The 109076-nt window shown below is 49.5% G+C and overlaps 3 protein-coding genes and 1 non-coding gene across 5 annotated transcripts in view; all 4 read right to left on the bottom strand.

The window, feature by feature from the left end:
* Positions 1-1496: 1496 nt before the first annotated feature.
* KLHL12 (kelch like family member 12) lies at positions 1497-48410 on the bottom strand. The gene is made up of 12 exons (XM_038749282.1): positions 48365-48410; positions 42088-42328; positions 32733-32886; positions 31648-31865; positions 28728-28877; positions 23236-23350; positions 10304-10410; positions 9371-9566; positions 7537-7695; positions 7140-7238; positions 3191-3377; positions 1497-2958 (listed from the first exon to the last, which is right to left on the bottom strand). Exons 2-12 carry the CDS (start codon positions 42268-42270, stop codon positions 2832-2834), a joined length of 1695 nt encoding a protein of 564 aa, XP_038605210.1. The 5' UTR covers positions 42271-42328; positions 48365-48410; the 3' UTR covers positions 1497-2831.
* LOC119931253 lies at positions 39041-39102 on the bottom strand. Its single transcript, XR_005452103.1, has one exon. It is a non-coding gene; the product is annotated as a U7 small nuclear RNA (small nuclear RNA).
* Positions 48411-64633: 16223 nt separating the features above from the next.
* ADIPOR1 (adiponectin receptor 1) lies at positions 64634-90398 on the bottom strand. Of its 2 annotated transcripts, none has more exons than XM_038749444.1 (8): positions 90276-90398; positions 76264-76498; positions 74370-74486; positions 73313-73484; positions 72564-72750; positions 71525-71712; positions 66141-66334; positions 64634-65500 (listed from the first exon to the last, which is right to left on the bottom strand). In XM_038749444.1, the coding sequence occupies exons 2-8, from the start codon at positions 76402-76404 to the stop codon at positions 65372-65374; spliced, it is 1128 nt and encodes a 375-aa protein (XP_038605372.1). In that variant the 5' UTR covers positions 76405-76498; positions 90276-90398; the 3' UTR covers positions 64634-65371. The 2 variants fall into 2 exon arrangements, with proteins under 2 accessions (XP_038605372.1, XP_038605373.1); XM_038749445.1 differs by lacking the exon at positions 90276-90398 and adding an exon at positions 81396-81535.
* Positions 90399-101923: 11525 nt separating this feature from the next.
* Positions 101924-109076, bottom strand: part of LOC119930597 (NADH-cytochrome b5 reductase 1) — a 9033-nt gene continuing 1880 nt past the window's right edge. The window contains 9 exon segments of the mRNA XM_038749112.1: positions 101924-102099; positions 102101-102189; positions 104728-104827; positions 105123-105208; positions 106309-106392; positions 106898-107027; positions 107429-107535; positions 108389-108461; positions 108675-108824. Of these exon segments, the coding sequence (XP_038605040.1) occupies positions 102016-102099; positions 102101-102189; positions 104728-104827; positions 105123-105208; positions 106309-106392; positions 106898-107027; positions 107429-107535; positions 108389-108461; positions 108675-108824 (903 nt within the window). The 3' untranslated portion in view covers positions 101924-102015.

The raw sequence follows: 109076 nt of genomic DNA, 5'->3' as shown, positions 1-109076 counted from the left end.
GTGCTGGATTTTGAAAGGAGTAGGGGGGGAAGTGATGGGTGAGGCTCAGGGAGAAGCTAATTCCTTTGGAATTTGCAGCGAGCCCTTTGTCTCAACTCCCAAGGTGGGTTATGTCAGCCAACCAAATATTTGACAATAACCTGCTACAAAAACACAACACTTCTTAGGGGCAGCTCTGTGCTCCCAAGGAGGGGGTCACCAGAAGAATCAATCAATCGTATTTATTGAGCGCTTACTGTGTGCAGAGCACTGTACTAAGCACTTTCCGCTTCTGAAATACGGAATCCACGATCCACCAGCATCACAGTCACTCGTAAAACAGCAGACCTCAGTGGGCAAAGGCCTGGGAATTAGAATGATGATGAAGATGGGATTTGTTAAGTGCTTACTATGTGCAAAGCACTGTTCTAAGCGCTGGGGAGATTGAAAGGTGATCAGGTTGTCCCACGGGGGGCTTACAGTTTTAATCCCCATTTTACAGATGAGGTAACTGAGGCCCAGAGAAGTGAAGTGACTTGCCCAAAGTCACCCAGCTGACAGTTGGCGGAGCTGGGATTTGAACCCATGACCTCTGACTCCAAAGCCTGTGCTCTTTCCACTGAGCCACACTGCTAGTTCCAGCTCTGTCACTTGTCTGCTGTCACTTTGGGCAAGTTCTTCATTCATTCAATTCATTCAATCGTATGTATTGAGCGCTTACTGTGTGAAGAGCACTGTACTGAGGGCTTGGGAAGTCCAAGTTGGCGACATAGAGAGACGGTCCCTACCTGACAACGGGCTCACAGTCTAGAAGGGGGAGACAGACAGCAAAACAAAACATGTGGACAGGTGTCAAGTCGTCAGAACAAATAGAAATGAAATGCCTTAGGGGCACAGCCACTTCATTGTGCCTCAGTGGTCTTACCTGTAACATGAGGATTAAGACTGTGTTTTCATGTAGGACTTGGACTGTGTCCAACCTGATTATTTTGTATCTTCCCCAGCGTTTGATAGTCACTTCACTTCTCCGGGCTCCAGTTCCCTCATCTGTAAAACGGGGATGAAGACTGTGAGCCCCACGTGGGACAACCTGATGACCTTATATCTACCCCAATACTTAGTGCGTGGCACATAGTAAGTGCTTAGCAAATACCAACATTATTATTATTCTATTTGAAAAATAATTTTTTAAAATTAAAAAATTGCTCCTGGGCAAGGCAAGTTACAATAACAGTGAATGAGCGGGGTGAGGGCCATCTGGGACAGCGAGAGTAGACGACGCAGGAAATGTGTTTGTTATACTGTACTCTCCCAAGCGCTTAGTACAGTGCTCTGCACACAGTAAGCACTCAGATGAACTGGACTAGTCTCCTAGGACCCTATTTGGCCTCAAGGGATCATAAGCCAAGCAGCAGCAGCAGCATTTAGATGGCTAGAAGTGGGATGGGGGCAGTCCTAACTCACCCTACAGTTGATCGTTTCCCTCCCGAGGACCTGTAAGGAAAGAGGACCGGACATCGATGCTCCCACTGCACTCAGGAGACAAGGTGGTTTTTATTATTTCATTAAAAAAAAGACAAAGCAAAACGATTTTGGAGAGGGGGGCTGGACACGAGACTCTGGAAAAGGGACTGAAGTGGGATTTCCGCACAAAGGCCAAGTGCGTCCTCATTCGGATTATGGTGTTCTCTCCCCGCCTGCCTTTCACTTCGCAGGGTACTGAGGCCTTAGCAGAGTCTCAGTCGTCATTTCACACCGCACTGGGATCCATGCATTTTGACTACAAGAGTTAGGAGGTGATTGAGTTGGAGGGTGGGGGAAGGGGGAAGCTCGGGAGAGAGGAAGCCGTGCAGAACAAGAAGCGAGACACTCCTCGGTGCTGCACAAGGGAGACGACGGGACGACAGCTACCAGGGTTGAAGGTTATCGACCTTCTACCCCCAAAATAAATAGGGTGGGAAACGTTCGCGCCACACTAAGTCCTGCTTAGAGAGGTTCCCGGCCTGAGCTGAACGTGGAAGCGCCAGGCCTGCTCTTTTCCCCAGCATTCATCCCTTCAGCTTACGCAGTCGTCCACAGTGCTCCGTTTCACTCACGTCACGGGCTCTGGGGCGGGCGGGGAGGGGGGTCGGGAGGACAGGCGCAACCCTGAATCCGAGTCCGGGAAAAAGGGTCGTCCAACCTGGAGACGGCTCTCGTTCTTGAAGGAGGGGCACTCCTTCCTTCCGCCACCACCCCCAGTTGACCCACACGCCATCGATCGAATTAAAGCCTCGCTTCGAGCCTCTGATTCCAGGAGTATCCCACTCGCCCGTGACTTTCAAAGAGGCACCTCCCCGCTCTGCCTTCCTGACGACAAGCTACCGGCCCATCGGGCGGAGGGGTTTTTCCTCACCCCCTTCAGAGATTCGCGTTTTGCCCAGATCCACCAAGCGGACTGCCCGTCAGGTGCCCAACGGGCCCGGGGGGCCGTGCCCACCTGAGCCCACCAGAGCTTCTTGGGAGTCAGCAGACACCCCACCGAGGTACGCATGCTCCTCCGCACGTGGAGAATGCCAGGAAAAAGTGCTCCTGAAACCACAGAGCGGAGTAGACGCTGCAGGCTCCCCTGCTCCGCTCAAAGTGCCTTCTTTTACGTGTCCCAACTGCCCGCCCGCCACGAGGAGCTGGGGGGAGGGAAGCGGGGAAGTACAGCCACCATCTCCCTGGGGCTCGCAATCACCCGGTTCACCCGGCGTGCGAGAGAAGTTGCTGCTCCGGGCCTTCAGTTCCCCGTCAACCCGTCCTCCTAGGAACCGACCGCCGGCTCGGGCTGACGCTCTCTCTCCCCCGGCTTGCCCGCCCGCCCCCGGTCACTTCTCCCGGAGCACGCACACGCCCGCATCGCAGCGCTGCGTCCCCATCGACGTCACCACTTCCCAGCTGTCGATGATGGGGTCGTAGCACTCGATGCTGCTCAGCAAGGAGTTCCCGTCGTAGCTGCGGAGGAAGCAAGAGAAAACGGTCAGGGGCCGGCCGCTCCCGCTACGGGCCCTCGGACAACCGTTTTTCCCACCCAAAACGCTTCTCCGGTCGAGGCCCCAAAGCCTCTCTCGCCTGGGGACCCCGACCGCGTCGGAAGCCTGGAACGTCCCAGAGTCCCAGGGCGCGAAGGGACCCGGGCGGCCCCAGGCAGTCGGTGGTTCGGGTGGCTGCCGGCCTCGATCCTCACCCTGCGATAGCGTAGAGCCTGCCCCGCAGCACCGTGGCCCCCACGTAGCACCGGGGGGTCGTCATACTGGTCACGGTCGTCCACGAGTCCGTGCGGATGTTGTAGGCCTCCACGGAGGAGAGATGCGCGGTGCCGTCGAAGCCGCCCACCACGTAGATGTGGTCGTTCAGCAGGGCCACCCCGGCTCCTGGGGAGAGGGGAGTCGACAGGTTGCCCCGTGCTGCCGCGGGTGGACGAGCCCGGCTTTGAAAATGGAAGTAGGTACTCCGGAGCCGATCGGGAAGTGGTGTTGATGGTGAGGATGGCGATGACGGAGTCGCCCGTCGAGAACGATGGACCGATCTCAGGGCTGAGCCTGAGGACCCACCTGTGGAAATCCTACTCTCCTGCCCCTCATGTTTCCAGTAGGGCACAAGAGGGCCATCAGCAGCCCGCCACTAACTCACCCCACCATACTTATCTGCTCTCTTCACCTACTACTCCCCGACTCGCTCTTTGTTCCTCCCCAACTAACCTTCTACCTATCTCGCACTTGACTCTCCCGCCTTCGTCCCCTCGCTCACAGTTACTCCGGTTTGGATTCCCTAGCCCCCAGATCTAACAGACTCCAGTCCTACCCCAATTCAAAGCCCTCCCTCTCCAAAATGCCTTTGCTGATTAATTCCAAGCAACCCAAATGGCACAGAAACCCAGCAGCCACCTTTAACAACGTGTAAGGGAAGCAGCATGATCTAGTGGAGAGAGCATGGTCCTGGGATCAGAGGACCTGGGTTCATTCAATCGTATTTATTCATCATCATCAATCGTATTTATTGAGCGCTTACTGTGTGCAGAGCACTCTACTAAGTGCTTGGGAAGTACAAGTTGGCAACATATAGAGACGGTCCCTACCCAACAGTGGGCTCACAGTCTAGAAGTCCGTTTTGTTGCCCTTTCCCCTTTCCCTATTAACCCCCAACACGTCCGTAAGATTCATGAAGACTGGGGTATTATGAGGCTTGGAAACAGAGGCAGGACTTAGGTGAAAACAATGCAGAAGGGAAGACTGAGGTGTTAGTCTTTTCAGCCATATTTGCAGGCCTGACTAAACCCTCACCATCAGTAATGTCACCTCCAAAAATCAAGGACTATTTGTAGATAGGAGATAGTAGAAAAAGAGGCTTTAGGTGGTAAGACCAGCAAGGAGTCTGTTACTTACGTGAGGTCATCTGATGGGGGATGACAGCTTGAACCAAGACACTGGTATTAATGGGGCATAGAACATGACACCACAATACCAAAGGTCTTTACAAACATTACTTAAGGTTCACTTCATCAATATTCTTAGAATTTACGACACCATCGATTTATTATGAGCCTAAAGTGATCTCTTAAAACAGATACCATATTGCATTTATGACATGATTTTAATTCTCTTTCCAGGAAATGATATCCATAGACTTTATAAGTTATCACCAATTATATATAATTGGTCACTGAGAATGACTACGATAAATGACCTAATTCCCAGCTCCACCACTGATCTGTTGGGTGGCCTTGGGCAAGTCACTTGGTTTCTCCGTGCCTCAGTTCCCTCCTCTGCAAAAATGGGGATCCAATACCCGTTCTCCCTCCTACTTGGTGAGCCCCATGTGGGATCTGATTATCTTGTCCCTACCCCAGCGCTTGGATCAGTGCTTGGCACACAGTGAGCGCTTAACAAATACAACATTTATTTCGGTTACTCTGTACGCACGTCTGTTGGTGTCCCCCATCATCATCATCAATCGCATTTATTGAGCGCTTACCATGTGCAGAGCACTGTACTAAGCGCTTGGGAAGTACAAATTGTCAGAATGTAAGCTCCTTGTGGGCAGCCAACGTGTCATTTTACTTTGTATTTCCCAAGCATTTAGTACACTGCATTAGACACAGTGGACCCTCGATAAATTGCTGGTATTTCTACTACTTTTACAGACGAGTTCCATTTTAGGACCAGAGCGACTGCAGCACGGTGCCACAACCCAGCGGACAGTTGTCTCGATGCCTGCTGTGGTCTCTGCCGGTTATGTTAGCCGGCCAAAACTTTGACCGATGAGGCAAACAGAGTCTCAAGAGGCCAGATGAGAATCCAGGCCTCCCGACCTCCAGAGCCAGCAGGCTCTTTTCCACCGCACCACGGCGGGGCTAAGGACTGGAGAAAGCAACACTGTATTTTTCCTCGAGTCTCCGGCTCCTTCACCGTGTGTATCCTCTCTCTCTCCCCTTGTCTCTGCACATCCCGGCTCCCTGGCTGTTTTACCGGTTCTCTGACTGTATTCCTCCCTGTGTCTCTAGCTCCTTCACCACGTGTGTCTGTCCCTCTTTCTCTCGTCTCTGACCATTTCCCTGGGTCCCTGACTTGTTTTCATGCCCGTCTCCCCCGCTTTGAGACTGTGAGCCCGTTGTGGGCAGGGACTGCCTCTATTTGTTGCTGAATTGTACTTTCCAAGCACTTAGTACAGTGCTCTGCACACAGTAAGCGCTCAATAAATACGATTAAATGGAGTCAGAGGTCACGGGTTCAAATCCCGGCTCCGCCAACTGTCAGCTGTGCGACTCTGGGCAAGTCACTCGTATTTAAGCACTTGGGAGAGTACAATACCAGAATAAACAGCAACATTCCCTGCCCACAACAAGCTTACAGTTCTGTGGGAGGGGGGCGGGAGGCAGACATCAATACAAATAAATACAATTACAGATATTAATATAAAGAAACTACAGAAGGCTGAGCTTAGGGTAAGACTAGAAGGAAAATCTTGGTTGGGTGATTTTTCCTGTATATATGTATATATGTCTGTACATATTTATTACTCTATTTTATTTGCACATATTTATTCCATTTCTTTTATTTTGTTAATATGTTTTGTTTTGTTCTCTGTCTCCCCCTTCTAGACTGTGAGCCCGCTGCTGGGTAGGGACTGTCTCTCTATGTTGCCAACTTGTACTTCCCAAGCGCTTAGTACAGTGCTCTGCACACAGTAAGCGCTCAATAAATACGATTGAATGAATGATTGAGTGAATGAACTCCCAGGCTGGGTAGGGACCATCTCTATATGTTGCCAACTTGTACTTCCCAAGCGCTTAGTACAGTGCTCTGCACACAGTAAGCACTCAATAAATACGATTGAATGATTAAGTGAGTGAATGAACTCCCAGGCAGCCTTCAGAAGTTAGGTAAAGACTGCCTATTTCAGGGTACCGCACAAAATGAATGCCTGAGAAACCTTGAATTTTCTCCCCTATTCAACATCCTCTAACGTGTCTGAAGCATTAAGCCCCTCACAGTCTTAGCTGCACTTAACAGACCCTGAAAATAGCAGCAAAGAAAGGAAAGGAACTTATCCTAAGCCTCAAAATAAGGCAGAACTGGAATCAAGTTTTCCAGTTGTTCTCTAGTTGTGTCTCCCACATCTAAATGCACAAGCGCCTTGAGGACGGGGATGATGTTTCCTTATTCTACCTTCCCAAGCACATAATACTGATCTGCATTCATTCATTCAGTCAATCGTATTTATTGAGCGCTTACTGTGTGCAGAGCACTGTACTAATCAATCAATCAATCGTATTTATTGAGCACTTACTGTGTGCAGAGCACTGGACTAAGCTCTTGGGAAGTCCAAGTTGGCAACATAGAGAGACGGTCCCTACCCAACGGTGGGCTCACAGTCTAGAAGGGGGAGACAGACAACAAAACATATTAATGAAATAAAATAAATAGAATAGATATGTACAAATAAAATAGAGTAAGAAATACGTACAAACATATATACAGGTGCTGTGGGGAGGGGAAGGAGGTAAGGCGGGGGGGATGGGGAGGGCACACAGCAGGTGCTCAATAAACACCACTGATCGACAGAATTGGATCCATCTGCTCCGATCCATCCTTATCATTTCCAGGCCCTGAGGTATCACCCCAGCCCCTTCTTACCTGAGCGCTTAGTGGCCATCGGTGTAACGTTAGTCCAGTGTCCCGTGTGCGGGTCGTATTTCTCAACCGAGTTCAAGATATTCAGTCCGTCGTACCCCCCTGGAAGAGAGAGCGGCGATGGCCGGACCCTTCTGTCCAACTGCAGGAAGTTTAACAAGCTGCCCAAACCCATTCCCACTTCCTCCCTCCTCCCCCGGCCTCCCGGGCCAATTCCACCGGGACAAGTGGAAGCTCAAGTCCCAGATTTCCAGGATCAGAAGCCAGGTTCCAGCAGGGAGTCGTTCCCCATTGCTGAGCGGTAAGTTGGGCGTGAATGGTGCAGAGGGGGATTAAACAGTCCCGCAAAGCCTTCCTCCCGAGGGACGCGCCCACCCCAGCCCGGTCCCAACCCAGTTACCAAGGCAGTAGATGACTCCGTTGGCCACCACCAAGCCGGCTCCTTCTCGGGCCGTCTGCATGTCCCCCAGCATGCTCCACTGGTCGATGTTGGGATCGTATCTTTCCATGCTGGTGTGGCGCCTGCTCCCATCAAAACCGCCAGACACGTAGATCATATCTGCCCACGACACGGCCATCACAGGTTAACGAACCACACGTCCCTAACGCACGCTTCGGCTCCCTCACGGACCTCTCTCTTTAGGCCCTCCAGCTGTCTGGGTGTTAAGGAGAGGAGGATATGAAGTTGGGAGGGTCAGCTGTTTAAAACAGCCTTGCAGATAAGAAATCGAAATTTACCAGGCTGGTTGCCTGATAAGATCTTCTGGACTGTGAGCCCGCCGTTGGGTCGGGTCCGTCTCTATGTGTTGCCGACTTGTACTTCCCAAGCGCTTAGTACAGTGCTCTGCACACAGTAAGCGCTCAATAAATACAATTGATTGATTGATTGATCAAAGGGGTTGCCCAAGTGGGTGGCAATAGAGTTACTAGGCTCTGAAAATAATTGGGGATTGTGTCAGGTTTAGGCAATTTTGGGCCCCACCTTTCATTCATTCATTCATTCATTCATTCAATCGTATTTATTGAGCGCTTACTGTGTGCAGAGCACTGTACTAAGCGCTTGGGAAGTCCAAGTTGGCAACATATAGAGACGGTCCCTACCCAACAGTGGGCTCACAGTCTAGAAGGTGGGCTCACAGTCACTGTACAACTGCCCTACTGAGAGCCCACCTCCTCCAGGAGGCCTTCCCAGACTGAGCCCCCCTTTTCCTCTCCCCCTCCCCATCCCCTCCGCCCTACCTCCTTCCCCTCCCCACAGCACTTGTACATATTTGCACAGATTTATTACTCTATTTTACTTGTCCATATTTACTATTCTATTTATTTTGTTAACGATGTGCATAGAGCTAGAATTCTATTTCTTCTGACGATTTTGACACCTTTCTACATGTTCTGTTTTATGGTGTGTCTCCCCCTTCTAGACGGTGAGCCCGTTGTTGGGTAGGGACCGTCTCTATAGGTTGTCGACTTGCACTTCCCAAGCGCTTAGTACAGTGCTCTGCACACAGTAAGCGCTCAATAAATGCAATTGAATGAAGGAATAAACAGGTGGCAGGGAGACGGTTTGGTCTACTGATACAATTACCATCCTGCACACCCCTCTCCTCTCCCTTCGCTCACTTCCCTGGCCTCACCCAGCCAGTCCTGAGACAGCTTGTACTTCCCAAGCGCTTAGTACAGTGCTCTGCACATAGTAAGCGCTCAATAACTACGATTGAATGAATGAATGAATGAATGAATGAATGAATGAATGAACGAACTACTAGCCTGCTGAGCTAATCCCAGTGCAGGGACATGGGACGAGGCATGAAATGGGGTCGGTGGAGTTTTTCGGTATCAACCGTATTTACTGGGCGTTTACTGTGTGCAGAGCACCGCACTAAGCGCTTGGGGGGATACAACACACAACAGAACAGACACATTTCCTGCCCTGTCGAGCTTACAGAGTCTGCAGTCCTAAGGCTGGACCAAATATGTCCCTGGCCTCGTTATAAAGGGCGGAGGGGGAGTGCTACACACAGTGAGGTTTCACTGATTCCAATAAAAACTTGGGGAGGGAACTGCTGCCTTTACTCTTCCAAGTGTTTAGTACAGTGCCCTGCACACAGTAAGTACTCAATACGCTGACAGACGACTGATTTGCTTGGAATGGAGAGCCTCCCTCCCGTTCTCCAGCTTCCATCCCCCCCGATCCGACCAGGGGAGCGGTCCTGCGGGTCCCGCCCCGCGCCTACCTCCCAGGGTGGTGGCTCCCGCCAGGCCCCGCCGGACGTTCATGGGGGCCACCGAGTACCAGACCCCATCTTCGTCGGCCGTGTAGTCGAGGCACTCCACGGAGCTGAGGCGGGACCGCCCGTCGTAGCCACCGATCACGTAGATCCGGTCGTGCAGGGACACGGTGGCCACGTAGCGCCTTTTCCGGGTGATGCTCTGAGGGCATTAGCGAGAGGAGACACGGGACACCAGGGTCAACGGACCCTGAGGGGACGGTCAGAGGAGGAAAGAGGTACCCTAGAATCCTTACTAGGTCATCCTCTCCCTTCTCCTTCAAGATCTAGTTTTTTTGTCACGGAGCCTCCTCCCCTCACACACTTCTCTTTGATCCCTTAAATCTCTCTGGGAAAAGGCACTGTCTGCCTGCCATCTAATGCTCTCACCAGATTCGCGGCCTGATTTACAATCTGATGTCTTACTCTGGCTTCTCTTTGAATGAGGGACGAGAGACCTGATTTGTACTTCCCAAGCGCTTAGTCCAGTGCTCTGCACACAGTAAGCGCTCAATAAATACAATTGATGATGATGCCCCAAGGAGTACGGTGCCTCGGGACAGACAGCCAGGTAGCACTGTTCTGGCGAGGGGGAAGGGGCTGGCGGGGCGAGAAAATTGGTCTGGATCAGGCAAAGCCAGGATCTCCATTACACCCTGGTTGGGAACTGGGGCTAGTTTTCCCATCCAAGTTTTAAGAAGAAGGAAGCAAGCCACCGAGTCACCTGCTCCGCTGTCGGGGCTTTCCAACGGGAAAACCTCAAGCCCAACTGGGACTGCCTTTGTTGGGCCACTGTGCTGCTTCTAGGTTTGCCTACATCCTGGTATAGCCGTGGGCTCAATCAGTGCCTCAGCTACATCCTGGAACCGAAGAGCAGGTGGGACCCTCTGCTGCGCTTACTGGCAGGAAGCTCCATTCTTGCGTCTTGGGGTCGTACTTCTCCACCACGTCGATGGGCGACTGCTGGCTGCCAAACCCCCCGATGACCAGCAACACCTCATTGGCCCCTGACGACGCACAAAATGAGAAGGGGTCCGGTTATCGTCCCTCTGGCCTCCACTGGTGAAGGTCAATCAATAATAATAATAATAATAATGTTGGTATTTGTTAAGCGCTTACTACGTGCAAAGCACTGTTCTAAGCGCTGGGGGGAATACAAGGAGATGAGGTTGTCCCATGGGGGGTTTACAGTCTTAATCCCCATTTTCCAGATGAGGGAACTGAGGCCCAGAGAAGTGAAGTGACTTGCCCAAGGTCACACAGCAGACATGTGGGGGAGGTGGGATTCGAACCCATAGCCTCTGACTCCCAAGCCCGCGCTCTTTCCGCTGAGCCACGCTGTCAATCAATCAATCGTATTTATTGAGTGCTTACTGTGTGCAGAGCACTGTACTGAGCGCTTGGGAAGTCCAAGTTGGCAACATAGAGAGACGGTCCCTACCCAACAGTGGGCTCACAGTCTAGAAGGGGGAGGCAGACAACAAAACCAAACATACTAACAAAATAAAATAAATAGGATATGTACAAGTAAAATAAATAAGTAGAGTAATAAATATGCACAAACATATATACACATATATATACAGGTGCTGTGGGGAAGGGAAGGAGGTAAGATTGGGGGGGATGGGGAGGGGGATGAGGGGGAGATCGATGGTCTGCCCAGACCAGGGCTACTCTCCAACAGAGTCAACAGCATGCTGGTAGAAGCTGTGCGAAGAGACACAAAACATGGCACCTAATGTTTTAAGAATGTACACCTAACCTTTTCCCCTTCAAGTCCAAACTTTCTCCCTCGTCACCCATTATGGACGCTTGCCCGTGAATTTATCCAAACCCCGATTTGAGTCCCGCTGCCACTTTCGGCCGGCACAACTTCCTGTGTTACCCATTTCTGTACGCTTACCGCTGGCCGTGTGAACGTGCGTTTCCTTGGGTTTAGACTGGAACCTACCAACCCTGATGCTCATCCTGGAGCCACCCCCACAGTACTTATAAAAAATAATAATAAAATAATGAAGGCATTTACTAAGCGGTTACTATGTGCAAAGCACTGTTCTAAGCGCTGGGGAGGTTACAAGGTGATCAGGTTGTCCCATGGGGGGCTCACAGTCTTCAGCCCCATTTGACAGATCATCATCATCATCATCAATCGCATTTATTGAGCGCTTACTATGTGCACAGCACTGTACTAAGCGCTTGGGAAGTACAAATTGGCAACATATAGAGACAGTCCCTACCCAACAGTGGGCTCACAGTCTAAAAGGGGGAGGCAGATGAGGCAACTGAGGCCCAGAGACTTGCCCAGAGTCACCCAGCTAACTGGCGGAGCCAGGATTTGAACCCATGACCTCTGACTCCAAAGCCCGGGCTCTTTCCACTGAGCCACGCTGCTTATGGACACAGCTTTAAATTCTACCATTCCCCCGCAACAATAATTGACTGTACGGCCCCCCTCGCCCCCCAAACTGTGAGCTGGTGAGCAGGGCTCACGTCTACCAGCTATAGCGTATCACTCCCTTCCAAGGGCTTAATGCAAGTGCTCTGCACCCAGTAAGTGCTCAATCAACGCCAATCACTATTATTTACCATTAACTAGTAGGCTGAGTTGTGGGATTGGGTGAACAACGACTCCATGTTGACTCAATGGGAAAATCCAGATGGGAGCGGGCTTGGTGTAGCCGCTCTCTTGGCCTGCCTAGAGGAGGAACTGGGGGAGAGGACGGGGTACCTGGAAAGAACTCCCTTGCATGTGAGCCCACTGTTGGGTAGGGACTGTCTCTATATGTTGCCAACTTGTACTTCCCAAGCGCTTAGTACAGTGCTCAGCACACAGTAAGTGCTCAATAAATACGATTGATTGATTGATGTGGCTCTTCCCCCTGGGTTTTCTGCCGCTCTAATACAAGAAGGCCTCTGAACCTGGCCTCAAAAAACCACATGAAGGTGAACTGTACCCTTCTTTAGACCCTGTCCACTTGGACACCACTATCAGTTGGGGAGCACCACTTCGGATTCTACCAGAGGGGAAGGGCACCCTATAATAATAATAAAAATAATGGCATTTATTAAGCACTTACTATGTGCAAAGCACTGTTCAAGAGGTTACAAGGTGATCAGGTTGTCCCACGGGGGGCTCGCAGTCTTAAACCCCATTTTACACATGAGGTAACTGAGGCACAGAGAAGTGAAGTGACTTGCCCAAAGTCACGCAGCGACAATTGGCAGAGCCAGGATTTGAACCCATGACCTCTGACTTCAAAGCCCGTGCTCTGCTTAGCCTTCAATTCCTCTCACATGCAATGCATTACTTCCTTACCTGTATGTATGTATATATGTTTGTACATATTTATTACTCTATTTATTTATTTATTTTACTTATACGTATCTATTCTATTTATTTTATTTTGTTAGTATGTCTGGTTTTGTTCTCTGTCTCCCCCTTTTAGACTGTGAGCCCACTATTGGGTAGGGACTGTCTCTATATGTTGCCAACTTGTACTTCCCAAGAGCTTAGTACAGTGCTCTGCACACAGTAAGCGCTCAATAAATACGATTGATGATGATGATGCAAGTCTGGATTTTTTTTTTGGAGTTAGGGAACGAGGAGCTTCTCTTTCTAGACAGTAATTTTGGACAGAGAACACTTCTACCAACTCCGTGGTGTCGTACTCTCCTATGCGCTTCGTACGGTGCTCTGCACACAGTAAGTGCTCAACAAATACCGCTGGTTGATTAATTCTTTCCTAAAGCCAAGAGGAGGTTCTGAAGCCAACGTACAAACGCCTTTGGTTTCCCCTTTGTGATTTCATCATGTGTTGGGTAGTTGTGCCGCCAGGTATTCACCGCACCAGAAAATCTCCACTCGTCCGTTTTACCAAGTGAAGGTAGCTTTGTTCTGCCCACTGTCCCCCGCCCTCCACCCGCTATAGGATTCTCTCCAACGTGTCCCATTAGGCCCTTTCTCACCAGAGATCAACAGCCTTAACTGAGCACCTTCTGGGGGTGAACACAAGTCTTGTCCCCAGTGGGCTTACCAGCTACTGGGAGAGGCAAACAGATTCCAAGTGGGAATAGTGAGTTGGAGGACACGGAAGGGGCAAAGAGGGGATCCGAACCTGCCAAACGGGGCACCTCAAAGAACCAGGATACTTAGGGAATTGAGGCCAGATGACTTCAGGCAGCTGCTGCCGCCGGGTCAGTGGAATAAAATGATCCCTTCTCCGGCTGGGTACTGACAGGGAAAGTGGGAGACGGTTCACGAGGCAGACCTCTCGGCTGGGAAAGTCAACCAGGAGGGAGAAATATACTGGCTGAGTCTGGACAAAGGCCCCTTTCAGATTACACTAAACCCCTGTGTCCATTCCCCAGACTCCTTCTAGCTGGGAGGCCGGAACCACAATTAGACAACTTTCTTTTCCTCCTTTCCTCCTAGCAATGTTTACCGCCCTGCTGTCCTGTTCCCTGAAAGCCACTTGGAGGAGGGACTTATGTCGAGGATTTCCATAAAAAATCAAGGTCTGGAGACACTTTTCCTTTCCACTCCCCCCTCCTCCCTAATGGTATTTTTTAAGCATTTACCCCCTCCTCGTATCAGAAAGATAACGGATCTCCCCCACTTCAAAGCCTTATTTATTTAATGTCTATCTCCCCGCCTAGACTGCAAGCTCATTGTGGGCAGCAATGAGTCTGTTATTATATTGCGCTCTCCCAAGCTTTGCGCACAGTAAGTGCTCAATAAATAAGACTGAATGAGTGAATGAACTTACTATGTACTAAGTGCTGGGGTAGATACCAGCTAATCAGGTTGGACAAAGTCCCTGTCCCACACGGGGCTCACAGTTTAATCTCCATTTTACAGATGAGATAACTGAGGCACAGAGAAGTGAAGTGACTTGCCCAAGGCTACACAGCAGATCCGGGATTAGAAACCAGGCCTATGCTCTATCCACTGGGGCCACGCTGTTTCTCTGGGCCAGAAATATTGTCATTTGGGCCTCTTGATGGCTGGGAGAAGGGAAAAGAAGGCTTTTCAAAAGTCTTTAGCAGGTCACTCTGTTATGTCCAGGGAATACAGCCTAGCTCCGGTGTCCAAATAGTCTCTCAGGAAATTCTCTGCCGCAATCAATCATTTCTTTAAATCCAACAGGGGTTTCACTACAAGAGGTTAGCTGGTAGTGGTAGCAATAGCAGCAGCATTTATTACGACGTGCAGTGCTGGTGAAGAATATACAGGTGGGAATTAGCCACAGTTCATGGCCCTCAAGAAGCTCACATTTGTTTAGAGCCCATTCCCAGAGTATAGACACCTACTAAGCACTTGCATTTCCACAGCGTAGAACTGTTCGTCGCAGATCTGGAGGCGGCCAAGAAGAGCGTAAGCGACAGTTTGCCGCTTATTCTTGCCACGTTGAGGGTCGGTGCCATTGGTTTCTGGCCAGTGAAAAAAAAAACAAACCACCTTTCACGCGGTGTTGCTTTAGGAGCCGGGCCATGCCAAAGTGCAAGTCAGGAAGAGTCAGAGGCGGGGAATGAGTTAGACCTCAGATGCCTCCACGGAGACGCTAACTTCAAAGACTGTTTAGAGAGGGCGGTGGGATCCCCACGCTACAGATTTGGAAAAACCGTCTTCCAGGGACCTGGCAAATTAGAAACACACCCTGATCCTGCAAAGCTGGATCAGCAGGCAGCGTCTCCAGGATACCTGGGTTACCCACTTTATTCCCGGCAACTTGTGAGGGAGGGGAGGGCCAGCCCTATGGCTACTTCAAGCCGTAAAATCGGGCCAGTAGGGAATGTGCATTCCGCCGGTGTCCAGGCTTGTGTGGAACGATGACGATCAATCAATCAATCAATCAATCGTATTTATTGAGCGCTTACTGTGTGCAGAGCACTAGACTAAGCGCTTGGGAAGTACAAGTTGCCCTCCCAGGTGTGAGTTCAGAGACACCTGAAGATGGAAAAGCTGTTGGGGGGCGGGAAGCAGCCTGGCCTAGTGGCTAGAGCACGGGCCTGGGAGTTGGAAGGTCATAAATTCTAATCCCGCGTCTGCTGTGTGACCATGGGCAAGTCACTTCACTTCTCTACGTCTCAGTTCCCTCATCTGTAAAATGGGGATTGACAGCGTGAGCCCCACGTGGGACAGGGACTGCATCCAACCTGAGTTGCCTGTATCCACCCCAGCACCGGCACATAATAAGCACTTAAATACCATATTAATAATAATGATAATAATAATAAAGCATGGACTAGTGGAGAGATCATGAGCCTGGGAATCAGAAGGACCTGGGTTCTAATCCCAACTTCACCATTTTCCTGCTCTAAGACCTAGGGCAAGTCACTTCACTTCTCTGTACCTCAGTTCCCTCATCAGTAAATGGGGATTATGACTGTGAGCCCTTTGTGGGACACGGACTGTGTCCAACCCAACTTTCTTGTAGAACAGTGCCTGGCACAGAGTAAGCGCTTAACAAATACCAAAATTACTATCATGACGTGAAAAGAGAGGCATCATTGCCTAAATGCAATCTAAGGGGTCAGACAACCCTAACTCTAGTCCCAAACCTTGACCGCTGTAACCCAACGTGACCAGATGTCCCTGACCAAATAATGGACTCATCCTTGGCAATGGGAGTAAACGGGGACAAGAGGGTTAGGGGCTGAAAATGACCTTCAGGAAGGCACACGGCTGGGAAGCCCCGCCTCAACTTTTCTCCTGGAAACTGGAAAAATCAAGGGCAGCTGGAAACTGTGACCGTGCGAAGCTAGCACGGAGCTGGCTCTGCATGGAACAACACTCTAGAGAAGTCAATTACATGCTCTCCATTTGACCTGCTTTCAAGCAGTCTGGAAACTACAATGAGTCCACGAGCTAATTCTCCCTGATATCCTAATCCATCAATGGTATTTACTGAGAGCTTACTATGTACAGAGCACTGTACTACATGCTCAGGAAACTGCAAGGCAGGAGTTGCTGGATGCAATCCTTGCCCATAAAGAGAAGAGAGTTTTAATCCTGGCTCCACCACTTAATGCTATGTGAACTCGGACAATCGCTTACCTTCTCTGTGCCTCAGTTCCCTCATCTGCAAAATGGAGATTCAACACCTGTCTTCTAGAGAAGTCAATTACATGCTCTCTATTTGACCTGCTTTCAAGCAGTCTGGAAACTACAGTGAGTCCACGGGCTACCTCTCCCTGATGTCCTAATCCATCAATGGTATTTATTGAGAGCTTACTATGTACAAAGCACTGTACTACATGCTCGGGAAACTGCAAGGCAGGAGTTGCTGGATGCAATCCTTGCCCATAAAGAGAAGTAGCATGGCCTAGGGGAAAGCGACCAGGCCCGGAATGTAGAGATCTGAGTTTTAATCCTGGCTCCACCACTTAATGCTATGTGAACTCGGACAATCGCTTACCTTCTCTGTGCCTCAGTTCCCTCATCTGCAAAATGGAGATTCAACACCTGTCTTCTAAAGAAGTCAATTACATGCTCTCTATTTGACCTGCTTTCAAGCAGTCTGGAAACTACAGTGAGTCCACGGGCTACCTCTCCCTGATGTCCTAATCCATCAATGGTATTTATTGAGAGCTTACTATGTACAAAGCACTGTACTACATGCTCGGGAAACTGCAAGGCAGGAGTTGCTGGATGCAATCCTTGCCCATAAGGAGAAGTAGCATGGCCTAGGGGAAAGCGCCCAGGCCCGGAATGTAGAGATCTGAGTTTTAATCCTGGCTCCACCACTTAATGCTATGTGAACTCGGACAATCGCTTACCTTCTCTGTGCCTCAGTTCCCTCATCTGCAAAATGGAGGTTCAACACCTGTCTTCTAGAGAAGTCAATTACATGCTCTCTATTTGACCTGCTTTCAAGCGGTCTGGAAACTACAGTGAGTCCACGGGCTACCTCTCCCTGATGTCCTAATCCATCAATGGTATTTATTGAGAGGTTACTATGTACAGAGCACTGTACTACATGCTCGGGAAACTGCAAGGCAGGAGTTGCTGGATGCAATCCTTGCCCATAAGGAGAAGTAGCATGGCCTAGGGGAAAGCGCCCAGGCCCGGAATGTAGAGATCTGAGTTTTAATCCTGGCTCCACCACTTAATGCTATGTGAACTTGGACATTCGCTTACCTTCTCTGTGCCTCAGTTCCCTCATCTGCAAAATGGAGATTCAACACCTGTTTTCCCTCCTACTTGGCCCATGCACCCCATCTGGGACCCGATTAGCTTATACCCACCCCAGTGCATAACTCAGTGCTTGACACAGTGTAAGTGCTTAAGCACACAATTACCCTCACCCTTTTCTGTTCTATGCAAAACCCTTCCAGTTCCTTGCATTTTTCCTCCTAGGATTTTTTTTTTTAATGGTATTTGTTAGACTGTTTAGACTGTGAGCCCACTGTGGGGTAGGGACTGTCTCTATGTGTTGCCAATTTGTACTTCCCAAGCGCTTAGTACAGTGCTCTGCACATAGTAAGCGCTCAATAAATACGATTGATGTTAAGCGTTTACTATGTGTCATGCCCTGTTCTATATTTATTTTATTTTGTTAGTATGTTTGGTTTTGTTCTCTGTCTTCCCCTTTTAGACTGTGAGCCCACTGTTGGGTAGGGACTGTCTCTATATGTTGCCAATTTGTACTTTCCAAGCGCTTAGTACAGCGCTCTGCACATAGTAAGTGCTCAATAAATACGATTGATGATGATGATGATGATTAATATTTATTTATTTTACTTGTACATATCTATTCTATTTATTTTATTTTGTTAGTATGTTTGGTTTTGTTCTCTCTCTCCCCCTTTTAGACTGTGAGCCCACTGTTGGGTAGGGACCGTCTCTATATGTTGCCATCTTGTACTTCCCAAGTGCTTAGTACAGTGCTCTGCATACAGTAAGAGCTCAATAAATACGATCGATTGATTCTAAGCACAGGGGTAGACACAAGCTAATAAAAGTGGACACAGTCCATGTCCCACATGGGACTCACAGTCTTAATCCCCATTTTACAGGTGAGGTAGCCGAGGCACAGAGAAGTTTTCCAATCCAGTCATCGCTCTTGTTGCTGCTCTATCAATCAATGGCATTTGGGTGCTTACTGTGTGCAAAGCACTTGGGAAAGTACAATATAATAGAGTTGGTAGGCATGATGCCTGACTGCAAGGAATCTACAATCTAACTAAAACAGCGCTTGCCCACCTAGCCAGCAATTCCAGGGGGTGATATAATAAATAATAATAATAATAATAATAATGGTACTTCTTAAGTGCTTACTATATGCCAAGCACTGTTGTAAGCGCCGGGCGACATCCAAGTTAATCAGATCGGACACAATCCCTATCCCACATGGGGCTCACACTCTTAATCCCCATTTTACAGATGAGGGAGCTGAGGTCCTGAAGTTAAGTGACTTGCCCAAAGCCGCTTAGAGAAGCAGCGTGGCCTAGTGGAAAGAGCCCGGGCTTGGGAGTCAGAGGTCGTGGGTTCTAATCCCGGCCCTGCCACTTGTCAGCTGTGTGACTATGGGCAAGTCACTTCACTTCTCTGGGCCTCAGTTACCTCAACTGTAAAATGGGGATTAAGATTGTGAGCCCCACGTGGGACAACCTGATTACCTTGTATCTACCCCAGCATCTAGAACAGTGCTTGGCACATAGTAAGCCCTTAACAAATACCATCATTATTATTATTATAACTATTGAGGGAAAAGCTGAACGCAACCAGAGGCACAGCACTGATGTTTAGGGTTTTATCCAACTTTAATCCTCCCCCTCAATTCATTTTTAAAGTCAGTGCTAAACACAAAAAAATGCCTTTAAATGTAATCTTTAAACATGAGGAGAAAAAAATCCCAAGCCTTGCACTGTCAAAATGGATTTAAAGTGGATATGTGAATCCATCAATCATTTGTGGGATAAATTTTCAATATCTCCTTCATTGTCAAAATAACCAACGTGCGTTTTGATGTGTGTTATATAGAAGGTTTGAACTTCTTTTCCCCCCTTCTTCCTAGTATGTAAAGAATACATAGTTTTCCTTGGTGCCAGCGTCCACCTATGTTATAGGTACGTCTACCAGCGTTCTTCTTGCTTCAGTAGACCCCTTTCCTCGGAAACCAAGATTTGGATATTGTTAAGTTTGGACTGATGCTGGCGTTCCATTCCCTAAATTAAGGAAGGTTACTTTGAATACTGTTGTGAATGTCAACAGCAGCTGTGATTTATCCATTTAGCTCTTTGTCTTCTGTGAACGTCATGCAGATGCCGTTGCAAACGAATCCTAAAATAAAGCTTTCTTTTTGCAAAGCCAATTTTTACCTGATGATCATGCCTAGATTTTATACAACTACTTATTAGAACCCATCTTTAAATGCAATTCCTCAGCACAGACAGAACAGAGTCTCAAAATGCACAATGAAGCAACGTCACAGAGCTGGGCAGAGACTGATGTAAAGGAGATGTAACTGTTTCCGTGGGCTGGGGTAACAGGGTGGCCTAGTGGATAAAGCACAGGCCTGGGAGCTAGAGGACCTGGGTTCTAATCCCGGCTGACCTCGGGCAAGTCCGGGCCTGTTTTTTCAACTGCAAAACGGGGATTCAATGCCTGTTCTCCACAAAGGGATTCAATAAAGGAGTACCCAAACCATGAGTCCCATGTGGGACAGGAATTGTCTCTGACCTGATTAACTTGAATTTGACTCAATGCTTGACACACAGTAAGCCCCTAAATACCCCACAAAAAAATAAGAACGTGGTGAGATCGGAAAAGCCGAAGAGTGAAGCCCCAGTAACAAGGGCAGCACGGCCTGGGCGTAAGAGGACCTGGGTTCTAATCCCAGCTCTGCCACTTGTCTGTTGTGTGACCTTGGCCAAGTCACTTAACTTCTCTATGCCTCGTTTACCTCACCTTAAAATGCGAATTAAGACTGTGAGTCCCATGTGGGTCATGGACTGGGTCCAACTTGACTAACCACAGCGCCTGGCACATAGAAGGCACTTAAATACCAGAAAAAATAAAAACAGAACAGAACAGAAAAACACAAGAACAAGACACAGCTCAGACCATCCTACACCAGAGGACCCGCTTTGTGATCTTCTTCCCAGGGTCAGGGGAAGGTCAGCGCCAATTTGGGGTAGAGGGGCTTAATCTCTCGAGCTGGGGAGGATAATCCTTCCCAAAGAGACTTGGACCACTTATTCTGAGAGATCCTGCAGGCAATGGGGTATCAAGACACCTGGGCTACATCCTAAGACGTTTGCTTGACTCTAACCACCTTCGGGAGTGTTAGCTTCTGCTCTTCTCAGGACTCTGGGCCTCTTTTGTGCAAGCCAACAAAACCTATCCTGGATTCTGGAGGGTTTCCTCATTTCGGGCTCCACAACCACAGTTCACGCTCCACTTTGCTCGAAGCCAGAAGGCTCAGCCTGGCCAGGAAGTCTTTGAGTAGCCGACAGCTCCCCTCTGTGACCTGCTCAAAAGACTGCTGAAGATGAGCTCCTGATGGCATCTCCAGAGTTCTTCAGTCTGTGCTAAATTGCCTCTTGGCTACAGGGTCAATCAATCAAACACTGGTATTTATTGAGGGCTTATTGTGTGCAGAGCACTGTACTAAGTGCTTGGGAGAGTACAATAACACAATATAACAGACATACTCCCTGCCCACAATGAGCTTACAGTCTAGAGGGAGAGACAGACACTAATATAAATAAATTACAGCTATGAACATAAGTGCTGTGGGGCTGAGAGGGGGATGAATAAAGGGAGCGAGTCAGGGCGACGCAGCATGGAAGGGGAGAAGAGGAAAGGAGGGCTTAGTCAGGCAAGGCCTCTTGGAGATGTGCCTTCAATAAGGCTTTGGGGAGATTAAAAAGCCCAGTCATGATACTTTGGCACACCAGGCAACAGAAAGAGATGCAGAAGACAGTGGAACCAAGAGGCAAGAAACAGAAAAAGAGGTGCCTGGGACTGAAGAGCATCATATGCAATTGCGTAGTTTGTCTACATGATAGGGTCAGGCATGCTCAGTCTGCCAAATCTGACGTGAAAAGATTCAAACAGTGTCTGCCATCAGTTTCTCAGCACTCCCTGGGCACAGCTGACGAAGATTCTGCATTTTTAAACAAGGTTTCTCTCTCTCACACACAATCTGAACTGTACATAAAATGTTCAAGAACGATGACTAAAAGTTGTGAAATACGCAAAACATTCAATACTAAATTTCAAGCATTAAAAAGAGTCGTAAAACAGATGTGTTGGACTACCCATGATAAATTCAGTTTACCTTCCCTATGGTACATAATCAGCTTACGACTGATTATGATCGCATGATCCCTTTTAGACTGTGAGCCCACTGTTGGGTAGGGACTGTCTCTATATGTTGCCAACTTGTACTTCCCAAGCGCTTAGTACAGTGCTCTGCACACAGTAAGCGCTCAATAAATACAATTGATGATGATGATGACGATGACTGATATTACAGACAGTCATAATCGCTAGGCCATAGTAATAGCATTCACCTGCACACCACGGAACAACACTAAACCGCTGGAAAACGTAAAAAGGATTGAGGAACACTGGCTCTCCCCTACCACTCTTCACGTCAGTGTATCTGTGAGGAACGGACAGGATTTTCTCCATGTCAGCTCAAGGAGGAGTTTCCAAATGACTGGGAGAAGGGAGGAGAAAGGAAGGAGGAGAGGCGGAGGGATGAGAAGAGTAGAAAGGACCTCAGATGTGTTAGGGAAATAGATGAGACGCTCAGCTGGCTGCCCAAATCATGCAACTCAGTAGCTGACAGGCAGTTAGAACAGCAGATACTTATTAATGTTGTTATTATAGTTATGGTACTTGTTAAACACTTATGTGTCAAGACCCATTCTAAGTGCTGGGGTAGATACAGGTTTAGCAGGTTGAACACAGTCCCTGTCCCACATGGGGCTCACAGTCTGAGTATGGGGAAGTAGGATTCAATCTCCGTTTTACAGTTGAGGAACTGAGGCACAGAGAAGTTATGTGACTTGCCCAAGTTCATTCAGCAAGCAGTTGGCACAGCCAGGATTAGAATCCAGGTCCTCTACTTACTGCTGGTTGAAGTGCTTCTCCTGCAGGCCAGAGGCTGAGCAAGAGAAAACCTGCTCTTTCCACAAATGTAACTCCGCCAGGAGCAGCAGAACATGGGGCCATTCACCTCGCCATTCTGACGCGTTCTTAAACATCCAAACCCCTCCACTAATGATAAACACAATATCTCTTTTCTTTTTGGGAAGCTCCAATACCAAAAAAGGGTAAATTGGACTCAAAATGCACATAGTCAGCCCTTAACAAATACCATCATTATTATTATTATAATTATTGAGGGAAAAGCTGAACGCAACCAGAGGCACAGCATGATTGTTTAGGGTTCTCCCAGAATCTCCCACGGTATAATTTACATAGGGAAGGACAAACGACCTTCCTTACCCTAACATGATCAGCAATTGTCCATTTCTGAAGTGGCACCTGGCCAATTTCTCAGAAACGCTGGTCCAGGAGATCGGGGTTGGGGAGTTGGTGGACTGGTCCCTCTGACTAGCAGTTGGGAAAGGAAGGGGGCAGAATAAGTCTTTAAAAATCCCCCTCCATCCTACTTTTCTTTCCCCATCCTAGAGTTTTGCTCTTCAATTGTCGTATCAATACTGACTGTACCTTTTCTTTGGGCTCCTCACTACCCCTTCACGGAGGCGTCGGGAGAAAAGGCATCTTTAGGGAATTATTCCGCGATCGTAATATCAAGGCCACTCATTCTCCGGCCCGACCAAGGGGCCGAGGGCTTCGAGCTCCCACTTACCCAGGCGAGCACGGGTCCTGGGTCCCTGCATCTGACTGCGCAGTTCGGGCCTCAGATGGAACTTCTTTGCTTCATCCACCAGGTCTCTGCACTGCAGGCTACAGCGGATGAAGGGCTGAAAGGCACCAGAGAGGAAGGTGAGCTAAGCCTCCGCTTTCTTAATGTTTCAGGGAACAAGAAAACCACCCGGATTGGGAAACACGTGTAGGGTGACCAGGAACCGAAACACGGAGGAGGGAGGCGGTCTAGCAATACAAGGATGGGGAAGCTTTGAAAACAATCCCCACGGGGTGTTGCCATGATAAAAGGGTTCTGGGGTCACCTGAGGACCCACGGCGGAGAAATGAACAGAAAAACTGAAGAGCTGTGTGACGCTGGGCAAGTCACTTAACTTCTCTGTGCCTTAGTTACCTCTTCTGTAAAATGGGGATTAAGACTGGGAGCCCCACGTGGGACAATCTGATCACCTTATATCCTCCCCAATGCTTAGAACAGTGCTCTGCACATAGTAAGCGCTTAAATGCCACCATTATTATTATTATTAACTGCAGTTTCTCCATGGTTGTAGCCTTGGTCAGAACTTCACAGTTTCCCTTTTGTAGAGCTCTTAGTTTGATTCCCGGCTCCTACTGCTCAGAGCTTTCACCAGGGAAAAGATAATGAACATGGGCGAATGAATAATTAATAATGACGGTATTTAGTAAGCACTTACTGTGTGCCAGGCATCGTCCTAAGCGCCGGGCTGGATACAAGCAAATTGGGATGGACACGGTCTCTGTCCCACATGGGGCTCACAGTCTCAACCCCCATTTTACAGATGAGGGAACTGAGGCCCAGAGAAGTGAAGTGACTTGCCTGAGGTCACAGAGCAGACAACTGGCAGAGCCAGGATTAGCACACATGACCGTGCTTTATCCACTATGCCTTGCTGCCCCTCAAGACAGGTAGAAAGACAGGTCATGACGACAGAGCTGTGAGAACAGAAGCAGAGTGGCTTAGTGGAAAGAGCCCGGGCTTGGGAGTCAGAGGTTGTGGGTTCTAATCCTGGCTCCACCACTTATCAGCTGTGTGACTTTGGGCAAGTCCCAACTTCTCTGTGCCTCAGATCCCTCATCTGTAAAATGGGGATTAAGGCTGTGAACCCCAGGTGGGACAACCTAATTACCCTGGCTCCACCCCAACGCTTAGAACAGTGCTTGGCACATAGTAAGCGCTTAACAAATACCATCATCAGCATCAACTCTCCTCTGCTGCTAATCTCCTCACCGTACCTCATTCTCGCCTGTCCCGCCATCGACCCCCGGCCCACATCATCCCCCGGGCCTGGAATGGCCTCCCTCTGCCCATCCGCCAAGCTAGCTCTCTTTCTCTCTTCAAGGCCCTAGTGAGAGCTCACCTCCTCCAGGAGGCCTTCCCACACTCAGCCCCTTCCTTCCTCTCCCCCTCGCCCCCCTCTCCATCCCCCCATCTTACCTCCTTCCCTTCCCCACAGCACCTGTATATATGTATATATGTTTGTACATACTTATTACTCTATTTATTTATTTATTTTACTTGTACATATCTATTCTATTTATTTTATTTATTTATTTATTTTACTTGTACATATCTATTCTATTTTATTTTGCTAGTACGTTTGGTTTTGTTCTCTGTCTCCCCCTTTTAGACTGTGAGCCCACTGTTGGGTAGGGACTGTCTCTATGTGTTGCCAATTTGTACTTCCCAAGCGCTTAGTCCAGTGCTCTGCACACAGTAAGCGCTCAATAAATATGATTGATTGATTGATGAGCCCTCTCTCCCCCTCCTCCCCCTCCCCAACCCTCCCCCTTTTAGACTGTGAGCCCACTGTTGGGTAGGGACTGTCTCCATATGTTGCCAATTTGTACTTCCCAAGCGCTTAGTACAGTGCTCTGCACATAGTAAGCGCTCAATAAATACGACTGATGATGATGATCAACAGTTGGAGACTGGTTGGAGGAAAGATCTGCGGCAGTGAACAACTATTTGGGCAGAGCATTAAACTTCTCTGTGTCTCAGTTTCCTCAGCTGCAAAACGGGGATTCAATACCTGTCCTCCCTCCTCCGGAGACTGTGAGCCCCATGTGGGACAGAGACTGTATCTACCCCAGTGTCTGACACATAGTCAGCGCTTAACTACCATTAAAAACAAAATGAAAAAACCCCGTTTTCTACCCTAATTCTTATCCATCCCAAACAGCTTTGCCCATGAGCTGATGTCCAGAGATTCACCTCCAACAATAAAGTGACGGGGCCACCAGGGGGCGATCTTGCACTGCTTTGCCTTATACTATTCATTCATTCATTCAATCGTATTTATTGAGCGCTTACTGTGAGCACAGCACTGTACTAAGCGCTTCATGATAATAATTATAACGTTGGTACTTGTTAAGCTCTTACTATGTGCCAAGCCCTGTTCTAAGCGCTGGGGTAGATACAACGTAATCAGGTTGTCCCCCCTGTGGGGCCCACAGTCTTCATCCCCATTTTACAGATGAGGGAACTGAGGCCCAGAGAATCAATCAATCGTATTTATTGAGCGCTTACTGTGTGCAGGGCACTGGACTAAGCGCTTGGGAAGTACAAGTTGGCAACATATAGAGACGGTCCCTACCCAACAGTGGGCTCACAGTCTAGAAGGGGGAGACAGACAACAAAACCAAACATATTAACAACATAAAATAAATAGGATAGATATGTACAAGTAAAATAAATGGAGTAATAAATATGTACAAACATATATACATTTATACAGGTGCTGTGGGGAAGGGAAGGAGGTAAGATGGGGGGGGATGGAGAGGGGGACGAGGGGGGAGAGGAAGGAGGGGGCTCAGTGTGGGAAGGCCTCCTGGAGGAGGTGAGCTCTCAGTAGGGCCTTGAAGGGAGTAAGAGAGCTAGTTTGGGGGATGTGGGGAGGGAGGGCATTCCGGGCCAGGGGGAGGACATGGGACAGGCGAGAACGAGGCCCAGTGAGGAGGTGAGCGGGGGCAGAGGAGCGGAGGGTGCGGGCTGGGCTGGAGAAGGACAGAAGGGAGGTGAGGGAGGAGGGGGCGAGGTGATGGACAGCCTTGAAGCTGAGGGTGAGGAAGTGAAGTGACCTACCCAAAGTCACACAGCTGACAAGTGGCCAAGCTGGGATTAGAATCCACGACCTCTGACTCCCAAGCCCGGGCCCTTTCCACCGAGCCACGCTGTTTGCGCAGCTTGGCTGACAGCCCAATAATAATATTTAGGTCCAGCACCTAAATAAGCCCTTGGGTTCAAAATGTCACCTTTGCCTCGAACAGGCTAAATGAAGTCAGAAGTGGCCACCCCAGGGAGAAAAGTCCCCTCTACACTCCCAGATGGAACGGTCAAGAGGAGGGGTGAAAAGAGGCCGGCTTGCCTGAACGCCCACTGGCTTGGATCCTTCTCTAAGCCTCGGTTCCCTCATCTGTAAAATGGGGATTAAGAGCGCGAGCCCCACGGGGGACAGGGACTGTGTCCGACCTGATCAACTTGTATCTGCCCCAGCGCTTAGGACAGTGCTTGGCACACATTAAGTGCTTAATAAGTACCCATTATCCTTATTGTTATTATCCTGGCAGGTCCTGGGTTTGCTCAGCCAGGCCTCTGGTACAAGCATGATAATAATAATAATAATAATAATAATAATAATGATGGCATTTCTTAAGGGCTTAACTATGTGCCAAGCACTGTTCACAAGGTAATCAGGTTGCCCCACGTGGGGCTCACAGTCTTCATCCCCATTTTACAGATGAGGTCACTGAGGTCCAGAGAAGTGCAGGTCACACAGCAGACACGTGGCGGATCTGGGATTAGAACCCATGACCTCTGACTCCCAAGCCCGTCCTCTTTGCACTAAGCCACGCTGCTTCTCCTATGGTACAATAAGATCTGGGAGAGGCTCTGACCTTCTTCCCAAGGGCCTACATAGTCACCGGTGCTTAGAACAGTGCTTGACACATAGCGAGCACTTAGCAGATACCATCAAGGGTGAGCAGCACCCGGAACGGAGAAGGCGGTTTTCCCAATGGGATGGCTAGAGCCACATAAGCACTTCCAGCTTTCAGGAATGAAGTGGGCAGAGAGCTAGGTATGGACCGGAGATGGCCTCAGTGAAGGAGGTGTTAAGCCTTTGCCTGAGGATTCCCTGATTTGTCTTCCTCTGCTTTCTGTGGCCACGATCTTGTCTGAGCAAATCAGGATGGGATACAAATTGTGGGGGTTAAAATGCCGGCTCAAGGGCAACGCGGGGATATCGTAAATGCAGAAGAGAAGCGGCGTGACCTGACGGAAGCAGCACAGGCCCGAGAGCCAGAGGACCTGGGTTCTAAAATCCCGGCCCCACCACTAGCTTCTTGTGGGACCTTGGGCAAGCTCTGCCTCAGTTTCCTCCATTTGTAAAATAGAGTTTCAACACCTGTCCTTCCTTCCACTTAGACTGTGAACCCCTTTTGGGACACGGCCTGTGAATCTTTTATCTACCCCACTGTTTGGCACATGGTAACTCTTGAACACTATTATTATTATATACAGTGTTATAATGGTTCCAGAGTGATGCGTATTAGGAAATAACTAGCTATGGGCACGGCGAGGAAGACAATAAAGTGTGATTAAAAAACACACAAAAAACCCTCTGTAGCTAGTTCACAGGATTTCTGATGCACATTAAAGACAACGTGCCGTATCTGTTCCAAACACCTTTCCACATTCCCAGCTAGAATTTCTCCCTCTGCCTCAAAATAAAAATCAAAGCTCCTGCTGAGATGTCGTCCAGGCTCTCAGTTTTCCAGGATGGCTTGCCCCGATTCAGTTTGTTTAATGGGCAGGATAAGAGCGAGATTTGTTACGGATGATTAGTTCAGTAAGAGAGGTCTTCAGGGCAGTGACAGACAGAGTTGAAAGGGCAGATAGTTCATGTGCTAGGTTGGCAGCTGAAAGCCTCCAGGGGCCTACTTGGAAATCCAGTACATTATTTTCTGGCTGAGGCTGCTCAGATTTCTCCTGAGACCTCTGGGCATCCCGACCACTACGGGCGGAGGCTTTAGGGAAAAGCCCCATCTCCAACGATCCATCAATGGCATTTACTGAGGAGCTGCTGTGTGCAGAGCACTGTACTAAGCACTCGAGAGACTCTACACCAGACTAAATCTCACTTTTCCTCATCTCCCACGCCCTTCTGCGTCGCCCTGACCTGCTCCCATTTGCTATTCCCTCCCCACCCCTTCTTTATTTTGACCCAGAAAACTCTCTGGATACACTACCGGAACGACTGCGGGGGTAAGTGGGGTGTTCGGGGAGAAACGTGCCCACGGCATCTCTACGGGTTGGAGACAACTCGACGGCAAAGACAGAACAATGCCCTGAAGTGCTGCGGGGCTGGAGGCAACCAGTTTAGGCCTACAGCCCTCGGGGACGGAACAAAGACGGACAGGTGAAGGTGGAAGAGGTTGGGTGATTCCCGGACCTACCTCTGCATCTATCACGTCTGTGATGTACCTGGGGGTGAGCAGGGGCATGCGGACGTACTGCAGCAGGTTGGGCAGGGACTCCTCTCGCTCCTTCTTGGCGTGCTTCACCCAGTTGATGACCGCTTCGAAGACGGGCTCTTCTGAATCCACCTGTCAAGGGACCGAATGGGTGACTACGGATCGGAGCAGTAGAGATTGTAGCTACGACATTTCCCCCCTCTTCTTTAGAGAGGGCAGAGACCCAGGGGGCACAGCTTCCTTTGGCACGGCCCGCCCTGGCTAACGGCGAGCCACAGGGCCGGGCGTTATTAATTTATTAAATATCTATTTATTTTGTTAATGATGTGCATCTAGCTTTATTTCTGCTTATTCTGATGACTTGCCACCTGTCCACGTGTTTTGTTTTGTCGTCTGTCTCCCCCTTCTAGACTGTGAGCCCGTTTGTTGGGTAGGGACCGTCTCTAGATGCTGCCGACTTGTACTTCCCGAGCGTTTAGCACAGCGCTCTGCACACAGTAAGCGCTCAATAAATACGACTGAGTGAGTGAATGAATGATTTGGTAGGGCGGGAGCTGAGGAGGGATAGCCTGGAGGCTGTAAGCTCGCTGCGGGAAGTGAACGCGTCTTTTTATCGTTATACTGTACTCTTCCCAGCGCTTAGTAGAGTGTTCCATACACGGTAAGCACTCAATAAATGCGACTGACTTTGGACACTATAATAATAATAATAATATAATGACAACATTTATTAAGCGCTTACTATGCACAAAGCACTGTTCTAAGCGCTCGGGAGGTTACAAGGTGATCGGGTTGTCCCACGGGGGGCTCACAGTCTTCATCCCCATTTTACAGATGAGGCCCAGAGAGGTTAAGTGACTTGCCCAAAGTCACACAGCTGACAATTCGTGGAGCTGGGATTTGAACCCATGATCTCTGACTCCAAAGCCCAGGCTCTTTCTCACTGAGCCACGCTGCTTCTCTATGGTACCTTGGGAAGGCCTACAGGCTTGCCCACATGGGTGACATTCATTTATATTTATTGAGCACTTACTGTACTAAGTGCTTGGGAGAGTACAATAGAACAGACATTCCCTGCCCACAACGAGCTGCCAGTCTAGACACTCCACCAGGGACACTCAAGGGGAGAAAGAGAATGGTTTAAACAAGGGAAAGGATTGATCAGAAGGGACTTGGAATTGTTCTCCACCTCAGTCCCACAGTCTAATTTAATCAGTAGTACTTCCTGAGCGATCATACTGTGTGCAGAGCACCGTTTACCAGTCTAGTAGGTGACCAGTTGCTCTCCCACTCAGTTTGTGGGGTTCAGCTCTATCTCCTAAAAAGCTTAAGACTCTCGCCTCTTCTCTTTCTGGCTCCATCCCCCACCCATTACACTTAAGCTCACTGGGGATCCTGCATTATAATGGCAGGTTCAGGAGAGATCAAATGTCCCAAGTCAACACGAAATACCTATTCTTTCTCCCATTTAAACCGACTGTGAGCCGCAGGTGGGACAGACTCTGTCAGAAGGTAGATGATCTTCTATCTTCCACAGTGCTTGGCACTTAAGTACCACATTGGTTATAATAATTAGACTGTATGCTCTTTGAGGACAGACTGTCCACTAACTCCACTGCGCTCCTCTACTGCGCTGTATATATGTATATATGTTTGTACATATTCATTACTTTATTTATTTATTTATTTATTTTACTTGTACATATCTATCCTATTTACTTTATTTTGTTAGTATGTTTGGTTTTGTTCTCTGTCTCCCCCTTTTAGACTATGAGCCCACTGCTGGGTAGGGACTGTCTCTATATGTTGCCAATTTGTACTTCCCAAGCTCTTAGTACAGTGCTCTGCACATAGTAAGCGCTCAATACGATTGATGATGATGATGATGATGATGAGGCCCCTTGTACAGTGCTCTGCACATAGTAGCCGTTAAATGCTATTATTACCGCTTCACCTGTCATCTCTTGTTCAGGGCTCCTCTCCCGGGGCAATTCATTCCCAGGAAACCTCTCTTCCCTGAGAAGTGGGCACGTGCTAAACCAGCCGTCCTAGGATATATGGGGAAGGGAGCTCAGCCTTGGTTCAAGAGGTCTCATGCAGGGATCGAGAAATACGCGCTTCATTTTTGCGCTGCCATCTCTTGCGCCACGAGAGGCTGGGGGGCAAGACTGTGAGAGAGATGAAGGCCCCCCGGACAGATGCCTTCTCCATTCAGGATGGGAGGGGGTAAGTGAACCTTCCCCACTTCAAAGTCTCGGCATGGGATCATCATCATCATCAATCGCATTTATTGAGCGCTTACTGTGTGCGGAGCACTGTACTAAGCGCTTGGGAAGTACAAGTTGGCAACATATAGAGACGGTCCCTACCCAACAGTGGGCTCACGGTCTAAAAGGGGGAGACAGACAACAAAACACGTGGACAGGTGTCAAGTCATCAGGATAAAGAGAAGTAAAGCTAGATGCACATCATTAACAAAATAAATAGAATAGTAAATAGAATATCCGCCCCCCCACCCCTCGCGCTTAGAACAATGCTTGGCACATAGTAAGAACTTCACAAATACCATAATTATTTATTAATGATTACTATTATTTTGGATGCCCACCCAAGTCAGGCCAACGCCATTCTATTAGGATCTATTGGGATCCTATTAGACTCTCGTTCTTCCTCCAGCTCTCGCCATACATAAATAAATGGTCTCCCCCTTTATATCCTAAGTTCCGCGAGGGCGGGGAACACGCATCTTGCTTCCAGTAAATCCTTCCCAGCGCTTTCTTCGGGGCCTGGCACTCAGGAGGTGCTCAACAAATCCAACGGACGGATCACTGATTGGACGAGAACTTGCCGATGGCTGAGGTCAGGCTGTGGTTGAAGTCACGTCCCTCGGCCCCACCTTTACCTGAATTTCATCACACCTGATGAGCTTCTCTACCTCCTCCTGGCTCAGGAGGATGAACTCCTCGTGTTCCACCACCTTGGGGAAGTGCTTCTGGCTGAAGACCTCGGCCGCCCGCATGAGGTCCACGCAGTTGTGTGTCTCGGCGAAGTCCCGGATGCCCAGGCAGTTGGACGGGTCCAGCTGGCTCTCGAGGAACTCGCAGCAGGCCTGCTTCACCCCTGAGAGAGAACAACCGGAGACAGCCTGTGGATCTCCTTGCCGGGGCTGAGTCTAACTGAATTCCCGCACCGCTGAAGAGGCAGCCTCCGGTCGCCGCGACCCACGGTGGCCCGAAGACTTAGGGCTCTTCAATTCTAGTCCCGGTTCTGCCTCGTTTTCGGGGAGATCTCCAGCCAAATCTCTTAAACTCTTGGGGCCTCATCTACCTTCTCTTTAAACGGGGATGCAAATCCCCAGAGGGGATTCACCCTGATCTTTATAAAAGGTCAAAGATCTGTATAACTATTGAATCTGGCAACTTGGATCTAGGAATCTCAATCTCCCTCTACCTGGAAAGCCAACATAAGCACCTTCGGTGGCCCAAAGAGGATGCCAGCAACTACTCGCCATAGTCTAGTAAGAAATTCAGGCGGCTGGAATAATTCATCCTCCACTCATGCGAAACGATAAGTCCCCAAAGAGGTAACTGACTCATTTGTGATCCAACTCTGTTGTACTGTACTCTTTCAAGGACTTAACAGTGCTCTGCACGCTTTAAGTGCTCAATGCCATCGACTGATTTGATGAATAAACACGGAAAATAACGATGCAAAGAAGCAGGAAAGCGGTACCTCTGAAGCCTCTTCCCAGTTTAGAAAATAAAGATTACGTTCTTAGAGAGTAAAAACTCTCTTGGAAATCTGTTTGGCAACTGCAATGCACAGAGCTGGCGTCGGCCGCCCTGTCGCCCGGAAACTCCTTCGTACCCTCATCCTGACACCTAGACCCTTCTCGAAGTGCAAGGAGGCCCAATTCTCAGGAGCTCAGCAGGGCTGATGGACCCCCAAGGAGCTGTCACTTTGCCAGGGGGATGGGTCTGTGGTTACCTTTCAACTGAAGCAGACAAGCTGCGGGGAGCAACTCCTGAACATTCTCCACGGTCACGTGCACCGTCTCCGTGTACACAAAGTCCAACAGGATTTCCATAGTGGAGGCAGTCAGGCCTTGAATATCGACGTATGGTTTCCCCTTTTCTGAGAGCTGCGGGTTCCAAGGAGGAGAGACAGGGGTTGGGATGTCAGTCAGCTGACCTGACCATGTCTTGAGAAGCCGGGCTCCTTAGCCTGTCCCTCCCCCTCGCCCAACCCGAACTCCAGCGGGTCACTCCTCGGCCACGCTTAAGAGCTCTCCCTTTTCCCGGCCTCTACATCGAAATCTGGGGGAGAGAGACAACCAAAGAGAAAATGACAGGAAAGGGCAACAAAGGGTGAAGCGGGTTTTCTCCTAGGACGCCTCCATCCTCTGGATTCCAGGAGGAGGGCGAGCCGGTGAGCAACACAAAGCGTCCGTGGAAGGCCTGTTTTTCTTTCAGATGCCAATGAGTGGGATGCTCAGGATATAATTAGCCAGCAACATCTCACTCCCAATATTCATTTCAGGCTGAGCAGCTGGTGGGTGACACCTCCTGCCTCTCCCAGGATGAACTTGTGCCTTCTGATGCCGCTCAGTTAGAAAAAAACAAAAGAGAGAAAGAAAGAAAGGAAGGAAAGGAAGGAAAGGAAGAAAGGAAGAAAGGAAGGAAGAAAGAAAGGAAGAAAGAAAGGAAGGAAGGAAGGAAGGAAGGAAGAAAGAAAGAAAGAAAGAAAGAAAGAAAGAAAGAAAGAAAGAAAGAAAGAAAGAGAGAGAGAAAGAAAGAAAGAAAGGAAGAAAGGAAGAAAGAAAGGAAGAAAAACGAAAGGAAAGGAAGGAAAGAAAGAAAGAAAGGGAAGAAAGGAAGGAAGGAAGGAAGGAAGGAAGGAAGGAGGGAAGGAGGGAAGGAGGGAAGGAGGGAGGGAGGGAGGAAGAAAGTAAGGAAGACAAGAAAGAATGAAAGAAAGAAAGAAAGAAAGAAAGAAAGAAAGAAAGAAAGAAAGTAAGTAAGGAAGAAAAGAAAGAAAGAAAGAAAGAAAGAAAGAAAGAGAAAGAAAGAAAGAAAGAAAGAAAGAAAGGAAAGAAAGGAAAGAAAGGAAAGAAAGAAAGAAAGAAAGAAAGAAAGAAAGGAAAGAAAGGAAAGAAAGGAAAGAAAGGAAAGAAAGAAAGAAAGAAAGAAAAGAAAGAAAGAAAGAAAGAAAGAAAGAGAGGGTATTTGAGCATGTACCACATGCAGAGCACTGAACTAAGCACTTGGGAAAGTACAATACATCAGAGTTGGTAGACGCAATCTCTGCCCACAAGACATTTACAATCTCCCGACAACTCACGAGGGTGGGGGATGTGCTGTGCCAGGAGACACTGCTCTTAAAGCAGCCTACTGGGCTTCATATTGGACTTTGCTTATTCTGGTACACAGGTCTGAGGCCTGAAAGAAATAACACTGGATCCCAAAGAGATCAGGCTGCTAGTAAGAATTTATCAAAAGAGTTTAAACCATGATCTACAGCCTCAGTAATGCCCTTCATCAGGTCACAGATACTCAATGGGTTGGGTGCTTGTTATTATTATATAAGTATCTACTTACATATAGTATTATAAGTAATAATAATCATATTTATTCATTCATTCAACTGTATTTATTGAGCGCTGTATGCAGAACATTGTACTGAGCCCTTGGGAAAGTACAATAAAACAATAAACCGTGACATTTCCTGCCCACCACGAGCTTACAGTCTAGAGGTGGGGAAACAGATACCAATACAAATAAATAAAATTACAGATACGTACGTAAGTGTGTGGGGCTGGGAGGGGGAAAGAGCAAAAGGAGAAAGACAGGGACAGGCAGAAGGGAGTGGGAGATGAGGAAAAGTGGGGCTTAGTCTGGGAAGGCCTCTTGGAGGAGATGGGCCTTCAGTAAGGCTTTGAAGCAGGGGGAGAATAATTGTCTGTCGGATTAGAGGAGGCAGGACATGGGCGAGGGGTCGGCGGCAAGACAGGCAATATCGAGGCGCGGCGAGAAGCTTAGCATTAGAAGAGCAAAGTGGGTGGGCTGGATTGTAAAAGGAGAGAAGTGAGGTGAGATTGGAGGGGGAAAAATGATGGAGTGCTTTAAAGCCGATGGAGAGGAGTTTTTGTTTTGGAGGTATATGGGCAACCAGTGGAAGGTTTTGAGGTACAGGGGCACACGTTCCGAACGTTTTTGTAGAAAAATGATCCGGGCAGCAGAGTGAAGCATGGACGGGAGTGGGGAGAGTCAGGAAGCTGGGAGGTCAGCAAGGAAGCTGAGGCAGTAATCCAGGCAGAATGATTGTATTAACGTGGTACACACTTACTATGTGCCAAGCACCCTACTACGCACTTAATAAATTCGACTGAATGAATGAATGAACACAAGATAACTAGCTCCCACGTGGGGCTCACGGTCAAAGTAGAAGGGAGAGCTGGTACTGCATCCCCGTTCTGCAGATGAGGGAACTGAGGCACAGAAAAGAGAAGTGACTTGCCCCAGGTCACACAGCAGACAAGTGGTGGAGCCAGGATTGGAACCCAAGTCTTTCGACTCCCGCGACCACGCTCTTTCCACTAGGCCACCCTGCTTTCTGTTTCAACACTGGCGTGTGAGAGAAGGGCTGGAAGAATATTTCCGGCAAGGGGGAGATGCGAGGGGGAAGAGGACATGTACACGTCGTCGACAGTCATCAACAATATATAAACCGAAGTCTACTGAGTGCAGAGTGCCTATACCCTGAAGCACAGGGTATAGGAAACATACAAGAACACTAAAGCAGGCGATCTCTGCCCGCAAGAAGAACAACTGAGGCATACACTGACTGGATCTGATCACGGATGCTTCTATTACTATTATTATTATCATAATACTACATTAGCATCTACTACGTCCTTACTATGCCCCGCACTGCTGGGGTGGATACGAGCAAAACAGTTCCTGTCCCACATGGGGCTCACAGACGTAATCCCCATTTTACAGATTCATTCACTCCGTCGTATTTTTTGAGCGCTGACTGTGTGCAGAGCACTGTACTAAGTGCTTGGGAAGTACAAGTCAGTCAATCAATCAATCGTATTTATTGAACGATTACTGTGTGCAGAGCACTGTACCAAGCGCTTGGGAAGTCCAAGTTGGCAACATATAGAGACGGTCCCTACCCAACAGTGGGCTCACAGTCTAGAAGGTCTAGAAGTCGGCAACATATACAGACGGTCCCTACCCAACAACGGGCTCACAGCCTAGAAGGGGGAGACAGACAACAAAACACGTAGACAGGTGTCAAAACCATCAGAATCAATAGAATTATAGCTATATGCACATCATTAATAAAACAGAGTAGTAAATAGGTACAAGTAAAATAAATAGAGTAATAAATATTTACAAATATATACAAGTGCTGTGGGGAGGACGAGAGGAAAAAGGGGGCTCAGTGTGGGAAGGCCTCCTGGAGGAGGTGAGCTCTCAGTAGGGCTTTGAAGGGAGGAAGAGAGCGAGCTTGGCGGATGTGCGGAGGGAGGGCATGCCAGGCCCGGGGGATGACGGGGGCCGGAGGTCGACGGCAGGACAGGCCCACAGTTAAGACTGTGAGCCCACTGTTGGGTAGGGACTGTCTCTATATGTTGCCAATTTGTACTTCCCAAGCGCTTAGTACAGTGCTCTGCACACAGTAAGCGCTCAATAAATACGATTGATGATGATGATGATGACAGGTGAGAACGAGGCCCAGTGAAGAGGTGAGCGGCAGAGGAGTGGAGGGTGCGGGCTGGGCTGGAGAAGGAGAGAAGGGAGGTGAGGTAGGAGGGGGCGAGGTGATGGACAGCCTTGAAGCTGAGAAGCAGCATGGCTGAGTGGAAAAAGTCTGGACTTGGGAGTCAGAGGTCACGGGTTCAAATCCCGGCTCTGCCACTCATCAGCTGCGTGACTTTGGGCGAGTCACCTCACTGCTCTGTGCCTCAGTTCCCCCACCTGTAAAATGGGGATCAATACTGTGAGCCCCACATGGGACAACCTGATCACCTTGTATCCTCCCCAGCGCTTGGAACAGTGCTTTGCATATAGTAAGCGCTTAACAAATGCCATCGATATTATTACAGATGAGAGAACTGAGGCCCAGAGAAGTGAAGTGACTTACCCAAGGTCACAAATCAAGCTCAATGCCAGTAAGCAGGCAGAGCTGGACACCCTTCCCTCCCACTCCCACACCCTGTGTTTACTCTTTGGGTTGAAATGAAAAGCTGTGGGAGTCACTCATGAACTTTCCAAGCGCTTAGTACAGTGCCCTGCACACAGTAAGCGCTCAATAAATATGATGGAATGAATGAACTCAGGAAATGCAGAGTCACCCCCCGCTTGGCCTCAGATTAAGAGCAGCAGTGGCCAAGTCTCACAAACCGAAAACACAATATGCCCGAGAGCCGCAGACCAAAAAAATTCCCTAAAGCCGGAACGGCAAGGAGGCCTTCTGGAAGGTGGGTGGAGGGGGAAGGGAGAGAAGGGGTGTCAGCAAACAAGAACTGCTCCATGTGGCTTGTGAGATGCCGTTTTGACAGCTCCGGTTCATGAGCCCGCTGTTGGGTAGGGACCGTCTCTATATGTCGCCAACCTGTACTTCCCAAGCGCTTAGTACAGTGCTGTGCACACAGTAAGCGCACAATAAATACAACTGAATGAACGAATGAATGGCAAAATGGAGGGAGACCTGACAAACTGCTAACAACGTACCTTCCCGAAACCATTTCACGTGAAGCCAGGGGCCTGGAACTGCAGATTCATTCATTCACTCATTCAATGGCATTTATTGAGCGCTTACTGTGTGCACAGCACTGGACTAAGCGCTTGGGAAGTACAGGTTGGCAACATATCTCTCCTGCTCCTAGATGAGGCCCAATTAGAGCTCAGACGAGGCAGATTCACTGGGAGGGTGAAGGGAGAGTTCAGCACAGGGGAATTCTCTTTACCAAACAAGCCAGCTCCTTCCTTTTAGCCCCTCAAAGGTTATGGTACAGCTCAGCAACATATGTGAAAAAGTAACAAGTCACCAAGACCAGAGAGCATCCAACTGTGAGCTAATAATAATAATAATAATGATGATGGCATTTGTTAAGCGCTTACTATGTGCAAAGCACTGTTCTAAGCACTAGGGAGGATACAAGGTGATCAGGTTGTCCCACGTGGGGCTCACAGTCTTAATCCTCATTTTACAGATGAGGGAACTGAGGCTCAGAGAAGTTAAGTGACTTGCCCAAGGTCACACAGCAGACATGTGGCGGACTTTTAGACTGTGAGCCCACTGTTGGGTAGGGACTGTCTCTATATGTTGCCAATTTGTACTTCCCAAGCGCTTAGTACAGTGCTCTGCACATAGTAAGCGCTCAATAAATACGACTGATGATGACGATTGATGATGAGTCGGGATACGAACCCATGACCTCTGACTCCAGAGCCCGAGCTCTTAAGGAAACGACTGACTTACCTCCCTTCTCTGTGCTGTCGCCTGCCGTCAGCTAGTCAGTCAGTCGTCTTTTTTGAGCGCTTACTGTGGCAGAGCACTGTACTAAGCGCTAGGGAGGGAACAGTATAACAATATCACAGACATATTTCCCACCCACGAGCTTACAGTCTAGAAGTGGGGGGCTCTGAAGGAATTTGGAGGGAAAGGTGTGGAATATCTTTCCAAAACAGTCAACTTATTACAAATGGCCACTGTCCTGGAGGATTTGGACACTCGCCTTTGTAACATCCTTCTTCAAGAAGGGCCCTGGAGATGACCTGGGGAATGGTAGCCTGGCTAACCTCACTTTTAGTCATTCAATCGTATTTATTGAGCGCTTACTGTGTGCAGAGCACTGTACTAAGCGCTTGGGAAGTACAAGATTTACACCTGCAACGAGGCAGATCTATAAGTTTAATATCAGTGAGTACGCACACACGCACACACAAAAAAGCAAAAGAGGAAACCGTGCCTCACTAAATTGCTGAAGTTCATTCATTCAATCGTATTTATTGAGCGCTTACTGTGTGCAGAGCACTGTACGAAGCACTTGGGAAGTCCAAGTTGGCAACATATAGAGACGGTCCCCACCCAACAGCGGGCCCACAGTCTACATGGGGGAGAAAGAGAACAAAACAAAACATATTAACAAAATAAAATAAATAAATATGTACAAATAAAATAGAGTAATAAATCCGTACAAACATATATACATATATACAGGTGCTGTGGGGAGGGGAAGGAGGTAAGGCGGGGGAATGGGGAGGGAGAGGAGGGGTTTTTAGGGCTTCCCAGCCAAAGCCGGAAAACCTACTAGACAAATTCTAAAAGAGCTGTAACACTTTCACCCACTACACAGTGCTTTGCAGAGCGTAAACACTCAAATTGCTACTGATTAGACTTACTTTGAAATAGTCTCTATTCAGTGCTTACTATGTGCCGAGCAATGAACTGAGCACAGTGCTTAGTATCTTGAAATAGAGTTCCAAGAGGTATTCTGGATATTTAAAATGCAATAAGAAAATAAAATCTCACTTGGCAGAGGGGCCACGAGATAGAGGGGAAAAGATATATATATATATATATCCTTGTATATATGTTTGTACATATTTATTACTCTATTTATTTATTTATTTTACTTGGACATATTTATTCTATTTATTTTATTTTGTTAGTATGTTTGGTTTTGTTCCCTGTCTCCCCCTTTCAGACTGTGAGCCCTCTGTTGGGTAGGGACCGTCTCTATATGTTGCCAACTTGTACTTCCCAAGCGCTTACTACAGTGCTCTGCACACAGTAAGCGCTCAATAAATACGATTGATGATAAGGGTAAGGCCAGCACTTCGATCCCATCAGTGGCGAGCAGCTGAAACCAACCCTTATAAGAACCTCTTTTCCTCTTTGTCAGGCTGATGTGGGATTTGGGGATGGGAGGTATTTGAAGGGTCAAGAAACAGGCCGATGGAGGGAACCAGTAGACATGATATATTTAAAAACTGTGTTAGGGGATTAGAGGAATGCTCTCTAATGAATAAAAAAACCTCCCAAAAGGATGGATTCCAGACGGAGAGGATAAACAGTGTAGTGCCTAAGAGATCGGTGCCAGGACCAACGTTATTTACCATTTTCATGAGTGGTCTGGACGGTAGACTAGGAAGTAAAATCTCCAAGTTTACATGTGACATTAAACTCTTCCAGAGGGTGACACGCAGTGACGCCGGGGCTAGAGAGCTGGATTCCCTTACAGAGGAGAATGGCCAGAAAAGTGGTAGATGTGCTTTGAATGGGGCCAAGGCAATGCATCTTGGAAAACAATCCAAACATCCCCTATGAAGGTGGGCTCTGAGCTCATAGAAAAATTCCGTTAAGAATTCTCATAGAAAAATTCCGTTAAGAATTCCCATAGAAAAATTCCGTTAAGAATTCCGTCTGGTTTGGCGGGACGTGGAAATTAAAAAGGCCAACAGAATGTTAGGTGTCATTAGGAAGGGTTTCCAACCAAAAGCCTACTTCTACCACTACACAGAACCAGGGGATATCTGCACCCAAATATCTTGAATACTCAGGGTTACCACCTTTTCAGAAGGGCATAACAGAACCCGCTCTTTAGAGAGGACATCAGCAAACAGTTGAGGGGGGAAAATGATTGGAGTTTACTAAATAACAAATTCAGGCCTGGCAAATCCAGGCTCTGGGACAAGGGGGCGGGGGATGCGGGAAGCACTCAGTGAAACTTGAAGGAATAGTCCATACAGCAGGAAATTTCCACCCCTAATAAAGCTGCTGAGGCAGAAAATATCAATAGGTTGAAGAAAGATTTTGGATGGCGGGACGTGGAAACTAAAAAGGCCAATGGAATGTTAGGTGTCATTAGGAAGGGTTTCCAACCAAAAGCCTACTTCTACCACTATACAGAACCAGGGGATATCTGCACCCAAATATCCTGAATACTCAGGGCTACCACATTTTCAGAAGGGCATAACAGAACTCGCCCTTTAGAAAGGACATCAGCGAACAGCTGAGGGGGGGAAAATGATTGGAGTTTACTAAATAACAAATTCAGGTCTGGCAAATCCAGGCTCTGGGACAAGGGGGCGGGGGATGCGGGAAGCACTCAGTGAAACTTGAAGGAATAGTCCATACGGCAGGAAATTTCCCCCCCCTAAAAAAGCTGCTGAGGCAGAAAATATCAATAGGTTGAAGAAAGATTTTGGACACCCTCAAGAGTAGCAGCAGGTGTATAACAAATGGGAAAGGGAAGTTTCAAGAAACTCTATATGTTGCCAACTCTATATGTCTCTATATGTTGCCAACTTGTACTTCCCAAGTGCTTAGTACGGTGCTCTGCACACAGTAAGCGCTCAATAAATACGATGGATTGATTGATTGATTGAAAGGTTCATTCATGGACACAATGGATTAATAGGGGGGGAAAAAACAAACTAGGGCTGTTAGAAAGTGCATTGCTACCCATTAGGATGGAAGGAAGGGGAGAGAAGGTGGGGTGGGACGGAATTCTTCTTCCAACATCCCCTGGTGGTGCCACAACCGGACAGACTACTGCGTTGGATCAATCAATCAATTAATCCATCAGTGGTATTTATCGAGTGCTTACTGGATGCAGAGTACCGTAGTAAGCACTTGGGAAAGTATGCTGCAACGGAGTTGGCAGACATGATCCGTGTCCACGAGGAGTTTACAGTCTACAGGGGATGATATTAAGAGAAGGGATTCCTGTCTCCTTGGGGATGGGGCTGACAATAGTAATAGCAATAATAATAATAATAATAATAATAATAATAATAACGATGATGGCATTTGTTAAGCGCTTACTATGTGCAAGGCACTGTTCTAAGCGCTGGGGAGGATACAAGGTGATCAGGTTGTCCCACGTGGGGCTCACCGTCTTCATCCCCATTTTACAGATGAGGGAACGGAGGCCCAGAGAAGTGAAGCGACTTGCCCCAAGTCACACAGCGGACAACGGGCGGAGCCGGGATTTGAACCCATGACCTCCGACACCCAAGCCCGGGCTCTTTCCATTGAGCCACGCTGATAAGGGGAAGCATCATGGCCTAGTGGAGACTGTGAGTTGGAAGGACCTGGGTTCTAATCCCAGCTCTGCCACCGACCCGCTGGGTAACTCGGGCAAGTCGCTTCACCTCTCTGTGCCTCAGTTGCCTCAGCTGCAAAATGAGGATTAAGACTGTGAGCCCCATGTGGGGACAGGGACTGTCTCCACCCCGATTTGCGAGTATCCACCCCGGTTCTCAGTACAGTGACTGGCCCGTAGTGCTACGTTCCCCGGGCAGATATCCCTCCCGCTTACCTCGCTGGTAAACATGGCGCAGAAATAGTCGCTGCAGGCTGCCAGCACAATCCGGTGAGCAGGGAAGTCTTTCTGCTCCACTCTCAGCGTCACGTCACAGAGGGTGTTGCTCTTGCGGAGCGAGTTCATCGAATTGAGGATGGACTTCGCGTGGGAGTTGGTCATGATGTCTTTGGGGGCCATAGTGCCTCCCGCTAGGCAGGGGAGGCGACACGGTTGATGGACACCCAGGATTCCGAACCTGGAGGAAGAGAAAGGACAAGTCACTCGGATCTGCGGCTCGGCAACGGGAAATCCATCCCCCCCTGCACTCCTGCAGACCGTGGTCTCCCACGGCATTAAGGGGGCTCAATTCCTGAGGGAAAGGCCCCAAAACTCACTCGTCCTAGTGGGTGGACACCACACTAGGGAAACATCACAATATCTGTGACCTAGTCGTGGTTGTTCTTAGGCAGAGGACTGCCTTTTAGACTGTGAGCCCACCGTTGGGTAGGGACTGTCTCTATATGTCGCCGATTTGTACTTCCCAAGCGCTTAGTACAGTGCTCTGCACATAGTAAGCGCACAATAAATACGATTGATGATGATGATGAGGGCCAATTTACAATTCTAGTGGGCTCTGGTCGCAGGAATAGCGTAGAAGGGGCGGGGGACGGGGATATCACCAGTCAAACTGCTTTAGAGAAGCAGCGTGGCTCAGTGGAAAAGAGCCCGGGCTTTGGAATCAGAGGTCATGGGTTCAAACCCCAGCTCCGCCAATTGTCAGCTGTGTGACTTTGGGCAAGTCACTTAACTTCTCTGTGCCTGTTACCTCATCTGTAAAATGGGGATTAAGACTGTGAGCCCCACGTGGGACAACCTGATCACCTTGTAACCTCCCCAGCGCTTAGAACAGTGCTTGGCACACAGTAAGCGCTTAATAAATGCCATTATTATTATTATTACTTTACATGCCCTCCAGACCGCATGCAAGCACACATGGGTCAGTTGGGGGTGGGGGAACGTGAGTGCCTGCGTGTGTGTGTGTGTGTGTGTGTGTGTGAGATAAAAATCTTGGTATTTGTTAAGTGCTTAAGTTAATTTGTTAACTTCATTGTTAGTTTGTTAAGTGAGAAGCAGCGTGGCTCGGTGGAAAGAGCCCGGGATTTGGAGTCGGAGGCCGTGGGTTCAAATCCCGGCTCCGCCACTTGTCAGCTGTGTGACTTTGGGCAAGTCACTTCACTTCTCTGGGCCTCAGTTCCCTCATCTGTAAAATGGGGATTAACCATTGGGACAACCTGATCACCTTGTAACCTCCCCAGCGCTTAGAACAGTGCTTTGCACATAGTAAGCGCTTAATAAATGCCATTATTATTATTATTACTTTACATGCCCTCCAGACTGCACGCAAGCACACACAGGTCAGTTGGGGGTGGGGGAACGTGCTTGCAAGTGATAAAAATCTTGGTATTTGTTAAGTGCTAAAGTTAAGTTAATTTGTTAACTTCATTGTTAATTTGTTAAGTGAGAAGCAGCGTGGCTCAGTGGAAAGAGCCCAGGCTTTGGAGTCAGAGGCCGTGGGTTCAAATCCCGGCTCCGCCACTTGCCAGCTGTGTGACTTTGGGCAAGTCACTTCACTTCTCTGGGCCTCAGTTCCCTCATCTGTAAAATGGGGATTAACCATTGGGACAACCTGATCACCTTGTAACCTCCCCAGCGCTTAGAACAGTGCTTTGCACAGAGTAAGCGCGTAATAAATGCCATCCTGCTGTTGGGTACGGACTGTCTCTATGTGTTGCCGACTTGTACTTCCCAAGCGCTAAGTACAGTGCTCTGCACACAGTAAGCGCTCAATAAATACGATTGATTGATTGACTGATTATTATTATTATTATTACTATGTGCCAAGCACTTTTCAAAGCCCTGGAATATATTCCCTGATTAATCCCTACTTTCCTGTTCGGGTCATCTCGTCAGCTACCTTTGGCACTTGTGTCTGTCAGTGCTTTTATTCATTTTTGTCTTACTTTATAGTTACCAGCTGCATCTATGTTTTCACTCTTCTCCACTTTTTTTAAGGCATTTGTTAAGGGCTTACTACGTGCCAGGCACTAAGTGCCGGGGTAGAAACGAGACGATCAGGTTGTCCCACACGGGGCTCTCGATCTTACTCCCGATTTTACAGATGAGGGATCTGAGACACAAGGGAATTCATTTAATCGTATTTACTGAGCACTTACCGTGCACAAAGCGCTGCACTGAGCGCTTGGGAGAGTACGATATAACAATAAACAGACATTCCCTGCCCACAACAAGCTTACAGACCAGAAGTTAAGTGACTTTCCCCAAATCACCCAACAGAGAAGCATTAGAGCTTGGATTAGAACCCAGTTCCTTCTGACCGTCAGGCCTGTGCTGTCTCATTGCAGGAATACTTCATCCGCCAGTCTCCCATCCGCGATAGCAAATTTCCTAAGGGTTGGAACAATATTTTCTTTACCTTCATCCCCTCATTGATTATTACAACCGGCCTGACGACTCCGTCTCAAATCTGACAGGTCACAGCTCTCCCCACGTTCAAAGCCTTACTAAATTCCTGCTCCTCCAACAAAGCCTTTCCCAATTACCTCCCAACAACCACAGCTGCACCAACAGTCACCTTTACCACTTACATGTTTATTTCTACCTCTCCTTGACACTTGGGCGTATATATACAATCACCTATACAGACAGTTATTTGTTCTCACCGATTCTACCTGTAAATATTTCTACATCTGTCTCTCTCAGGGTGCAAGCTCCCTGTGGGCAGGGAATGTCTCTTCTGCTTCTGTTATGCTTTCCAACTGAATTTACAGAGCACACCGCACCCGCAGGTGCTCAAAAAAGTAGCATTAGTAATAATAATTATTATTATTACGGCATTTGTTAAGCGCTTGCTATGTACTAGGCGCTGGGGTGGATACAAGCAAATTGGGTTGGACACAGTCCCTGTCCCATGGGGTTCTGTCTCAATCCCTATTTCAATTCTTCAACAAATACCACAATTATAATTATCATTAACAACCCTGCAAAGTGGCCAGTTACTTGAGAAGCAGTTTGGCTTAGTGGAAAGAGCCAGGGGATCTGGGTTCTAATCCCAGCTGCCAATTGTTTTTTAATGGCGTTTATTAAGCGCTTATCATGTGCAAAGCACTATTCTTCTAGACTGTGAGCCCACTGCTGGGTAGGGACTGTCTCCATATGTTGCCAACTTGTACTTCCCAAGCACTTAGTACAGTGCTCTGCACACAGTAAGCGCTCAATAAATACAATTGATTGATTGATTGATTGTTCTAAGCGCTGGGGAGGGGACAAGATGATCAGGTTGTCCCACGGGGGGCTCACGGTCTTAATCCCCATTTTACAGATGAGGTAACTGAGGCATAGAGAATAATAACAATGATGGCATTTATTAGGTGCTTACTATGTGCAAAGCACTGTTCTAAGCACTGGGGAGGGTACAAGGTGATCAGGTTGTCCCACGTGGGGCTCACAGTCTTCATCCCCATTTTACAGATGAGGTAACTGAGGCACAGAGAATAATAATAATAATAATAATAATAATGGCATTTATTAGGCGCTATGTGCAAATCACTGTTCTAAGCGCTGGGGAGGGTACAAGGTGATCAGGTTGTCCCACGTGGGGCTCACAGTCTTAATCCCTATTTTACAGATGAGGTAACTGAGGCCCAGAGAAGTGAAGTGTCTTGCCCAAAGTCACACAGCTGACAAATGGCGGAGCGGGATTTGAACCCGTGACCTCCGACTCCAAAGCCCGGGCTCTTTCCACTGAGCCATGCTGCTTGTCTGCTGTGTGACCCTGGGCAAGTCACTTAACTCCTTTGTGCCTCAACTACCTCATCTGAAAAATAAGGATTAAGTCTGTGAGCCCTACGGTGGACAGGGGCTGTGCCCATCTCGATTATCCTGCATTTATCCCAGAGCTTTATACAGTACCTGGCACAAAGTAAGCACTTAACAAGCCCCTCAATTATTATTAATTTTATTACCAGTCCCACTTCTTGAAGGATTGAGTCAATGAAATAGAATTGTGGGGAGGGAATGTGTCAGGAGAAGCAGTGAGGAACAATCAATCAATTGTATTTATTGAGCGCTTACTGTGTGCAGAGTACTGTACTAAGTGCTTGTGCTCTGCACACAGTAAGCGCTCAATAAATACGACTGATTGATTGATTGTGAAATACAAGTTGGCAACATATACAGTCCCTACCCAACAGTGGGCTCACAGTCTAAAAGGGGGAGACGGAGAACAAAACCAAACATACTAACAAAATAAAATAAATAGAACAGCGGCTAGAGCACGGGCGTGAGAGTCAGAGGGTCGTGGGTTTGAATCCTCTCGCTGCCACTTGTCTGCTGTGTGGCCTTGGGTAAGTCACTTCACTTTGCTGTGCCTGTTACCACATCTGGAAAATGGGGATTGAGACTGGAAGCCCCATGTGGGACAGGGACTGTGTCCAAAACTATTTGTACTTAGCCCAGCGCTTAGTATAGTGCTCAGCACACAGTAAGTGCTCAATAAATACGAATGAACGAATGAAATTTGCAAAAAAACCCCCAACACCTTACATTTAGTCACAGGTCTGGCCGCATTTAATGCTAACAGAGGCCTTGGATACGGTTCTGGGGAGGCCAAGCAAACAATGCTATTTATTGAGTGCTTATTCTGTGCATTGAGACTGTGCACCCCACATGGGACACACTGTGACCAACCTGTTCGACTTGTATCCACCCCAGCGCTTAGTACAGTGCCCGGCACATTCATTCATTCATTCAGTCGTATTTATTGAGCACTTACTGTGTGCAGAGCACTGTACTAAGAGCTTGGGAAGTACAAGTTGGCAACATATAGAGCATAGTAAGCTCTTTAGCAAATATCACCGTAAATAATAATAATAATAATGGTATTTGTTAAACACTTACTATGTGCCAGGCATTGTGCTAAGCGCTGGGGTGGGTACAAGCAAATTGGGTTGGACACAATCCCTGTCCCACACAGAGCTTACGGCTTATCAGAAGCAGCGTGGCTCAGTGGAAAGAGCCCGGGCTTGGGAGGGAGAAGTCGTGGGTTCTAATCCCGGCACCGCCACTTGATGATGATGGCATTTGTTAAGCGCTTACTCTGTGCAAAGCGCTGTTCTAAGCGCTGGGGAGGTTACAAGGTGATCAGATTGTCCCACGGGGGGCTCACAGTCTTCATCCCCATTTGACAGATGAGGGAACTGAGGCCCAGAGAAGTGAAGTGACTCGCCCAAAGTCACCCAGCTGACAATTGGCGGGGCCGGGATTTGAACCCACGACCTCTGACTCCAAAACCCGGGCTCTTTCCACTGAGCCACACTGTTTCTCATATATACATACATATATATACATATATACAATATATATTATATATACATACATATATATAAATGATGACGGCATTTATTAAGCACTTACTATGTGCAAAAGCACCGTTCTAAGCGCTCTGGAAGATACGAGGTGATCAGGTTGTGTCCCACGGGGGGCTCACAGTCCCCATTTGACAGATGAGGGAACTGAGGCCCGGAGAAGAATAACAATAATAATGATGGCATCTATTTTATTTTGTTAGTATGTTTGGTTTTGTTGTCCGTCTCCCCCTTTTAGACTGTGAGCCCACTGTTGGGTGGGGACTGTCTCTATATGTTGCCAACTTGGACTTCCCTAGCGCTTAGTACAGTGCTCTGCACATAGTAAGCGCTCAATAAGTACGATTAATGATATAGATAGATAGATAGATAGATAGATAGACAATCTGCCAATTGTCAGCTGTGTGACTCTGGGCAAATCACTTCACTGGGCCTCAGTTCCCTCATCTGTAAAATGGGGATGAAGACTGTGAGCCTCCCCGCCCCCCAAGGGACAACCTGATGGCCTTGTGACCTCCCCTGCGCTTAGAACAGTGCTTGGCACAGAGTAAGCGCTTAATCAGTGCCATCATGATTATATGGTAATGAGATGGGATTGAATCCCCGTGCTACATGAGACTCCCCTTCTAGACTGTGAGCCCGCTGTGGGGTAGGGACCGCCTCTCTATGTTGCCACCTTGGACTTCCCAAGCGCTTAGTCCAGTGCTCTGCGCACAGTAGGCGCTCAATAAATACGCCTGACTGATTGATTGAGAGTCTAAGAAGGAAGGCGAGGGAGGTTTTTTTCTCCCCACTGAATAGTGCAGCTTCCGGTGCGGGGGGCCATGGCGGGCCTCGGGACCGCTCACCTCAGGGGCCGCTCTGGTCCGATCCGGTCCGATCCGGTCCGATCCGGTGCGGGGCGGTGCGGCCCCGCCGAGCGCGCGCGGCCCAGCGCAGCCCGCGGGGCCTCCTCCGCCCGCTCCGGGGGGCCCAGGCCGCCGCGCCGCCGGAGCCGACGCCCACCGGCGTGATGACGTCACAGCACCCCCGCCCCCCCGGCGTCACGTGACCGCGGCCTGCTGCGCGGGGGGGGGGGGGGCGGGGCCCCGGAAGGCCGCCGGGAGGAGGGGGACCGCTGGGGGACAGGCGGAGGAGGGGAAGGAAGGGGAGGAGAGGGGAGGAAGAGGAGGAGGGAAGGGGGAAGAAGGAAGGGGGAGAGAGGGGGAGGAGGAGAGGGGAAGGAGAAGGAGAAGAGAGGGGATGGAGAAGAAGGAGGAGGTGAGGGGAAGGAGAAGAAGAGGAGTGGGGAAGGAGAAGGGGGAGGAGAGGGGAAGGAGAAAAAGGAGGGGGGGGGAGGAGAAGAGGAGCGGGGAGGAGGAGAGGGGAAGGAGAAGAAGAGGAGGGAGGGGAAGGAGAAGAAGAGAGGGTTAGGAGAGGAAGGGGAGGAGAAGAAGAGGAGAGGGTTAGGAGAAGAAGAGCAGGGAGGAGGAGAGGGTTAGGAGGAGGAGAGGAAGAAGAGAGGGGGAGGAGAAGAAGAGGAGAGGGGAAGGAGAAAAAGGAGGAGGGGGAGAAGAAGAGCCGGGAGGAGGAGAGGGTTAGGAGGAGAGGAAGAAGAGAGGGGGAGGAGAAGAAGAGGAGAGGGGAAGGAGAAAAATGAGAGGAGGGGGAGAAGAAGAGCCGGGAGGAGGAGAGGGTTAGGAGGAGAGGAAGAAGAGAGGGGGAGGAGAAGAAGAGGAGGAGAGGGTTAGGAGAAGAAGGGGAGGAGAGGGGAAGGAGAAAAAGGAGGAGGGGAGAAGAAGGGGAGGAGAGGGGAAGGAGAAAAAGGAGGAGGGGAGAAGAAGGGGAGGAGAGGGGAAGGAGAAAAAGGAGGAGGGGAGAAGAAGAGCGGGGAGGAGGAGAGGGTTAGGAGGAGAGGAAGAAGAGAGGGGGAGGAGAAGAAGAGGAGAGGGTTAGGAGAAGAAGAGCAGGGAGGAGGAGAGGGTTAGGAGGAGAGGAAGAAGAGAGGGGGAGGAGAAGAAGAGGAGAGGGTTAGGAGAAGAAGGGGGAGGGGGAGAGGAAGAGCCGGGAGGAGGAGAGGGTTAGGAGGAGAGGAAGAAGAGAGGGGGAGGAGAAGAAGAGGAGGAGAGGGTTAGGAGAAGAAGGGGAGGAGAGGGGAAGGAGAAAAAGGAGGAGGGGAGAAGAAGAGCGGGGAGGAGGAGAGGGGAAAGAGAAGAAGAGGAGGAGAGGGTTAGGAGAAGAGAGGGTTAGGAGGAGAGGAAGAAGAGAGGGGGAGGAGAAGAAGAGGAGAGGGTTAGGAGAAGAAGAGCAGGGAGGAGGAGAGGGTTAGGAGGAGAGGAAGAAGAGAGGGGGAAGGAGAAGGAGAGGAGAGGGTTAGGAGAAGAAGGGGGAGAAGAGGGGAAGGAGAAAAAGGAGGAGGGGGAGAAGAAGAGTCGGGAGGAGGAGAGGGTTAGGAGAAGAAGAGGAACGGGGAGGGGGAAGGAGAAGAAGAGGAGGAGAGGATTAGGAGAAGAGAGGGTTAGGAGGAGAAGGGAAGGAGAAGGAGAAGAAGAGAGAGGGAGGAGAAGAAGAGGAGAGGGGAAGGAGAAAAAGGAGGAGGAGGGAGGAGAAAAAGGAGGAGGAGGGAGGAGCCTCCCCGCTCCATCCCCCCCTGCCTTACCTCCTCCCCTTCCCCAAAGCACCCGTATATATGTATGTACGTTTGAACATATTTATTTTACTTGTACATATCTATTCTATTCATTTTATTTTGTTCATTTGTTTTGTTGTCTGTCTCCCCCTTCTAGACTGTGAGCCCACTGTTGGGTAGGGACCGTCTCTATGTGTTGCCAACTTGTGCTTCCCAAGCGCTTAGTACAGTGCTCTGCACACAGTAAGCGCTCAATAAATACGATTGATTGATTGATTGAGAGGGGGAGGAGGCTTGGCAAGAATAAATAGGGGACACTGAGATCAGCGGATGCAGAGGTCAGGGAGGCGGGCAGTCCCTGGTGATGATGATAATAATAATAATAATAATAATAATAATAATAATGGTATTTGCTAAAGAATTACTATGTGCCTGGCACAGTACTAAGTACTGGGAGGATACAAGCAAATCGAGTTGGACACAGTCCCTGTCCCACATGGGGCTCAGTCTCAATCCCCATTTTACAGATGAGATAACTGATGCCCAGAGAAGAGAAATGACTTGCCCAAGGTCACACAGCAGACAAGTGGTGGAGCCGGGATTAGGGCCCAAAGCGTTCTGACTCCCAAGCCTGTGTTCTATCCATTACAATGTGGCTAGAGAACCAGCGGAGCTCAGTAGAAAGAGCTCAGGCCTTGGAGTCAGAGGTCAAGGGTTCAAATCCCGGCTCCTCCACATGTCTGCTGTGTGAACTTGGGCAAGTCACTTAACTTCTCCGAGCCTCAGTTACCTCATCTGTAAAATGGGGGTGAAGACTGTGAGCCCCACGTGGGACAACCTGATCACCTTGTGTCCTCCCCAGTGCTTAGAACAGTGCTTTGCACATAGTAAGCGCTTAATTAATGCCATCATTATTATTACAATGTGCTGCTTCTCACTACATCATGCCGTGCCAGTCAGGATCCCCGCCAGGGGTTAGAAATCCCGAGAGTGGGCTCCAGACGTGCTGAATCAATACCTCCTACGGTTTTAGACTGTGAGCCCACTGTTGGGTAGAGGCTGTCTCTATATGTTGCCAACTTGTACTTCCCGAGCGCTTAGTACGGTGCTCTGCACACAGTAAGCGCTCAATAAATACGATTGACTGATTGATAGATTGATTGACCGACCTTAGGATCTCCCACTTCCCCATTACTGTTGCGTTTTGCCTGCCAACTCGTTTGGTAAACCCTTCCCATGGAATATATGTTGTTTTGTTGTCTGTCTCCCCCTTCTAGACTGTGAGCCCGCTGTTGGGTAGGGACCGTCTCTAGATGTTGCCAACTTGGACTTCCCAAGCGCTTAGTACAGTGCTCTGCACATAGTAAGCGCTTGACAAATACCATCATTATTATTATTATTATCATTATTATGGAGGAGACAGCAGCTGCCCTCAGTTTCCCCATGGCTGTTCTCTAGGATAGACCCCCGAGGCATCCACTGAATACCAGCGGGTGTTTCCCAAAGCCTGGAGTGTTACCTGCGTCACAGTGATCTGACCACCATCATCAGCGTTTCAAGGGATCAATCAATCAATCAATCGTATTTATTGAGCGCTTACTTTGTGCAGAGCACTGTACTAAGCGCTTGGGAAGTACAAATTGGCATCACATTTGGGATGTGGATGGAGGATGGAGGAGGTCCTCAGCTTACCCTTCCTTGAAATAATAATAATAATAATAATGACATTTATTAAGTGCTTACTATGTGCACAGCACTGTTCTAAGCACTGGGGGGTACAAGGTAATCAGGTTGTCCCACGGGGGGCTCACAGGCTTCACCCCCATTTTACAGATGAGGGAACTGAGGCCTGGAGAAGTGAAGTGACTTGGCCAAAGTCACACAGCTGACAGCTGGCGGAGCCGGAATTTGAACCCATGACCTCTGACTCCAAAGCCCGGGCTCTTTCCACTGAGCCACGTGGATGAGCTCTCCTTTCCGTGGTTTGGGAGGATTTAGCATCCTCTACTACCAGCGGAAAAGAACCCGGCTCTTTTTACACCTCCTGTATTTAGAAGCAGCGTGGCTTAGTGGATAGCGCCCAGGCCTAGGAGTCAGAAGGACCTGAGTTCTAATCATTCAATCGTATTTATTGAGTGCTCACTGTGTGCAGAGCACTGGACTAAGCGCTTGGGAAGTACAAGTCGACAACATACAGAGACGGCCCCTACCCAACAGCGGGCTCACAGTCTAGAAGGGGGAGACAGACAACAAAAGAAAGCAGGTGTCAAAATCGTCAGAAAAAATAGAATTAAAGCTATAATCTCAGCTCTGCCACGTGTCTACTGTAAGACATTGGGCAAGTCGCTTAAATTCTCTGTGCCTCAGTTGCCTCATCTGTAAAAAATGAGGATTAAGAGTGTGAGGCCCCATGTGGGACAGGGACTGTGTCCAATCTGATTAACTTGTACCTGTCCCGGCACTTAGAACAGTGCTTGGCACATAGTAAGCGCTTAACAAGTACCATAATTATTATTATTACCCACCCATTTTTCCGTACTGCCCCCGGCCATTGCACAATGCATTTTTTGTTTTGTTTTCTGGCCCTTTGCCTGCTGCATGAAAGGTTTGTTACCATTACACAACACATTTTTTGTTTTTTTTCTGGCCCTTTGCCGGCTACATGAAAGGTTTGTTACAGGTTCCTATAGTCCTAAGAATGGGAAGAAACTAAATTCATTCATTCATTCAATCCTATCTATTGGGCGCTTACTGTTTTATTTGGCAGTATTTGTCTTGAAGAACGGGAAGAAAGGACAAGAGAAGCAGCTTGGCCTAGTGGAAGGAGCACAGGCTTGGGTGTCAGAGGACCTGTGCCCTAATTCTGACTCTGTCACTTGTCAGCTGCCTGACTTTGGGCAAGTCACTTAACTTCCTTGTGCCTCAGTTACCTCATCTGTAAAATGGGGATTAAGACTGAGCCCCGTGTGGGCAATTATTTTGTCTCTCTCCCAGTGCTTAGTTCACTGCTTAACAAATACCATAAAAAAGGGCTTATTGCGTTGTTTCAAATGCATGATCCACATAAAAAAGCCTTTTAACTTTGAGCTTGGAGGAGAAGATGGGACGGGGCCATCCCAATCGTATCGTATTTATTGTATCGTATTTAATTGTATTTATTGAGCTGTACTAAACGCTTGGGAAGTACAAGTTGGCAACCTACAGAGACGGTCCCTACCCAATAGCGGGCTCACAGTCTAGAAGGGGGAGAGAGGCAACAAAACAATACGTGTTAACAAAATAAATAGAATCAATATGTACAAGTAAAATAAATAAATAGAGTAATAAATCTGAACAAACATACATACAGGTGCTGTGGGGAGGGGAAGGAGGTAAGGCGGGGGGATGGGGAGGGGGAAGGAAGGAGGGGGCTCAGTTCATTCATTCAATCGGATTTATTGAGCGCTTACTGTGTGCAGAGCATTGTACGAAGCGCTTGGGAAGTCAGAAAATAAAACAGGTGTCAAAATCGTCAGAAAAAATAGAATTAAAGCTATAATCCCAGCTCTGCCACGTGTCTACTTATAGAGACGGTCCCTACCCAATAGTGGGCTCACAGTCTAGAAGGGGGAGACAGAGAACAAAACACGTGGACAGGTGTCAAGTCATCAGAATAAAGAGAAGTAAAGCTAGATGCACATCATTAACAAAATAAATAGAATACTAAATAGAATATCCCCCCCCTTCGTGCTTAGAACAGTGCTTGGCATATAGTAAGAACTTCACAAATACCATAATTATTTATTAATGATTACTATTATTTTGGATGCCCACTGAAGTCAGGCCAACACCGTTTGTACCTCCCGCCCGAGGGGCCCAGAAGCCGATGGCGCACTGGCCCCGTTTCCAGTAGGGACCGTCTGTGTATATCTTGCCGACTTGTACTTCCCAAGCGCTTAGTACAGTGCTCTGCACACAGTAAGCGCTCAATAAAAATGATTGAATGAATGAGTACCTGTGCTTTATTTATTTACATGAATGCGTGTCTCCCCAATGAGCTTACATTGTGACCTCATCTTACCTCCTTCCCCTCCCCACAGCACCTGTATATATGTGTATATGTTTGTACATATTTATTACTCTATTTATTTTACTTGTACATATCTATTCTATTTATTTTATTTTGTTAGTATGTTTGGTTTTGTTCTCTGTCTCCCCCTTTTAGACTGTGAGCCCACTGTTGGGTAGGGACTGGCTCTATATGTTGCCAACTTGTACTTCCCAAGCGCTTAGTACAGTGCTCTGCACATAGTAAGCGCTCAATAAATACGATTGATGATGATGATGATATGTTGCCAACTTGTACTTCCCAAGTGCTTAGTACAGTGCTCTGCACACAGTAAGCGCTCAATAAATACGATTGATTGATTGATTGACCAGGGAATGTGTCTGGTCTGTTGTTATATTGTACCCTCCCGAGTGCTTAGTACAGTGCTCCGCACGTAGTAAGCGCTCAATACATATGATTGACTGACAAACAGGGATGGGGATATTCAGGCAGAGGCAGCTTGGGGCGGTGAGCCCAAAGGCCGAGGCTGGGGAGAGAGACATGCAGGCACACACACCTGGAGAGAGGGCTAGAAAAAGAGTGGCTGGGGCTTGGCAGAGAACTTGAACCCAGGCCCGGAGGTTCGGGCTTTTGTAGCTTCAGCTTCCATGTGGGCTTCCTTTTAATGGGAAGCACTAAAAGCATTTTAGGGAAGCAGCGTGGCTCAGTGGAAAGAGCACGGGCTTGGGAGTCCGAGGTCATGGGTTTTCTAATCCCGGCTCTGCCACGTGTCTGCTGTGTGACCTCGGGCAAGTCACTTACCTTCTCTGAGCCCGTTCCCTCATCTGTAAAATGGGGTTTAAGACTGTGAGCCCCACGTGGGACAACCTGATCACCTGGTATCCCCCTCCGGCGCTTAGAACAGTGCTTTGCACATAGTAAGTGCTTAATCAATCAATCAATCGTATTTATTGAGCGCTTACTGTGTGCAGAGCACTGTACTAAGCGCTTGGGAAGTACAAGCTGGCAACATATAGAGACCTTCCCTACCCAACATCATCATCATCATCAATCGTATTTATTGAGCGCTTACTGTGTGCAGAGCACTGTACTAAGCGCTTGGGAAGCCCAAATTGGCAACATATAGAGACAGTCCCTACGCAACAGTGGGCTCACAGTCTAAAAGGGGGAGGCAGAGAACAAAACCAAACATACTAACAAAATAAAATAAATAGAATAGAGATGTACAAGTAAAATAAATAGAGTAATAAATATGTACAAACATATATCCATATATACAGGTGCTATGGGGAAGGGAAGGAGGTAAGATGAGGGAGATGGAGAGGGGGAGAGGAAGGAAGGGGCTCAGTCTGGGAAGGCCTCCTGGAGGAGGTGAGCTCTCAGTAGGGCCTTGAAGGGCTTAACAAATGCCATTATTATTATTATTATTATTATTATTATTATTAATGGAGAGGAACAAGGCAGGTAACCCCAAAGCTGTGGGAGCAAGCCCTCTTCTGTCCCCCTCTCCCCTGCCCCCAGCATTAGACTCCCCTGAGCCACAGCAAAGACTAAAGATGAGGTGACGGAGGTATAAAATTCATCTGTGCATCTGGATCTGTGACCTTTGGGCATTTGATATCTGCTCTGCCCTCAACCCCCCAGCAGCACGTAGACGTACGTATCTATAAATTATATATTATAAATTATTTATAGAAATGTTTTTCTCCCCCTCTAGACTGTCAGCTCATGGTGGGCAGGAATCGGGTCTACCAACTTGGAGAGAAGCCGCATGGCTAGTGGGTAGAGCATGGTCTCTGCACACAGTAAGCGCTCAATAAATACGATTGATTGGAAGGACCTGGGTTCTAATCCAGCTCCATCACTTATCTGCTAGGGGATCTTGGGCAAGTCACTTAACTTCTGTGTACCTCGGTGATCTCATCTGTAAAATGGGGATTGAGACCGCGAGCTCCATGAGGGACGGGGACTGCGTCCAACCCGATCAATTTGCACCTTCTAGACTGTGAGCCCACTGTTGGGTAGGGACCGTCTCTATATGTTGCCAACTTGGACTTCCCAAGCGCTTAGGACAGTGCTCTGCACACAGTAAGCGCTCAATAAATATGATTGAATGAACCGGCTCCAGCGTTTCAGTACAGTGCCTGGCACAAAGTAGGCGCTCAACAAATACCACAGAAAAACCCAAAACAACTCTGCTGTACCCTCCCATACAGTGCTCTGCACACAGTAAGCACTCAATAAGTACCGTTGATGATGATGAGAAGCAGCGTGGCTCAGTGGAAAGAGCCCTGCTTTGGAGTCAGAGGTCATGGGTTCGAATCCCGGCTCCCCCACATGTCTGCTGTGTGACCTTGGGCAAGTCACTTCACTTCTCTGAGCCTCAGTTCCCTCATCTGTAAAATGGGGATGAAGGCTGTGAGCCCCACAGGGGACAACTTGATCACTTTGTAGCCCCCCCTCCAGCGCTTAGTACAGTGCTTTGCACATAGTAAGTGCTTAACAAATGCCAACATTATTATTATGATGATGATGATCAGCGCTAAGAACAGTGCTTTGCACATAGTAAGTGCTTAACAAATGCCATCATTATTATTATAAAACATAAAACTTGTTAGCACCGCTCCGGGAATCAGGAAGCCTGGTTTGGCCAGAAGCTGGCTAATGTTTGTGAAGAATGAAGCACACACATTGTCTCTCTCTCCCTCTCTCCACCTCTACTTACTTGCTTGTCACATCCTATGCTACAGCAGAAACCTGAGAAGCAGCGTGGCTCAGTGGAAAGAGCCCGGGCTTTGGAGTCAGAGGTCATGGGTTCAAATCCCGGCTCCGCCAGTTGTCAGCTGTGTGACTTTGGGCAAGTCACTTCTCTGGGCCTCACTTACCTCATCTGTAAAATGGGGATGAAGACTGTGAGCCCCGTGTGGGACAACCGGATCACCTTGTAATCCCCAGTGGCTTAATAAATGCCATCATTATTATTATTATTAAACCTTACCCGTAAGGAGGGGAGAATGAGAGTCATGTTGCATCAGCAACTGTAGTCACTCACTCAATTGTATTTATTGAGCGCTTACTGTGTGCAGAGCACTGTACTAAGCGCTTGGGAAGTACAAGTAGGCAATACCTCTCTACAGGATTCTGATCCTGAAGTCTCAGGCCTGGGCCAGGTCATTCTTAACAAAAGCCTCCATCACCCGAAGGTTTGTTATTTATACTTTACCCAGTCTTAATCCCCTCCTTTGCTCTGCCCACAGTAAGCGCTCAATAAATACGACTGAATGAATGAATGAGGCCCTAAAGACTAGGCCTAGGACTACCTGTATATATGTTTGTACGGACTTATTACTCTATTTATTTATTTTATTTGTACATCCTTATTCCGTTAATTTTATTTTGTTAGTATGTTTTGTTTTGTTGTCTGTCTCCCCCTTCTAGACTGTGAACCCGCTGTGGGGTAGGGACCGTCTCGATATGTTGCCAACTTGGACTTCCCAAACGCTTAGTACAGAGCTCTGCACATCATCATCATCATCGATCATATTTATTGAGCGCTTACTGTGTGCAGAACAAAATAAAATAGAGTAGATATGTACAAGTAAAATAAATAAATAAATAAAGAGTAATAAATATGTACAAACATATATACATATATACAGGTGCTGGGGGGAAGGGAAGGAGGTAAGATTGGGGGGATGGAGAGGGGGACGAGGGGAAGAGGAAGGAAGGGGCTCAGTTTGGGAAGGCCTCCTGGAGGAGGTGAGCTCTCAGTAGGGCCTTGCACACAGTAAGCGCTCAATAAATACGATTAAATGAATGAGTCTTTTGATGTTCTTACTTAGAAACCGTATATAATAGGATGTATGTATCTACAGAGGTTGGGTAACAAAGCATTTCCACTTTTGGCCTCTTGCACAGCCCGTGATTTTGATCTGATTTCCTTCTGCATTTTCAGTGCCAAACAGCAGCCCGCCGTTCCTTACAGCCTACCCTGGAAGCGAGAAGTTTCTGAACAACATGAAAAAGAACGAAGGAGTTTGACAACGGTGCAGACTGCGACTCCACGGAGAAATCTCTGTCGGCGAAGGCGGCTCCTGTCTCGTGCCAATGGTGGGGCAAGTTGCAGGCTAAAAATTTCACTCATTCATTCGTCCAATCGTCTTTATTGAACGCTTACTGTGTGCAGAGCACTGTACTAAGCGCTTGGGAAGTCCAAGTTGGCAACATATAGAGACGGACCCTACCCAACAGCGGGCTCACAGTCTAGAAGGGGGAGGCAGATGACAAAACAAAACATATAAACAAAATAAATAGAATAAATATGTACATATAAATAAATAAATGGAGTAATAAATCCGTACAAACATATATACATATATACAGGTGCTGTGGGAAGGGGAAGGAGGTAAGGCGGGGGGAATGGGGAAGGAGGAGGGGGCTCAGTCTGGGAAGGCCTGGCTGAGTCTTCATAAAATAAAATAAATAAAATAAAGTACAAATAAAATAAATAAATAAATGGAGTAATAAATACGTACAAACATATATACATCTATACAGGTGCTGTGGGAAGGGGAAGGAGGTAAGGCGGGGGGGATGGAGAGGGGGAGGAGGGGGCTCGGTCTGGGAAGGCCTGGCTGAGTCTTCATAAAATAAAATAAATAAAATAAAATAAAGTACAAATAAAATAAATAAATAAATGGAGTAATAAATACGTACAAACATATATACAACTATACAGGTGCTGTGGGAAGGGGAAGGAGGTAAGGCGGGGGGAATGAGGAGGGGGCTCAGTCTGGGAAGGCCTGGCTGAGTCTTCATAAAATAAAATAAATAAAATAAAATAAAGTACAAATAAAATAAATAAATAAATGGAGTAATAAATACGTACAAACATATATACAACTATACAGGTGCTGTGGGAAGGGGAAGGAGGTAAGGCGGGGGGAATGAGGAGGGGGCTCAGTCTGGGAAGGCCTGGCTGAGTCTTCATAAAATAAAATAAATAAAATTAAATAAAGTACAAATAAAATAAATAAATAAATGGAGTAATAAATACGTGCAAACATATATACATCTATACAGGTGCCGTGGGAAGGGGAAGGAGGTAAGGTGGGGGGAATGGGGGGGGGGAGGAGCGGGCTCAGTCTGGGAAGGCCTGGCTGAGTCTTCATAAAATAAAATAAAATAAAATAAAGTACAAATAAAATAAATAAATAAATGGAGTAATAAATACGTACAAACATATATACATCTATACAGGTGCTGTGGGAAGGGGAAGGAGGTAAGGCGGGGGGGATGGGGAGGGGGCTCAGTCTGGGAAGGCCTGGCTGAGTCTTCACAAGGCGAACCTAATATTAATGAAGATTTTTCTAATAGAATCCATGCTTTTCAACGGCCTCAATAAAATTAGTTTTGTCACCGTTCAGCCTAGAAAGGCTAAAAAGCAGCGTGCTCTAACCAGGTGGAGGATTTTTTTGTAATTTCCTGAAAGATTATCTAGTGCAGCTTGCAATCGGCTCGGTTGCCTGCCTGTCCTACGCATCAATCAGTAGTATTTACTGGGTGCTTAGTATGTGCACAGCACCATACTAAGCGCTCGGGAGAGTACAACAGAATTCAGATTGAGCCCCATGTGGGACAACCTAAGTACCTTGAATCTATGTTTTTTTGTCCATCTCCCCCTTCTAGACTGTGAGCCCGCTGTTGGGTAGGGACCGTCTCTATATGTTGCCAACTTGGACTTCCCAAGCGCTTAGTCCAGTGCTCTGCACACAGTAAGCGCTCAATAAATACGATTGAATGAAGGAATGAATACCCCAGCACTTAGAACAGTGCTTGGCCCATAGTAAGAGCTTAACAAATACTGTACTATCTACAACCTCTGTAGATACAGAGAAGCAGCGTGGCTCAGTGGGAAAGAGCCCGGGCTTTGGAGGCAGAGGTCATGGGTTCAAATCCCGATTCCGCCAATTAGCTGTGTGACTTTGGGCAAGTCACTTCACTTCTCTGGGCCTCAGTTACCTCCTCTGTAAAATAGGGATGAAGACGGTGAGCCCCACCACGTGGGACAACCTGATCATCTTGTAACCTCTCCAGCGCTTAGAACGGTGCTTTGCACATAGTAAGCGCTTAATAAATGTCATTATTATTAACAAATACCAGCATTATTATTATTATTAAGTGCCACAGATCCAATCGTGTAAGGCCGAAGGGAGAGAGCGTAGGGGAATGAGGGTTTAGGTGGGAAAGGCCTCTTGGAGGAGATGGGATTTTAATAAGGTTTTGATGGTGGGGAGAGCGGTGGTCTTGCCATATACGATGGGGAAATTCCAGACTAGAGGAAGGGAGCGGGCAACGGATCATACCTGTATATACACCTGTATACATGTTGGTACATATTTATTATGCTATTTATTTATTTATTTTACTTGTACATATCTATTCTATTTATTTTATTTTGTTAATATAATAATGTTGGTATTTGTTAAGCGCTACTATGTGCAAAGCACTGTTCTAAGCGCTGGGGTACATACAAGGTAATCTGGTTGTCCCATGAGGGGCTCACAGTCTTCATCCCCATTTTACAGATGAGGGAACTGAGGCCCAGAGAAGTGAAGTGACTTGCCCAAAGTCACACAGCGGACAATTGGCGGAACCGGGATTCGAACCCACGACCTCTGACTCCAAAGCCCGGGCTCTTTCCACTGAGCCACGCTGCTTCCCCAATATGTTTGGTTTTGTTCTCTATCTCCCCCTTCTAGACTGCGAGCCCACTGTTGGGTGGGGACTGTCTCTATATGTTGCCAACTTGTATTTCCCAAGCGCTTAGTACAGTGCTCTGCACACAGTAAACGCTCAATAAGTACGATTGATTGATTGATCAGAGGTTGGATAGTCAAGACTGAGGGACAGTGAGGAAGTTAGCACTAGAGGAGCTGAAGTGGGTGGGCTGGGCTGTAGCAGGAAATCAGTGCGGTAAGGGAGGAGGGCCAAGAGCTGCGTAAATCATCATCACCATCAATCGTATTTATTGAGCGCTTACTGTGTGCAGAGCACTGTACTAAGTGCTTGGGAAGCACAAATTGGCAACATATAGAGACAGTCCCTACCCAACAGTGGGCTCACAGTCTAAAAGGGGGAGACAAAACCATACTAACAAATAAAATAAATAGAATAAATGGTTTAGAGCTGATGATAAGGAGTTTCAGTTTGATGTGGCAGTGGATAGGCAACCACTGAAGGTTCCTGAGGAGTTGCGGGCTGGCCTTTTTTAAAAGAAAAAACAATTCAGCCAGCAGAGTGAAGTAAGGACTGGACTGGGGGAAGACAGGTGTCAGGGAGGTTAAGGGAGGAGGCTGGTGCCTCCAATTTGTACTTCCCAAGCGCTTAGTACAGTGCTCTGCACATAGTAAGCGCTCAATAAATACGACTGATTGATTGATTGATTGATTGGTGCGGTAATCGTTCTGCTGCTAACCTACCTTTATTCTGGAACTAACCCCAGGCCAGGACAGCTCTTTTCCCCTTTTCAAAGCCCTAGAGAGCTCACCTCCTCCAGGAGGCCTTCCCAGACTGAGCCCCCCTTTTCCTCTGCTCCTCCTCCTCCCCTCCACATCACGTAATAATAATAATAATGGTATTTGTTAAGCGCTTAGTATGTGCAAAGCACTGGGGAGGTTACAAGGTGATCAGGTTGTCCCACGGGGGGGCTCACGGTTTTAATCCCCATTTTACAGATGAGGTCACCGAGGCACAGAGAAGTGAAGCGACTTGCCCAAAGTCTCACAGCTGATAGTTGGCTGGGTCGGGATTTGAACCCATGACCTCTGACTCCAAAGCCCGGGCTCTTTCCACTGAGCCACGCTGCTTCTCCATAGAGGAGCGAGAATCAATCAATCAGTCGTATTTACTGAGCGCTTACTGTGTGCAGAACACTGTACTAAGCGCTTGGGAAGTACAAGCTGGCAACATATAGAGACAGAGAAGTGATGGGATAAATTATAGGAAGAAAGTAAAAGGGACAGAGTAGAGAAAGAAAATATTGCATTTTCATCCCAGACATGGGGTAGAATTTCTATTATCAGCTCCCCCTTCCCCTCCCCACAGCACTTGTGTATATTTGTAAGTAATACTCTATTTTACTAATGATGTGTATATATAATTCTATCGTTCTATTTTGATGGTATTGACTCCTACTTGCTTTGTTTTGTTGTCTGTCTCCCCCTTCTAGACTGTGAGCCATTTGTTCGGCAGGGACCGTCTCCGTTGCCGAATTGCACTTTCCAAGCACTTAGTACAGTGCTCTGCGCACAGTAAGCGCTCAGTAAATACAATTAAGTGAGTGAATGAATGACAGGAGCAAGTTGGGGAGACAGGAAGGGCAGCAAGACGGTGATGAAATGCTTTCTCACCCATGAGTAAGCCACCCTTACGCCACGGCTTTTGAGACAAGTTATCAATTAGGACTGGAGTGTCCATTCATTCATTTATTCAATCGTATTTATTGAGCGCTTAACTGTGTGCAGAGCACTGGACTAAGCGCTTGGGAAGTACAAGTTGGCAACATATAGAGATGGTCCCTACCCAACAACGGGCTCACAGTACAGTGTTCCAAAAACATTAAATCTTGGCAGCTGGTGGAAGCCCCTGCTATAATTTGGTACTTTCGGTTTAGTTTTGGCAGCTCTTATCAGACCTTTTCCTCCATAAACAGACATATCCCATGCACCGTTGGCTATAACATGGAGGAAACAAAGGAGAATTGAGTCCTGGAAACCCCAGGGTCTCTAATGCCCTGATGCCATTTGCAGCCCTGAATAATAATAATAATTGCGGTATGTGCCAGGCGCTATACTACGCGCTGGGGTGGAGACAAGCAAATCGGGTTGGACACAGTCCCTGCCCCCCGAGGGGTTCACAGTCTTCATCCCTGTTTTATAGATGAGGTGACTTGCCCAAGGTCACACAGCAGACCAGCGGTGGAGCCGGGATTAGATCCTACGACCTTCTGGTTCCCAGGCCCGAGCTGATCCACGAAACCATGATAATAATAATAATAATAATAATAATGATGGCATTTATTAAGCGCTTACTATGTGCAAAGCACTGTTCTAAGCGCTGGGGAGGTTACAAGGTGATCAGGTTGTCCCACGGGGGGCTCACAGTCTTAATCCCCTTTTTACAGATGAGGGAACTGAGGCACAGAGAAGTCAAGTCACTTGCCCAGTCACACAGCTGACAATTGGCAGAGCTGGGATTCGAACCCATGACCTCTGACTCCAAAGCCCGGGCTCTTACCACTGATGCGCCCCAAAAATATTGTTCCAGTGTCTAATAGACCGCTGGGTCCCCAACATTAATTCAGTCTAGTTCAGTAGATGATGCCAGGGCTCTGGTCACCTCTGAGCCCCACTCCCTAAGCCGGGGATGGTTCCAGGGTTCCCTGAAGTTGGGTAGTAATAATAATAATATTTGTTAAGCACTCACTATGTGCCAGGCACTGTAATAAGCGCTGGGGTGGAGACGAGCAAATAGGGGTGAACACAGTCCCTGTTCCACGTGGGGCTCGCAGTCTCAATCCCCATTTTACAGATGAGGGAACTGAGGCACAGGGAAGCAAAGTGAGGCCTTGGGTTCAGTTGTTACACCTCCTTCACTGGCTTGGGCTGAAATGTCCCATTCTGGACTGGAATTTCCGGAATGGTCTCAGAGGGCTCAGGATGAAGAGAAAGGGGGTGGCACCTTTCTAAACGTCTTGACTCACTCTTGGATTTTCCTCAGCAGTTCCATCGAAGGCCGATTCCAAGAGGCAGTCTTGAGAAGAGGGGCAGTCCCTGTATGTGACAAACCCATTAAGGCACCAAGAATCTGTTGAGTGGAAACAACGTGGCAGAAGGCGTTGATAACGCCTCTGTCTCCTCGGCCACCCTCACCCCGACACGGTTGGGCTCTTGCGGTAAGTAGAGCCGGCAGGATGACCGTCTCAACCAACCCTTGGCCTGAGAGCTGCGGCTCGCCCCCGGCCTTCTCGCGCGGATCTGGGGATCCTCGGGAATTTCCTCAAAAAAGGAATCCGAAGAAGGGACCTCCCGGAGCGGGTGGCTCTCGAGGAGGAGCCTGAGCCCTTTATCACCGGGCGGATGCCTACTGTCCGTTATCTAATTTGTGGATGAATCAGCTTTGGAAAGAGTGGCAGAGGGGAGGAGGAGGGAATTGAAGTGACAAAATAAAGATTATTGAGTACGTGCGCGGCTTCTCGTCGCAGTGGAAAAAAAACGCTGGCTTATTTACCAGAGCGGCAGAATTTTTTTTTCCCCAGGGGCTCCAACTCACAGATCTGTCCTTTGCCCCGCGACGGCATCCCTTCCTTACCCGCGCTTGCCTTCTGGGCCTAACCGCCTGTTGCCCAGGCAACTGCAGCCAGGTCGGTCAGAGCGCTCGCCCCTCACAAAGGCACGGAGAGACACAGAATGATCTCTTTATTAGACAAACCTAAACGCAAAGGCTGAGATGGACCGAAACCCCTAAAATCAGGTACCTCCTTCTACTATCCATAAAGTCTTCGCATTAAGATACACGGCAATGATAGAAGATTTCTTTTCAAGCTTAGTATTAAATATTAAATATCTCCATTTGAATTTTACATTATTCTGCCAGGGACGGGGGGGGCGGGGGAAACAAAAATGAATTAAAACTTAAGTTACGTGAACCCCGGGCTCAAGGCCACCAGTAGCTGGGTGAACACGGTGGCTGGATTCCTACTGCTGCGTATGCTGGTCTGGATCCCTGAAAGGGGGGACCCCTTGAAGAGTGTGTGCTACAAAATGGGAGGAGAGTCTTAAACCATGAGACTGGGCGGAGGTTCTGGGCCCGTTTCCGCCTGGAGACTCGACTCTTCTTGCTTTTTTCCCCCTAAAGGGACAGGGAAACCTCAATGTGAGTTTTAAAATACTGTCTGCGCAAGGGATCCCGGTGGCCTCCCGGAGGGGGACGACTTCAGGTAGGCTTTGCTCTCCCAAGTTTCCGGTTCTGGAAAGTCTCTGCCCTCCCGGGCGCGGGGGCCGAGGCTCGGTCGGTGAGGAGTCTGTTTTGAGGTTTCATCCACCAACAGACAGCTCAAAGTCTTCCTTGCGCTTAGGCAATGGAGAAGTTTTAAAAAAGCACTTGGGAAGCTGGTCCTCCTCCTCCGGGAGGGTGGGCTCAGAGGAGGGAGTCGTCCGTGCAACCACCTTCGAGGCCGTAACGGAATTCTTGAAGGTTCGAGACCCCGTAGAAATGGATGAAGGCGGCAGCCACCACTAGGACGTGGAAAATTTGGTGGGACTGGAACTGCGTGAAGAGACAGACAGTGGGAGAGGGAGAGGAAGGGAGAGGGTGGGTCAGTTAATCGGTCAGGCCCTGCCAGCTGCAGAGCCCCGTACAAGCGCAGAGGAAAACTGCAGAGGAAGAAGCCCCGGATAACAGTCCGGTAGGGAAAGAGAGTAGATTCAGATATAGTGGTTTCACCCCGCATTCTGGCTTGGGCATCATTAAGGAGCTCGGGGATGTCTGTCCGACAAAGTGAGCCCGTTTGGACACAGTGTCCTGGGGGGGTTAGACGAAATGGTCTGGGCGCACGCCTGCGACGCTGGACAGGGTGAACGCTCCATACGGCGTGAGTTTTCCATGAGAGTTTTGGCAAGAATGTCACCCCCTCACACGAGAGGAGACCTGGTATACCAATTCAGAAATAAGCACAAAGGATAGAAGGGCAAGACATCAGAGAAATACAAACGTGAAACAAACCTACCAGGTACGGAGCTATAATTGAGAGTCACCAGAGTGAGTGGAGTAAATGGGGAACCGGGGTGGGGGGCTAAGCTGGGAAGGCTTTAGGGAAGAGCTGTCTGCCAGAGAAAACGGCCTGATTCCCTGAACTCCCAGGACCAGCCCCCGCCCCTGCCCCAGTTGCGGGGAGTCCCTTCCTTACCCAAATGTCAAATTTGCCGGGGAAGAAGCGTTCTGGAATTCGAGCGGCATACAGCCCGGCCCCGGTGATGTACATCACTGCCATGAGGAAGAACCAGCCCATCTGGCCTACTGTGGTGGCCTTGACAAAGCCTTCTGCAATGGTGAAGTGCATGGTGGGGACGACACCGCTCAGGCCCAGACCCAGGAACACTCCTGGAGGAACACAGAGGGGAAGGAGAGAACCATCAATCAGTCAATCAATCGTATTTATTGAGCACTTACTGTGTGCAGAGCACTGGACTAAGCACTTGGGAAGTCCAAATTGGCAACATATAGAGACAGTCTCTACCCAACAGTGGGATCACAGTCTAAAAGGGGGAGACAGAGAACAAAACCAAACGTACTAACAAAATAAAATAAATAGAATAGATATGTACAAATAAAATAAATAGAGTAATAAATATGTACAAACATCTATCCATATATACAGGTGCTGTGGGGAAGGGAAGGAGGTAAGATGGGGGGGATGGAGAGGGGGAAGAAGGGGAGAGGAAGGAAGGGGCTCAGTCTGGGAAGGCCTCCTGGAGGAGGTGAGCTCTCAGTAGGGCCTTGAAGGGAGGAAGAGAGCTAGCTTAGCTTAACGCCATCAGCATTAGCGGCCAACTGAACTGAGTGGCTATTGAGATCAGGACTCGGTACTTCATGTTCAAGAATGGATGGTAACAAGCAAAAGAAATGCGGCTCCTGCCCTTAATAATAATAATAATAATAATGGCATTTGTTAAGCGCTTACTATGTGCGAGGCACTGTTCTAAGCGCTGGGGGGGATACAAGGTGATCATGTTGTCCCACGTGGGGCTCACAGTCCTAATCCCCATTTTACAGATGAGGGAACTGAGGCTCAGAGAAGTGAAGTGACTTGCCCAAGGTCACACAGCAGACATGTGGCGGAGCCAGGATTCGAACCCATGACCTCTGACTCCAAAGCCCAGGCTCTTTCCACAGAGCCACGCCGCTTCTTGCAATCTGATGAGTGAGACAAGTGAACAGAAACAGCCAAAGATACACGGGGAAAGCATAAGGGCGGAGGCTCGGATGATAGAAGCGACAGGAAGTGAATGCGTAACTGAGAAACACGAGAGCTGAGGGATGGAGTAATCAGGGAATGCTTCCTGGAAGCTGTGGCTTTTTAGAAGGCTTTGAAGGTGGGGCGGGATGAGCCTGGGGGATTTGTTGGGGGTGGGAGACCCTTGGAGAGGGAGAGGTTTGAGCGGTGGGTCAGAGGTGGGAGAGCTGCAGGGAAGGTACAGCTTGGCTTGTTGAGGAGCAAAGGGTGAACGGAGGTGTAGTGAGGGGAGGCAATGGAGAGGTGACAGGGATTCAGCTGGTGAGGCGTTTTTAAGACAATGCTAGGAGTTTTGGTTTTAGGTGGAGAAAAATGCAGAAACCACCAGAGGTCGAGGGGGGCAATGATAGGTTCCACGTGGCATCTTTAGAAGATACCACCAGCAGCTGTAGGTTGGAGATACTGAAAACGGGAGGGGATTGAGGAGAGACCGATAAGGGGATTTTTTTTTTTACAGTCATCCGGCCGGGAGGTGATGAGGGCTTGAACCGGGGTGGGGACCATCAAAGGTGGGGAGGAAGGGGTGGATCCGGGAACTATCCACGTGTAGTAACCACTGAACTTAGAGGGTGATGGCTTGACGCCTGAACTGAAATCCAAAGTGGCCCCAGTTACCCAGCTCTTTGGTTACCTAGCCACTTCTAGACTGTGAGACCACCCTTGGGTAGGGACTGTATATGTGGCCAACTTGTACTTCCCAAGCGCTTAGTCCAGTGCTCTGCACACAGTAAGCGCTCAATAAATACGATTGATTGATTGAGTATTCTTTGCAAAGCACATCTGAACCGCAGGAGATCTCGCACCAACCTAATGCCTGGCTTCCAACGAGCTCCGATAATCCCTCCTCTCCTCCCACACTTATTATCCCTAGAATATGCTAAGGGAATCAAATGATTCACCCACGGTATCGCCCCTGGTCTGGAGAACAAAATCAATTTCTCCCGCAGTCACCACCACCAAACTGTTTGCTTAGGCAGGGGCTAATCTTGGGATTCAGTGAGCTCCCCTGGAACCCTAAATTCTTCTGGGCAGCAATATAGCCATCTCCTAGTTCATCAGCCCTGCCGGGGCACACGAGTCTAAGAGCTGCCCGGAAAGGGTTAAGGCCCCGAGGATGTTTACAGAGTCTAAACAGACAGAGGGTTTGTGGTAAGCTGCAGTGCCACTTCCAGTAATGAAGTCTTAAAAATAGAGCCCAGATGCCATGCCGCAAAGAAAGTCAAGTGGGCAAGGGCTGCTACACTAGTCCTTACCAATGTTTATTCTTTAAGAGGGTGACTTTTTTCCCCATTCACTGAAATCAAACCACACCAGGCCTCCCACGCCCCTTTCGCCAGTCCTGAGGGCTTGTAACTGTGAGCCCACTGTTGGGTAGGGACCGTCTCTATATGTTGCCAACTTGTTCTTCCCAAGCGCTTAGTACAGTGCTCTGCACACAGTAAGCGCTCAATAAATATGATTGATTGATTGATTGTAACTCTTAAACCTATCATTCATTCACTGTCGTGACTGAGCCCCCCCCTCCACCTTTTTCTCCGCTCCTCCTCCCCTCCCCATCGCCTCCACTCCCTCCCTCTGCCCTATCCCCTTCCCCTCATTCAGTCATCTTTATTGAGAGACTGGTGGAAAGATAAATCCCATTACAGCAGGTTAATGTTTTTGTCTTAATAAATGATGCTCTGCACACAGTAAGCACACAATAAATTCATTCGCTCATGCAATCGCATCTATTGGATGCTTACTGTGTGCAGGGCACTGTACTAAGCGCTTGGGAAGTACAAGTCAGCAACATATAGAGATGGTCCCTACCCAACCCCACAGCACTTGTGTATATTTGTACATATTTATTACTCTATTTTATTAATGGTGTGTATATATCTATAATTCTATTTATCTATTTTGATGGTATTGACACCTGTCTACTTGTTTTGCTGTCTGTCTCCCCCTTCTAGACGGTTAGCCCGTTGTTGGGTAGGGACTATCTCTATCTCTTTCCAAGTGCTTAGTACAGTGCTCTGCACACAGTAAGCATTCAATAGATGTGACTGCATGAATGAATGAATTTATTGTGTGTTTACTGTGTGCAGAGCATTATTTATTAAGGCAAAAACATTAACGTGCTGTAATGGGATTTATCTTTCCAATGGTCTCCCTTTGGTGATGAATTGCAACTTCCTTAATAATAATAATAATAATAATAATAATAATAATGGTGGTATTTGTTAAGCGCTTACTATGTGCAAAGCACTGTTCTAAGCGCTGGGGGGATACAAGGTGATCAGGTTGTCCCACGTGGGGCTCACAGTCTTAATCCCCATTTTACAGATGAGGGAACTGGGCACAGAGAAGTGAGTTGCCCAAAGTCACACAGCTGACAAGTGGCGGAGCCGGGATTTGAACCCATGACCTCTGACCCCAAAGCCTGTGCTCTTTCCACTGAGCCACGCTGCTTCTCTTAACCCACAAGCCCCATCTTTAGTTACAGTGGCTTTTGGCTGGAGGTTTCTTCCAACACCCCTGGCAAAATTGGGTAAACTACAAGCCGAGGGCCAAAATCCAGCACAGGCTGGACTAGGAAAGCTGGGAAAAAAAGGACCTGGTTGGGACTCAGTCAATAATAACAGTAATAATGATGGTATTTGCTAAGCCCTTACAATGTGCCAAGCACCGTTCTAAGCACTGGGGTAGATACGAGGTAATCAGGTTGCCCCAGGTGGGCTCACAGTCTTAATCCCCATTTTCCAGATGAGAGAACTGAGGCCCAGAGAAGTGAAGTGACATGCCCAAGGTCACAGAGCAGACAAGTGGCGGAGCCGGAATTAGAACCCATGACTTTGACTCCCAAACCCGTGCTCTTTCCACTAAGCCACAATGCTTCTCCTATCTCCTTCTCTTCACTTCTTCCATCTTCTCTTTTGTGATCCTTGGGTTGGCCAAATCTTTCGTTAAAAACATCTATTTTTTCACATAGCCTAGATGCTCTGTTGCTTCCCCTACCTGAAATTTAATTTACCGTCTGTCTCCATTGCTCGATCATAAACTCCTCAAGGGCAGGGATCGATCATGTCGACCAACTGCGTCTACTAAACTCTCCCGAGTGCTTAGCGCTGTGCGCTGCCCCAAGTACGCGCCCAATAAATACCATTGCTCGGATGATTGATCTGCCATTCCGCTCCGTTTTCTGTGCTAGTTCCTAGCTGGTGACCATGCCGTTCACGTCCTGGAACTTCCCGGGGATCTGCCCAGATGGCTAATGCTTTACCAGTATGAATTTAAGACGGCTTTACGCGGAAGCCCCAGCACCACATGTCAAAACACTCTTTGGCCTCTACTGGATGGCTGCCTCACATCTCACCCCCACCTCAATCAAATCTCCCACCTTAATCAAATCTCAGTGACTCTCCCCCCTCTTCAAAGCCTTATGGAAGGCACATCTCCTCCAAGAGGCCTTCCACAGCACACGTATGTACATATCTATAATTTATTTAGGTTTGTTTCCCCTCTCTAGACTGTCAGCTCATTATAGGCAGGGAATGTGCCTGTTTATTGTTGTATTGCTTCCCCTCTCCAGACTGTCAGCTCAATATGGGCAGGGAATGTGCCTGTTTATTGTTGTATTGTACTCTCCCAAACGTTTAGTACAGTGCTCCGTAAATACGACTGAATGAAATCTCTCCTCTAGACTGTAAGCTCATTGTGGAGAGGAAACGTGTCTACCGACTCCGTTACACTGTACTCTCCCAAGCTCTGCACACAGTAAGTGCTCAAAAAAATACAACTGATTGAGAACCTAGGCAGGACCTATTTAGGGTAGGAGAGTACAGGACAGCACTCTCTCTAGCACTGAGCTAGTCAATGGAAATTACCATGGCACATGTGAAAATCTCTCTCTTCTTCCAATCCCCCCTTGCCCCCTTGCCAAAGGGCAGAAGGGGTGAAGTGTCCAAGGGAGGATGGTCAAAGAGTGCTTCAGGGAGTAGACTTGGCTCTGGAAATCAGGAGGGACAAAGATTCATTCAGTTGTATTTATTAAGTGCTCACTGTGTGCAGAGAACTGTACTAGGCGCTTGGGAAGTACAAGTTGGCAACATATAGAGACGGTCCCTACCCAACAGCGGGCTCAAAGATAAACACCTCGCTTCTGTCTGTTATTCCTGGAGCTCGTGAGACTTCCACACCCTTTTCCCTTAGTCAGGATACCAAGCCCCAGGCCCCACCGTGCCAGTGCTGTTCCGAGCCGGGGCCCTAAATGGATCCCGCGACCGAAGCTCACTCACCTGCTCTTGTCTGCCGGTGCTTGGGGGTGGCAAACCGGTCCCACTGGGCCACAATGATGGCAGAGATGCCCAGAACACAGACGATGGAGAGGTAGATGAGCCGAGGCTGGGGGGAGCAGTAGAACGAGTAATAGAGCCAGGGGACGAAACTTCCCATGATTAGCAGAGCGATCCCTGAATAATCCAGTCTAAAAAACCAGCCAGACACAAAACGAGTCAATGACGGAAAACACCATCGTGCGGGTTACTTCGTGCCCCACCCTGGCCTTCCACTTTTGGAGCCCTGGTGCCTCCGATCCAGGGGCCTGGTTCCCTTCTTGATCCATTTCCCACTTAACCCTCCGCGGCCTGAGGGATCCCCAAAGGGAAACTGTTTTCTTTACCTCAAGGCTGCACTGATTTCTAGAAGCCCGATTCTGGGATCCCTTTCCCGCCTCCTAATCGGAGAGGGACCGCTGAAACCCCCCAGGCCCAGAAGGCCTGCTAAATCAGAGATTCTGCCGCCGGCCAGCCATCCTGCCAGCCCCCTGAACCCAGCCCCCAAGCTCGGGCAGGCTCTGGTAAACTGCTCTTCCCCAACCTCTGGAAATCTCTCGGAGACCAGCTGGAGGTCACTGGGAGTGTAACAAACAGCTGGTGATGAAAACAGTCTAGAAACAAACCGAGTAATTCGCCTGGGCACTAGGATGTCAGGCACCTAAGGCCTCTCGCCTTGCGTGGGTGGCGGAGATAAGCTTGGCTCGAGAAATGGGAGGAAACCCCAGCTAACATCACTCCACCCTGCCTTGGGTCCAGGCCAGCGGGAAGTTAAGTGAGGGAAGCGAGGACCAGGAAAGCCGTCCACTGCCACCTTATGTGTAGTCATCAAACTCTACGAGCAGGCAACAGCGGGTGACGGGGCTGAGTTGGCTTATGTGGAGGATGAAATAAAACATTTTTATCATTTTAGTTCCAACGCGCTGAGCCTTCGTTCTCCTACCCATAACCAGGGAGGATATACAAGCCTCATCCTGAACCCGCGGGCATCCTTGTCACTCACTTGGAGAATGTCCGGGAGACCTTTTCGGAATGACAATAAACAGTGTGAAAGAGCCAGGAGAAGCTGAGGCACAGCACGGCACCCAGAAAGAACATCCCAAAGACCACCTTCTCTTGCAGGGGAGCCATGAAGTACATATTTGGTCTGAGCATGGTCAAGATCCCCAGAAAGAGAAACAGCACAAAACCTGCAGGGAGAAGAATGGAGTCAGTCAGAGAAAGGGAGAGGAATGCCCAAGGCCTGGAGGAAGCGGGGAGATCCTTTTGGATGTGACCTATGCAACGAGATGCCATTTTAAACCCAGGGGTCAAGGACTGAGCTGTAAAAATTCCTGGAAATATGGCCAAGGAGAAACAGTTCTTCTCTTATAAGCCCAACAAATCGGTCATTGTTTTTACTGAAGCATTTTGCTTTTTTTAATTTTTTTTTATTTAGAGACAGGAGCTGGGGGTCAGGAGGGAGCTGGCACGCTCTCTCGTGTGCGCACGCGCTCCCTCTCTCTTTCTCTCTCAGAGAAGCTCCCAACCCCGAAATTCTTGTAGCCCCTTTCAATGATTATCTAGTCTACCTTCTTCAAAGCCAGCATCTAAGGGGACAGCCAAGGTCATAGGCACCTCCTAAATACTGGAGGAGGGGGAGAGGAGAAGGGTGAGGCCCGCCCCCACACTGCCGGCCCTCTGGCCAGCGGACAGGGTGGCATCTTGCCGCCGTCTCGGGGCGGGGAGGGGTTGTCTTCCTCTCCCACTCACCCAGGAGATGGGTCCAGATGTTGCCCGTCTCGGTATGGATGCGGAAGATGCTCTTGAAGCAAGCGCGGAAGGAGGGCATGGGCGGCCGGTGCCCGTGCAGCAGGTAGTCGTTGTCCTTCAGCCAATCGGGGAGCACGTTGTAGGGGATGACCCGCCAGCGGCCTTCCCATACCTGCAATACACGTAACCCGGCTAGGCCCGATCCTGGGGACCGCTGGGCTCCCAGCGGACGAGGTGAGGTGGAGGGCCAGCCTGGGGTGAATTCACCACTAGGGAGTCCCCGGGGAATCAATCAATCAATCGTATTTATTGAGCGCTTACTGTGTGCACAGCACTGTACTAAGCGCTTGGGAAGTACAAGTTGGCAACATAGAGAGACGGTCCCTACCCAACAGCGGGCTCACAGTCTAGAAGGGGGAGACAGAGAACAAAACAGAACATATTAACAAAATAAAATAAATAGAATAGATATGTACAAGTAAAATAAATAGAGTAATAAATACGTACTAACATATATACATATATATACAGGTGCTGTGGGGAAGGGAAGGAGGTAAGGCGGGGGGGTGGCGAGGGGGAGAGGAAGGAGGGGGATCAGTGTGGGAAGGCCTCCTGGAGGAGGTGAGCTCTCAGTAGGGCCTTGAAGGGAGGAAGAGAGCTAGCTTGGCGGATGTGGGGAGGGAGGGCATTCCAGGCCAGGGGGATGACGTGGGCCGGGGGTCGACAGCGGGACGTGCGAGAACGAGGGGAAGAGCAGGGAAACCCGTTGGCTCCGATACTGACCCTGTCCCTGAAGAGAAACGGGTTCGGAGTTAGCGGGTTTTAAAAAAGGCAAAGCGTGAGGGAGGATGGCAGAAATCCGAGCCGTCCCCGCACCCGGCTCAGGCCAGCCTTCCTCCTGCCAAGAAGACGACCCACCCCCGTCATACGCCCCCATCGACCCACGGCCCGCTTTGACCTGGGGACCCTGCCGGGAGCTTCCCAGCCGGGCGGCTGCCCTACCGCCCTGGCCCGCTGCTCGCTACCCTACTCCGGGGCAGATGCTCTCAGCCGCCACCTTATAGACAAATTCCTCCATCTTCTCCATGGCATGGTGGGCCTGCAGGGGCAGCGTCAGGACCCGCACTTCCTCCTCTTCCTCCTGAGGGACCGGGCATGTTTGCTCTTCTTCGACCTACAGGAGGGAAGGCACACTCAACCATCTCCCCGACACCAGCGTGTTAAATATCCGAAAAGGCCGGGAAGCCCACTACATAGCACCACGAGGCTCTCCGCACCCGAGGCCCAATTTCCTTGCGTTCACAGAAAGATTCCACTGGGGGAAACACCTTCCGAGGCCCGAGATTCAGCTGGTATCCAGGAGACTGACTCTCCGAGGGCCAGGAAGCCCCCTTCTCCGAAGCGGTCATCTGCCGCTCTCAATTTCGCTTCCTCCAAATTCTTCTCCCCAAGGCTTATGCGGAACCCAAACGAGGAAGAAAATTCAATGCCTCGGAGGGGGGCCGTTCTCAACCCTGACGAACTGCATTCTGCTGGCAAGAAATCCTGTCTCCAGACACTGGCAGAACCTTTTGAAAGATCTTTGCTTTGACATATGTTGCCAACTTGTACTTCCCAAGCGCTTAGTACAGTGCTCTGCACACAGTAAGCGCTCAATAAATACGACTGATTGACTGATTTGCTTCTCTAAGCTGGCAGTCCCTGGGGTCTCTGCATGAAAGGGCAGAGAATAATAATAATAATACTAATGGCATTTATTAAGTGCTTACTATGTGCAAATTATAATAATAATAATGATGGCATTTATTAAGCGCTTACTATGTGCAAATTATAATAATAATAATGATGGCATTTATTAAGCGCTTACTATGTGCAAATTATAATAATAATAATGATGGCATTTATTAAGCGCTTACTATGTGCAAATTATAATAATAATAATGACGGCATTTATTAAGCGCTATGTGCAAATTATAATAATAATAATGATGGCATTTATTAAGCGCTTACTATGTGTAAAGCACTGCTCTAAGTGCTGGGGAGATTACAAGGTGATCAGGTTGTCCCACTTGGGGCTCACACTCTTAATCCCCATTTTACAGATAAGGGCACTGAGGCCCAGAGAAGTGAAGTGACTTGCCCACAGTCACACAGCGGACAATTGGCGGAGCCGGGATTTGAACCCGTGACCTCTGACTCCAGAGCCCGGGCTCTTGCCGTTGAGCCACGAATCCTCAGTGAACGGAGTCCCCAGGTAGAGTCTCTCATCCTGTGAGAATGCTGGCACTGACAATAGCTGTCAGGGAGGACGGGGCTTCGGAGCCAGCTTAACGGAAGGGGAGTCGGGTCAACCCTCGATCCCCCCGGGGAAGATACCTGGTACGCTCTAGGCAAGCGGCCTCCGGCATCGTCCCTCACTGTGTCCCCAGGCCTCCACCCCACAGCCCGGGGGGAGGAGCAAACATCTAGTGGGGTCTGGACGACCCAAAGCACCTTCCTAAGTCTCCCTCTCTGGCCTTTTACGCTCAGTGTGGCAAGAAGGAAAGGAAAACTTTGGGGGAGGGTTCTCTCCTTAGAGAAAAGTGCTTCTAGAATGCCCTTTTAATAATGTGGACCAGCCCGCTAAAGAGCAGGGACAGTGAGAGGCCTAAGGGGCGAAGGCTGACTCGGGAAGTACTCATCTTTTTTTGTTTGGAGGAGTCCCCGAGGCTCGAGGGGCACCTCGCCCCCCGTCCCGAACGCCAGCAGGGGAAGGAGGAAGGGGCTGCATGGTGAGCAAAAACGCATCAGGGGTCACAAGGCCCCAAACATGCCCCAGCCCATTCCCAGCACACATAATAAGATGCCCAGGGCGGAGCCTTGGATCGCCAGGGCCAAGTTCTACGGGTGGGCTGTGGTTCATTACTTGGGGACCCCGGGGCTGGCGGCAAGCGCGGGGACCCGTGACTTACTTTGGTCGAGTTGGCGACGGCCCGCTTGCCCTTCTCCTCTAGCAGGGGTCCCAACTCGGCCAGCTCCACCGTGTCTGTCTCCCGAGTGTTGGTGGGAGCCCCGCTGCTCGGAGGCCCCGTGGATGCTTTGCGGGAAGACATCTGGCCAGTGCGTCGGCGACCCGTAGCTTCAGCTTGGGTGATGGCTGGGGTGTCCCAGCCCCAGAGGGCAGAGATCTCCCCAGGCCGGTGGTCGCTAGGAGCAAACACATGAACCCAAGTGACGTTGGTGACGTGTGCCCGTGGCTTGGGATTTCAAGAGTACCACGTGGAGTTAAGCACAGTGAAGAGTCCCTCTCTCCAACCCTCACTCCTCATTCTGTCCCGTCCTGGCCCAGGGTCGTCACTGTCCTGACTGGCCCTAGGAAGACCAGGGCACAACTGAGGAATTTGAGATTCCCTCCAAGGTGGACCTAGTCAACCTCTGGTTTAGTCCCAGGACCAAGCTGGCCTTCCTGGGTTCGGACTAGACCGGACCCTCCCGAAGTCATTACAGATGGGAGATAGAGTCTGGCTCAAAGCTGGCTCAGAACCAGAGCAATTTCCACAGACAGGAGCAGAACAGGACTCGCCTCATTGAATTTGGTTCATTCATTCGATCGTATTTATGGAGCGCTTACTGTGTGCGGAGCACTGTACTAAACACTTGGGAAAGTACACCACAACAATAACACAATAAACGGTGACATTCCCCGCCCACAGTGAACACAGTCACCCAAATCTACATGTCTGCCCCTGCTCTCTCTCCCTCCCGCCAGGCTCACATCTCCTCCTGCCTTCAGGACATCTCCATCTGGATGTCTGGCCGCCACCTAAAACTCAACATGTCCAAGACTGAACTCTTTGTCTTCCCTCCCAAACCCTGCCCTCTCCCTGACTTTCCCATCACTGTTGACGGCACTACCATGCTTCCCGTCTCACAAGCCCGCAACCTTGGTGTCATCCTCGACTCCGCTCTCTCGTTCACCCCTCACATCCAAGCCGTCACCAAAACCTGCCGGTCTCAGCTCCGCAACATTGCCAAGATCCGCACTTTCCTCTCCATCTGAACCGCTACCCTGCTCGTTCAAGCTCTCATCCTATCCCGTCTGGATTACTGTATCAGCCTCCTCTCCAATCTCCCATCCTCTTGTCTCTCCCCACTTCAATCCATACTTCACGCCGCTGCCCGGATTGTCTTTGTCCAGAAACGCTCCGGGCATGTTACTCCCCTCCTCAAAAATCTCCAGTGGCTAACAATCAACCTGCGCATCAGGCAGAAACTCCTCACCCTCGGCTTCAAGGCTGTCCATCCCCTCGCCCCCTCCTACCTCACCTCCTTTCTCTCCTTCTACAGCCCAGCCCACACCCTCCGCTCCTCTGCCGCTAATTTCCTCACCGTGCCTCGTTCTCGCCCATTCCGCCGTCGACCCCCAGCCCACATCCTCCCTCGTCCTCCACGGTCTGGAATGCCCTCCCTCCGCAAATCCGCCAAGCTAGCTCTCTTCCTCCCTTCAAAGCCCTACTGAGAGCTCACCTCCTCCAGGAGCCCTTCCCAGACTGAGCCCCCTCCTTCCTCTCCCCCTCCTCCCCTTCTCCATCCCCCCCGCCTTACCTCCTTCCCCTCCCCACAGCACCTGTATAGATGTATATATGTTTGTATGTATTTATTACTCTATTTATTTTATTTGTACATATTTATTCTATTTATTTTATTTTGTTAATATGCTTTGTTTTGTTCTCTGTCTCCCCCTTCTAGACTGTGAGCTCACTGTTGGGTAGGGACCGTCTCTATATGTTGCCAACTTGTACTTCCCAAGTGCTTAGTACAGTGCTCTGCACACAGTAAGCGCTCAATAAATACAATTGAATGAACTGAATGAATGACAGTCTAGAGCGGGACAGACATCAATACAAATAAATAATATTAGAAATATGTACATTAGTTGAGGCTGGGAGTAGGGGAGGGCAAAGGGAGCAAGTCAGGGCGACGCAGAAGGGAGTGGGAGATGAGAAAAAGTGGGGTTTAGTCTGGGAAGGCCTCTTGAAGACGTGCCTTCAATAAGGCTTTGAAGAAGGGGGAGTGGTTGTCTGTCGGATTGGAGGAGGGAGGGCATTCTTTCACGTCACCCCGTGGGTCAGCTCACAAACCCAAAGAGAGCAGGCAACCAACACCTCTGAAGAATCAGTGGTTACGGAGCAGAATTATATTTCAGCTCCACCCATAGGACGACATGGAAGATGTAAGCTCATTGTGGGCAGGCGATATGTCCATTAACTTCGTTATAGTGTAATCTCCCAGCACTTAGTACAGTGCTCTGCCTGCAGTAAGCACTCAATAAACAGTGACTGATTGATGAGCTAGTCCATAAGGGAGAGAAGCCCTTCTTCTTTAGGCTCTACCGGGGCCAAGCAACTGGATGATGGGACCTGCCTCTCAATCAATCAACGGTACTTACTGAACGCTTACTATGTGCAAAGCACTGCTCTGAGCACTTGGGAGGGTAACACAGAGTTGGTAGACGTGTTCCCTGCCCAAAAAGAGCTTATATTTCCTGCCTCTTCCGGCCCAGGCGCCCAGCAGTCGGGTGACTAAGCCTCAGCCCCCATCAGTCCCCAGAGGCAGCCTTGCTTGGAAGCCACATCCTACAGGGATAGGCCCAGCCCTACACCCCACACCTCAGGGTGAGGGTGGGATGGGCCCCATGGGAGCACGGGCTTGCGAGTCAGAAGGTCAGGGGTTCGAATCCTGCCTGCTCTGTGACCTTAGGCACCTCACTTCACTTCTCTGTGCCTAGTAACTTCATCTGCAAAATGGGGATTGAGAACGTTAGCCCCAGGTGGGACAAGGATCGTCCCAGCGCTTGTATCCACCCAGCGCTTAGTGCAGTGCCTGGCACATAGTAAGTGCTTAACAGATACCACAGTTATTATTAGTAGTAGTAGTAGTATTTAATCTCTGCAGGACCATTCCTGCTCTCCTTGGGTGGACTGACTTTGCTCAAAAGGAGACAAAATGCAGTAGAACAGAATGCCCCCGATATCACCAAGATAACCGCAGGCTTAGACACAACCAGGCGGTTAAAGCCAGTTTGGCTTGGCTGCTGGTGGCTGGCGTGCTGTGGTTGGCTCTGACAGGTTTTAATGGGAGTCCGCGACTTGAGCGGCAATAACACTTGTGTAACAACCCGCCTTGTGAAAGCCGACAACCAATTCAACTGGAAACAAGCCCCTGACCACAGCCCTGCCTGACCAACTGTTGCAAGAGACTGCAACTCCTCACTATTGGCTTCAAGGCTGTCCATCATCTTGCCCCTTCTTACCTCACCTCCCTTTTCTCCTTCTCCATCCCAGCCCACACACTCCGCTCCTCCGGCACTAACCTTCTCACTGTGGCTCCTTTTCGCCTGTCCCACTGTCGACCCCCGGCCCACGTCCTATCTCTGGCCCGCAATGCCCTCCCTCCTCACATCCGCCAAATTAGCACACTTCCCCCCTTAAAAGCCCTACTGAAAGCTCACCTCCTCCGGGAGGCCTTCCCAGATAAAGCCTCCCTTTTCCTCAACTCCACCTCCCCTCCGTATCGCCCCGACTCGCTCCCTTTGCTCTACCCCCACTCCGTCCCACGGTACTTGTGTGTAAATATGTACGTATTTATAATTACAACTCTATTTTTATTAATGATGTGTACAGATCTATAATTCTTTTTATTTTTAAAGATGCTTCTGAAGCCTGTTTACTTGTTTTGACGTCTGTCTCCCCCTCCTAGACTGTGAGCCCGCTGCGGGCAGGGATTGTCTCTATTTGTTGCTGAACTGTACTTCCCAAGTGTTTAGTACAGTGCTCTGCACACAGTAAGCGATCAATAAATATGACAATGAATGAAGGAGACCGCCCCTACCACCAAGACGCTCTACTTGTTGGCTGAGGTGGTTTGGCCACGGCGACCCTGGTTGGGTTACCTTTCCGAGAGCCATCGCCAGGATCAGCCTAGAGTGCTCTGCACATAGTAAGCGCTCGATAAATATCATTGATGACGACGATCAGCCCGGAGACCCGGAAGAACTGCCAAGACAAGGAGTCCTCCGTGAGCGTTCGAGTTTCAAAACAGAGATGTCACCATCCCGGCCAACCCACAGTTGGGGTTAAGGCCCCAGGCCGCACCCTGCCCGGAGAGGAGGGAAAGGATATCGGGCACGCAGGTTGGCTGTTGGAGATCGCTGGAGTGAACCACCGACCGGCCAACTTCTCCTCCTCTAAAATACTGCAAGCTGCAGCTGAGGCTTGGCGACCTGCACTGGTCCGGCAGGAAACACGGGGGCCTGAAAAATCCTACAAGAAGTGGCGGGGCAAATGGGGAAATATCCTCACAGCAAGGCTGACCTCGAGGGAGACTTCCCTAAACTGCCAGGAAGTACGCTTCTTGCCGCATTTGGAAAAGAAAAGCAATCAATCGTATTTATTGAGCACTAACTGTGATCGGAGCACCGTACTAGACGCTTGGGAGGGTATAACAGAGTCGGTAGCCACGTTTCCCACTCCCCAACAAGCGGACGGCCTAGGGGGATAAAAGATAATCACGGCAGACACGGAAAAGCCACTCTGTGTGCCTGTGAGGCCGACGGCACAATCAGTTGCCCCTGGTAGTATTAACCAAACAGTCCGATATTCTTTGAACAAGACCGACCCACTACAAGAGGAACTTCCACAAATGACCCACAACAACCTGAGCTGCTTCTAAAAGTGACGGAAGTCGCTTCTAGGTATCTTTGAGAGACGGGAAACGTGCCGCAAAATCGGCCAATAGCCGCTGCTACTTCCAACTCGGAGACGGGGGTCCAGAGGCTAAAATCTATCCCCAGGCCGAAGTCCCTAAGCCATTAGTCCAGTCGTCGCTGACTTGTTAGACTTGTTAGACCAAACACAAGTAATATACTGTAAGCCAAGGGCAGAAATAGACTATGAAAATGTAAATGAGCCAAATCCGATGACCAGTTTGTGTTTCCAAACTCCAGGAAGAGAGATAGGAGAGGGAGATCTGATAAATAATCCAAATACCGCAAAGTTGCGGCATTCTCGTTTCCCTTAAAATAATCCTCTGGAGATTCACTCACCTCCAGTCCCGAGCTGCTGCCAGGGAATTAAGGATGAACTTGTTTTAGTTGCTGGAAGACAAGGTAGAAGGCGGGGGAGTTCAGAAGCCCAGGGACTGGATGGGTTGGGGAAGATGCCTAAACACGCTCTGCCTTGCCAGTACTCTGCGTCCCGTGCTTTGGAGGAAGCCGATTTCACCACAGAATTGCCACACCCAAACTCAATCTCCACCCCCTCCAACCCCTTCCCCATACGGCCGGATGCCATCCCTTGACCATTTTTTCGAGGTACGTGTTTTTCCATGTCCTTGCTCCACAGCAAATACAATTCCTTTGCCGATAAGTTTAAGAGAGCTCCTTCTGGCTTTCTGCGGGGCACGGGGGAAGCGGCAGGGGAAAGGAAGGAGGGTCCCTCAGTTGGGAGCAAGATAAACCTGCAGGTTGTGCCAATCCCTGGCCAGCTGGAAAGTTAAATTTTCATCCATCCTAGGGGATTTCTGAGCTACTTAGTCTGCAAACCTCCTCCCTGGGGTGGGGACAATGCCCATCGGCGACTTCGACACAACTTCTTTCTGCTCTCAGATTATTTGCTGTCCCTTTTAGACTGTGAGCCCACTGTTGGGTAGGGACTGTCTCTATATGTTGCCAATTTGTACTTCCCAAGCGCTTAGTACAGTGCTCTGCACAGAGTAAGCGCTCAATAAATACGATTGATGATGATGATGATTTGCTCACACCCTCTCCCTCCCGAACCAGAGCAGTTCAGCAACAAGCACAGATCCAAGAGCCAAACGGCCCAGGGCCTTTGCCCTTTCTAATCTTCTAAATGCCGGCTGTTCTCAGAACATTCTCCACACATTTTTAAACCTAGGAAAGGGATAGATGAGTCAAAGCGAGGGTGGGTGGAGGAGAAATGACAGGAAGGGGAAGAGGGAAAAACACACGCACACAATCTGAGTTCAGGCCCCATCTCCCTTCCTTGGTAGCCAAGTGTCACTGACTTACAGCCTGCAGTGGAAAAGTACACACTGTAACTTGCTTTAGAGGCTGTTGCAGGAAGGAAGGCCAGGAAGTTCTCGTTACACAATCAGGACAAGGCCAGAATATCACAGAGGGGATTTAGGGCCAAGGGCTCTTGGGTCAGCGGGATTAATACCAGAGATACCTGCCGGTCCTCGCGCAGGCAAGGGCGTCATTTGGTGGATGTTGGTTACGCTCTGTTAAGCACCTGGTCATCTTAGTTACTGATTTACGGTCAATCCAAATGCCAAACACACACACACGTGCGCACGCACACATACAAACCCCCTTTTAAAATTGTAAAAGATGGAGGAAGGTAGAAGGGATGATTAAAAACCGCTAAATGCACTGAGTTACTTGGACGGCCTTAACGCCACCTTGGATAGTCGTTTCACCTCAGCCTTTCCAATTAAATAAAATTCCAAGACCCAATCGGTAATTCTGCACGGTACAAAGCCCTTTGGAGAACACAACACAATTAGGAGACACGATCTCTGCTCTTAAGGATCTAATGAACTAGCAGGGGGAGACAAACACTAAAGTATATAAGACAGAGAGGAAGTGGTAAAGTATATAAGCACATAAGTGCTAGGGTGAATTTAAGTGCTTAGGTGTCACACAGTGAGAAGAACCCTGACTGACTTCACAGTTTTGGGAAAAAGAGATGAGAGAGGGGGGAGAAATGACCTGGCTGACTTTTAACCGGGAGGTTTACTTCAGTGCTCTGCCCACGGTGAGTGGTTAAGGAAACCATCAACATGGACCTTGAACTTGGCACCTCAATTAAAAACAAAACACCCGCCGCCCCCCCCCCCCCCCAAAAAACAAAACAAAAACAACCTAGCATTTCTGCACAACTGAGGCCATATCATTATCGCTTCCACACGCTTCACACTAATACCCATTTGTCAGTCCAGTTTCTTACTCATGGATGCTATGAGCTCCCTGGGCTGCGAAAAAATGTCTACAAAGTGGCATCTGGGAATGTACCAGGCAACAGAGGTGCAAGATGGAGCACTTCTATTTTGCTTCCTTTTTCAGGGTTCACCTGGGGAAACATCCAGAGTGATGCTTTGTTTTTGTTTTTTTTATTTAGGTAAACAAGGGAAAAATCAGAGCTTTGCCTTCCTCTACTAATGGGTCTCTGGTTCTACTTTCCAATCCTCATCTGATTTAGTCAGCGTGTTAGCAGGGTCCCTTAAGGCTATGTACTAATTTCCTAACAGTCTCTAGGAATCACGGCTTTACTGAGGGGGCATGGAGGATCAAGCACTCCCGGGATTTCACCTTGCAGCTCCCTTCCAAAATGCAGCTAAGGAGGGGAAGGGTCTTGCCCAGATAAGGGCTATCAATCTGAACTCTAATTTCACAAGCTAATAGTCCTACCACAAGAGCTCAATTACACAGAAGGAATGCCATGCCAGATTTCACTCTAATAGAGGTGAAACAAGAAAATGTTACCTTGAGAGTCCAAACATAATAATAATGATGGCATTTATCAAGCGCTTACTATGTGCAAAACACTGTTCTAAGCGCTGGGGAGGTTACAAGGTGATCAGGTTGTCCCACGGCGGCGGGGGGGCTCACAGTTTTAATCCCCATTTTCCAGATAAGGTAACTGAGGCCCAGAGAAGTTAAGTGACTTGCCCAAAGTCACACAGCTGACAATTGGCGGGGAGGAGATTTGAACCCATGATCTCTGACTCCACATTAAGCCATACTGCTTCTCACGTATACATAACCAGAGAAGCAGCAAGGCCTCGTGGAAAAAAGCATGGGTCTGCGAATCAGAAGGACCTGGGTTCTAATCTTGACCCTGCCGCTCGTCTGCTGTGTGACCTTGGGGAAACTCCTTACCCATTCTATGCCTCAGTTACCCCCTATGGAACATGGATTCTGTCCAACCTGTGTGCTTGACACATTCATTCAATTGTATTTACTGGCTGTTTACCGACCACAGTACTAAGCCCCTGGAGCTCACAGTATTAAATCCCCATTTTATAGAAGGGGTAACTGCGGCACAGAACAGTTAGGCGATTTACCCAAGGTCTCACAGCAAACAAGTGGTGCACTCAGGGTTAGAACCCAAGTCCTTCTAACTGCCAGACCTGTGCTTTTTTTCCAATCAATCAATCAATCGCATTTATTGAGCGCTTACTGTGTGTAGAGCACTGTACTAAGCGCTTGGGAAGTACAAGTTGGCAACATATAGAGACAGTCCCTACCCAACAGTGGGCTCACAGTCTAGAAGGGGGAGACAGAACAAAACCAAACATACTAACAAAATAAAATAAATTGAATAGATATGTACAAGTGAAATAGAGTAATAAATATGTGCAAATATGTACAAACATATTCCAGGACAACAGTAAACAGATACATTCCCTGCCCACAACAAACCTACAGTCTGGGGGGCACAGATATCAATACAGATAAATAAATTACAGATATATACATAAGTGCTGTGGGGCTGGGAGGGGGAAGAAGAGCAAAGGGGCGATGCAGAAGGGAGTGGGAGATGAGGAAAGGTGGGGGGCTTAGTCTGGGAAGGCTTCTTGGAGGAGATGTGCCTTCAATAAGACTTTGAAGGGGGTAGAGGGATTGTCGGATTTGAAGAGGGAGGGCGTTCCAGGCCAGAGGCAGGATGTGGGTCAGGGGTCGGAAGCGAGATAGGCGAGATCGAGGCACCGTGACGTGGTTAGCGCAAGAGGAGCAAAGTTTGTGCTTCGTAATAAGCGCGTAGTGAGCGCTTAACACATACCGTTTAATAAAGCCACTAAAACAAAGTCCCACTGATGCACCCATCCGCCTGACTTCCAGCAGGTGCTGGAAAATCTCAGGAAAACCACAGTCCCGTTGGGGAAAATCCCACCACTAGCCATGGTTGGAGAAATCAGATGAAAATCCGACGAGAGATTTTCCACTTCAAAGGAAAAGCAGTTCCTACATCCTGCTACTCAAGTCTACGAAGTATCAAAGTCCGGACTGATAGAAATAATAATTATTATGGTAGTTAAGCGCTTATTGTGTGCCAAGCACTGTTCTCTCCTTCCACTATTACATTTTCTAGCACTTCTGTCCACAAAAAACTCCCAGTTACGTGCTACTGCTATAGCTATTTCTCCTCCATTACTGTCCAAGACCCGAGGACCTGCTTTTCCAGGTTTTTTCACTGGACGAAGGAACACCGGTCACTGAAATGGGAGAAAAAGAGGTGCAGGAGGCCCCGTCTCCCCACTCCCGGGCAGTGGAGGGGGTTGAGGTGACGAAGGCTGCAATGCAAGGGGTCGGGGAAACTTTCTAAAGGCCGGCCGGGAATTTGGTTTCTCGCAGAACCGGTCACTAATAATCACCATCATTCATTCAATCATACTTATTGAGTGCTTACTGTGTGCAGAACACCGTACTAAGCGCTTGGAAAGTACAATTCGGCAACAGAGACCGTCCCTACCCAACGACGGGTTCATCATCATCATCATGGTATTTATTAAGTGCTATGTGCCAGGCACTGTTCTAAGCGCTGGGGTAATCAGGTTGTCCCATGTGGGGCTCCCAGTCTCATTCCCCATGTTACAGATGAGGGAACTGAGGCACGGAGAAATTAAGTGGCCTGCCCAAGGTCACACAGCAGACGACGTTTTGGGGGCCGGGCTGACCCCTGGTAGTGCCCTGATCCATTCATTCACAGAGAAGCAGTGTGGCTCTCAGTGGAAAGAGCCCGGGCTTGGGAGTCAGAGGTCACGGGTTCTAATCCCGGCTCCGCTGCTTGTCAGCTGTGTGACTTTGGGCAAGTCATTTCCTTTCTCTGTGCCTCATGTTTCTCATCTGTAAAATGGGGATTAAGGCTGTGAGCCCCACTTGGGACAACGTGATCACCTTGTATCCTCCCCAGTGCTCAGAACGGGGCTTGGCACACAGTAAACGCTTAACAAATGCCATTATTATTATTATTATTATTCAGTCGTATTTATTGAGCGCTTACTGTGTGCACAGCACTGGACTAAGCGCTTGGAAAGTTCGATACAGCAATAAAGAGAGACGATCCCTGCCCACAGCAGGCCTCCCCTCTCTCGGGGCTGCTTGCCCCGGGCTCCTGAGGCTGGGGGCGAGGGGAGGGTCCCAGGCGTCCGGCTGCCTGGACAGACTGGGCCCCGCCAAGCTCGGGGACCGCTGGGTGCCGGGAGAGGGGCCGTTTCCCCGGGGGGCAGTCGTATTTATTGAGCGCTTACTATGTGCCAAGCACTGTTCAGTCATTCATTCAATCGCATTTATTAATAATAATAATAATGATGGCATTTGTTAAGCGCTTACCGTGTGCAAAGCACTGTTCTAAGCGCTGGGGAGGATACAAGGTGACCGGGTTGCCCACGTGGGGTTCACAGTCTTAATCCCCATTTCACAGATGAGGTAACTGAGGCCCAGAGAAGTCAAGTGACTTGCCCAAAGCCACATACCTGACAAGCGCTTAATATGTGCAGAGCACAGCGCTAAGCGCTTGGGAAGTACAACAGAGAAGCCAGCGTGGCTCAGTGGAAAGAGCCCGGGCTCTGGAGCCAGAGATCATGGGTTCGAATCCCGGCTCTGCCAACTGTCAGCTGGGTGACTTTGGGCAAGTCACTGAACTTCTCTGGGCCTCAGTTACCTCATCTGTAAAATGGAGATGAGGACCGTGAGCCCCCTGTGGGACAACCTGATCACCTTGTAACCTTCCCAGTACTTAGAACAGTGCTTTGCACATAGTAAGTGCTTAATAAATGCCATTAAAAAAAATCGGTAGCATATAGAGCCCCTACCCAACAACAGGCTCACAGTCTATTGGGTGCTTACTGTGTGCAGAGCACTGTACTAAGCGCTTGGAAAGTACAATTCGGCATCAGAGACGGCTCCCACCCCACAATGGGCTCACAGTCTAGAAGGGGGAGGCAAAACAAGTGGACAGGTGTCAAAACTGTCAGAATAAACAGAATAATCGCCGCAAACCCATCATTAATAGAATAAATAGAGGGAGAAGCAGCGTGGCTAAGTGGAAAGAGCTCGGGCCTGGGAGTCAGAAGTTGTGGGTTCGAATCCCGGCTCGGCCATTTGTCAGCTGTGTGACCTGGGGGCCAGTCACTTGACTTCTTTGTGCCTCAGTCCCCTCATGTGTAAAATTCATTCATTCTATCGTATTTATTGAGTGCTTACTGCGTGCAGAGCCCTGTACTAAGCACTTGGGAAGTCCAAGTTGGCAACATACAGAGATGGTCCCTACCCACTAGCGGGCTCACAGTCCAGAAGGGGGAGTGAGACAACAAAACAAAACATATTAACAAAATAAAATAAACAGAATAAACATGTACAAGTAAAATAAATAGAGTAATAAATATGTACAAACATATATACATAAACACAGGTGCGGTGGGGAGGGGAAGGAGGCATGGCAGGGGGACTGGGAGGGGGAGGAGGGGGCTCAGTCTGGGAAGGCCTCCTGGAGGAGGTGAGCTCTCAGTAGGGCTTTGAAGGGAGCCCTAAGCCCTCCATCTTAAAATGGAGATGAAGACTGGGAGCCCCACGGGGAACAACCTGATCACCTTTTATACCCCCACCCCCAGCGCTTAGAACAATACTTTGCACATAGTAAGCGCTTAACAAATCCAGACGTTATTATTATTATTATTATTATTATTAAATCTGTACAAATATACACAAGTGCTGTAGGCAGGGAGAGGGATGGGGGGGGCTATGGGGAGGGAGGAGAGGATAAGGGGGGCTGAGAAATACAACTGAATGAATGAATGAGTGTGGGAAGGTTTCCTCCTCCAGGAGGCCTTCCCAGACTGAGCCCCCTCCTTCCTCTCCCCCTCCCCATCCCCCCCACCTTACCTCCTTCCCCTCCCTACCGCACCTGTATATATGTATATATGTTTGTATGTATTTATTACTCTATTTTATTTGTACATATTTATTCTATCTATTTTGTCAATATGTTTTGTTTTGTTGTCTGTCTCCCCCTTAAAGACTGTGAGCCTGCTGTTGGGTAGGGACCGTCTCTGTATGTTGCCAGCTTGGACTTCCCAAGCGCTTAGTCCAGTGCTCTGCACACAGTAAGCGCTCAATAAATACGAAAAGGCCTTCCCACACTCAGCCCCCCCTTATCCTCTCCTCCTTCCCCATCGCCCCCACCCCCGCTCTACCCCTCTCCCTGCCCACAGCACTTGTGTATGTTTGTATAGATTTAATAATAAAAATATTAATAATAATAATAATAATAATAACGTCTGGATTTGTTAAGCGCTTACTATGTGCAAAGTACTGTTCTAAGCGCTGGGGGGGGATACAAGGTGATCAGGTTGTCCCCCATGGGGCTCCCAGTCTTATCTCCATTTTCCGATGGAGGGCTTAGGGCTCCCTTCAAAGCCCTACTGAGAGCTCACCTCCCCCAGGAGGCCTTCCCGGACTGAGCCCCCTCCTCCCCTTCCCCATCCCCCCCCCCCCACCCCCGGCCTTACCTCCTTCCCCTCCCCACCGCACCTGTATATATGTTTATACGCATTTATTACTCTATTTATTTAATTTACTTGTACATATTTATTCTATTTATTTTATTTTGCTAATATGTCTTGTTTTGTTGTCTGTCTCCCCCTTGGAGACTGTGAGCCCGCTGTTGGGTAGGGACCGTCTCTATATGTTGCCAACCTGTACTTCCCAAGCGCTTAGTCCAGTGCTCTCTACACGGTAAGCGCTCAATAAATACAAATGAATGAATGAATGAATGAATGTTTATTCTATTTATTTTATTTTGCTAATATGTTTTGTTTTGTTGTCTCTCTCCTCCTTCTCGACTGTGAGCCCGCTGTTGAGTAGGGACCGTCTCTCCCTGTTGCCAACCTGGACTTCCCAAGCGCTTAGTCCAGTGCTCTGCACACAGTAAGCGCTCAATATGAATGAATTAATATTTACTCTATTTTATTAATATGTTTTGTTTTGTTGTCTGTCTCCCCCTTCTCGACTGTGAGCCCGCTCGCTGTTGGGTAGGGCCCGTCTCTATACGTTGCCAACCTGGACTTCCCAAGCGCTTAGTCCAGTGCTCCGCACACAGTACGCGCTCAATAAATACGAACGAATGAATATCTATTCTATTTATTTTATTTTGTTAGTATGTTTGGTTTTGTTCTCTGTCTCCCCCTTCTCGACTGTGAGCCCGCTGTTGGGTAGGGCCCGTCTCTATACGTTGCCAACCTGGACTTCCCAAGCGCTTAGTCCAGTGCTCCGCACACAGTAAGCGCTCAATAAATACGAATGAATGAGTATTTATTCTATTTATTTTCTTAATACGTTTGGTTGTGTTGTCTGTCCCCCCCTTCTAGACTGTGAGCCCGCTGTTGGGTAGGGACCGTCTCTCCCTGTTGCCAACTTGGACTTCCCAAGCGCTTAGTACAGTGCTCTGCACACAGTAAGCGCTCAATATGAATGAATGAATATTTACTCTATTTATTCTATTAATACGTTTTGTTTTGTTGTCTGTCTCCCCCTTCTAGACTGTGAGCCCGCTGTGGGGTAGGGACCGTCTCTCCCTGTTGCCAACTTGGACTTCCCAAGCGCTTAGTCCAGTGCTCTGCACACAGGAAGCGCTCAATATGAATGAATGAATATTTACTCTATTTATTCTATTAATATGTATTGTTTTGTTCCCCGTCTCCCCCTTCTAGACTGTGAGCCCGCTGTGGGGTAGGGACCGTCTCTATACGTTGCCAACTTGGACTTCCCAAGCGCTTAGTGCAGTGCTCTGCACGCAGTAAGCGCTCAATAAATACGGCTGAATGAATGACTGACTGAATGAATGAAGGCTTCCCGGAGGAGGTGAGCTGTCAGGAGGGGTTGGGGGGGGGAGGGGGGGCTGACCTGTTCCCGAAGGGGGCCGAGCCCCGGAAGGCGGCCCGGAGGTGGTGGTGGTGCGGGGGCTACATCCCGGGGGCTGCCCGGAGGAGGAGGCGGCGGCGGGGGCTTCTCCTCAGGCCCCCGCGCCCGGCACCGGAAGGAGCGCGAGCCGCACTACGTCACTTCCGCTCGCGCGCCCCGGCGGGGGGGGCGGGGGGGAGTTGTTCCCGTCCAATCACAGGCGCCTCCCCCTCCTCGGGGGAGCCCCGCCCCCATCGGAACGCTGACACGTCATAGACCCGCCCGCGACGGGGCACCGCCCCCCAAAGGGGAGCCCCGCCCACAGCAGAACCGCGCTCCTAACGGAACCACGCCCCCATCGGAGCGCGTAGAACAGTGCTGTCACGGAGTGAGCGCTTAATGAAGGTCATCATTCTTAGCGGAGCCCCGCCCACACCAGGGCCACGCCCACAGACGGAGCCCCGCCCACATAGAGCCACTCCCCACATAGAGCCACATCGGAACCACGCCCCCGAAGGGGAGCCCCGCCCCCATCGGAACGCTGACACGTCATAGACCCGCCCACGACGGGGCACCGCCCCCCCAAGGGGAGCCCCGCCCACAGCAGAGCCGCGCTCCTAACGGAACCACGCCCCCATCGGAGCGCGTAGAACAGTGCTGTCACGGAGTGAGCGCTTAATGAAGGTCATCATTCTTAGCGGAGCCCCGCCCACACCAGGGCCACGCCCACAGACGGAGCCCCGCCCACGTAGAGCCACTCCCCACATAGAGCCACATCGGAACCACGCCCCCGAAGGGGAGCCCCGCCCACATCGGAGCCAGACCCACCGACGGAGACCCGCCCACGTCAGAACCCCGCCCTCAAACGGAGCCCCGCCCACGTGAGGGCCCCGCCCACAGGCCGAGCCCGCCCTCATCAGGACCACGCCCCCAAAGGGGAGCCCCGCCCTCATCGGAGCCCGTCCCACAGACTGTGCCCCGCCCACATCGGAACCACGCCCCTAACGGAGCCCCGCCCGCGTCAGAGCCACGCCACCAGCGGTGCCCCGCCCCACGTCAGAGCCCCGCCCCCAGCGGTGCCCCGCCCACGTCAGAGCCACGCCCCATCAGAGCCACGCCCACCTCAAAACCACCCCCCTACAGGACCCATCCCCCAACGGAGCACCGCCCACAAACGGAGCCCCGCCCACGTCAGACCCACGCCCCCAGCGGTGCCCCGCCCACGTCAGAGCCACGCCCACCGCAGAGCCCCGTCCACCTTAAAACCACGCCCCCTATAGGAGCCCCGCCCCCAACGGGGCCTCTCCCACAAACGGAGCCCCGCCCACGTCAGAACCGCGCCCCGAACGGAGCCCCGCCCACGTCAGAGCCACACCACCAGCGGAGCCCCGCCCACAAAGGGAGCCCCGCCCCCAGCGGTGCCCCGCCCACCTCAGAGCCACGCCCACATTAGAGCCCGGGCCATCTCAAGACCACGCCCCCGATAGGAGCCCCGCCCCCAATGGGGCCCTCCCACAAACGGAGCCCCGCCCATGTCAGAGCCCCGCCCCAACGGAGCCACGCCCACGTCCGAGCCACGCCCCCAGCGGTGCCCCGCCCAGGTCAGAGCCACGCCCCCTATAGGATCCCCGCCCCAATGGGGCCCCGCCCGCGTCAGAGCCACGCCCCCAGCCGTGCCCCGCCCACGTCAGAACCACGCCCCCTGTCTGAGCACCGCCCACATCAGAGTCACGCCCACTATCGGAGCCCCGCCCATCTCAAAGCCACGCCCCCTCGCGGAGCCCCGCCCACATCGGAGCCACGCCCCCATTCGGAGCCCCGCCCACCTCTTCTCCCTTCTCCTATCCCGAGCCCCGCCCACATCATCATCATCATCATTGTCATCAATCATGACATTTATTAAGCGCTCACCATGAGCAAAGCACTGTTCTAAGCGCTGGGGAGGTTACCAGGTGATTCACTCATTTAATCGTATTTATTGAGCACTTACTGGGCGCAGAGCACTGGACTAAGCGCTTCGCTGGAGAGGGTACCAGGTGATTCACTCATTTAATCGTATTTATTGAGTGCTTACTGGGCGCAGAGCACTGGACTAAGCGCTTCGCTGGGAAAGCTACAAGGTGATTCACTCATTCAATCGTATTTATCGACTGCTTACTGGGCGCAGAGCACTGGACTAAGCGCTTCGCTGGGGAGGTTACAAGGGGATTCACTCATTCAATCGTATTTATCGAGCGCTTACTGGGTGCAGAGCACTGGACTAAGCGCTTCGCTGGAGAGGGTACCAGGTGATTCACTCATTTAATCGTATTTATTGAGCGCTTACTGGGCGCAGAGCACTGGACTAAGCGCTTCGCTGGGGAGGTTACAAGGTGATTCACTCATTCAATCGTGTTTATCAAGCACTTACTGGGCGCAGAGCACTGGACTAAGCGCTTCGCTGGAGAGGGTACCAGGTGATTCACTCATTCAATCGTATTTATCGACCGCTTACTGGGCGCAGAGCACTGGACTAAGCGCTTCGCTGGGGAAGCTACAAGGTGATTCACTCATTCAATCGTATTTATCGACTGCTTACTGGGCGCAGAGCACTGGACTAAGCGCTTCGCTGGGGAGGTTACAAGGGGATTCACTCATTCAATCGTATTTATCGAGCGCTTACTGGGTGCAGAGCACTGGACTAAGCGCTTCGCTGGAGAGGGTACCAGGTGATTCACTCATTTAATCGTATTTATTGAGCGCTTACTGGGCGCAGAGCACTGGACTAAGCGCTTCGCTGGGGAGGTTACAAGGTGATTCACTCATTCAATCGTGTTTATCAAGCACTTACTGGGCGCAGAGCACTGGACTAAGCGCTTTGCTGGGGAGGTACCAGTTGATCCACTCATTCAATTGCATTTATCGACCGCTTACTGGGCGCAGAGCACTGGACTAAGCGCTTCGCTGGGGAGGTTACAATGTGATTCACTCATTCAATCATCATATTTATTGAGTGCTTACTGGGTGCAGAGCACTGGACTAAGCGCTTCGCTGGGGAGGTTACAAGGGTTACAAGGTGATTCAATCATTCAATCGTATTTATTGACCGCTTACCGGACGCAGAGCACTGGACTAAGCACTTCGCTGGAGAGGGTACCAGGTGATTCACTCATTTAATCGTATTTATTGAGTGCTTACTGGGCGCAGAGCATTGGACTAAGCGCTTCGCTGGGGAGGTTACAAGGTGATTCACTCATTCAATCGTGTTTATCAAGCACTTACTGGGCGCAGAGCACTGGACTAAGCGCTTTGCTGGGGAGGTACCAGGTGATCCACTCATTCAATTGCATTTATCGACCGCTTACTGGGCGCAGAGCACTGGACTAAGCGCTTCGCTGGGGAGGTTACAATGTGATTCACTCATTCAATCATCATATTTATTGAGTGCTTACTGGGTGCAGAGCACTGGACTAAGCGCTTCGCTGGGGAGGTTACAAGGGTTACAAGGTGATTCAATCATTCAATCGTATTTATTGACCGCTTACTGGACGCAGAGCACTGGACTAAGCACTTCGCTGGAGAGGTTACCAGGTGATTCACTCATTTAATCGTATTTATTGAGCGCTTACTGGGTGCAGAGCACTGGACTAAGCGCTTCGCTGGGAAGGGTACAAGGTGATCCACTCATTCAATTGTATTTATCGAGCGCTTACTGGGCGCAGAGCACTGGACTAAGCGCTTCGCTGGGGAGGTTACAAGGTGATTCACTCATTCAATCGTATTTATTGACCGCTTACTGGGTGCAGAGCACTGGACTAAGGGCTCGGGAAAGTACAATTCGGCAATATATAGAGACGGTCCCTCCCCAACAACGGGCTCACGGTCTAGAAGGCGGAGAGAGACGACAGAAGAAAACAGGTAGACAGGCGTCAAAATCGATCAGGTTGTCCCACGGGGGGTTTACGGTCTTAATCCCCATTTTACAGATGAGGTAATAATAATAATGTTGGTAATTCTTAAGCGCTATGTGCCACAACGGGCTTACAGTTTAGAAGGGGTTGACAGACAAAACAAAACAGGTAGACAGGCGTCAAAATTGATCAGGTTGTCCCATGTCGGGTTAATGGTCTTAATCCCCATTTTAAAGAAGAGGTAATAATAATAATAATAATAATGTTGGTATTTCTTAAGCGCTTACTATGTGCCACAATGGGCTCACAGTTTAGAAGGGGTTGACGGACAACAAAACAAAACAGGTAGACAGGCGTCAAAATCGATCAGGTTGTCCCACGGGGGGTTAAAGGTCTTAATCCCCATTTTACAGATGAGGTAATAATAATAATAATAACGGTATTTCTTAAGCGCTTACTATGTGCCAAACACTGTTCTAAGCGCTGGGTGGGGGATACAAGGTGATCAGGTTGTCCCACGTGGGGCTCACAGTCTTCATCCCCATTTTACAGATGAGGGATCTGAGGCACAGAGAAGTTAAGTGGCTTGCCCAAGGTCATAGAGCTGACGAGTGGCTGAGCGGGATTCGAACCCATGACCTCTGACTCCCAAGCCCTCGCTCTTTCCACTGAGCCACGCTGGGTTCTAATCCCAGCTCCGCCGGTTGATGATGATGATGATGACATTTGTTAAGCGCTTACTATGTGCAAGGCACTGTTCTAAGCGCTGGGGAGGATACAAGGTGATCAGGTTGTCCCCATGTGGGCTCACAGTCTTAAGCCCCGTTTTACAGATGAGGTAACTGAGGCACAGAGAAGTTAAGTGACTTGCCCAAAGTCACACAGCTGACAACCCAGGTCCTCCGACTGCCAGGGCCGTGTCTGGACAAGAAACATATATGTATGTACATATTTATTACTCTATTTATTTATCTTGTACATATCCATTCTATTTATTTAATTTGTTAGTATGTTTGGTTTTGTTCTCTGTCTCCCCCTTCTAGACTGTGAGCCCGCTGTTGGGTAGGGACTGTATGTGTTGCCGACTTGTACTTCCCAAGCGCTTAGTACTGTGCTCTGCACACAGTAAGTGCTCAATAAATACAATTGATTGATTGATTGATTGATGGGACCACCCCGACGGCCATCTTCTCCTCAGTCATAAGCCCCTCTCTTTCTTGCTGACCCCCACCAAGGGACTGTGGACCCGGGGAACCCCCAGGACGATAGTCTGTCTCCCCTTATAGACTGTAAACTCATCATCAATATCATCATCATCGTCACAATGGTATTTGTTGAGCGCTTACTTTGTGCCAAGCACTGTTCTAAGCCCGGGATGGGGGGGGATACAAAGTAATCAGGTTGTCCCACGTGGAGCTCACAGCCTCAATCCCCATTTTACAGATGAGGGAACTGAGGGCCAGAGAAGTGAAGTGACTTGCCCAAAGTCACACAGCTGACAATTGGCAGAGTCGGGATTTGAACCCATGACCTCCGACTCCCAAGCCCGGCCTGTTTCCACTGAGCCATGCTGGGTTCTAATCCCGGCTCCTCCAGCTGTCAGCTGTGTGACTTTGGGGAAGTCACTTCACTTCTCTGGGCCTCAGTTCCCTCATCTGGAAAATTAAGACCGTGAGCCCCACGTGGGACAACCTGATTACCTTGTAATAATAATAATAATAATAATAATAATAATAATAATAATAATAATGGCATTTGATAAGCACTTACTCTGTTCCAAGCTCTGTTCTAAACTCAGGGGGGGTGGGATACAAGGTAATCAGGTTGTAATCATGGCTCATAGTCTCAATCCCCATGTTACAGATGAGGTCACTGAGGCCCAGAGAAGTGAAGTGACCTAATCCAAAGTCACACAGCAGACAAGTGGCAGAGCCGGGATTAGAACCCACGACCTCTGACTCCCAAGCCCGTGCTCTTTAATAATAATAATAATAATAATAATAATAATAATGGAATAATAATAATAAAGGCATTTGTTAAGCGCTTACTATGTGCAAAGCACTGTTCTAAGCGCTGGGGGGGGGATACAAGGTGATCAAGTTGTCCCACAGTCTTAATCCCCATTTTAATGATAATAATAATAATAATAATGGCATTCGTTAAGCGCTTACTATGTGCAAAGCACTGTTCTAAGCGCTGGGGGGGGATACAAGGTGATCAGGTTGTTCCACATGGGGTCGACAGTAATCCCCATTTTACGGATGCGATAACTGAGCCCCAGAGACGTGACTTGCCCAAAGTCACACAGCTGACAACTGGCGGAGCCGGGATTTGAACCCATGACCTCTGACTCCAAGGCCCGGGATCTTTCCACTGAGCCGCGCTAGTGCTTACTATGTGCAATGCACTGTTCTAGGCGCTTCCACTGAGCCACGCTGCTTCTCCACCCCAGCGCTTAGAACAGTGCCTGGCACATAGTAAGTGCTTCACAAACACTATTATTATTATTATTATTATTATTATTATTATTATTATAAAACCACGCCCACGTCATAGTCCTGCTCCCATCAGAACCCCGTCCCCAGGCCAAAGCTTCAGCCCCTTCTCTTCAAATCCCGCCCCCAGGATGAGGTTACACACCCCATCCCTGTCCCTCCCTCCCCCCCAACTTTTCCCTGGCATCCAGGGACAGAGGCGGGATAGGGAAGGAATAATAATAATAATGATTGCATTTATTAAGGGCTTACTATGTGCAAGGCACTGTTCTAAGCGCTGGGGGAGATACAAGGCGATCAGGTTGCTCCACGGTGGGGGGCTCACAGTCTTAATCCCCATTTGACAGATGAGGGAACCGAGGCACAGAGAAGTGAAGTGACTTGCCCCAAGTCACACAGCTGACAGGGAATGGGACAAGGAAGGAATGCCCGGGATAGGGAGCTGAATCAGGGAGTCCTGGAGCAAGGCCAAAGGAGAACTGGTGCCAATTCTTCTCCCAGAGGAAGCTCCCTTGGGCTCTCATCATCATCCCAAGGCAAGAGTTCCTAATAGTAATAATATTTGTGGTATTTGGTAATGCGCTTGCTATGTACTCCCCCTCTGGACTGTAAGCTCGTCGTGGGCAGGGAATGTGTCTGCTTATTTCATATTGTACTCTCCCAAGCGCTTAGTAAAGTGCTCTGCACACTGTAAGTGCTCAATAAATACAATTGAATAAGTACGAAGCACTGAGGTAGATGCAAGATAAGCAGAGAAGCAGCGTGGCTCGGTGGAAAGAGCCCCGGCTTTGGAGTCAGAGGTCATGGGTTCAAATCCCAGCTCTGTCAGCTGTGTGACTTTGGGCAAGTCACTTCACTTCTCTGGGTCTCAGTTATCTCATCTGTAAAATGGGGATGAAGACTGTGAGGCCCCCGTGGGACAACCTGATCGTCTTGTAACCTCCCCACTGCTTAGAACAGTGCTCTGCACATAGTAAGCACTTAATAGATGGCATCATCATCATTATTATTATGTGCTCCCCCTCTGGACTGTAAGCTTGTCATGGGCAGGGAATGTGTCTGCTTGTTGTTATATTGTATTCTCCCAAGCGCTTAGTAAAGTGCTCTGTACACAGTAAGTGCTCAATAAATACAATTAAGTACGAAGCACTGAGGTAGATGTAAGATAATCAGAGAAGCAGCGTGGCTCAGTGGAAAGAGCCCGGGCTTTGGAGTCAGAGGCCATGGGTTCAAATCCCGGCTCCGTCAGCTGTGTGACTTTGGGCAAGTCACTTCACTTCTCTGTGTCTCAGTTATCTCATCTGTAAAATGGGGATGAAGACTGTGAGCCCCCCGTGGGACAACCTGATCGTCTTGTAACCTCCCCAGCGCTTAGAACAGTGCTTTGCACATAGTAAGCATTTAATAAATGGCATCATTATTATTATTATGTGCTCCCCCTCTGGACTGTAAGCTCGTCGTGGGCAGGGAATGTGTCTGCTTATTGTTATATTGCATTCTCCCAAGCGCTTAGTAAAGTGCTCTGCACCCAGTAAGTGCTCAATAAATACAATTAAGTACGAAGCACTGAGGTAGATGTAAGATAAGCAGAGAAGCAGCGTGGCTCAGTGGAAAGAGCCCGGGCTTTGGAGTCAGAGGCCATGGGTTCAAATCCTGGCTCCGTCAGCTGTGTGACTTTGGGCAAGTCACTTCACTTCTCTGTGTCTCAGTTATCTCATCTGTAAAATGGGGATGAAGACTGTGAGGCCCCCGTGGGACAACCTGATCGTCTTGTAACCTCCCCACTGCTTAGAACAGTGCTGTGCACATAGTAAGCACTTAATAAATGGCATCATTATTATTATTATGTGCTCCCCCTCTGGACTGTAAGCTCGTCATGGGCAGGGAATGTGTCTGCTTTATTGTTATATTGTATTCTCCCAAGCGCTTAGTAAAGTGCTCTGCACACTGTAAGTGCTCAGTAAACACGATTAAGTACGAAGCACTGAGGTAGATGTAAGATAATCAGAGAAGCAGCGTGGCTCAGTGGAAAGAGCCCGGGCTTTGCAGTCAGAGGTCATGGGTTCAAATCCCGGCTCCGCCAACTGTCAGCTGTGTGACTTTGGTCAAGTCACTTCACTTCTCTGTGTCTCAGTTATCTCATCTGTAAAATGGGGATGAAGACTGTGAGCCCCCCGTGGGACAACCCGATCACCTTGTAACCACCCCAGCGCCTAGAACAGTGCTTTGCACATAGTAAGCGCTTAATGAATGCCCTCATTATTATTCTTATAATCAGATGCAAGATAATTAGAAGAAGCGTCGTGTGGCGGAAAGAGCTCAGAACCCGGGTTCCACCACTTGTCTGCTGTTGAACCTTGGGCAAGTCGCTTCATTTCCCTGTGCCTCAGTTATTATTAAGTGTCGCCGAGTCAGTTCCGATTCATAGCAACTCCATGGATGCACTTTCCCCAGAACGTCCTGTGCTCTGCCATAATCGGCAACCTCTCTAACGGTTCTGTGCCTCAGTTGCCTCATCTGAAAAAGGGGATTAAGACTGTGAGCCGCATACGGAACAGGGGTGAGCCCGTTGTTGGGTAGGGGTTCACAGCACATGTACATATATGTAACTTATTTATAATGTCGGTCTCACCCTCTAGGCTATTAGCTCGTTGCGGGTACAGAATGGTCCTTCAATCATATACTTATTGAGCGCTTACTGCTTGCAAAGTACTACACTATTGTGTCTGTACTGTTATCATCATCATCATCAATCGTATTTATTGAGCGCTTACTATGTGCAGAGCACTGTACTAAGCGCTTGGGAAGTACAAATTGGCAACATATAGAGACAGTCCCTACCCAACAGTGGGCTCACAGTCTAAAAGGGGGAGACAGAGGACAAAACCAAACATACTAACAAAATAAAATAAATAGAATAGATATGTATAAGTAAAATAAATAGAGTAATAAATATGTACAAACATATATACATATATACAGGTGCTGTGGGGAAGGGAAGGAGGTAAGATGGGGGGGATGGAGAGGGGGACGTTATAGCTTGGTGCTTAGCACAAGAGAAGCAGCGTGGCCCAGTGTGAAGAGCCCGGGCTTGGGATTCAGAGGTCATGGGTTTGAATCCCACCTCCCCCACATGTCTGCTGTGTGACCTTGGGCAAGCCACTTAACTTCTCTGTGCCTCAGTTCTCTCCTCTGTAAAATGGGGATTGACTGTGGGAGAATCTGATAACCTTGTATATCCCCCCCAGCGCTTAGAACAGTGCTTCGCACGTAAGTGCTTAACAAATACCATTATTATCTGTTGCCGAATTGTACTTCCCAAGCACTTAGTACAGCGCTCTGCACACAGTACTTGCTCAATAAATACGGCTGAATGAATGAATGAATGAATCATCATCATCATCAATTGTATTTATTGAGCGCTTACTATGTGCAGAGCACTGTACTAAGCGCTTGGGAAGTACAAATTGGCAACATATCCAACCTGATTATCTTGTATCTATCTACCCCCGGGCTTGGCACAGTGCCTAGCACATAGTAAGCACTTAAATATTGAAAAACCAAATCTGAGCTCCCAACGTGGGCACACAGTGGGCACTCGAACGGTTTGCAGGGTAAATGCAAATTCCAGACCCTGCACTCCTTGCTCACGGCCAAGGGAAGTCTTGAATTATGTCCCTGCTTATAATTTGTGGTAAATTCAGTTCTTTAGGCTCTGCTTGCATAGCCATCATTTTCCATTTCTGGCCCCGCGGGAATATTTCACTGCAAACATGGAAGTATTTGGATTGGGGACAAGAGGAAAGCCTGAACTCTTGCCTGCGGGAGCAGGTGACCTCTGTGAGAGCCAAAGAGAGCCCCAACGCTCCCGCCCCAAGACAGACACTGACACCAGCCCCATTGGGTGACATTTAGGGGAAACGGACCCCATTTATTTCCCTAGCCAGAGACTCCTTACATGTCCACGGAAGTGCTGGAGGGAGAAAATGATAGTTTGGGACCTTTTCCCCGCTGGCCAGGGCAAGGGTCCTGGAGCGATGCGAACGCTAGAGAAACAAGCACACATACACATACAGACACACACTCCCCCCTCCCCTCAAACTCCTTTTCCTGTGAGAGTTGGGAAAGAAGAGGAATGGGATTGAAGAGAGCCACAGCCTCATTTACCTCTCGGCTTTATGCCCCCACCCAAATTCGAAAGCAATGACAATGAAGCTCAGGGCCTTCCCTCAATTCTCCTTTCCTAAACATCCATGAGGAGGAAGAAGGTCTCAACAGCAAGTTGGGATATGGCCAGGAATATATATATATAGTAATATATATATTGCTCTCCCCTCCTTCAAAGCCCTACTAAAATCACATCTCCTCCAAGAGGCTTTCCCAACGAAGCCCTCATTGCCCTACTACCTCTCCCTTCTACCTTGTCGGGTAGAGACCGTCTCTATATGTTGCCGACTCGTACTTCCCAAGCGCTTAGTACAGTGCTGTGCACACAGTAAACGCTCAATAAATACAATTGAATGCGTCACCCTCGCACTTAGATTTGTACCCTTTATTCACCCTCCCTTAGCCCCACAGCACTTGTGTACCTATCCATTATTTATTTTAATTTCTGCCTCCCCCTCTAGACTGTAAGCTCCTTGTGGGTAGGGAACACACCTGTCAACTGTTATATTGTGCTCTCAATCAGTCAATCAATCGATCGTATTTATTGAGCGCTTACTGTGTCCAGAGCACTGTACTAAGCGCTTGGGAAGTCCAAGTCGGCAACATCTAGAGACGGTCCCTACCCAACAGTGGGCTCACAGTCTAGAAGGGGGAGACAAACGGCAAAACATATTAACAAAAAGTGCTCTGCGCACCGTAAGCACGCAATAAAAATGATTCAGTCTTTTAGACTGTGAGCCCACTGTTGGGTAGGGACCGTCTCTAGATGTTGCCAACTTGGACTTCCCAAGCGCTCAGTATGGTGCTCTGCACACAGTAAGCGCTCAATAAATACGATTGATTAACTGACTTCACCTTGGAGAACTTCAGGCTCCCAACTCAAAATATCCAGTGCTTAGAACGGTGCTTTGCACATAGTAAGCGCTTAATAAATGCCATTATTATTAACAGCCCCCAACGGCGGTTCCTTATCCGTCAAACGTCCTGCGATGTTTGTCCCTCGCTGACCCTTTCCCGTGAACAATCTCCTTCCGAAGGAGAGGAGGTATGCTCCAAGTTTTTCCTTCCCGGATGACTTTAGGGACCCGGAAGAGCACGTGTACCCGTGATCCAGTCCGGGTTGGGCTGGCTCTCTTCTCCCCGGGGGGTGTTTCAAAGGGTCACCGGTCCGGGATGGTGACGGGGGGGCGGTTAGTAAGTGAAGCGCATTTTTTGGGGATAGCCAAGCCTGTCTAGGTTGGGGTGGCAGGCCAGCTGCACCATGGGGGGGGGGCCCGCACAGCAGCAGCAGCACATCGTCTCCTGGGGCGGGCAGATGCTCCCGGATCATATCGGCAGTGACAAAGCCCCGGCCGTAGCTCCAACCTGCGGCAGGAAGAGAGGTCGGGTCCCCCATCACGGCCGCGGCTGCCCCGCAAGCGAGGAAGCTCGTTGCGGGCGGGGAAGGCGTCCGTTAGCCTTCTCAGGCGCTCAGTACGGGGCTCTGCACGCGGTAGAGGCTCATTAAAAACGATCGACACTCAGGCCCGGGAGGCTAGCTGCTCCGGTGAAGGCGCGATCGTCTGGGGTCACGATTCTGAGCCTGGCTTTGTGGGCAGGGGCCGATGACCTCGGCCCAGTAAGCCAGGAAAATTCCCAAGCTTCCAGGCCACTGGGCAAAACCTGTGGGGTGGGACTGTCTCCCCCTTTTAGACTGTGAGCCCACTGTTGGGTAGGGACCGTCTCTATACGTTGCCAACTTGGACTTCCCAAGCGCTTAGTACAGTGCTCTGCACACAGTCAGCGCTCAATAAATACGATTGATGATGATGACGATGAACCGGCAACCTCTGGTGATGTCGGCACCATTAGGGATGACGATGGCATTTATTAAGCGCTTACTATGTGCAAAGCACTGTTCTAAGCGCTGGGGAGGTTACGAGGCGATCAGGTTGTCCCACCGGGGGCTCACGGTCTTAATCCCCGTTTTTACGGATGGGGTAACTGAGGCACAGAGAAGTTGCCCAAAGTCACCCAGCTGACAGATGGCGGAGCCGGGATTTGAACCCATGACCTCTGACTCCAAAGCCCGGGCTATTTCCACTGAGCCACGCTAAGGGTGGAGCCCACAGTCACTGCGATCCATAACCCGACCCCCTGGAAAAGTTCTTGCTTTCCCTCAGGTCCCCTGTGCACTGCCCCCCAACTCCCCCCAGATCCCGGGGTCAATGTCCGAATGTCTTGGCCACTGGCCACTCTTGCAACACTCTGTGGTCTCAGCAGAGTCACTTTTCTCTAATTAGTGAGAGAGATTTCTTCCGGAGAAAGTAAATCCAATTGTAACTCATCAGGTATGAAGTATCACCGTCTAGTATGGCCTCAGGACGGGGTAATTTGGAGTTGGATCTCAGTCAAACATGAGCGAGTCCATATTGCTCAGGCAGTCACTAACTGGTAGGGAAAACACCAAATAATAAAAGGAACGGGACATTGGGGAATAAGCATACCTATTTTGGTTTACAATATCAGACTCTTGTTACCTGGCTTTGTTATTTTGGAAATTAACAAAAACATAAATAAATCTCCAGTGGTTGCCTGTCAACCTACCAATCGAGCAAAAACTCCTCACTCTCAGCTCCAAGGCTTTCCATCAATCAATCGATCGTATTTATTATTACCATCACCTCGCCCCCTTCGCCCCTCTGCTTCTAACTTCCTCACTGTACCTTTTCCTCACCTGTCCTGCCATCAACCCCCGGCCCACGTCCTTCCCCTGGATTTTACTTGTACCTATCTATTCTATTTATTTTATTTTGTTAGTATGTTTGGTTTTGTTCTCTGTCTCCCCCTTTTAGACTGTGGGCCCACTGTTGGGTAGGGACCGTCTCTATATGTTGACAACTTGTACTTCCCAAGCGCTTAGTACAGTGCTCTGCACACAGTAAGCGCTCGATAAAATAAATAAATAAATATGATTGATTGATTCTGGAGTGATTAAGCCCTGTCTGCAGGAGCCCCAGAACAGTAATGCTAATCGCAGCAGTTTAAGCCTCAGGTATGGGAGGAATGGTCACGGGTTCTAATTCCGGCCCCGCCACTTGTCTGCTGTGTGACCTTGGGCCAGTCACTTCACTTCTCAGTTACCTCATCTGTAAAATGGAGATTGAGACTGGGAGCCCCACATGAGACAGGGACTGTGTCAAACTCGATTTGCTTGTATCCACCCCGGCGCTTAATACAGTGCCTGGCACCTAGTAAGTGCTTAACAAATAATAATAATAATAATAATAATAATAATGGCATTTGTTAAGCGCTTACTATGTGCAGAGCACTGTTCTAAGCGCTGGGGGGAGATACAAAGTGATCAAGTTGTCCCACGTGGGGCTCACAGTCTTAATCCCCATTTTACAGACGAGGTAACTGAGGCTCAGGGAAGTTAAGTGACCCAAGGTCACACAGCAGACATGTGGGGGAGGCGGGATTCGAACCCATGACCTCTGGCTCCCAAGCCCGGGCTCTTTCCACCAAGCCACGCTGCTTCCCCGAACATCATCACTAAGGGGAGAAGCAGCGTGGCTCATTCATTCATTCATTCAATCGTATTTATTGAGCGCTTACTGTGTGCAGAGCACTGTACTAAGCGCTTGGGCTCAGTGGAAAGAGCGCGGGCTTTGGAGTCAGAGGTCATGGGTTCAAATCCCCGCTCCGCCAATTGTCAGCTGTGTGACTTTGGGCAAGCCACTTCACTTCTCTGGGCCTCAGTTACCTCAACTGTAAAGTGGGGATTAAGACTGTGAGCCCCCCGTGGGACAACCTGATCACCTTGTGACCTCCCCAGCGCTTAGAACGGTGCTTTGCACACAGTAAGCGTTTAATAAATGCCATCATTATTAAGGGGAGGGCGGCTGGAGGCTACTGAATTACCTTTTGGGGGGTGATCCAGAGTGAACCAAAGCTTAAAGCGCTCGGGGTACTGGGCCTGGAGCTCTTCCAAGTCTTCCCGCAGGATAATATCCTTCTCTGTCTGAAATAGGAGGTCGGAGGGGCGGGGTGGGTGTGAAAAGTCCAGGTCCTGAAGCTCCCAAACACCAGCCTCTTCCCTACAACTCCCCCTCATCCTCAACCCCCACGAGGAAAGCTCACTGACCAGTATCATGGGTCCGTCTTGGAATGGGCTCGGCTTTTCCCAGAGGGGGTTGGGAAGGGATACGGTAAAAAGCTGAAAGGTGGATCCCCCCCCCTCGCCAGGAACCTGACCGCTGCCGGAGCGGGTCTGAGAGCCGGGTTTCCGTCCTCTGCCGTCAGCTAATCGGACCCACCTGGTTGGCAAAGAGCAGGCTACACTGCGTTGTGTCTTCAGGATCCTTCAGGATGGCCCGGGTGAGTTGCAGCATCGGGGTGATCCCTGAATAGACACCCCTCTCATTTCAGTAAGGGAGCGGCAGGAACATCCCAGCCAGCGCCTCCACCCTTCCTGCCCTGTCCCCCATTTCCACTTCCCTCCTTCTCTTTACCGCGCGACAAAAGGCGCCTCTTCCATGAAATCTTCCTGGATGTCCCCCACCCAATTCTGCAACCCACTAGCACAGTCTGGGATCCCCTCGACTCGTTCCTGAAATTTCCCACCCACTACAAAAGGGAGTAATAATAATAATAATGACGGTATTTGCTAAGCGCTTACTGCCTGCCAAGCACTGTACTAAGCGCTGGGGTAGATACAAGGTAATCAGGTTGTCCCACGTGGGGCTCACAGTCTTAACCAGCGTGGCTCAGTGGAAAGACCACGGGCTTTGGAGTCAGAGGGCATGGGTTCAAATCCCGCTCCGCCACGTGTCTGCTGTGTGACCTTGGGCCAGTCTCTTAACTTCTCTGAGCTTCAGCTGCCTCATCTGTAAAAGACTGTGAGCCCCACACGGGACAACTTGATCACCTTGTATCCCCCCCCCCAGAGCACTTAGAACAGTGCTCTGCACATAGTAAGTGCTTAACAAATGCCATCATCATCATCATTATTATTATTAACCCCCATTTTTACAGATGAGCGAACTGAAGCACAGAGAAGTTAAGTGGCTTGCCCAAGGTCACACAGCAGACAAGTGGCGGAGTCGGGATTAGAACCCACGATCTCTGACTCTCAAGCCCGGGCTCTTTCCACTAAGCCACGCTGCTTCTCACCCCGGTGGCTCTCACCCCAGACACCCCGAGACCCGAAGCCAAACGGACCACCGTCTCCGTTCACGTGTTTGAAGTCCTCGTCCGATTCCGAGCCGAGGCTTCCCCCGAGTGCTCGGAGGGGCTGGGACCCGAGTTTAAATAGGGCTTTTCTTTTCTTGGCTGCCCACCCGATCAGAGGCTCTGCGGGATCCCACCCAATTCAAATCCAAACCGGGGAGCCTAAAAGCACGGCCGCAGACCCGACGACGGACACCCTCGGCGGCCCCGCTTCCCGTGTGCTTCCCAGTGATGAGCCACACTGGCTGGAGGGGGGCGAAGGGCCCCACCTACCCGTCCCTCCGGCAATCATTCCCAACTTCTTGGCCGTTCTGGGTTCTGCCGGGGACTTCTTGTTGGGATGGATGTCAAACTTTCCTGAGAATTACAGTGCGGGGTGGGGGGGAGAAAGGCAAGCGGGAGAAAAGCAGGGGGGCAAAATCAACCTGGAGAGGTGGGACGGTTTTCCGGCCAACAGGGAAGGCAGATTCAATCCTGCAGCACCGTGTCAGGAAGGCCAGTGGGAACGGAGCTGCCGATGAGTCATGAGCCATCTTCGGCTCGAGGACGCTCCCAGGCCGCTGGGCCGGGGGCCAGGCGTGACTCAAAGTTCCCGGGTGGCACAGATGGGCTCTGGGGGCTGGTATTAACGGACTTAGCTGTCCCCAGGAGGAGGCTTAGGGAGGGGAAAGCTGTTGAAATGTATCCCTCCCCGCCCCCCTCTTCAGCCAAGGCCAAGGTGGATCAGGGATGGTTCATCTTAGATTTCTCTGTCTACCGGTACGCGGACTAGGAGGCAAGTCTGGTTCCCCATTTCCCGAGGAGGCTGGGACGCTGGGGTCGGAAGAAGATGGGCCCCTAGCCCACCCCCCGACCTACACACCTTTTCCAACGTACGTGAGCAGGCCGCTCGGCCCCCGGAACTCCACCACGTCACCAATCTTCAGTCCGTCGAGATACTGAGACATCTTTCCCCCATCAGGGAACTTGGGGTGCACACCCTTCAAGTAGACCTGGGAAAGAGGCGAGGACGGGGACCATCTACCTCTAGGTCTCTGTCCTACTTACAGGCAGTCCTTCTTTCTCATGGCTGAGTACAATTTCCTGCCCTCAGTAAGGGCTTAATAAATGCAATTATTACTACTAGTTGCCCCACTCAGTGGATTAGCCCTTGGCCCAAGTCTAGGGAGGACCCCAGTTTGGGCCAACCCGAGTCTGTGATTGCATGAGCATCGACCAGTGCCGCGGTTTGTGAAAAGTTCAGCAACTGGGGACTCCGGTGGGGGGATGACAGGGGAAAGAGATCTTTCCCACATCCTAGATCCCGGCCCCCGCCGCCTCCTTCCTCCCCCTAACGCGCCGTCGCCGGATTCGGGGAGCCCTCATCCCGGAGCGCTCCGGACGAGGGTGGTACCTTAATGACAAGATCCACGTAGCCCCGGTTTTCGTCCCCGGTGACGGGTGTGTACGGCCGGACGACCAGGTTGCCGTCGATGCGGGCAGACAGGTAGACGTGTCTCCCTGGAGACCAATTGAGTCACGGGGTTATGCCGGTGGGGTCTATCAGGCGGGCTCCACCTGCAGCAACCCCGCCAGACACAGAGTCTTGAACAAACTTTCAGTTGGAGAGACTGGCCGTCCCCTAACCTGGTCAATGGGGTTCCCCTCTGGGGGAAAGAGAAAGAATAAATATGTGTGGGTGTGTTTTGGGAGTGGGCAGGGGGCATGTCCTCTCTGGGTTGGTCGGACGATTACGGTATTTATTAAGCACTTACTATGTGCTAAAGAAACGGGCTAAAGCCTGGGGAGTGGCCAAAACCTTAGTGGCCTTTTTCCTCCAGCACTGGGCTTTGGCAAGCCCCCTGTCTGGTTCCCGCGGGCACTTCCCATCCTTTTCTTTTAACCAAACACAGTTTTGGGAACCCGTCTATCTCACAGACCCGTCTGCCTCGAAAAATGCAGCAGCAGACAAGCCCTGGAGAAGAGGGAAGGAAGACATAAAAGGGACTGCCAGGAGGAGGGCGATTTTTGGAGACTGGGGACCAAAGATTGCGAATGCTAGGAGAAACCGAAGAGCTGGAGTCTCAGGGAGGCAGAGGGTGGTAGAATACAGCATGCGTGGACAAAAAAAAGGAAACAGGAGAATGGCGAGGGGAGGGCTCGGCCGGGTCTCCAACAGAGAGGGATGAAAATCATCATCAATCGTATTTATTGAGCGCTTACTTTGTGCAGAGCACTGTACTAAGCGCTTGGGAAGTACAAATTGGCAACATATAGAGACAGTCCCTACCCAACAGTGGGCTCACAGTCTAAAATCGACTTCAGAACGGGAATCGGGAGGGAATGGAGCCCCACGGCCCCTCAGGACCCTTACCCACAGGCAGTCCCAGGACGTGGCGGGCAGACGGCAGAGCAAAGCGGAACCTTTTGGTGTTGTGGCTCACAGTCTGGAGGAAGAAACGGGCACCTCACCCGGGGAGCCTGGCCTCCCGGTACTCCACGACTCCCCAGGGCGCTCCAAATCCCACGGGGGGGGGGGTCTGAGGGATCCTCGCCCTCTCCTCTCTCCTTCCCATCCCACTTTTTCTCCGGCCCCTTCCCTAGGAGGAGGAGGAGGAGGAGGAAGAGGGGGGTCCCGCGGGCCTTTCCCGGAGACTCGCCGTTTTGTCCAGCAGCCGGAGCAGGTATTTCTCGTTGGGGTCCAGCAGCGTGACTGGGGCCCGCCGGGTCCTCCGCGCCAAATAGGAGGCCAGGGCCAGGCCCAGCAGGGAGACGAGTCCTACGCCCAGGGAGGCGAACAGGGCCGTGCTCTGAAAGGAGAAGAGAGGACAATGGGGAGGACGCGCGGGGTGGGTCAAGCCAAGGATGGCCCGTCCAGAGCCGAGGGGAGGGCTCGTGGTGGGCAGGGAATGTCTGTCTTGATTGCTGCACCGTACTTTCCCCAGCGCTTAGGACAGTGCTCTGCACACAGTGAGCGCTCAATAAATACGACTGAATAGACCTTGGGACAGTGCTCTGCACACAGTAAGTGCTCAATAAATACGACTGAATAGAACTTGGGA

Source organism: Tachyglossus aculeatus, chromosome 7 (assembly GCF_015852505.1).
Source record: "Tachyglossus aculeatus isolate mTacAcu1 chromosome 7, mTacAcu1.pri, whole genome shotgun sequence".
NCBI lineage: Eukaryota > Metazoa > Chordata > Mammalia > Monotremata > Tachyglossidae > Tachyglossus > Tachyglossus aculeatus.
This window is presented reverse-complemented; position numbering and strand designations above follow the sequence as displayed.

Bases quoted from the DNA above. Each gene is read 5' to 3' on its own strand.
- ADIPOR1 (XM_038749444.1), bottom strand. From the start codon at position 76,404: ATGTCTTCCCGCAAAGCATCCACGGGGCCTCCGAGCAGCGGGGCTCCC. The intron at 71,713-72,563 runs GTGAGTGACAAG...CTGGTTTTTTAG, and splicing joins GTCTCCCGGACATTCTCCAA to ACTGGATTATTCAGGGATCG. The intron at 65,501-66,140 runs GTAAGGAAGGGA...CTCTTCACGCAG, and splicing joins CCGGCAAATTTGACATTTGG to TTCCAGTCCCACCAAATTTT.
- KLHL12 (XM_038749282.1), bottom strand. From the start codon at position 42,270: ATGGCCCCCAAAGACATCATGACCAACTCCCACGCGAAGTCCATCCTC. The intron at 28,878-31,647 runs GTAAAGGTGGGG...GTCCCTTGACAG, and splicing joins TCAGGTGTGATGAAATTCAG to GTGGATTCAGAAGAGCCCGT. The intron at 10,411-23,235 runs GTAAGTGGGAGC...GTGCGTCGTCAG, and splicing joins CAGGACCCGTGCTCGCCTGG to GGGCCAATGAGGTGTTGCTG.